General features: G+C 37.7%; 2 protein-coding genes across 2 annotated transcripts; one reads left to right on the top strand and one right to left on the bottom strand.

Annotated features, from left to right (window-relative positions):
- The first annotated feature begins 56,365 nt into the window (after nucleotides 1-56,365).
- Nucleotides 56,366-58,491, top strand: NKX2-4 (NK2 homeobox 4). Its single transcript, XM_027069472.2, has 2 exons — nucleotides 56,366-56,831; nucleotides 57,227-58,491. The coding sequence occupies exons 1-2, from the start codon at nucleotides 56,378-56,380 to the stop codon at nucleotides 57,841-57,843; spliced, it is 1,071 nt and encodes a 356-aa protein (XP_026925273.1). The 5' UTR covers nucleotides 56,366-56,377; the 3' UTR covers nucleotides 57,844-58,491.
- Nucleotides 58,492-64,230: 5,739 nt separating this feature from the next.
- On the bottom strand, nucleotides 64,231-141,556 carry XRN2 (5'-3' exoribonuclease 2). The gene is made up of 30 exons (XM_027069470.2): nucleotides 141,423-141,556; nucleotides 127,537-127,664; nucleotides 127,343-127,454; nucleotides 124,877-124,988; nucleotides 123,280-123,338; nucleotides 123,114-123,203; nucleotides 122,186-122,258; nucleotides 122,007-122,057; nucleotides 121,390-121,547; nucleotides 120,302-120,376; nucleotides 120,082-120,215; nucleotides 119,925-119,982; nucleotides 119,734-119,841; nucleotides 115,351-115,395; nucleotides 113,595-113,726; nucleotides 110,175-110,293; nucleotides 107,955-108,090; nucleotides 106,045-106,152; nucleotides 105,862-105,951; nucleotides 105,012-105,084; nucleotides 95,932-96,015; nucleotides 94,738-94,835; nucleotides 94,051-94,130; nucleotides 92,790-92,846; nucleotides 84,987-85,055; nucleotides 84,758-84,889; nucleotides 83,609-83,736; nucleotides 72,115-72,178; nucleotides 66,960-67,098; nucleotides 64,231-64,750 (listed from the first exon to the last, which is right to left on the bottom strand). The coding sequence occupies exons 1-30, from the start codon at nucleotides 141,495-141,497 to the stop codon at nucleotides 64,685-64,687; spliced, it is 2,853 nt and encodes a 950-aa protein (XP_026925271.1). The 5' UTR covers nucleotides 141,498-141,556; the 3' UTR covers nucleotides 64,231-64,684.
- Between the last annotated feature and the right edge of the window lie 2,623 nt (nucleotides 141,557-144,179).

Genomic DNA, 144,179 nt, shown 5'->3' with positions numbered 1-144,179 from the left:
GAATGATAAAGAAGAGGTGTATACACACAATAGAATATTATCCAGCCATGAGAAAGAAGGAAACCCTGCCATTTGCAAAACATGGATGGAACTCGAAGGCATTATGCTAAGTGAGTTAAGTCAAACAGAGAAAGACAAAAACTGTATGATGTCACTTATATGTGGAATCTAAAAGAGCCAAATTCATAGAAACAGAGAGTAGAATGGTGGTTACTAAGTGGGGGAGGGGGGCAGGAAGAGGCAGGAGATGTGGGTCAAAGGGTACAAATTTCCAATTATAAAGCAAATAGTTCTGGAGATCTGATGCACAGCATTGTGATTACAGTAAAGAATATTGTATTATATTCCTCAAAGTTGCTAAGAAACTAGATCTTAAGTGTTCTTACAAAAAAGAAATAATTACATGATGTAATGGAGGTATTAGCTAATGTCATGGTGGTGATCATGTTGTAATATATAAATGTATCACATTAACATGTTTTACACCTTAAATTTACACAATGTTATGTCAATTCTATCTCAATTTCTAAAAAAAGAAAAAAAGAAAGAAAACTTCCCCAGTGGCTTTTGGTTATTAAGTTCAGTCCATGGAATTCTACTGAAATCTCATTTCCTCCCATCCCCAGTGTAGGTTTCAGCAGGGACCTTGAATACATCGAGTGTGGGGGTACAGGGTACACAGGGTAGGACAAGGATGAAGAGAGAAGAAGAAATATATCTCTTTCTCAGATGGCAGCAGCTGGCATTCTCTCTCCCCTGTGTCATTGCTTTTCTGGTTGGGAGTACTTGTCCTTGAGGGCCTCAATAAGGCAGGCTCCCAGCACTAGTTTTCATGATGCACTTACTCGGGTAGATATGGGAGACATCCAGCAGCAGTGGCTTCTCATAAAGTTCCCTGCTAGGAACTGCTTGTCATTCTCCTTTCTTGCAAGCCCCATCTCTAACCCAGTCCTATGGAAGCCTCACTCCTTACTTGGCCTGGGGACAGGGAGAGTGCTGGACTCCACCATAAGGAGGAAGAAGATGAGCTGATCCTGCTAACACTTCCCTTTTTCAAAGCCCACTCTGGCCTCCCGGAGCACCTCTGAAGCAGAAAAGGAGGAGAGGGCAGGGCTGCTTGTAAGAGATCTTGCTGGGAAGAGTGTAGGGAGACGGGTCCTGTCCTTAGTTGTTAGCTGCTCTCTTGAAAATCAGAACAGTGGTTTCCAACCCTGGTTGCTCATCAGGATCACTTTGGAGAGCTTTTGAAAGCTCCCAATGCCTGGGCTAGCCCACCCCACACCAATGATATTGGAAACCCTAGGCTGGGGCCGACAAGGTTGGGTCATTGTTCAAAGTTAATTTGAGTATGCAGTCGGGTTCTGGAAGGACTACAGTACAAATATTCATAGCAGAGATTCTCGCCCTGGGCTGCACACTACATGAACAAGAGGGCTTTAAAAAATACCGAGCCTGGGTCCCATCTCAGAGATTCTGATATCCTTGGCTGGGCACTGGGGTTCTTTCCTGAAAGTACCTCCCCTGCTTAAGGAGCTCTTTCTGCCTGTGTCTGCATCACAGGATGCCCAGGGGAAGCCTCGGGAGAGGAGGAGGCTTTTTCCGGCCAAGCAGGTGCCCAGGCCAGTGGCCCCTCAGCAACCTTGTCCAACTTTGAGCTGAGTCTTCTCTCCTGGCATAAGCTTCTCCAGTTACTCCCCCTCCACCTCTGCCCCTGCTGACTGCCCATGCAACTGCTTCAGTCATACACTAGCCTGAAGAAGAAATCTTCACATCAAAGTCTATGCTTAGGGTCTTGGCTCATTGTGGTGAGGAAGATTGAAAATACAATCTGCCCTAATGGTACAAATGCCATACTGCCTCTGGGTGTACCTTCTTCCTGCATGGCAGGGAGCCCATCTTACAGCATCATGAGTCTGGTCTGTCCAAGGCTGTGCAGACTCTATCTCACAAATACTCAGTAATGCACTGAACTGCATTTGGGTTTTCCAATAGTACATTCTTTTTCATCTTACTGTAAATTGAACCCATCTGATAGCTCTTCTGGAGGTTTCTGATTAAAAATTATAAAGAAAATCTAACAGGTTCTTGTGTGTAAGTCAAGATCATAGATGCCCTTCTCTTTTACGTAAATTCTGTTCAACCTCCAAAATTCTCCTTCATTTGAGACCACCTCCTCCTTGAGGCCATCCCTAACAATTCCAGCCAAGGCCTATACCCCCTATTCATGAACTCCAATAATTTTTTAGGTTCAGAACCATATGAGTTAATATGCATACTGTGTGTAGGCCCATATTTTTATACAGACATGAAACAGAATGTTGAGCAGGAAATTTTTGTTGCCCCAGAGCTGGTGGCTAGAGAAAACAGGTTCCATATCTGAAGTTGGCCTGCACATCAGAAGCCCCCAGATGTCTCACAAGCCATCAGGTCCTCACAAAGAGGTCATCCAGAGGGCTCAGCAAGACCTCCACTGGAAGATCTGGAGAGGGGAATTCAGACACCAGCAAAGTGACTTTGCATCTGGGTGACTCATCTGGTTTGGGTATAGAGTCAGGTCTTCTCAGATAACATGAAAATGTGGTCTGAGAAAGCAGGTGACCTCAAGGTGAGGAGCCAAGTCCTGGGGGACAGGACAGGGGAAGGTGGAATTCAATAAGTATGGACCCTGGGGGTTAAAAATGCTACCAGAATCCTCCCAGAGAAAAATTTCATGGTAAACTTTGGACCCAGAGGGTCATGAAGTATAGAACACAGTCATTCAGACTGCAAGTGAGTGAGACAAATAAGGGTAACCCAAGTTTCTTGGAAAGGGAAGCACTTATATCCCAAGAAAACAGAATTCTCAACCATAGGATGGAAGCTTAAAGATGCCAAGGGGAATCTTGGCATCCTTGAAGGGAAAGCACCTTCCATGTCATAGGCAAGGGGCTAGGGAGTATCACAAATGGCATCTCTCTTGATCTTCATTTACTTACTTACTTATTTATAGCACATGAGCAGGGGAGGGGCAGAGGGAGAGAGAGAGAGAATCTTAAGAAGGCTCCAGACCCAGTACTAACCAGACATAGGGCTTGATCCCATGACTCTGAGATCATGACCTGAGCTAAAATCAAGAGTTGGACTGACTGAACCATCCAGGCACCCCTCTCTTAATCGTCACATCAGTCCTTTTGCAATAAATATTAGTGTTCCTATTTTTACAGCCAAAGAAATCAAGGCTCAGGAAAGTTAATTTGTTGAGGGCAGAGTTGGAATTTGAACCCAGATCTGGCCCTGTGTTCCTGAAGCACACTTCAACTCCCAGTTTCTTTTTAGGGGCCTCAAATAATTTCTATTTTAAAAAGTTAAAGTTCAAGCTTGCCTGAGTGGCTCAGTCAGTTAAGTAACCCACTTTGGCTCTGGTCATAATCTCATCTTTTGTGAGTCTGAGCCCTTCATAGGGCTCTGTGCTGAAAGCTCAGAGCTTGGAGCCTATTTCAGATTCTGTGTCTCCCTCTCTCTCTGCCCCTCCCCAACTCACATTCTGTGTGTGTGTTTCTCTCTCTAAAATAAACATTAATTTTTTTTTTTAATTTAAAGTTCCAAGTAAGGAATATCCACTGTGGTTCCCATCTTTGTCCAGTTCGCCAGGAGAAACCCTAGGGCTGTGATGCCCTGAATTTCTTAACAGTGCACACTGGTGGTGGGGAGCGTGTCACATTGTCTGCATTTAGGCATGGGAAGGGGACACGGGCCAAGAATAAAGGATACCATGAACAGGAAGATTTGACAGGTCAGCAAATATGGCCAGTTGGGTGAGGCCATTATTTATGTTGCCACAGCAACCGCTGTTACCCGATTTAAAAGCAAAGTTTATTGTGAAAATTTCCAAGCATTCAAAAGAAGAATATTCAATAAGCCCCCATATAGATATGACCTAGTTTTCACAGTTACCTAGATGTTTCCACATTTGCCTCATCTGTACTTTTTTATAACCGCTTTTTTCTTGCTGAAGTGTTTTAAATCCTAAGCATGTCATTTCACCCCTCTATACCATAATACACATCTCTAAAATATATGGACATCTTGTTACATAACCATAATGCCATTATCACGTCTAGAATTATTTTTTTTAATGTTGATTTATTTTTGAGAGAACCAGAACACGAGTGGGGAGGGGCAGAGAGAGAGGGAGACATAGAATCTGAAGCAGGCTCCAGGCTGCGAGCTGTCAGCGCAGAGCCCGTCGCGGGGCTAGAACCCACGGACTTCGAAATCATGACCTGAACCGAAGTTGGACGTTTAACTGACTGAGTTACTGGGGCATCCCCCAAAATTATTATTTTCAAGGCCAAGACTCAGATGAGGCAAGCAAGGCACCAACGGTGTAAAATTTAAGGAAGCATTGCTTTTGGGACCATGCCATCCATGTACAGTCAACACTTGAGAATGGGTACCCTCCTATCAGCTCTGTATTTGATACTCAGTGCAGAATCTCATTTCCCTTATTGTTTCAAACTTTCTTTTTTATAACTGGTTTGTTTATTTGGGATCCAAAAAGAACCAGAACTTCCTTTGAATTGTTACATGTGTACACCTTTTATTTAGGACAGTCCTCACCCTTTTCTGTTTCCTGCTTTTGATTTATCCAAATACTGTGTCACACTCTTCATTTGTCTGCTTATTCCTTGTTGATATCTTTAAACTTGTTTCTCTATTCCCTGCATTTTCTATAAAGACTGAGATTCATGGTGATATAAATGCATTCAACTTTACATCTATTTATAGAAAATATTTATATCATTTATGGTTTTTTATTGATTGTAATGAAATTGCCCATGATATTGTCTTAGAATTCATGTTCTCTGCATCTATAATTTTGCAATAGATCTTCTCTGTGTTTCTTTATTTTTTTTTAAGTAAACTCTACACCCAATGTGGGGCTCAAACTCACAACCCTGAGATCAAGAGTCACATGCTCTACCAACTGAGCCAGCCAGATGCCCCTTGTCTGTGTTTCTTGATCACTATTCTATCTTATTAATATTCCAAAGAACCAGCTTTTAATTGTATTGAACCACTCTCCTGGGTTTTTGTTTTACCTATTTTATATTAAGTTATTTTCATTATTTACTTCTTTCTACTCTGCTGCTATTTTACAAACTTATCTAAATCTCAGGTCTTGCCCAGGACTCAATGCATTCAGTCATGGGTATGTCCATTCTGCAGTAGGCCTCCCCCACCTTGGGATACAATGTCTTCTTTCGGTCACTTCCACTTGCCTTCCATCTTTCAAAGATTCATCATTGTTCCAGTTACTATTGCTGCATAAAAAATCATTTCAAACTTGGTTGTTTAAAACAATAACAATTATTTATTTTTCTCAGGAACCTACCATGTGTATCAAATTGAACAGGGACAGGTCATCTCTGTTCTATGTAGTACCAGCTTGGAAGGTACAACTGGGTGCTAGGGGATCTGCTTTTAGATGGCTCATTCACATGGAGGGCAACTTGGTATTGGTTATCAGAGCTGTGGACCAGGGGCCTTGGTTCCTTTGCACAGAGACTTCTCCACCAGCTTCTTGGGCTTCCTCATAACTTGGTGGCTCTGTCAAGACAGCAAAGCAGAAGTATCTGGCATTTTCATGATTTGGTCTCAGACATCACGTGACATGCCTTACACTGTCACTATTGATTGAGTCACAAAAGCCCATTCAGGTTCATCAGAATGAGACTTACACCTCACCACTGGATAGAAGGAATATAAAGATCACACTGTAACAAGAGCATATGGCAAGGAGGGAAAGAGCGTATTATGGAAAGTATATTATGGAGGGAAAGGAGAGGGAGATCTGGAGTATAGAGATCACTGACACAAACATTGTCTTTCTGCCATAAATGATCAGATGCATGGTTTGAACCTGTGCCATCAAGCAGAGAAGGAACAGTAACTGTGCTTACCTACATGGAAGAGGCAATCTTTGTCCATTTTTGGGCTGGTGATCTTCAGTCTGCCCCACACCCATTTTCCACACTTCTCTTGGCTCTGTGTCCTGGGAGGCTGACCTCTATAAGCTACATTATTTGGGCTCCTGTGCCCTCTGGCTTCCAGTTGGGAGATGAGGGAGCAGAAGGAGAAAGGAGTGGGGTATTTATCCCCCTTTCATGCCTTCTCCCATCTCTGGTTAAAGAGAAAATCCAAAGGAAGGGGAAAATAGGAAATAATACACTATTTAGGAATGGCCACAATGAGATTCTATCTACTCTTTAATATCACTATTTTTTAAAACTTGTGGTGTAATACAGTTGGTACCTAGGTATATCTTTGTCTTTGGTTAGAAGAATTATTTTAGTCTAGATTTAAACATACATTTTACTCTTAACTGATTGAATTGAATTCAAAGAAGAGGGACACATGGAAGCTTACTTTTATTTTTTATTTTTTTAATGATTATTTATTTTAGAGAGAGAGAGAGAGAGAACTGGGGAGAGGCAGAGAAAGAGGGAGACACAGAATCTGAAGCAGGATCCAGGTTCTGAGCTGCGAGCACAGAGCCCAACGTGAAGCTTAACCCCATGAACCATGAGATCATGACCTGAGCCAAAGTGGGATGCTTAACTGACTGAGCCACCCAGGTGCCCTGGAAACTTATTTTTAAATGTTAACTGGCACTATGCAAAAGATTGTAAAGCAGTGTTGATTTAATGAGGTTTTCAGCTTCCTATGCCTGGTAAGTCTTAAGCCAAAAATTGCAATTTCAATTTTTTTTATATTTGCTATTTGATAAAACAGATGATATGTTGTATTTGATAAAACAGATGATATGTTGTATTTCCAATGACATTTGCTGATATGACAATAATAATAATAATAATACTGCTGTGAACAACTCTGTATTTCTGACTGCACTTTGGATCATTTCTTAGTATGCATTCCTAGAAGAGGAATGACTGGGGCAAAGGCTATCACCATTTTTCCTGCTCTTGGGTACAGAGCAGAGCGCTTTTCCGGGCTTGTTATAGTAAGTCATACTTTCACCAGCCATTTCATAGCCCCAGTCTCAACACACCCTCAATAGCATCGCTGATTCTCAATGTTTTGTAATTTCATAAGCAAATTGGTATGCATAGCTGTTTATTTTATTTTTTTAAATTTTATTTTCAACGATTATTTATTTTGGGGACAGAGAGAGACAGAGCATGAACGGGCGAGGGGCAGAGAGAGAGGGAGACAGGCTCCAGGAAACAGGCTCCAGGCTCTGAGCCATCAGCCCAGAGCCCGACGCGGGGCTCGAACTCACGGACCGCAAGATCGTGACCTGGCTGAAGTCGGACGCTTAACCGACTGCTCCACCCAGGCGCCCCTCGCATAGCTGTTTAAATTGGCATTTATTTCATTACAGATGAGTCTGAATCTTTTCACATATTTATTTTTAATTCATATTTATGTTGCAAAGTTATCTTATTCTTGTTCTTCACCTATGTGAATATAAGGCACCTCTTATATTTTTCTCATTGCTGAGATCTCTTGTTAAGATTACAGACTTAGGTGGTGCCTGGATGGCTCATCAGTTGAGTGTCAGACTCTTGATTTCAGCTCAGATCATGATTTCACGGTTCATGAGTCTGAGCCCTGCATAGGGCTTGGGATTCTCTCTCTCCCTCTCTCTCTGCCCCTCCCACACACATGCGCATGTACTCTCTCTCTCTCAAAAATAAATAAATATTTAAAAAAAGATTAGAGATTTAGTTTTAAAATTCAGATTTTATTTTTAAATACACTAATCCTGTTACCTGCAATATTTGCAAATTAGATGTTATATGAACAGTCTTGAAACTTTCAAAGGTGATTTTTTTCCTGGTTGGCATGTGTAGGTGTGTTTTCATATTAATTTCAATAATGCTACTTTTAATTGTCTCTTTTAGTTGTATCTATACAGGCAATATATTATGAAGAAACAAATTCAAGACCAAAGCAAAGTTTATATGGATGTTTCAGATAAAAGGAACAAAAGGAGAGTGCTGCCTGTTTCAACTGGATCATTGGTACAGGTCTTACCTTAACTTTCCATAAGTAGATATACCTTATTAAAATATCCACTACTTAACTTTGTAATGGTTTTCTAGTTTAATATCGATGCATCTGTGTAGAATGCAAGAAGTTAAATGTTCAAAGTGCTAGTTGAACATAACTCTTCTTCTGATGTCTTTGGGTTCCTGGTAATAATTCCTGTAACAAGTAGTTTCAAATGCATTTGGGATTTGCCTTATTTGGACCATCTGAGACAAGTTGGAGTTAATGTGACTCTTTGCTATAAAAGCTGCTGAAGAATACATTTCCTCCATAATGCAGGGGTCCACGTGCAAACAGGACATTGTATGTTTGCTTTAGTATATTGCATTAGAAATTCCAAAAACTGATTTTGTTTCAGGGTGATTCATTGTCCCAAGGATTTGGTCTTCAAACTGGTGTTTCCTTCATTTCATTCTTGGAGAACTGCAGGCACACATATTTGTTAATATTGAATACGTGAGTGCCATCACTGGCTTCCTTATAGGATAGGTACATGAATGGCATCCCAAAATGACACACAAAAAAAGTCTTCTCAAGCATTTTTTTAACTTTAGAATATAATGGTTCTTTATATTAGAAAGCTTTCATTATCGTCACTTAGGAGAAACTAAGTCTTCCAAATGCAGAACATCTTTGCTAAAGATAACGGGAGATCTGTAAAAGAGTTTACAATCAACATGGCACATAGGAGAAGTGTTTTATGGATAACGTTTGTTTTTTACACCAAATATTTATAAATGTATATGACTCAATATATGTAGAGCTTAATTGGCACAGAGACATTCTCCCATGTGACTTTCAATCTGCACTTGAATCTTCTACCTGGAATCTTTCTTCTTCATTAAGTACTTGATTGTGGTCAGTGATTTTTGAAGTTCCTCAGCACTTTGCTTAAGTTCCATTTCAGACACACCTTGATCAACTTCTGTATCAACTCTGCCCACTTCCCTTAAACAAATGCTTTCTGAAGAAGGCCTCAGTCACATCTCTGCTACAGAGATTGCTGAACATCAAGTCACCTGATATTGGCTCAAGGCTGGACACTACTTGATATATTTTTTATCCAGAAGACTAAGCAATTCTTTTAAGAATTTTAAAGAGGCCAGGCCAGACCAGGCTTCTTATGAAAGCCTAATTGACAGGCAGCTCTCTAATCAGAATGAAATTCCAAATCATCTTTCAACATTTGCCATATTGATAAATACCATTTGGAGCATCTGTGGCTATTTTATGAATTTCACCTTGATATTCTGTCCATGAGCAGTTTTTTTTTCCTTTCATTGCACCTTCAACCTACAGCCTACAGCCCCCACCCCTTCTAGTGATCTTTTTCCCCCCCATTAATAGCAGTGTTTTAGTGATTGATGGTTTTTAAAAAGGACACATAATAGATAGAGGGATAGAGTATAGATGTTATTTTAAGGTCAGGAATCATCTATTACCATGGCTTGAAGAATGATGACAGATTTCTGTTTTACCCCTGCATAATTTTTTAGGAGAAACCAGGGATAGTAAATATGTAAAAGACATGAAAATGATAAACTTCCCTGCAATGACCTTATAACTACAAGTCAATCTATAGACAATTCCAGAATTAAAACATCTTTTGAAGATCTCTATTTCACTCACTACCATCATCATCAAAATCATCAAGATTTGCAAACATGTATGGTGTATTTCCTATGTGTCAGGCCCCGTGATTAGTATTTACATGGATTAAACTACATTCGTGTCCTTTCGGGAAGGTGCTATTACTATGTTCATTTACAGGTAAGTAGAAAGTTAGGCTGTTTGGTGCACTTCTCACAGCTAGGAAGTGGGAGCTGAGGTATAAGGTCAGGCAAATGGATACCTGAGCCCTCGAACTTCATCACTTATACATCATCCTGCTTTCTGTCATGCAGGTTCAGCCAGGAGCCAACCTTTCAAGCTCCCGTTCCTCCACTCCTTCTATTCAATTACTCCAGTCCCAGTGATTTGGAGTTGGCTCCTGAGACTGCCCATTCTTGGCTCTCAATTCTTCATTCTCCCCATGGCTGGGCTTGAACCAGCTTTAATTGACTCTCTCCTCCGTGACTGTGGTCTCTCTGCCTCAGTCTCCTCTCTGCCCAATCAATTCTCTGCATTGGCACAAAGCAAGAAACCAGTAAGTTCAGGTTCCACTAAATAAAAGTAGAGACATGACCATGTTACTGCCCACTGATGGTAAAGTTTCAAAACCTGAGAACAGTGTTCAAAGTTCTTGGTGTTCAGGTTCCTAGCTTGGTCTGCCATGCCCTCCTGAGAGCCTATGGTATAGTAACCTGAGATTCAGCCTGAGATTATAAAATTACCCAGACAAGCTGGGACTTCCCTACTATGTGCCTTTGCTCAAATTCTTTCCTCTATTTGGAACATCCTTTCCTTTACCCTACTTCTAATCCTTATTTTCTGCCTATGCTTTCTTCAAGGCCCTGCTCAAGCACCATCTCCTTTGCAAAGGCTTCCTGACACCTTGAGTTAGAATACTCACTTTCATTGGACTGTTCATACAAGTCCACACTCCAAGTTCAGAAACTTAAAATGCTCTGAAGACTAAAATTTATTTCTGTGATTTTGAATCAAACTTTTTTGGTGGCCTAACATAATCCAAACTGACATGAGACTATTTATAGTCAGCGTGAAAATTCACATTTCACTTTAGAAATTTAAAAAATTGAGTATGATTACTGTGTGGCTCCCAAGATCCCAGTGGAGGTGTTATGTAAAATGTGGTATGTGTATTATATTGCCTTAAATTCTGAATTCCATAGTGCCTCTGGTCTCAGAGTTTTGGATAGAGGATTATGGACCTATACCTAGTGCTCACCACAGTATTTGGCGTTAAAGGTACTTGTCATCACCCATCTCACCAGCCACCTAAGGGCAGAGATTATGAATAGGACCAGACACTTATGTGGCTGACATTCACACTCTTCATGTAAGCCATGAGAGACATCAGATATGAGGTCCCTAAACTTTCCAGTATAGTCCCTACATTTCTTCCTTTCTGTTTTTAGGTTGCATAGTTCCCACACCTGTCCAGCACCAGCTCCTTCAATCTGCAGTCTTAATCCCACCCTTTCTTTAGACTTCGTTGCTTTAATTATCCCCTATATTCTCTATATTACCTGTTGGCTCTTTTTATTCAATCTACAAGAAAATTCAAGTCTTCCCACTGTTTAAAAACCTTCAGTATCCACCCTGATTAAATAAACAAATAGAGAGCTCTTTTTTATAGTAATAAACAAACTAATAAAGGCAGAAGGAATAAATTTTTTAGAAAAATATCACATTTTGTAATCATCAGAGTAATAATTGATTCAGGCAAAAATTATCAATGGATACTGAAACTAGGAGGTGATTATTAATGAGCAGGATATTTACATAGTCTCAAAGTAATTTTCCACGAACTACAAATTATAGAAGGGAAATAGTTACTTTACAGTGGAGAAATGTAGCAGACAAGTGATCAAAGTTCATATCCCCAACATGGTGACAAAATGGCATCATATGCCTCCTGATATAATGCTCTATGATATTCCTGCAATAATTAGTAATCTTGATCAAATTTTGAGGAAGCATCATCAAACCCACATTGAGGGACATCCTATAAAATAATCAGTCTGTACTCCTCAAAAAATGTTAATGCCAGGGCGCCTGGGTGGCTCAGTCAGTTGAGCAACCAACTTGATTTCAGCTCAGGTCATGATCCTGGAGTCATGGGATGGTGCCCCAGGTTGGGCTTTTTTCTGAGTGTGGAGTCTGCTTAAGATTCTCAATCTCTCTCTCTTTCTTTCTTACTCTGGACCTCTTCCCCAACCCATGCTCTCTCTCTCTCTTAAAAAAAAAATTAAATGTTAATGCCATGAAAGACAAAGAAAGTCTTGGAAACTGTTCCAGATTTAAGGAGATCAAAGAGACATAACAACAAAATGAAATATACTATCGTGGTTTGGACCCAGAATGGGGAAAGAATAGCTGTAAAGGATATTTTGGGGACAGTTACTGAAATTTGAAAATAGAATGTAGATTAGATAATGATATTATATCCATGTGAAATTTCTTAATCTGATAACTGTACTGTTTGTAATGGAAAATAATGTCCTTGTTTCTAGAAAATACACAGCGAAGAGCGCCTGGATGGCTCAGTTTGTTAAGTATCCAACTTTGGCTCAGGTCATGATTTCACGGTTCATAAGTTTAAGCCCCAAGTCTGGCTCTGTGCTGATAGCTTGGAGCCTGTAGCCTGCTTCAGATTCTGTGTCTCCCTCTCTCTCTGTCCCTCCTCTGCTTGCACTCTGTCTCTCTCAAAAATAAATAAACATTAAAAGAAACATAAAATTCTCTTTAAAAAAAGAAAATACACAGTGGAATATTTAGATGCAAAGGGGGCATGATATCTGCAACTCACATCATTCATAAACAGAAACTAAGTGAGAGGATGATAAAGCAAAGAGGCAAGATGTTCACAGATGGTGAATGGTGAATCTGAGTGTATGGGAGATCTTAGTATTATTTTTGCAATTTTCATGCAAGTTTGAAATTATATCTGAATATAAAGTCACCAAACTTTTCCTAGATTCTATCTTAACCTAAAGCTAACATCTTATTTCTTTCTCCTGTGATCTCAGCCTTCTCATACCGACTCTAAGTTCTCATTTTGTGTTCACTTAAGTTCCAATTCCAATTACAGGAAAACGTTGGTTTGTGAGCATAATTAATTCCAGAAACATGCTTGTAATCCAAAGTACTTTTATATCAAAGCAAGTTTCAAGAACCGTTGGCACAGTTGGGATCATGTGACATTCAGCATTACATACGACTTGTATTGCGAGACATCGCTCATTTATCAAGTTGAAATTTATTAGAAATGTTTGCTCATCTTGTGGAACACTTGCAGAACAAATTACTCACAATCCAAGGTTTTACTGTACTTCTTTTTACTTCTCATCCATCTTTACCTTCATTAAGCTTTTTAAAAAATCCCCCAACTCTTCTGTAAAATTTTAACTTCCTGTGGGTTCCACAATAAAACTCTCTTGTTTTTACTCCACTTTTCTCATCTTTCTGATAATGTTCACTGACTCCTCATCAGGTGGTTTTCCTCCAAAACATCTTCACCTTTTTTTCTTTCCACTCACCATTCTCTAAGCATCTCATCCATTCCCACTGCTGTCTCCCAAGCAGTTAAATCCAGCCCTGGCTCTCTCCCAAATGCTATAACCACAATATCAATAGCTTAAGGAAGAGCTTCTCATGTAGGTTCCCAATTTTGCCAAAATTTATCATCTTTCTTCCCTCAAACCTCTTTGGTTTGTCCACATCTCGATCTCTAAAATCCTTAACCACTCAGTCTAGCTTGGAAATGCAAGATTGCTTTAACTCTTCTTCCCCATCTGTACTCTGCCACTTTATTCTCTCCTCTAGTCTTGGCCTTTAACAAGGGTTGGGTCCAGCTGCCTAGAAACCTGCTAGGGCGGCTGATATTAATGATACCATCCAGCCTCTTACTAGGCTATGGCCCAAATCCCTTAGCATGAGAGTCAAAACCCTTCTCAGTCCAGGGGAACCTACCTCTTGGCTTCATCTCTTACCACTCTATGGTGCTCCTCAGGCCCCAGTTACACTCGGCTTCTAGCTGGACACCAAGCACATTGTATCATCTCATTCCTGTATCCATCTTCACATGCTGTTCCTTCCACCCTTTCCTAATCTTCCACCTGATGATCCCACTCATCTCTCAAGACCCAGTTTAAATATCACTCCCCTTACAAAGACTTTTGTTATCCTTCTTGCCAGATTTAATTGAACCAGATAATTCTCTGGGCTCCCATGGCACTTGATTTATCTTCTGTTTTAGTGCTATCTGCAACTAAAGTATAGCCTAGTTAGAGGTATATATAGTTGTCCCCCCAAATGATTCATTTTTTATTTCTAGTAACTCCTAAGCACACGGTAGGCTTTCAACAAATGTTTTTAATGAACTTTCATTTCTGCATGCTGCAATTATGCTAGTTGCCCTGAGACATGTCTAACAAAGTCTGCCAATCTTACTTTGAAAGGCCTTTGTGGTTGCCCAGTTACAGCTCTTCACTCCTTTCTCTATTGCTTGTTTTTGGCTCCATGCATAAGGCCTTGGCTTCTGCTTTGGTCCTCATTTCTGTGCCTCCCTGCTCTGAGAGCTAGTCAGGCATCCTGCACTATCCTAATGTCCCATCTACCTCTTGCCTGTCCTCTTCTCTGGAACCTGAGCTTCTGGAAGAGATAGAATTACACCTTGACTTAGAAGAATGGGTAAAGGTAACCATTCAATCGTCTCAAAGATTTTCACTCTATTCTTTTGTCCCATTCTCAATTCCCTGTCACATGAGCTGTGCTCTGTATTGGGTGACTGTGGGCCAGAAAGACATTAATGTTAAGCTCCTCGTGAGATCTTACAGAGCATCTAATAGCAACCCTTCAACTTACAGATGAGAAAATTAAGACTCAGAGGTGAACAGACTTGTCTAAAGTCTTCTAGGCAGTAGACAGAAGCCTTCTGAGTTCACTGCTCTTTCCACTCATATTACTTCTGTGAAGAGCAGTTCACATGTCATCACTCATGACTGTGAAACAGTCTCCCTGTAAAAGTCCATTTCATAACCCTAGCTCATCTTATTTAGTACCTGGCAGTCATGTTCCAATTTTTGATTGCTGAATGAATTATATTTCTCTATATTTGCCAAGTAGGTTTTTGTGTATTGTAAATAACGCAGAAGGACAATGTCTCGCATATGGAAATTGACTAAATATTGGCCCTTATTTTGTCAGATAATTGTAAAATAATAAGCACCTGGGAAAAAATCAGATATAGTTTTCTATGCCATATTGTCTTCAACAACATTGGATTTGGTTAACAAGGAGGAAAAAAACAAAGTTGAAATGAGAAAAATAAAGAGGGTTGTTTACATCCTGCTTTGTGTGTATGTCCTCAAAGAAGCTGTAATGCAGCACAATTTCAATGATTGTCACAAAATTGGTAGTTCTTAGCAGCACCTATGATTCTCCATTGATCTGATTGTTCCTGAAATTCATTATAAAAGAAAGATAAGGATAATTTTCCTGGGACTATTGTCAACCATTTGATTGTATAAGCAGCAACCATTTTCAGGTTTTTTCTGAGTATAAAAGGACGACAAAGAGAAAGCAATGATTAAGAAAAAATCCACAGAACATGTTATATTCAAACCTCCCTGTATGTATCTGTATTTGTTCTGTCTTTAGAATTCAAAAATCAAAGAAGGCAAAAAAGTATTTACTTATGATTTCACTTTAATGTAATACTTCTGTAGCTCATGTAAATGTTTTTTCTTCTTCTTATATTTGGCAACAATTAAGTGCTTTTATTTTTTAAAAATCTGAATCTTCTAAACAATACCTGAGCCATTCCCAAAATAAAATGTCTTCCCCAGAATTTAAAAGTATATCCAGTTACAAACAGAAGTTTAATGACACCTAATATGAGTATAATTATATGGCAATTTGTGTGATGATTTGTCTCCCTTTCTCACTCATCAGTAAGTGCCATTAAGCACAGATGTTCTGGTTTGGGGCTCCTCCAGAAATAGGTCCTGAGATGAAGATTTTACTACAAGTGGTTTATTGAAAGGTGAGCCCAGGAAGCACACACTAAGAATGGAGCAGTGAGAGACAAAAGAAGGAAGTCAACAAAGGGTGCACTATTAGGCAGGTAACTTCTGGGTGCTTCAGATTTGTCCCCTCCTTGGAGATTTATATACCAACTAACACCCATCTGGCATAACTTGAGGGCTGCTGGGGTAGGAAGGTATTAACCCTCAGTATTTCTGTCCTGAGGATAAATAAATCTTCAGCACCAGGACACCAACAATTTTGCTGTAATAGTTTATGGCCATTTTTGATTACCACTGCATCACCTAGCAGAGAATGTGCCCTACAGTGGATGCTCAGTGTTGGAAGGAAGGAAGGAAGGAAGGAAGGAAGGAAGGAAGGAAGAAGAGGGAGGGAGGGAGGGAGGGAAAGGAAGCTGGGAGGGAGTGAGGGAGGGATAAATTGTCCTTCTAAATCCATATCCAGTCTAAGCATCACACTGAAAAGAAAGAAAAGAACACAAAAAAAGAAAAGAACACACAAAAGAAAAATTTTGTTCTTCAGATGATAAGAAAAAATGGGCAAGGTTGCCATTGTGACCAGCAGGTCCTCAAAGAAGAATTAAATCAATTCTCAGAACTGATATATCAGTGATGGAAGAAAAGGAGTCATTCTGATGAGAGGGATGATGACCAAGCAAAACCATGAAACCTGAGCTATTAATCTTTGGTGCATCCTTTTCTTCCATTCTACTCCTAATTCCCATACTCTCAAACTGACCAAAGTCCCTGCTTCCACACAGACTCAGCAGCAATCTCTTTCCCACCATGAAAACTACTCCCATGTTCTGGTCATTCCTCATTCCTCCTCCCATCAAAGCATGCCTATTCTTTTTCTTTTTCTTTTTTAACATTTATTTATTTTGAGAAACAGAGAAAGACAGAGCATGAGTGGGGGAGGAGCAGAGAGGGAAACAGAGAATCTGAAGCAGGCCTCAGGCTCTGAGTTCTCAGCACAGAGCCTGACACGGGGCTTGAACCCACAGACCATAAGATCATGGCCTGAGCCAAAGTCGGACGCTCATCCGACTGAGCCACTCAGGCACCCCAAACATGCCTGTTCTATATCCTATAGAATCCAAGCCCCTATCTGAGTTTGGTCATGCCAAATGACACTAATGTGAATGGGTGAGAGAATGTGTATGACCTCTTTCAGAACTACACAGTGCATTGCAACAACCACTTTTGAGAATAAGGCCTTACTCCAAAGTGGTTTCTTTAAATACCACAAACTTATAAAGAAAATTCTTCAAAATAAGACACAAACATTTCATTTGGGAATCATTTTAAACTTATAAAAAGTAACAAAAATAAAAACAGCACAAGGCATCTCTGTACCCAGATTATTAACTACTATTAACATTTTACCTGATTTGCATTATCATTTCTCTTCTCTTTCTCACTTGCTCTCTCCACATACCTTTTGCTGAACCATGAAGGTTAACATACATCATGGCCTTTTATCCCTAAATAATACATGTGTGTTTCCTAAAATTAGGAAATACATGCACACAGGACAGGTGTCAACTTCATGAATTTCATTAGCATAGCACTTTTATCTCATCCGTGTGTAAATTGATTTAATGATTTCTTTCATAGCATTTTTTCCCCTTGTAGTATAGAATCCAGTCTAGGGTTTGGTACTGCATTTAGTTGTCATGTCTCTTTAGCCTCCTTCTATCAGGACATTTCCACACACTTCCTTTGGGCTTTATGACATTGGCATTTTTGAAGAACACAGTGCCCCCTCCAAACTTTAAATAGACCCATGATCCAGCAATCTACCCTAAAGATACAGTGGTTAAAGCATGAAATGATGCATGCTATTCACTGTAGCACCATTTGTAATAACAAAATACTGGAAACAACTTAAATTTCCATCAATAGAGGATCAATTGATACATGTACATCCATACAGTGGGGAATCATGCAGTTGTAAAAAAGAATAGGAAATGTATCTCTATGTCTACAGAGTAACCTCCAGAATATACTGTTAGGTGATAAAAGCAAAGGAATAATAAGTGTGTATTATATACTCCCATTTATATAGAGAGAATATAAAATGACTATCTTTCATATATAAAATATATATATATGTTATGTGTATATATATTATATATATACATATGTCTTCATATATAAACACTGGATCTTTTTAATATTATGGAATTATTGCTTACCTTTATGTCTGATTATAATATTGTGCTTATTTTAAAAAATATACCTTAAAAAGGAAGCATTAAAAGATATACTCCTACTAGTAGACCAAGAAATAGGGGGAAAATCTCAGAGCTCAAAAATAGAGAAATGGAACATAGATGCAAAACTCCATAAAAATGTATGAAATCAACCATGTTATAAAAAGGAAAATATATTATAATTAAGTAAGATTTATCCCAGTAAAGCAAGACTGACTAAATATTTTTTTAAAAATTATCAATGTAACTTACTACATTTATAGAATAAAGGAGAAAAACAAATATCATTCCAGACACGCCTGGGTAGCTCAGTCAGTTAAGTGTCCGATTTGGGCTCAGGTCATGATCTCACAGTTCATAAGTTTGAGCCCCATATAAAGCTATGTACTGACAGCTCAGAGCCTGAAGCCTGATTCGGATTCTGTCTCCCTCTGTCTCTACTCCACCCCTGCTTGTGCTCTGTTTCTCTCTCTCTTTTTCAAAAATGAATAAACATTAAAAAAACAAACATCATTTCAACATATGCAGAAAAACATATGATGAAATTCAACATTGACTTAGGATAAAAATTCTCAGGAACCTAGAAATAGAAGAAAATTTCTTCAAATTGATAAAGGGCATCAGCAAAAATATGTACAACTAATATAATACTTAACAGTGAAAGACTGAGTGCTTTCCCCCTAAGATTGGAAAAAAGGCCAGGATGTCTGCTTTCAGCACTTCTATTCAATATTGGGCTAGAGGTCCTAATCTTTGCTGTAAGGCAAGAAAAAGAAATAAACTCACAAAGATTGAACAGGAAGAAGTAAAACTGTCTGCACTTGCAAATGTGAGCATATATGTAAAAATTTCAAACACATCTACGAAATACTACTAGAACTAGAACTAACTCATGAATTTCACAAAGTCACAGGATACAAGGTTAATATGCAAGTCAACTGTATTTCTATACACTGATGACAATCTAAAAATTAAATGAAAATATATCATTTACAATAGCAAGAAGCTCGTAAAATACTAAGAGATCAATTTAGTTAAGTGTATGTAATACGTATACACTAAAAATCCTCGAAATTAAAGAAGATGTAAAATTCAGTATTGTCGGGATGACAGTTCTCCACAAATAAATATACAGATTCAATACAATTCCAATCAAAATTCCACTTAATTGTTTTGCTGAAATTGAGCATATCTCTTAAATAGCTGCAGTCTCCTTGGAATTTTACACAATCCATCCTGGACTTGTTTCCTCTCATCAGTGATGTGAAATGAAAATTACCACAGTCCAACAAGAATGTGTAATACTTATAATTTGACAATGAAACATCTCAATTCAGATTATTGCTTTATTTTGCATATTTTTAATTTTATAACTTATCCTTTAAGTTTTTGCCCATACAGACCTACTGAACTCATACCTGAATTCATCTTGAATAAGGAAAAGAAAATAAGAAAGAAATGATGGTAAAGATTATAAGAAATGATGGTTTGCACCCCAAAAAGTTGAAATAGAATTCAAAATATTTGGCTATAAAACCAAAGTTAAATGTAAAAAATACTATATCTTGCCACAATAAAAAAAAATAAGATAGAAAAAATTCGACTTGAAATTTCAAAGGCCAAAAAATGAAAATAAAGTTATGCCATCACTAGTCTTCCAAACAAATTATTGTAAAATATAATGTAAAAATGTACCAGTTACTTAGATCTAAAACTTAGTAATATAAGAACATAAAAATGGGGATGAGGAGAAAGGAATAAAATCATACCAAATCTTTTACTTAACAGAACAGAGTAATATATGGTGTTTCCCTCTTATCTCTGAAGATTATAGAAATAAAGTTTAAAAACGGCTTCTGGAAAACTCAAAGGTAATTATTAGCAGAATTTAAAACAGTATATATGCCTTTTTGATCACTGAAGATGAACAGAAAACACATACTGTGCACATCGAGAACCATCTACAAGAGACAAAAAAAAAAGGATAAAAACAAGAAAACACAAGATGACAGAAGCAAGATCAGATATAACAATGATAATTACAGTTAATTATAATAATAGTTATAATACATTAAAAGACAAATTCTCTGATTCAGTAACAACAGTGTGACACCAAAAGTCTAAAAGGTCGGGTCAGCATCTGTCAGACAGATTCAAAAAATAAAAAAGCAAGAGTACAATATTAATATTAAACAGATTAGAATTTAAGGCAAAATATTAAAATGGGCAAAGAGTATTAGAACAGATAAAAGAGCACAACTCAAAGTGAATTTGTTTCATGAACTGGTACTTTCTAAATACAGTTGCAGCCAAACATACAAAAGTTATATATTTGTATCTTGCACTTGCAAGAATAAATTTATCAAATTTACATATGAACACGGGCAGCAAGAAATAGGGTAGGAACAGGGAAGAATCTTTTAGCGAATCTCTTTGTCTTTAGTTGACAAAAGATAATTCTCATAGATCACGTGGTTTGGAAACAGACCCTAAGACAGAGGTTGCATGCAAGAGGTTTACTGGAGTGTCTTCTCAGGAATACCATCTGTAAGGGAATGGTGGAAACCAGATTGGCACAAGGAGAACTTGAACTGTGTTGCAGTCACAACAAAGGCCTCAGCAGATCTTGGGAAAAGCTCTGGAGCTGTCACGGTCCTTCAAAATATTTCCCCATTGAGGCAAGTGGAGCATAACTTTGTACTCCTGTATCTATCAACCAGTCATTGGCTACAGACTGCCCCCAGGGAGGGGACTTAATTTGGGACAACAGAGCTCCCTTCAGCTGAAGACAATTTCCTCAGGTTAGAAATCACCACTCCATCCTAACAAGTTAAAAGCTGCACAGACTGAAAAATCAACTTTTCTTGGATCAATAAGAGAAGGAAGAACACAGGGCAAACTATTGCCCCCAAGGTTGGAAAGACAGGTGAATAGACAAAGTCAAGGCTTCCTGGTGCACACATTCATGAGTGGAAGCCACTGTCAGGGCAAAAACACCAGAACTACAATTGGAGAATTGCTGGAGGCCCAATGCAGACAACTCTAAGAGTTAAAAGCTAGAGGTGGGTCCTGTCATAGAGGCTCACAAAACTGAGATTTGCCACTGGCAAGTCAACCACATTCCTACAGTAAATATCAGAGAAAAATCCCCTCCTTCTTCCAGGAGGAGCAGGGGGAAAAGAACCATTTTGAAATACACTAGACCATTCTGTTCTTAACAAGGCCTGCCCTCGGGGGAAACTAGTTAACCAGAGTGTAACCTGCTGGGGTATTATCAGAAATGAACTGACCCAGGGAAGGGAAATATTGAACTCAACTCTAGCTGGTTCTAGCCATCCTGTCCCAACAAAGTGGGGGGAAAATAAACTCAGAAAACTGAGAAACACCTGTGAAGTTCACAGACAAGAGGCACAGACTCACTAACGGATTGAGACCTAATCATAGGATTATAGAACAATTCTGTACCCCACATCTCACTACCACATCACTAGGGGCCTATTTACCACAGTTTATTTTAACTAGTACATCATGTCAGGCTATTAAGAATAAATGATTATACACACCAAAAGGCAAAAAAGTACAATTTGAAGAGACAAAGCAGAACTTTACATGGCAGATGTTGGAATGATCAGAGTGGGGATTTAAAACAACTATGATTGGGGTGCCAGGGTGGCTTGGTTGCGTAAGTGTCCAACTCTTGATTTTGGCTCAGGTCATGATCTCATGGTTCATAAGATTGAGCCCTGTGTCAGGCTCTGTGCTGACAGCATGGAGCCTGCTTGCGATTCTCTTTCCCTCTCTCTCTGCCCCTCCACTGCTTGTATTCTCTCTCTCAATCTCTCTCTCTCTCTCTGACTCTCAAAATAAATAAATAAATACAAATTAAAACAACTGTGATTAAAATACCAAGGGTTCTAATGGGTACAGCATGCAAGAACAGATGGGCAATGTAAGTAAAGAGATGGAAGGCCTAAAAAAAAAAAGGTGCTGAAGATTAAAAAGGAAAACAGTAACAGAAATGAAGAATGTGTTTGATGGCCACAACTGAGGAAAGAATCTCTGAGCCAGAGAATATATCTGTAGAATCCTCAAAAACAAAAATCAAAGAGAACAAAAACTGAAAAATACAGGACAGAATATGCAAGAACTGTGCGACAACTGCAAAAGGTGCAACATACGCATAATGGGAACACTGGAAGGATAAGAGAGAAAGGAACAGAAGAAATAGTTAAAAGAATAATGACTAAGAATTTCCCCAAATTACTGAAACACTAAAACATAGATCCAGGAAGCTCAGAGAACTGAATAAATGCCAAAAAACAAAAACAAACAAACAAAACAAAACAAACAAAAAACAACCTATAACTTTATCTTTGACTTTCTGCAGTTGATAATCCAGATGAAATGAACCAACTGCTTAAAAGACATAACATGCCAAAACTCACACAGGAAGAAATAGATGATCTGAATGGGCCTATATCTATTAAACAAAATGAATCAATAATTAATAATCTTCTGAAACAGAAAGTACAAGGCCCAAATGAGCTTAGTGATGCAATATACCAAACATTTATGGAAGAAATTATACCAATTCTCTACAATCTCTTTCAGAAGATAGAAACAGATGGAAAACTTCCTAACTCATTGCATAAGACCAGCATTACCCTAACACCAAAAGTAAACAATGCCATTACAAGACAAGAAAAGTACCAGACTAGTATCTCATGGACATGAATGGAAAGATCCTCAACAAAATATTAACAAATTGAATCCTAAAAAGTATTAAAAGAATTAAAAGAATACATCATGACCAAAAGTGGATTTTTCCCCAAGTATGCAAGGCTGGTTTAACATTCAATAATCAATTAATGTTTGATTCCATCACATAGACAGACTAAAGAAAGAAAAAAATCACATGAATGTATCAGTAGACGCAGGAAAACCATTTGACAAAATCCAACATCCATTCATGATAAAAACTCTCAGGAAACTAGAAATACAGGGGAATTTTCTCAACTTGATAAAGACTATCTACAAAAATACTACAGCCAACATTATACTTAATGATGAAAAACTCAAAGATTTCCCACAAAGATCAGGCACAAGGTAAGGATGTCCCCTCACACCAATCCTTTTCAGCACAATACTGGAGTCCTTGCTAGTGCAACAAGGCAAGAAATGGAAATGACAGATATACCTATTGGAAGGAAGACATAAAACTGTCTTTGTCCACAGACAACATGATTGATTGTCTAGGCAGAAAATAAAAAAAAATTATTAAAAAAAAACTGGAACTAATGGGGACGCCTGGGTGGCTCAGTCAGTAAAGTGTCTGACTTTGGCTCAGGTCATGATCTCACGGTTCATGAGTTTGAGCCCCATGTTGGGCTCTCTGCTGACAGCTCAGAACTTGAAGCTTGCTTCAGATTCCATGTCTCCCTCTCTCTGCCCTTCACCTGCTTGCACTCTGTCTCTCTCTCCCTCAAAATAAATAAACATTAGAAAAAAATTTTTAAAGAAAAAAACTGGAACTAATAAGTGATTACAGCAAGGTTACAGAATACAAGGTTAATATACAAAAGTCAATTGCTTTCCTATATACCAACAATGAAAAAGTAGAATTGAAATTAAAAACACAATACCATTTACATTAACACCCCCAAAATTGAAATACTTAGATATAAATCTAACAAAACATGTACAAGAGCTATATGAGGAAAACTACAAAACTGATGAATGAAATCAAAGAAGAACTAAATAAATGGAGAGATAGTCCATGTTCACAGATAGGAAGACTCAATATTATCAAGACATTAGTTCTTCCCAATTTGATCTATAGATTCAATGCAATCACAATAAAAATTCCAGAACACTATTTTACTTATATCAACAAAGTGATTCTAAGGTTCATATGGAGAGGTAAAAGACACAGAGTACACAAAGTTGGAGGACCAATGATATGCAACTTCAAGATTTACTGTAAAGCTAATAATCAAGATAGTGTGGCATTTATGTAATAATGGGAAGTTAATAGATTAATGGATGAAATAGAAAGCCAAGAAATAGGCCACCATAGATATAACCAACTCATCTCTGACAAGGGAGCAAAGGCCATAAAATGGAACAAAAATAGTCTGTTCAACAAATGGTGGCAGAACAGCTGGACATCCGTTTGCAAACAAAACAGAAGAATCTAGACACAGACCCCCCACCTTTCACAACAATGAACTCAAGATGGATCACAGACCTAAGTATAAAACACAAAACTATAAAACTCCTAGAGAATAACAAAGGAAAAAACCCAGATGACCTTGGGTATCGTGATGCCTTTTTAGGTCAAAGATATGACCCATAAAAGAAATATTTTATAATCTGGACATAAATAAAATTGAAAACTTATGCTCCACAAAAGATAATACCAAGACCTCACCAAAGAAGATATGAAAAGATATCATACATCCTATGTCATCAAGGAATGCAAATGAAAACAATAAGAGGAGCACCTGGGTGGCTCAGTTGGTTAAGCATCCAACTCTTGATTTCAGCTCAAGTCATGATCTCACAGATTCAAACTCGATCTCATGAGATCGAACCCTGTGTCAAACTCTGCATTGACAGCATAGAGCCTGCTTGGGAGTCTCTCTCTCCCTCTCTCTCTGCTTCTCTCTCTTCTCTCTTCTCTCTCTTTCTCTCTATCTCAAAACAAAAAATAAAATAAAATAAAATAAAATAAAATAAAATAAAATAAAATAAAGTAAATAAAATAAAATAAAATAAAATAAAATAAAATAAAATAAACAATAGATACACACCTATCAGAATAACTAAAATCCAGAGTACTGAAAACACCAAATACTGGTGAGGATGTGGAGCAATAGGAACTCTCATACATTACTGGTGAGAATGCAAAATGGCACAACCACTTTGGAAAACAGTTTGGCAGTTTCTTACTTTAAGATCCAGCAACTGTGCTCAAAGGAATACTTACCAAAAGGAGTTGAAAATTATGTCCACACAAGAAACTCCACATGGATGTTAATAAAAACTTTATTTATAATTGCTCAAACTTGGAAGCAACCAAGATGTCTCTCAGTAGGTGAAAAGATAATAATCCTTTATTTATCCAGACCATGGAATATTATTCAACACCAAAAAAGAAATGAGCTAACAAGCCACAAAAAGACAGAGAGGAAACTTAAATGCATATTACTAAATGAATGAAGTCAACCTGAAAAACCTACATAATGTATTATTCCAACTATACAGCACTTTGGAAAAGGCAAAACTATGAAGACAACAAAAAGGTCAGTGGTTGCCAGGGATGGGAACAAAGGGAGATGAATAGGTAGTGCATAGAGGATTTTTAGGGAAGTAAAAATATTCTGTTTGAAAACTTGTCATTTTACATTTGTCCAAAACTATAGAATTTACCACTCAAAGAATGAACCCTAAAGTAAACAATGGACTTTGGATGGCTATGATGTATCAAATGTAGGTTCATCCTCAGTTTAAAAAATGTACCTTTCTGGGGGTGCCTGGCTGGCTCAGCTGGTAGAGCATGCAACTCTTGATCTCTGGGTTGTAAGTTACAGCCCCACATTGGGTGTGGAGATTATTTAAAAATAAAATCTTTTTTTAAAAAAGTACCATTCTGGTGAATAATGTTGATGATGGGGAAGGCTATGTATATGTAGGATCAGGGGGTAGGTATATGGTAAATCTCCATACCTTTCTCTTAATTTTGTTGTAAACCTAATAAAACTGCTCCTTAAAAAAAAAAGTCTTAAAAATTTTTTCAAATAACAAAGCTTACCTTCTTATCTAGCATCCAGGAAACATCTACAAAGTTGATTGAATATTAGGTTACGGAAAACACATAAGTACATTAAAAGCATATTCTTTGGTGATGTTACACTACAAGAAATAATCACAAAAGTTATGAAATAAGACAATAGTCAGTAAAAATTTTAAAGTAAAATCCAAAATAATAAAGCTAAAGTCAAATGACAAAAAAGTTACTATTCTAGCAAACAAAAGATACTTATAAATAAAAAATGGAAAAATGTCTTAACAAAAAAGTGAACAAAAGACATGAACAGGTAACTCAGAAAAATAGACTATTTACGACTAATAAACATGTGAAATATGTTTGGTTTCACTTAAAATTTTAAATATGAGGGGCGCCTGGGTGGCTCAGTCAGTTGAGCGTCCGACTTTAGCTCAGGTCACGATCTCATGGTTTGTGAGTTCGAGCCCCGCGTCAGTCTCTGTGCTGACAGCTCAGAGCCTGGAGCCTGCTTCTGATTCTGTGTCTCCCTCTCTCTCTGCCCACCCCTGCTTGTGCTCTGTCTCTCTCTGTCTTCCAAAAATGAATAAACATTAAAACAATTGTTTTAAATAAAATGAAATTTTAAATATGAAATAAAACAATATCAAGATATTTTTATCAGTTTGACAAATATTAAAATAATTTTTAAAAATCCATTGTTGCCCAGGAATAATAAGCAATCCCTGCAAGGATGGGGACAGAGAATCTAAATTGGACCATCTTCCTAGAAGGCAGTTTAGCATTGAATAAAAACTATGGGGGCGCCTGGGTGGCTCAGTCGGTTGAATGTCAGACTTTGGTTCAGGTCATGATCTTGCCCCCATGCGTTCGAGCCCCACGTCAGGATCTGTGCTGACAGCTCAGAGCCTGGAGCCTGCTTTTGATTCTGTGTCTCCCTCTCTCTCTGTACCTCCCCTGCTCTCACTCTTTCTCTCTCAAAATATAAAATAAACCATTAAAAAAATATGCATACCAGATGACACAAATTTTACTTTTATGAATTTGTCCCATTGTAGTTTATTTTTCCCTTAATAAAACTTACTTGTAGTAAAATTCACCCTTTTTCATGTAGAGTTTTGACAAATGTATACAGTAATACAGAATAGGTCCATTACGCCTCACGAAAAAATTCTCTTATTCTATCTCTTTGTAGTCAAACCATTCCCCTAAAATTACTACTGATCTGTTTTCTTTCACTATGGTGTTGCCTTTCCCAGAATGTCATATAATTGAATTATACAGGATATAGCCTTTTGAGGCTGGCTTCTTTCACTTAGTACAGTGCATTTGATATGCATCCATTGTGTTGCATGTGGTATGATTGTACCACAGTTTGTTTATACATTCCCCAGGTGAGAACTGTTTCCAGTTTTTTACAATTTAGTGGGTTTTTTTTTCTTTTATGGATCATGTATATCTAAGAAATCTTTGCCTAACCCAAAGTCACAAAAATCTTCTGTTTTCTTCTTTATACTTTTAGGTATTACATTTATTTACCTTTATTATGTGTTTGATTTTGGTATGAATCAAAGTTCACTTTATTACACATGGTTGTTCACTTATTCCATCACCATTTGTTAAAAAGACTAGCCTTTTTCCATTCCATCACCTTTGTATTTTTTTTGAAAATTAATTGACAGGATATGTGTGGGTTTATGTATGGACTCTATACTGTTCTACTGATCTATGTGTCTGTCTTTTCATGTCGTGATGACTTGTAGCTTTATAGTATGTCTTGAAAACAGGTAATGTTAATTCTTCCAACTTCGGTCTTTTCGCTCTCTTTTTTTTTTTTTTTTTCAAAATCATCTTGGCTATTCTAGGTCTTTTGCCTTTCCTTAAGAAATTTTAGAATCAGCTTCTCAATTTCTATAAAAATTTCTGCTGGTATTTTGATTGAAATTGTGTTGAATCAATTTGGGGAGAAGTAACATCTTACTAGTAACAGTCTTCCAATGAACATGATACATAGCTCTCCACTTATTTAGAAATTTGATTTCTTTCATCAATGTTTTATAGTTTTAAGCACACAGATCCTGAGCATATTTTGTTGGATTTCTATTTAACTATTTCTTTTCTGGTTCTATTATAAATGGTACCTTTTAAAATTTTCAATTTCTGGGGCGCCTGGGTGGCTCAGTCGGTTGAGCGGCCGACTTCAGCTCAGGTCATGATCTCTTGGTCTGTGAGTTCGAGCCCCGCGTCGGGCTCTGTGCTGACAGCTCAGAGCCTGGAGCCTGTTTCGGATTCTGTGTCTCCCTCTCTCTGACCCTCCCCCATTCATGCTCTGTCTCTCTCTATCTGAAAAATAAATAAACGTTAAAAAAATTTAAAAAAATAAATAAATAAAATTTTCAATTTCTAATTGCTCATTACTAATATATAGAAATATAATTAATATTTGAACATTGGTCTTGTATCCTATGATCTTGCTAAACTCAGTAGTTCTAGTAGCTTTTTTAAAAAACTGAGATAAAATTAACATATACAATTGTATTAGTTTTAGGCATACAACATGATGATATGTACAAATTGCAAAGTGGTTATCGTTAAGTTTAGTTACCATCCATCACCACACATAGTTTCCAGGTTTTTTCCTTGTGATAAGAAATTTTAAGATCTACTCTCTTAGCAACTTTCAAATACGCAACATAGTACACATTAACTGTAGTCATTATGCTGTACATTACCTAGCCCGGACTTATTTATCTTATAACTGGAAGTTTGTACTTTTAGGCCACCTTTACTCATTTCACCCACTCCCACACCCCACTTCTGGTAACCGCAAATCTCTTCTCTAAGAGTTTGAGTCTTTTTTTTTTTTGATTCCACACATAAGTGAGATCATATAGTATTTGCCTTTGTCTGACTAATTTCACTTAACACAATGTCCTCAAGATCCATCCATATTGTCATAAATGGCAAGAATTCCTTCTATTCATATAGCTGAATTATATATATATGCAAAAGACATATATATGTGTATATATATGTGTGTGTATATATACATATATATACACATATATATGTGTGTGTATGTATATATATATATATATATACATACACACACATATATATATACATACACATATATATATACAGCTAGTGTAAATAGTGCTGCAGTGAACATAGGGCTCCAGATATTTTTTCAAGATAGTGATTTTGTTTCCTTTGGATAAATACCCAGAAGTAGAATGCTGGATCATATAATAGCTGTATTTTTAATTGTTTGAAGAATATAATGTTTTCCATAGTGATTGTACCAATGTACTTTACCACCAATAGTGTATGAAGGTTCCCTTTTCTCCACATCCTTGTCAACATTTGTTATTTATTGTCTTTTTGGTAATATCCATTCTGACAGGTGTGAGGTGATATCGCATGGTGATTTTTTTAATTTGCATTTCCCTGATGATTAATGATGTTGAGCACCTTTGAATACAACAGTAGGCCATCTATATATTTTCTCTGGAAAAATGTCTACCCAGATCTTCCGCCCATTTTTAAATCATATTGTTTGGGATTTTTTTCTATTGAATTGTATGAGTTCCAGTCCTACTTTTCTGAGAATTTTTATCATGAATGGATATTGAATTTTGTCAAATTCTCTTTCTACATCTATTGAAGAGATCACATGCTTTTTCTTCTTTCATCTGTTGATGCAGTGAATTAATTACACTGACTTATTTTTTAAATTTTGAACTAGGCTGTGTTGTCATGAGGTATTATAAGGATGGAAAAATAAAATTTAAAACTGTCCTTATTCACAGATTGTGTGTGTATAAAGTTAAAAATAGTGTACAAATAAATTAGAACTGGTGTATTTTGAAAATTTGCTGGATTTAAAGTATTTGTATACAACTATATTTCTATATATAAGCAACAGTCAGAAAATGAAAATTTTTGGTATTCCATACATAATAACATTTAAAATCATTTACTAGAAATAAATTTAACAAAATATGTGTAAGATCTTTACGCTGTAAGCTATAAAACATTATTGAGATACCTAAACAAATGGAGAGATATACCATGCCTATGAATTGGAAAACCAACATTATAAATAAGTCTTCTTCCAAATTGATCCATTCCAAATACTGTAAAAACTTTAATAGAAACTGACAAAGTGATTCTAATGTAACCATATATGGTGATGGATGGTAACTAAACTTACTGTGGTAATCATTTCACAATGTATACAAATATCAAATCATTATGTAGTACACCTGAAACTAACATAATGTAATATGTCACTTATAAACTTTAAAAAAGTCCCCAAACTATATCAACACCTTTAAACTGGCTCCCCTCTAAACTCTGCTCAGTCATTTATTTTAATCTAAAGGATATTTTTGAGGATTTTTACCTTTAATTCTGTTTCTTCCTGAATTGTTTCTATGTTTTGGGACCTATCAGGTATTCTGTTCACGCTGAAGTTTAAAGATGGGTTTTGTGTGTGTGCTATGTTTGTGTGGTGATAAACCATACAATTATGGTATTAATTTCCTACCTGAGAAGATAGACTTGACTCCAGTGTAGGCCTTCCCCATGCTTTGCAACAACTTGTTTCACACTGTCTTGATGAGCTACAAAATGAATGTTCCCATTGGGCTAGGACTGAGACACAGATGAAAATACACTCTTTGTGCCCTCTTTCCTTGCCTTTCCATTCCAGCATTTCTTTTTGAAGGTAAAATCAAGGTTTTTTTCCCCCTAGAAGGGGAAAGAAGTCACAGAAGTGTTGTGTCATCTGAAGTTTGTGTGTGGTGAGAAGAGGCAGTTGTATTCTCCTTAGTGGTGGCAGTGGTGGTGGTGTTACAGGGCAAATGGCTCAGGGAGCACCAGTTGATGTGGTATCCTGCTATTTTCATTCCCATCTGTCATTGCATAGTAACCAGTTAGTGGAACAGCATAGGAACCCCTGAAACATGCAGTTTCCAGTGGTCTTTTCTTAGGGTTTTAGTCATTCATTTGTATATGCTATCAACATTTAGTAAGTGATTCTAAAATTTATATGAAATGTATAGGGCCAAGAATAGCCAAGATAATTGAAGAAGAGTGAGATAGGAGGACTTAATCAGATATCAAAATTTATTATAAAGTTACAGTAAATAATACAGGGTGGTTTAGTGCTTGGGAAGACAAATGAACTAATGGCACAGAATAGAATCCAGAAAGAGATCACATAATTTAGGCATAAATTAGAACATTAAACAGTAACGTTAGAGGATCATCATATTGTATTAAAGTTTAACCTTTTCTTGGAAGCTATGTCTGATAACATCATGATTATACCCATGTAGCATTATTTCATCATCATATTAGTAGTATGTTTATTTTTATAGGGGATAATATATAGTCATCTTTCAATAATTAATGTGTCGGTATGTTGAATGCAATTTTAATAGAAGATTGTTATGTTTACCTTGGTCATCTTATAGTGTAAATTATATCAGGATTGTACAGTACTTGCTGAAACTTTTCTGAGTTCAGAGCTTAGTGATTTATTTTTTTAATGTTTATTTATTTTTGAGAGAGAGAGAGAGAGCAAGCACAAGTGGGGAAGGGGCAGACAAAGAGAGGGAGACAAAGAATCTGAAGCAGGCTCCAGGCTCCGAGCTGTCAGCACAGAGCCCGACGCAGGGCTCAAACTCAGGAACTGGGAGATCATGACCTGAGCCAAAGTCAGACACTTAACTGAGTCACCCAAGAGCCCCCAGAGCTTAGTGATTTGATTCCATTGGACTTAAGAAACAAATCTAATCCATGTTAATGCTGATAGCACAATCCCTTTGCATTTTACTAAAGAGTTTCTGATTTCAAGTACAGGGAGCCAACATCACTCTTTTTATTGGAAAATTATTACCGCTATTTTAGGTAAAATTTGTTCAGCATTTTCCAAGAAAGCTGGACCAAAACCTATTACTTTCCTATTTTTAATTTTTGAGAGTTCTATATTAACAGGTTTTATATTTGCCAAATACATCTAGTAAAGAAATCCCTCAACTCCATGAACTTGATCTCAGTGTGAAATTCATGTTGATCTCTCAGAAATCTCTGGTTTGTAATTCCAACAAGTATAATAATGGAATAAAAAGGATTTATGCAGGAGTGGCTCAGTTGGTTATGCATGTGACTCTTGACTTTGGCTCATGTCATGATCTCATGGTTCTTGAATCGAGCCCCATGTCAGGGTCTGTGCTGATAGTGGAGCCTGCTTGGGATTCTCTCTCTCTCCCTCTCTCTCTGCCCCCTCCCCCCGCTCACATGTGTGCACACACTCTCTCTCTCTCTCTCAAAAATAAATATGAATATTTTTTAAAAAAGGATTTATGGCAGTGAAAGGTGTTTGAGTAATACCTTGAAAAAGAAAGAAAATTTTTGTACATACAATAAAAACCTGTGTAGAAAGCATGATCAAAGGATTAAGAAACATAGTATAAAAATAAAATAACAGAATACTAACTCTTTAAAAACAAATAACTACAAGTGGAATTCATGACTCAAGATCTTGGTGTTTGACAAGCTTTTACAGAAGGCAAAAATTAATTACCTGGCATGGCATTAAGTGGTGAAAAAATAAGTAACATTTGATTCTTCAGTTTTCCCAACCAAATATTCAGGCCCTGAAAATTAGTATTGAACATGAAACCACATTTATTTCAGAACTAAATAGATTCACAAAGATATATGTAACTAATCTAAATCAAAGAACCCAATGAAATCAAATAACCACTTACACTCTCAACAAAAGCAGGAATATCTAAGAAGTAAATGCTCCACTATGTCTGTTTGTACTATTGAAAGTGGTTACCAAGAAAGACAGAAAATCTGAAAAGCAAGCAGTCAAGGGCAGTAACTGCTGCCTAAAGAGAGAGAATAAAATTACTGAGAATAATGGAGTGATTTCAGGAGGAAATGAGAAAATCATATATCAATGAATAGAATTTTTACAAAGAAAAATAGCCACAGTTTCTAGATATTCAGCATTCTAGAAATAAATGTATTGCTGACATCTGATTCATAGAACATTAGTAACTAAATCACCAAATAATGGAAAACTCAGGACTGAGGCATTATTAGAGGAGTATAAGATCATGTGTGTCCATGTGGCTGAGGAAATCATTTAAAATCTATCTCAACATAAATGACTGACCTATCAAGAAGCCTAGGTTAGGTGTGGTGAACACAGACATCATGATTATCTGCAGTTCCTGACACAAATATTTTTATTTTTATTTTTATTTATTAAATTTTTAAATGTTTATTTCTGAAAGAGTAAGTGGGGGGTGGGGGGCAGAGAAAGAGGGAGACACAGAATCTGAAGTAGGTTCTAGGCTCTGAGCTATCAGCATAGAGACTGATGCAGAACTCGAATTCATGAACTATGAGATCATGACCTGAGCTGAGATCAAGAGTCAGATGCTTAACTCACTGAGCCATCCAGCAACCCCAAATATTTTAATTTTTTTGAAGGTGTTTGGTTGGTTTTGGCTATTAGCAACTCCATAAATAAATACCTTTGGTATAAACCAGCATTTTGGGGGGAGTGTAAATTCCTTAATATACTGGTGTCCCCACCTTTCAGGATATATAAATGTTACTGTTCAGTGATTGGTGGTTATACTAAGGAGTCTGACTGCTATGGGCCTGTAAGACACATCCCTGCCTTTGCCCCTCTGCTCCACATTTGGGAGAGCTGATAAAAAAAAAAAAAAACCTTTGACTCCAAAAGAAGATTCAAACCAAACAAGCTTCTGGCCCCACACAGAAATCCTCTCCCTAGCCCCAGGCCCAGCCCCAACCACAATAGCATGCCAGTCTCCTTTCCTTACTCTCTCAAGCCACTTTGGATCTTATTGGATGGCTGCACTACTCTCCTCAGAGACCTGTCTTATATTTCGATTAACTTTTCCATACCCTCTTGGTGTGTGTGTGGTGTCATCAGTCTCAACATATGAAACAAATATTGAGAGGGTGTCCATACTGTTTCTCAGAGTGGCTACAACAGTAATTAATAACATATTGCTTACCCAGGTTTCTTTTCCCTTATACAGAAAAATCTAAGCCAATTGGTTAGTGGCCTAAAAATTATAAAGCTGTTATATATTTGGTCAAGACTGGAAACAAAACATTTGTTCAACTTAATAACAAGAAAAACATGGGTTCTACCTTTCATTTACTTACGAAACATTTGGGGCAATTGTATTAAAACTGTGTGGATATATCCAATGTCATCAAAGTAGGCTCTTGGCTGCACTCAACTTCTATGGTGCTTATAAGATTCTATTTCACCAAACCTGTGAAGAAGTGACTTCATAGTACCCTCCCTCTTTCATTCAGCATGGGAAGTCATCCTACAATAATCCTTCCCTTAACAAAACAAATTCTCCATGTTAACATTTTTAAAAATTGTTAGGAGCAATAAATACATTTAAATATGTCTATAATCATTGAGTGGGAAAACTGAAAAACCAGAAGCCACAAAGGAAAACACCAACACATTTGACTGCATAAAAATTTTAAATTTCATTTGGCAAAAGACACTAGAATCAAAATTAAAAGAGAAACAAACTGGAGGGAATATCTGCAATATATACACAAGAACAAAGAGTTAATATTTTTACTATATAAAGAAGTCTTACAAATCAATACAGAAAAGATGAACATTACAGTAGAAAAAAATATGAACAGACAATTCATAGAAAAAAATCCAAATAGTATTCACTACATGAAATGATCCTCAGCTCCACTGATAATCAAAGGGATGCTAATGGAAACAATAACATATTATGTTTCCCCTGGTATAGGTTTGGTGTGAGACAGATAAAAAACAATAATAATAAAGCCCAAAGCTGGTGAGAGTGTAGGGAAATGGTGATCCTTATGCTGCTGGCAACATAAATGGTGTTGCTTTCCTAAAGGCTAATGTGTATCAAAACATAAACTCTATTCAGTTCCACTTCTAATATACATATACATAAGTATACATCCTGAGTAAATCATGTTCAGGTAACAAAGATGTACATACATGGATGTTCATGGGGTTGCTATTTGTAGTAGCTGAAAATTGGAGCAGCATAAGCACCTGTCAATAAAAATCTCGTGAAGTAAACCATGCTATAACAATCCAATAGAATTTCATGCAGTTGAAAACATGGACAATGCCATCAACATAGGAGTAAATAAAGAAGACTACTGTCTGTGTGGTATCACCCCATGTATGTTTTGAAAAATGCATAAAGAAAAGTGAAAAATGACATACCAAATCTTTAAATGGCTGACTCTGGGAGTTATGCCCTGGAAGAGAAGGCAGGGAAGGCATGACAAAAGGCCCTAGGATCATTTGCACAGATGCCTCCCTAGAAGACTGAAATTTGGAAAGCAAAACAGAATAATCAAGCCTTCAGGTAAAGTCACCTTCGCCTCTGGCCCCAGTTGCCTGCTGCTCCAAGTGTTCTGTCATTAAGGGTGCAGGGAGATGTCTTCCAATTACAGCAGTCCCTACAAGTAAGGCACCATGAACACAATTGGTTTCGGTAGCCAAATCAGGGGGCTTAGAATGCTTTTTCATTTAGCATCACTGAGCTAGCTATTCCTGGCTGCAATGCCCTCAAGAAAAGGGAGATGAAAGGGTCTGTTGTAACACTGGAATGGGGTGGGAGTGTGGGAGGGGGGGTGTTACAAATTGCTAAGGAACTCTGGAAACCACCAGGACTGACTTAATGAGCTGTGCCCTGGCCTAGGCAGAGGAGATGGTAAAACAAATCTCTTTATCAGGGAGGGAGGGAAATGGCAATGGCTGGCCTTCTGGGAGCTGTCAGAACATGCTGGGGCAGAGTTCCTTCAGAGGCACACTCTGCAAGTTGTCAATTGAAAGACAGAAAGCCAAGCTTCTGTAAGCAGGAAACACCACAGAATAGTGGAAGCAACCTAATGAGACTCTTAGCAGGTGCAGTGAATATCCCTATCTGTAAACCCATCTGCAACTTTCTGGAATCTTGTGCTCATCATGTGCATGACACAGAGTGGGAGGTAGGTATGGTCTGGGAGTGACCATGCTCATCCAGTGTCATGACAGAGGAACATTTCCAAGGCTATAGAAAGCCAACCCAATGATAGAGAATAAGAGTCACTGGGGCAAAGAATAGACTAGATCAGAGTTCTCTGGGTCAAGGTAAACAACAACAACAATAACAACTCCTCTCATTCCTCTCCCTTCCTCAGTCACGGCTATTCCCAGAATGAGACACTGATTTAGAGCCCCAACCCCTGGAGACATAGGGAAGAGCAGAGATTTTAGTGGTTGATATTCCATCTCTTGCTCTCTGTACTCCCACCACCTCCAACAATAGAGACAAAACCTATCTACTGCTAAATATGGGCTTGAAGAGAGAGTACTTGAAAAACAAAATATCTGGTGGAATACAGCAATACAGCTTTTCTCAAAGGAACCAAAGTAGTCTTGCTTTGGATGTAGGCAAGGGAGAAGTTGGGGTCCCACCAATCTTGATACACTCGTCAACTCGAACCCAGGACAGACAAGAGGAAGTTAGACAAAAACAAACAGACTTTCTGCTAAGAGTTCAAAGAAAGAAATGTCTCTACTTTCTTAGTAATGTTTTACTCTTGAATAATTTTAATATTGAAACAGATTAGACTCTTAAATACTGAGAACAAACTGAGGTTTGATGGGGGGTGGGGAAGAGGGGAAAGTGGGTGATGGGCATTGAGGAGGGCACCTGTTGGGATGAGCACTGGGTGTTGTATGGAAACCAATTTGACAATAAATTATATTTAATATTTAAAAAAAAGAAATAGATTTTCTCAAAATTACAAAGTAATTATGGGACCAGACAACCAGGATGGCTAAAAATGGTTTCACTGTGATATCTGAAATAGTTTCACAAGATAGATTTAAACATGTTAACATTTTCATTTCATTATACTGGCAACATAATTAGTTTCAGAATGTAAGTACCAAAGGTGTTGATTCAAATGTAATCTCAGTATTTTAGCTTGGAAATATAAATGTCAATGAGTTACAGTAAGATATTTTTAAAAGTCAAAATGTATACATATATATACATACAAATCTTTGCTTTATACTTTTTTGGCACATCACAGCTCAAGTAGTGGGATAACAATGGCCGTAAGTGTTAGGTCTTAACCACACTAATGAATTTAAAATTTATAGAATTTTGATCAATGAAATAAAAATGAGAGCTCAGAAATTTTATATATACACATATATGGTGAATTGATTTTCAACAACAACAAAAAAAGGCAATTCAGCAAATGGTCCTCAAAAAATGGCATATCCACTTTTGAAAGGAAAAAAGGGGAAAAGAAAGGAAGGAGAGAGGGATGAAGGGAGAGAAGAAATGATGAAGGAAGGCTGAAAGGAAGAAAAAAAGTAAAATAACTACATCTGTACTTCCTCACATCCTCACAAAAAAGGACTGAAAATGGATCATAGACCTAAAAGTAAAATTTAAAACTTTAAAAGGGCATGATTGAATTTTTTTGGTTAATGGAAATATTCTATATTTTGATTGTGGTGGTGATTACATGACTGTAAGCATTTGTCAAAGCTCAGAGAACTAAACATACAAAAAAGAGTGAAGTTTAATGTTTATAAATGGCAACTTAATTTAATTTTTTTTAATTATGAATGCTAGAAAGGGATCACTTTACATAAAACCTATCAACTCTATTACTAACATCAAATGTGACTTAAGTCAGGATAAAAACCTAAATTTTCTCATCTCTTTAATAAGTATACTGAAGTCAATATAAGTGGTTCCTAGAAAATAAAATGAAAAATAAAATGAGAAAATATATTCATAAATATGCCATGGGTTGATTAGTGGGAAACAACCCCAATGAATTGAATAGAGTTCAGAAACCATGAACTGTATACAATTCGGAAACATTGTTATTTCAAAATCATATTTCTTAGCCCTTGAAAACAACTTTTTAAAGGCCTGATTTGTTTTTTAACCTCTGGAAACATGAATGTTTCTTCAAAATATAACAGGAAGATGTAAAACAACCAACCAAGGTCTTTCCCTCTTTATCATTAACAATAAAGCTTTTAGTGCAAAAGCAATACAAAATAGCCATGCCACAAACAAGCACTATATTTTCAGCAAGCATGCTACATACAGCAGTTTCCCAACAGTGGAGATAAAAATTTTAAGACCTTTTGAGCCCATCTCTTCCCTGAACGTAAGTTCCTGCATAAGGGGAAAGTCACTTCCGGAAACTTGTGCAAAGGCATTTTCTTTCTCCTCTGCTCTACAGGCATACTTGTGAGCAATGTCATGACAGCCCAGCACACATGCAAGTGTGCCCACTGGCATTTCATTTGGAGGCATGGCTGTCAGCAGGGCTGGTAACCCACACACAGCAGCCTGCTACAAGAGGAGTCCAAAGCCTAACCCTTAGATATACACATATTAGATACATGGAATGGGGTTCAGGACACTGTACATCAGCTTCCTCAGAGGCCATGCCATCACCATTACACATGTGTACAAATGGATTTAAACTCTATTTAGACAAAAATTGAAAAATAAGTGGAGGTTTTTCTCCTTTGGGAGGTTAACAGGATACACTGAAAATCAAAGAACCTCCACACTGGAAGCTATATAGTACCACTGCTCATCCAAGATAGTTTTTCCTTTACTGCAAGTACCTGAGGAGTTGTCCCTTAGCTTATGCTTCCATGTACCCACCCATGAGAGCAGGAAAAAGTTACTGGCATTCCCAAAATAATTCACAGTTAGAAGTGGATTTTCAGGGGCGCCTTGGGGGCTCAGTCGGTTAAGTGTCCAACTCTTGATTTCAGCTCAGGTTCAGGAGATAAAGCCCCAAGTTGGGCTCTGCACTGACAGTGTGGAAGCCTTCTTGGGATTCTCTCTCTCTCTATCTCTCTGCCCTTACCCCCTTCAAAATAAATAAACTTAAAAAAATAAAATAAAATAATTTTTCTAGAAGTTCCTTATATTGAATTAAGACTTGACTACATGGAAATTTTAATTTCCACTAATAGACCTTTTGGTGCCATTGAGAACAAATCCAATCTCTCTTTCATATTATAACTCTCTAAATATTTGAAGGTGGCTTTAATTTTCCATTTAAAAACTTTTATGTCAGCTGGCAATTCGCAGAACAAAAAATAAGTTGTTAAAATAAATATACAAAATTCTACAGTCCAATAAAGTTTACTTTGTGGCTACTAAGTGTTTAGCACACTTCACTTCCAACATGTAAAAAGCTTGGACGTCATCACTCTCCTCTTTACAACAAGCAAAAAGCTGAACAAACTGAAAACCAAAGGCTTTTCTTGGACCCATTAGAGAATTGAGGATGCAAGGCTGTCTGCCACCTTGATATCTGGCAAGATAGAAAATCCAGCATGTCACAGCTGAGCTCTGCTTACCTGGAGCAGAAATGCTAGAGCCATAAACTGGTAGGGACCCTTAAATGGTAAATTTGATTAACTTCTAGAGGCTGAGGGTAGACTAGTGTAACAGTGAGAATATCTTGGGGCTCAGCCTTGAGGGCATCTACACTTCTTGAGGGGGGAGGGGAAACCAGCTTCTTATGGTAAAAAAACCAAGAAAGATTCCCTCAAGACTGTGGCAGGGGAAGGGGAAAAGTGACATTGTGAAATACACACAGAGAATTCCCCTACAAATGCCCACTCTCCAGTGGGAAGGACTTTACCAGAGACTTCTCCAACCTGGGGAAAGAACATTTCTCCAACTCTAGCCCTCTCTAGCTTTCCTGCCTCACCAAAGATTGTGGGGAGCTAAGAGACATTTCTGACAGTCACACTCAGGGACCGAGGTCCACTAAAAGGCTGAGATTTAATAAGATTATAGAGAGGCACCTGGGTGGCTCTGTTGGTTAAGCATCTAACTTTGGCTCAGGTCATGATCTCACGGTTCATGAGTTTGAGCCCCACATCAGGATCTCTGCTGTCAGCACAGAGCACTTTTCAGATCCTCTGTCACCCTCTCTCTCTGCCCCACCCCCCTCTCAAAAATAAATAAACATTAAGAAAATTAGATTTTTTTTTTTTACCACCACACCATCAGGGCTCCACTATAAAAGCAGTGGATTATTGGGGTGCCTGGGTGGCTCAGTCGGTTGAGCGCCGACTTCGGCTCAGGTCACGATCTCGCGGTCCGTGAGTTCGAGCCCCGCATCGGGCCCCTGTGCTGACAGCTCAGAGCCCGGAGCCTGTTTCAGATTCTGTGTCTCCCTCTCTCTGACCCTCCCCCGTTCATGGTCTGTCTCTCTCTGTCTCAAAAATAAATAAATGTTAAAAAAAAATTAATAAAAAAAAAAAGCAGTGGATTATAGCCCAAAGAGCTTCAGGACACAGACTCTATTTAAGAGAGTCCTTAGTTAAGCCCTAAAACAACAGGAGAGACAAAAGCAAGGACACTAGAGAAATTTGAAGCCCCCAGCATCTATAGTTACAGAAAATATTAAACACAGCCCAAATCTTAGCCAGATTAACATTAACATCTTACACTAAAAGCTTATTTAACAATTACTATTGCCTAACACATAATGTTTGACTTTCAACAACAAAAAAACTAAAAGCCATGTTAAAAGGCAAGAAGAAGCACAGTCTGAAGAAACAAAATGAGCATCAGAATCAAACTCAGACATGGCACAGATTTTTTATCAGACAGGGACTTTAGAATAACTGTGATAAATATGTTAAGAGATCTAAGGGACAAAAGTGCACAATAAACGAGAATGCAAGGGTAAGAGAAGCATAGAGATGGAAACTCTAAGAATCAAAAGGAAATACTAGAAATCAAAACCACTCAGTGGGCTTGAAGAAGTGTCAATAGAAACTTCCCAAATTGAAATATAAAAAGAAAAAAAAAGAATGAAAAAGACAAAAGTATCTAAGAATTGTTGGACAATTTAAAAATATATAACATACACATAATTGGAATACCAAAGGGAGAAGACATAAGAGAACACAGTAGAAGAAATACTTGAAATAATAATGGCCAAGAATGTTCCAAATTAATGGCAGACACAAACTAAAGATCCAGGAAGCTGAAGGAACACCAAGTAAGATAAATACTGAAAAAATCTACACCTAGGTATATAATATTCAAACTGTAGAAAAACAAAGACAAACAGAAAACTGTAGAAAACCAAAGACAAACAGCCAGAAGGGAATAGGGCTAAGGTTATTATAGAGGAGTAGGGATAAAAAATACAGCACACTACTAATCAGAAACATGTAAGCAAGAAAGAGTGGAGTCAAGTTTATATAATCAGCACTGTGGTAAGTGCTACGAGAAAGAGATGATATTATCTGGAACCAAAGAGTTAACTAATTGGAGAAAGAAGATTAATATATTAAAAACAGGTAATCTTAACAATTACAGCCAAGTTGGGGAGCCTGGGTGGCTCAGTCGGTTAAGCGTCCGACTTCAGCTCAGGTCATGATCTCGCGGTTCATGGATTTAAACTCAGAGTCGGGCTCTGTGCTGACAGCTCAGAGTTTGGAGCCTGTTTAGGTTTCTGTGCCTCCCTCTTTCTCTGCCTGTCCCCTGCTTACGCTCTCTCTCTCTCTCACAAAAATAAATAAACATTAAAAAAAAATTGCAGCCATGTTTAAAAGTGAAAATTCCTTACTCTATTTCTCCTACTTCTGCTCCCTAGGAGTAATTCTGTGTAACTGTTTGGTGTGCCTCCTTCCAAATAATGTTTCAGGCATATAAACCGATTGATGTTTTTTTTTAAATTTTTTTTAACATTTATTTATTTTTGAGACAGAGAGAGACAGAGCATGAACGGGGGAGGGGCAGAGACAGAGGGAGACACAGAATCGGAAGCAGGCTCCAGGCTCTGAGCCATCAGCCCAGAGCCTGACGCGGGGCTCGAACTCACGGACCGCGAGATCGTGACCTGAGCTAAAGTCGGACGCTCAACCGACTGAGCCACCCAGGCGCCCCACAGACTGATGAAGTTTTAAGTGTATATTTAAATACATGATTCTTTTTTTCTTATTTTCTTTCTTTCCCTCTTTTTTTTTTTTTTAACAAAATCGGATTATAGTGTATGGTTTTGCAACTCGCAAAATCACGGATATCTGTTCACGGCTATGAATGCAGCTGAATGCTGCCCTCCCCCACTCTTTTCAGTGACTACCTGGCATTTTCCTGTTGATGGGAATTCATATTATTTATAATACTACAAATTATGCTACCATAAGGACAGAATATGTGTGAGTGTGAGTGTGTGTGTGTGTGTGTGTGTGTGTGTGTGTGTCCTCATCCAACATATTCTCATCAATAATGTGCCTTTGTGGTCCTATTTGGAATTCTCCAAATTCTAGATAGAATGTAAATCTTTCTGGGAGAGAGAAGTGGCTTTTCATGGCCTTTTTAATTTGGAGGTTTCTAAATACTACTAGGGAATGAGCACCTTTTCAGGTGGTTATTAGTCACTTGTGTTATTTATTTTGTAAATTATCCATTCTCTATTGACTTACTTGTTTGAAGGCACTTTTATAGTGCCAATATTAATCCTTTGTGTATAAGTTGCATGAAAAGGTGCTCAACATCATCAGGAGAATGCAAATCAAACCACACTGAGATATCACCTCACACCTGTTAGAATGGCTATTATCAAAAGACAAGAAATAACAAGTGCTGGCAAGGACATGGAGAAAAGGGAAGCCTTGTGCACTGTTGGAGGAAATGCAAAGGTGCAGCCACTATGGAAAATAGTATGAGGTTCTTCAGAAAATTAAAAATATAATTATTATATGATCCAGCAATTCTACTTCTGGGTATTTACCCAAAGGAAATAAAATCACTATCTTGAAAAGATAATTAGTTTTGCATGTTCACTGCCCCATTATTTACAATAGTCAAGACACGGGAACAACCTAAGTGCCCATTAACAGATGAATGGATAAAGGAAATTATATATATATATATATATATATATATATATATATATATATATATATTTCCATATATAAACATGTATATATACAATAGAATTTTATTCAGCCATAACAAATAAGGAAATACCACCATTTGCAACAACATGGATGGATTTTGAGGGCATTATGCTAAGTGAAATACTGCATGATCTCACACATGAAGTCTAAAATAAACAAACAAAACCCAAACTCATAGATACAGAGAACAGATAGGTGGTTGCCAAGGGTGGGGGGCATGGGGGAATATACACAGGTGGTCAAAGGTCCAGTTATAAGATACATAAGTCCTGGGGGTGTAATTTACAGAATAGTGACTATAGTTAACAATACTGTATTATATATTTGAGAGTTGATTAAGATGAGATTAAATGTTCTCATCACAAAAAAAATGTGTAACTATGTGCAGTGGTGTAGGTTAAGTAAACTTATTGTGGTAATCATTTCACAATATATACATATATCAAATCATTATGTTGTATACCCAAAACTAATACAATGTTTTGTGTCAAATATATCTAATTTTTTAAAAAAGAATCCAGCTCTTTCCACATAATATTCTCCAACAATGACAAAATAACAACAAAGACAATAAATGTAATTGATAAATCTAATTGTGCACTAGGAACTGTAAGTTGGAGTAGGGCATCAGTACAGAGATCAAGAGGGCTGGAGTGGCCATAAGGTCTTTATGGAAGAGAGAATTTAAGCTGGGCCATGATGTGTGAATGGTTATGTGGATTGTTAGGAGGCAGGACTGTCCTTGGAATATCCACAGGATAATAAGACTGGCTGACTACATCCCAAGATGTATTCTGGAAGTAGGATGGTTAGGAAATAGTCATCTACAGAGAGATATTGCTAGTGCTATAAGAACAATGGATTTTCTGAATGTAAAGCCGGGGAATCCAGTCCTTCTTTAAAAGACTGGCTTTTTACTTCCCTTTACCCATAAGATGAACAGAGATTTGAGCTGGTGGTAAGATGTCTGGTAAACTGGAAGAGAAGTGCAGAGCTACTGTACTCTTCTTCTCCCTGTTGAATATTCAGAAAAAGTGGTGGCAGCAACCAGCTTGAGAATCCACCCATCAAAGTTTGAGATCTGCTAATCAGAATATCAAGGACTGGGTTTGAACAGTTTTTCAGTTGTGAGGGGTGTGAAGAGGAGATAGAGTCAGTATAGGAATCACAGAATGAGCATGAGGTCAAAGGGGAAGCAGTACCAGAAACTAAGGAAGTTTCTCCCAAAGTGATGATAGTCAGCAGCATCAGCCGTAGCACAGAAGTCGAAAAAAAGGTACAGGATAAAATCTGTTGGATTCGACATAAAGTTTTGGTGGCCAGGTTTTGTTTTGCCTATTATGCCCCTTCCTCCAGTTGGGAGCTGTTCTCTATCCTCCTCTCAAACACACACATATTTTGAACCTGATAGTTCTTGTGGTAGCTGCCTATTAGAATTGGAGCCAAAGTGGACAAGCACTCTAAGCCAACATTAGAATTAAAGTAGAAATGACTCTGAGAAAGGAACCACAGAACAGGAGGCCCAGAACTGTTACTGGCCATTTCTTGCCACATAGAGGAAACTGATCTACAGTAGGAGAAACACCACCAACATGCAGAAAGATATCGGAAAATGAGTGTGCTAGTGACATTTAAGTTTCTGGTTCCATTTCTGACACCCAGCTGCATGCCTATCCTTCTCTGGCCTATGAAACTAACTCCAGTATCATTCAAATAAATCCTCCTCTTCACATAAGCTACTTCAAGGTAGGTTCCTATAATCTGAATCCAAAAATAGTTGTGAATAATACAATATGGGTTTAAATGCAAATTAGTGGAATGAATTTCTGCATGGGGCTATGTATTTTTTTTAAACTAAATTGACAGGTCTACAACTGCTAATGGTGGATAATGGAGATGGCTTCACATGTGGTGACATGGCAGACATTCACTAAATGTTCATTGACTTAAAATGCCTCTTCAAACATGCTCTTCTTCCTGGAATACCATTTCTACCTTCTAACTCACTGATCTATAAAGTTCATCCCATATATCACTTCAGCCAGGTAATCTTCCTTGATTTTCCACAACCCTTTTCCTCTCCTCAGACTGAGTTAGGGGCTCCTCCTTTGTAATTTCATAGCCCCTTATGCATAACTACCAAAGCACTTTAAAATAAAAAATAAATTGTAAATGTTGTTCACTTATCACTCTCTCTCCTTCACCCTTCCCTGCTCCTACCACAGGACTTCATTGCGCACAGAACCTGTCCTGTCTTCTTCTTTGTTATCTATAGCTTAGCATGTGGTGGGCAATTCTCAAATGTTTATTGGATAAGGGACTGAGTGGATAAAGCACATATTCATGTATGTGTGGAAAAGGGCTAAAAGCCATTCTGTCTCCAGACAAAGATTCTGTAGTTGTTAGTTTAGCAGCCAAACAATAATGGAATAAACTTACTTGCAAAATATTGTTCTAGTTAAAGAGGTATCTTTTAGTAGTATACCATTTGTTGTACTGGAGAGTTCCCATCGAGGGTTTTTTAGACATAACCTTCCAGATGTTTCCACCTTGACATAGAACTACCCAAAGGGAAACTATCTGCATAAGAAACTTTTCAGTTTGGTTGATTCCAGGATTATCCAGATAATTTTCTGGAACAGAAAGTTATTTCTTTTGTGCCTGAAGATTCATGTTTTCCCAAAAGAGAAGATAATATTATTTAACACTTTGGCTGTAGGACGTCATGGAAAAGAAGAGATTAATAAGTGAAGGGGAGGTGCTGGAGGATGGTAACACTCAGTCCTCAAAGGAATAAATCTTTCCACACATCAAAATCCATTTCTATACTAATGTTACTTCTCAGTTATCTTCTTTGACATATTGTGGGTTTCTAACTGCTGCAATAAAACATAGTATTTTAGGAAATATGTCCTTTTCTTGTTCTAAGAAAGCAGAGCAAAAGAAAGCAATAAGGTGAATATTTTATGGAACTGAGAGGTGATTCCATCTATTACTTAAACACATTTAAGTTAACCTTCACATTTTTACACATGAGAAAATTGAGTTTGGAATGGTCAAGTAAAGTTTGCAACCAAATTTTACAGTTTGGATTACAGTAGGATTCAACTGAAATCTAATTCTAAAGCATAATCATTTTGTATTATGCCATATACCCCCTCAAAGAAACATAACAAGGAGAAAAATGCAAATATATTAGAGTTGTAAGCTAAAATTTTAAGCTCGAATACTTATTTAAGAGTGGGTATCCCTGGATGTATTTCAGGGGACTTTTCCCTTCACACTTTATATATTTCTTGGCAAATTTTCTTGTTTTTTAAATAAACTATAGTACTTTAGTAAAAATAACAATAAAGAGATACTAAATTATGTATGTAAAACTAGATTGGTAAAAAAAATTAATGATTATCTAGTGCTGGTGAGAGATGCAGGGAGAAAGGAGTAAGTACACCATACACTGCTGATAGGTAAACTGAGATGACTTTTTGGAGGGTAATTTCTTTTCTTTAAAAAAAAAAACTTTTTTAATGTTTACTTTTGAGAGAGAGACAGAGCACTGAGCAGGGGAGGGGCAGAGAGAGACGGAGACACAGAATCCGAATCTGAAGCAGGCTCCAGGCTCTGAGCGGTCAGCACAGAGCCTGATGCGGGGCTCGAACCCATGAACCATGAAATCGCGACCTGAGCCTAAGTTGGACGCTTAACTGACTGAGCCACCCAGGTGGGCAATTACAACACCTGCCAAAATGGTAGGTGTATTATTAGCCTTATCCCCACCTTATAAATGGGCTATATTCTAAAAAGTTCATTAGTAAGTCAATTATATAATAAACTTACCTCTGATCCAATTTCACTTCTAGAAATATAGCCTGCAGAAATATTTGTACCGGTACACAAAGATCTGCATGTGTGTTCACTGCAGCACTGTTTGTAATAGAAAGGGGTGGGGAGAGAAGAGAGGAGGAAGAGAGGGAACAGAGAGAGGAGAGGCGAGAAGAGGCTAAACTCATTAACAGGGGCTGATGAAATGTATAGTAAAACCGTATCACAGAATATGATATGATCATTAGAAGGAATGAACATCTATGTGCAATGCCATAAAAGCATATATTTGTACTGACAAGGAACATATGTATAGGTACTGATGTGGAAAGTGAAATAAAATATAATTGAATGAAGAAAGGAAATGAATATATATGTGATAATAACCATTATATCTTTTTAAAGTATGAACATAAGGTCTAGACACATAAAGAAATATGTATATACGTTCCATAGTGTAAAATTACAAAGATTTAGTGACTAAAAACTCAGTAATTTTTATGTTGGTTATTGAAAGGACATTTGTATATGCTGGGTTAAATAAGATGTACTTTTATTTAACCTCACCTGTTTATTTTTACTTTATTTAATGCAGCTATTAGAAAGTTTAAAATTATATGTGTGGCTCACATTGCATCTCTATTGGACAGAATTGCTCTATATACTTACATATTATTTTCAGTTTGTCTGGCAGCAAGCTTCTATTTGTTCCTTTAATAATTTTAATACTAAGCTGATATCAATAATTAATGCCTGTAATTCGCAAATCAAATATTTACAATTCACTATAATCTGAGAAATTATACTGCTAATTTTTCTAAGGAAATTACTTTATTCTGTAGTAAGTATAGGAAGGAAACACCTTTTATCACTGCTCTATTACAAACCCTACTTATAGTCACTTAAAGCTTCCAAACTTTCTGCTCTCTTTATAGAGAAAATGTATACAAAACAAACATCAAGTTGAATAGTTAAGTTTGTAAACTTCTCTAGATAGCCATCAAAATAGTCTAACAATGTAAGAATAGTCTCATTAACAATAGCTACTCAAATAATGCATAAATTCTGATCCATCAACCTTGTAGAGATGCTGGAAAGCATATAAACAATTTTCTTTGATATCTCTTTCCCCACTCCTTTTCAAAATATTTTTTCATTTGAATTCACTGCCAATGTCAATCACACTTTAAGTTCTCTTCTATTGTAACTGTTACATGAAATAAACACCTAAACGTGCCTAGCACACTGGCAAAAGATTAATAAATGTTAGTGAGTTTTAATATATTAGCCTTATCCCCACCCTACAAATGGGCTATACTCTAAAAAGTTCATTAGTAAGTCAATTGTTTAGAACTTGACATGTATTTTCATACACACAGCCATCCATAAACACACATATATATTCACATGTACATAAACATACACATATGTACATATAACTTAAAATAATAAATACATAATGTACATATAATTTAAAAGTACTGTTTCAAGATCTAGATACATATGCCAAGAATAAGTTTCTGCTCTCTGGTATCAGAGGGACTCTCTTCCCAATTTTCTAAAGCACTCAGGATACTCTTCAACATATAGTAATCACTTGACAAATTATTGGCTAATACAGTTGTGTGTGTCCATTCCAGATATTTTTGTTCTGGGGGTTATTTTTGTATGAAAAGAAGAAAACATAAGATAATATCATAATGATATACCTTCTTATATTTAGAGGGCTTTACAGGAAAAGGCTAGACAGAATTTGGCATGAGAAGACTGAAGTAGGTACAATTTGTATAAATCACAGTAACTTAGCCTCAGTGTAAGAACTTTCTAATACCAAACTGTTGAACACTGTGGTGGCTTTTAGGAGGTCTTCTTTGAAAATATGGAATTCGTTTCTGGAATATCAGAAGGCTGCATATCTGGACCATATTATTTTGCTCCCACCCTTCAGAGTTACCTTAATTAAACTGATTGGTGTTGCAGGCTCAAATTTTTAGGCATAGCCACCATAATGAGCTAACCTTAGGGAATAATAACTCTATCTGTTACGGAACTATTAAGTACTTTATGCTCCCTATGTGAACCCCCCACCCCATGAGGAATTTCTAAGTGAAGTGTTAGAGGAAACAGGGGTTTTTTTCCCTAAAAATAAAAAGAGTGGAAACAGGCTTCTTAAATTGGCTGTTAGGAAGCTTAGAGACAAGTGGGAAATTCAACTGTAGGAACATAGTAGGCTTCATGGCCTATATAGTTGTTTTTTTTTACCTAGATCTTAACTTCCTTCTCTTATAGGATCTTTATTTATGAAGTTCAGAGTCTCACTAAATGTTAAAAGTACATACATCTATTTATTTATAAACTGCCTCATATCCTTTATGAATCAATGTAGAGGAAGAATAAATGTATAATTAAGCTTTTCTCTTTTGCATCATATAATTAATTCCTCCTCAGTCTCTGTGCTAAAATATCTATGTAAGAGCTACCACTTACTCCTTGAACACATAGAAATATGGCAATTTATATGTGGAAGAAAGCTAAGGACTATTCATGATTAGACTTTGACTATGAAAAGTGTTTGATTTTTGTATTTACATATATTCATTAATTGCCAAGAAGCGAAAGGCAACCCCACATGGAATACCGAATATACAGAATATTCTGTTTCCCCCTTTTGAAATTGGTATAGAATAGACACTCCAATTTGTTCATTTAAGATCCATGACCAAATAATCTCTTTTTCCCACATAAATATTATTTTATGTGAAAATGATTTCAGAGGGCATTGGAAACCCCAGGTTTCTTTTCGATCCTCCAGTGTCTTTAGAAAGCAATTCCTAAGCCACCATTTCCATCACCCTTTTAATCTCCGTAAATTGTTCATAAGAGCTGCATCAAGGCAGTCTGCCATCAATTATGTCCACAATGGCAGCTCAATCATATATGCACTACACCGATTATTCTAAAGAAATATTACATTTAAGAGAATTAACTATAGAAAAAATCACTGCACATACCGGACAACTTACAGAAAAATAAAATGTCATATGTGAAAGTTTTATTCAGATCTTTCAGAATATTTTATAACGGCATAAACACAATGTGTTGTGCTATGCACAACATTCAGCCTTAACATACTCTTCACAGTTCAAGATTTATTTATGCCATTAAAAAGTGAACTTTAAACGATTATAAGCTCAATTTTAAACTTCCTTTCTTTATACTGTGTAATTTTTAAAAATCTTTCAGCCATTGAAGTTTGCCATTTATTCTTATGGTTAAGTTAGGGTTTTTTTTAATTATTATTTTTTAACGTTTATTCATTTTTGAGAGAAAGAGAGAGACAGAGCTTGAGCGGGGGAGGGGCAGAGAGGGAGACAGAATGTGAAGCAGGGTCCAGGCTCTGAGCTGTCAGCACAGAGCCTGACACAGGGCTCCAACTCGTGAATTGTGAGATGACCTGAGCAGAAGTTGGACACTCAACCAACTGAGCCACCCAGGTGCCCCAAGTTAGTTTTGTTTTTTAAACTTTTTTTTTTTTGATATATCTGCTTTTTATTTTGGAAGAGATTTTGAGTAACCTATTTCTTCTATTAGATAATTATATATTATACCATATATCAGTAAGTTGCTTTCACTCAAACTGGTACTGATTTTCTCAAGCAATTCTTATTTGGCATTTTTCACCGAATTCCAACAGTTTGTAGCTTGTAGCACTTTTGTAAAACTTCTATTATTTCTAGTTCTGTTTGAAACCAGTCTGAATGACCTTTGCAGTCTTACCTATTGTCATTTCCTGTGTGGTAAATCAAACTACATTTTAAATTTAGTGCTGTACTTCATTTTCCAGAACTTAACAAATACTAGGTTTACTGAAGAGTCAGATTCCATTATTCGTTTACATCACAAACTTTATCACTCAGTTCTCTTTATGGCATTCAATGTTTGGATAAAGTAGATTAATGAAATTATTTATATATATTTTAAAAGCAAATTACTGAACCAATAATTAAGTTGTTTAAAATCTACCCAAATTCATATTGATTTATGAAGCAAACACTAGCCTAGAATGCAGATACATACAACTATCTGTCAAATAGCTCATCATTAGCAGGACACAGGACAAAATTGGGCAGATTATTCTCAAATTATATTACTGTCATAGTTACTTTTTCTAAAATGTATTTTGTAAAACTCTATTAATAAATGCAACAAATAAACTATTTATTAAAATATCAAAAATTGGAATTTCTCCTTCAAGTGATGGCAACAAATAACCTAATTACCTGACTTAAGTGTAAAGACTGATATCTTCCTTTATAATTACAATTCAATTTATAAATGTAAGGTGACATACACCTTTAATGAGATTTGCTGTAAGAGATTTTACATTAAATTCACTGAGTTCCTTAGATATGGAAGAACTGAGAGCATATGAGAGAAAAGTTATAAAAGTGCATATTTTTAAAAAAGATATATATAGTCACTAATGAGGTATGTGTAGAGATAGGGTTAAATCTTTATAATGACTAGCTCCTCCTACAAAATAATAAAAAGAAATGTGGTTTTGCCTAAAATTCAAAGGATTCTTTTTTCCTATAAAAAAAAGCTATTTAATGACATTCCAAAACATGTGAAAATATGTCAAAGGTATTGTTCAATGGAAATGCTATTATATTCCAAAAGGTCTTAAACATTCTATGTAAGCAAGATACATTCTAAGTAAGCTTGTTTTTCAGAAATAAAAAATATATTTCAATATTGCCATTGTTTCCCTGATCTAGTATTTTATTACTTACTCTAAAATATTTTTTTAAACACACAAAAATTCAAATTTCTAGCTCAAGCTCAAAATCCTAGGGTAAGAGAGTTATGACATTCTAGTCAATTTTCATGTGTTTACATCCCTGGGTAGCCTAATGTTATTCTCTGTTACTATAAAACCTTGTTGTACATCTTGACCCTAGGAAGGGAGGCTTCTAGTTTTTGCTTTTTAGGAATCATTTAACCGGACCTCCTTATTATGATTATTTCAACAGCAATATCTTTAACACCTACCGTTCATTCTCACATTGTATTAATAATCATCTTAATTTAAAATATATTCATTGGTCAGAAAACTATCTTCAATCTAAAATATCTGAATCTCTGGGCGCCTGGGTGGCTCAGTCGGTTAAGCTTCCGACTTCAGCTCAGGTCACGATCTTGCCGGTCCGTGAGTTTGAGCCCCGCATCGGGCTCTGGGCTGATGGCTCAGAGCCTGGAGCCTCTTCCGATTCTGTGTCTCCCTCTCTTTCTGCCCCTCCCCCGTTCATGCTCTGTCTCTCTCTGTCTCAAAAATAAATAAATGTTAAAAAAACTTTTCTTTTAAATATCTGAATCTCAAAGAGTAACTCAAGGTATTTTTAATTGCAGAGTTTGCATTTGGTGAAGCAAATATGAAAGGGTAACTGTAGGGATGAGGTGAGGGGTGTCAAGTTCTCTAATTTCTTCCTCTTGTTCTCCCAGAGAGAGGTTACCATTTCTCCTCAGCCCTAGTGTCGAGCTCCCAAGCTGCATTTCTGTGTACTGTGGAGAGATGGGCTGAGGATTCGGAGAGGGAAGCATGGCAGGCAGGCACACAGGTACTGCAAAATCCTACCTCTGTGGTACCCCGTTGGGAAAGGGGGAGAGAAGCAACAAAGTTGCATAAATCCAAGTATAAAGTTATCATAAAAGATTGAAAATAATTGAAATGAACATTTAAAACAAAAGATTTTTATGATTAAAAAGAAATGAGGACCAAATTTCAGAAATTGATGAAATCAGCACTTTTCAAGATTTTATTTTTAAGTAATCTCTACACCCACTGTGGGGCTCTAACTTACAACCCTGAGATCAAGAGTCCTATGCTTCACCGACTAAGCCAGTCAGGTACCTCAGAAAAAAATTTTAAAATAATTTTTAAAAACTTTTATGTTTTATCTGTTTTGTTTCCTCTTTATAACCTCAAATTTTGCTACAAAGTACTATCTTGACGTGTTTCTTTATTCCTTCCCAACTGCAAGGATGGCATTTTAAAGTTACCTCCACAAAACAGGCATTCTATTAACCAAATTATTTCACAATTATTTTAAACTAATCACAAATGCAAGTGTCTCATTTCTAAAAGTCACTTATCTTCTTGAATGTCAAGCAAAAGTTACATTTTCAAACACAGTCTGTCTTTATAAGGAAATTTGGGACACATTAGAAATCTACTTGCTAGACAGAAAAGCAACAACCTAGAAAAAACACATTTCCCTTTAAGTACTGGCTGGATATATCAGACGGTTTCTCAACATCTCGCAGGCCCCTTTCTCTGAGCTTCTGACAAGACCAAATCCCAAATTTGGAAAAGGCTTCTACTTGATATTTTTTTTTCCCAAATATCTTTGGCCCTAAGGGTAATGGACACATCAGAGATTTTCAACAAATGCCACATTTTTGTCAAGAAGCCAAGAGATCTTAAACTTTTTGTCCAGAAAATTTTCTATCTCTGCCACAAGCCATTTATCAAGTTGCCAGTGTTAAATGGGATTTGTAAAATTACAAAAACCTAAACTATGAAAAAGACAAGGTACCAAACCATACAGAACATGCTACCTCTAGTGTGTAAAATGGTCGTATGCTTCAAATTGTACAGACTACCCCAGGAGAAACAGGTAACAATGCATCTGAAAAAAGAAAGTGAGAGGCTAGAGCAGAGGAATGGGAGGGCCCTCTCTTTTCACTGTATTCCCTTTGGTGGTATTTGCTTCCCACCCCCCACCCCCTGCCGCTGCCCTGTGTGCCAGCATTGTTTTTAAGGAAAGAAAAATCCCCCCCCCAAAAAAAAATTCCTTAAAAATACATTTCCTGTGAAATCCAATTTAGTCAATAGTATTTAAGAATCTACCGAGTATAAATTTCCATACATAACTTAGGCAGACAATAATCGGATGAAGTGAATTTGATGAAACGCTTTAATGGAGTATCAGTTGGACTGTTTTAATCTGTGTCTGTATATGAATGTACATATACATCCTCCAGACTACATCTACTTTCAGAATCATCTGCATATATCCAAATAGTGTTCTAGCATAAAAGTACATAATTTCTAAAATGAGACACAAATAATTGAGAAAGAGAAATGTTAAAGATTATGGATTTTTTTTTACCCCACAACTACTGACTTCTAGTGAAGGAGTAATATTCAGGGCATCAAGTTCCCCAGCAGCCAGAAAGTAACTCTCAGCAGAGAGCCTCCAGACAGGATAAAGTGCTTTTTTTGTTTGTTTGTTTGTTTAAAAATAGGAGCCTTCCATATGTAAATGAACCCGTAGTAGGAACAAATACAGTTGAAAAACAAAATAAGCAACAACTAGATGTGAACTGCTATCCTGTGGTTCTATAACAAACTACACAAGGTGAAGTATACAGCGTGAACAAAGAGTAAATAATAATTATCTGGAAAAAAATCTTAAACACTTTTTCAAGTAGGTAACTAATCAACATGAACATTATGACACTAGGTTTCATTTCTGAGACATGTTTGAACTTGAAAAATAAAATATAATGGTTCACAACAGACTTTTTAAATCCATAGATGCCCTAACACAAATATTTTTACTTACCTCGTTGTCGCTGAGAAAAGTTTGAAATGAAAGACTTTCTATTTTTTATTTAAGCGAATACAAGTAAACAATACTATTTGAATTAAACCAGAATTTAAAAGCCAAACTGCAGTTTTCAGGATTCCAGCAATCACAAGTACATATGTAAATGCTTCTTTGTGTGTCACTAATTTAAAAAAATGAATAGGCAATTCCAGTGCAGGTGAGGATGAAGACCTAGCCCAAGTGTTTCATGTTCAGGAAAGACCTGTAAAAGTCTGTGAAAGTAACATACGTTAAATTGTAGCAATACTGATCTTGCCAAGTCAATTAACTGACAACTGCAAACAATTCATGTAACTTCACCTTTCCTTCTTTTAGTATTTTAAAATACTACTCTACACACTTGCCTGGTTGACACTTTGTCCTCACAGATGACCATACTGATCCCTCCCCATACCCCTTAGCCCCACAGAGGGCAGATTCTTTGCAAAACTCACTGAAATGAACAAAACAAAGATTAAAACAATAAGAGCAAAGCTATGGAAGACATTCCAACCAAAGGGCTGAAGCCAAACAGGAAAAGGAATAGGTAGCACTGTTCTTGCCTTCAAGACATGTACCCTTAGGTTAAACTGGAATCATTTTCACACATCTTTTTCTTCTTCTTAAACAATAAAATCTGGCTTAAGAAAGCATTCTCCTTGTTTTCCTTTCTCTTGCCCCACCAGTATCCAGGAAAACTTAAAAACTGTATCTTCATCTCCCCATTTTCATTTTTTTTAACTGCAAGGTTGTTTTCAAAATTTAGACAATATGCTTTACACACTTCTTTTGTCTTATTCTTTGCCATGTTCAGCATTTGGTGGAGAGAACTTAGACTAAGTTCTTTGCTCTGCAGGTAAATTTGCAAATTAAAGACTGACAAAGTTATTTTTTTTCTTAAATCAGTTTATCTATGGTTTCATATTTTTCAAAAGAAACTATCATTTTTACCTGGTTTCTGTATCCACTTCATATTCCTTGAAGAGGTTATGTATTTTCTGACAACAACAAAAATACCCCTTTCAAACAACTAGAAATATTTAGGTTTTCAAGGTTTTTTTTTTTTCCTTTGATCATGGTAGTGATAGGAGAATAACCCCTAAGTTGGATATTTACTTGACAGCCAGAGAAGGAAGGCGGGAGGGAGAGAAGGAAGAAAGCAGCAGCAACAGCAAAGGGAAAGAAAACTGTGATGAACTTTACATGTGCAAATTGAAGACGAAACACCCCAAAAAATAAAAATGTACTCTTCCTCTTATCCAACCTCCATCCCCACAGATAAAAACAGAATACTTACAAGTTAGCATCTGTGTATTTGTGGGTGTCTCTGTGTGCATGTTTTCTCTCTTCTTTGGATTTGGCTACTTGGAGCTAATTTAGAAGTGCCTGTTTGGTTACCCGCAAAATGACGCTTAAGGGTCTAAAGATGCATAAATTAGAAGCCTTACAAAGGCAGAGGGTGGTCATTGTACCTCATCTCTTTATGCGCTCTTATGGTGGGACCCAAGAGCCTTTTTTTTTTTTTTTTTTTAACACTTTAGATGATGGCGCGAATGAGAGGCTGGTCACCGGGGAGGACCAAGAGAGCCCTGCACACCCCCCTCCAACTCAGCACCACATCGCTGCTGTCCAAATATACCGGACTTTGCTACAAAGTCCCTTTTGGAAAACTGCGGTCTGGATGGAAAGAAGCGCCGAGTCCTCGACGTCAAGCCTGGACGCCGACCTCAGAGTTTTCTATTTCTGGTGCTCGAGGGCTGGGGTAACTGCCGGGGATCCAGGCGGGAAGGATGGAGAAAGCAAAGGGGGGTGATGTTCTCAAGAAACACCCAACTGCCCCCTTTACCTTTTTTGCCTCCATTACAGGGGGTGGAGGGTAGAGAAAAAGATGTCAATGACCATTGTTTGCTCGTTTGGGATGTTGCTCCGCCCCCCGAGTCTGTCGTAAACCTGGCGGCGGACTAAAATAAACCCCAGATCCCGCGGCTCGGGGGTTCGCCGCGCCGCCGACTCCTCGTCACAGGCGCTACCGCCGCAGCCGGGGTGGCGGCGACGAGCGGCCGCCGCGTCCCGCCCGCGCCCGCCCCGGGCACCCCTACCTGGCCGTCCGCCGAGCCATGTCGTTGAGCCCCAAGCACACGACGCCCTTCTCCGTGTCCGACATCCTCAGCCCCATCGAGGAGACCTACAAGAAGTTCGGCGGCGCCATGGACGGCGCGCCGCCCGGCCTGGGGGCGCCCCTGGGGGCCGCGGCCGCCGCCGCCTACCGCGCGCCGCCGCTCGGCCCCTCCTCGCAGGCGGCGGCGGTGGCGGGCATGCAGCCGCCGCACGCCATGGCGGGCCACAACGCGGCGGCGGCGGCGGCGGCGGCGGCCGCGGCCGCGGCGGCCGCCACCTACCACATGCCGCCGGGCGTCTCGCAGTTCCCGCACGGCGCCATGGGCGGCTACTGCAACGGCGGCCTGGGCAACGTGGGCGAGCTGCCCGCCTACACCGACGGCATGCGGGGCGGCGCGGCCGCCGCGGCCACCGGCTGGTACGGCGCCAACCCGGACCCGCGCTACTCGTCAAGTGAGCGGGGCGGGCAGCGCGGGGACTGAGGGCAGGCGGACGGCGCGGGCTTTGCCTGTCACCGCCCAGGTCGCGCGCGCGTGGCTGGGGGTGCTGGGCTCCCGGCCGGGGGCGCGCGGGGCGGGGGGTCCGGGGACCCGGCGCGGGGCCCTGGGCCGCCGGGCGCGCGGAGGGTGCTGGGACCCAGCCGGGGGCGCGGGGGCGGGGTGTGTGTGTCGTGGGACCCGGCGGGGGGCGGGGGGCACTGGGCCCCTGGGCGCGCGGAGGGTGCCGGGACCCACCCGGGGTCTCGCGGGCGTCGCGGCCGGCGCGGTGTGAAGAGCGCGGGGCGGCGGCGGGAGCGGGCTCCCCCCGGGCCTGGCGCTCACAGGGCTTCCCCTCGGGCCCCTCCCCAGTCTCCAGGTTCATGGGGCCATCCGCGGGCGTGAACGTGGCCGGCATGGGGTCGCTGACGGGCATCGCGGACGCAGCCAAGACCTTGGCGCCGTTGCACGCGGCGGCGGCAGCGCCGCGAAGGAAGCGCCGCGTGCTCTTCTCGCAAGCGCAGGTCTACGAGCTGGAGCGGCGCTTCAAGCAGCAGAAGTACCTGTCGGCGCCCGAGCGCGAGCACCTGGCCAGCATGATCCACCTGACGCCCACGCAGGTCAAGATCTGGTTCCAGAACCACCGCTACAAGATGAAGCGGCAGGCCAAGGACAAGGCGGCGCAGCAGCTGCAGCAGGAGGGCGGCCTGGGGCCGCCACCGCCGCCGCCACCGTCCCCGCGCCGCGTGGCGGTGCCCGTGCTGGTCAAGGACGGCAAGCCGTGCCAGAACGGTGCCGGCACTCCGACACCCGGCCAGGCCGGACCGCAGCCGCCGGCCCCGACGCCGGCGCCCGAGCTCGAAGAGCTGTCGCCCAGCCCGCCAGCGCTGCACGGCCCGGGAGGCGGCCTGGCGGCCCTGGACGCGGCGGCAGGGGACTACGGCGGCGGCGTGCTCGGCGCCAACCTGCTCTATGGCAGGACGTGGTGACCGCGCGGGCGCCCCGGGTTGGGGTCCTGCCTGCGGCGCGGAGGTTGTGCAAGGAACTTCGAGAACGGATGGGGAAAACACACCGAAGCGGACCCTTGTGTACGCGACTATCAAAAACTAACGAATAGGTCATGGAGAGGGGCACGCTCTGGACCTCTCCGCTGGGGGTTGGGGGACCGCGACGGCCCTGGAATTGAATAATACCACGCCAAGAGACTGAAGTGGTGATTTCTTCTTTCCAGAAGTTCCTAAATTATTCGAAAGCTGGCTGTGTCTACATCCACCACGTTCCTAACCAAAGCTCTCAGAGTTTTAAAAGTAGGAAACGTTGTTGGTGTTTGTAGCTCTAAAAACCAACCCAGCTTTAACAATGAATGCTTTTTTGGAGTGGAACTTGAGAGATTAATTTTCAAAGGCCTCCCCCTTAAGTGCAATTTCATTAATGTTTGATTGAAAGTAAATTGTAGCTCAAGGTGGATCATGCACATAGCAACATTATTGCAGGGGAATCATTGCCATTTAGGTAATAGAGAAATGAAATAAAAATCAAAGCATTGCTTATATGCATTGATAACAGCTTTTTAAATTTAATGCTGATTTTAGAATGTTTTAATCGTTATTTGGCGAATTAGTGTTTCTATATTACCCTGAAAGAGGATATTTCCTTCCGTAAGATTGCAGCTCATATTAAGAAAGAAGGGTTGCAAACTACTTTTTATGTGAAATCTGGTCTCACAGATCAACTGATAAAATAAATGCACGCTATCCTTTCATAGACAAATTATTTTCTTTAAATTATTTGCTTGTCTGAATTTGAATACCTTACCAGAATACTAGAACAAGCAAGCAAATTTGCTAAAATTGACATCAGTTAATCTATATTTCAAAGCATGTCAAGGAGAATAAAGTGACTTATTGAATTGTAATCAGAATGTAAAGAATAAGAAATATTTACAATCTTCCCACATCTCGAACTTAATAGGGGTTGCACACCGATCTTGTTGGTGTTTTATTGTACAAATAATGTATTTACTCTTTAATATGCCAATTTATATTTCCTATGTTTCAAATGGATATTTAAATATAACTTAAAAGAATCCGAAGTATTTTTTTTGTAAAAGTCAAGTGGTCATTTCTTTTTCACTAAGTTGTACAGGTTTTATTTTGGTTTGGCTTTTTTTTTTTTTTTTTTTTTTGCACTTTTTGGCATCACATGACAGTGCAGCTCAGTTTACTCACAATTTAAATAACTGGTATTGGAGTAAAAACACCAAAAGCAAGCTGAAGGACTTTAGTTTATATAAAATGAATGAAAATTATAACATGGATAAAGCATGATTTATAAATGATAAACAAATGGTTGCCAAAGACCCTAAAACTCCTATACATTTGAAGTTTTAGAATTAGTTTGAGGCTGAAACATTTCATTTCACTTCATTGTTCAGGTGTTTTTTCTGAATGTGCAAAGTGAATCCTATGGAAGGTGTTTTAGAAATTAAACATGCACTTTCTTTAAACTGTATTTTACATAATAAGTAATAGTAATCATAAAACTCCAGTCCCTTTGACAGAGGGGAAAAAGCAACCACTGAAGAAACAAGGGGATCAGCCTTTATCAAAAGTCTGTGAATGCATTTTTGGAAAAGAACTAATTTTTTGAAAACATTTTACATAAAAAATAATTTGAGCAGAAAATAATACTATGAAAATGGTGCAGTCACACCTACAGAAAATTCTCCCAATTTGGGCTTTTGCATATTAATTGAATTAACTTTTAAAGTGTTTGCCAAGCTAACATAACTATTTTTGATGTGCCAAGTTTCGAAATGTTTGTTTATATTGATTTGGTTTCCTCACAGTAGTACCAGAATTTTGAAATTTTACTTCCAGAAAACATGTTCCAAAAGTCCACAAGATTTGCAATATGTATATATATTTTACAGGCCAATACTTAATAATAGCTTATGGACTAAAGGCTCCAAGTAACAAAGAAAGTAAGTCTTCATGGACAGTTTTTTCCCTTGATATAATTTATTTCTAGAGCAAACAGTCTCTTAGACTAAGTGAACTCTGAATCGAAAACAAAAAACAGCCTTCTTTATACAGTATTTTCTGAAAGTGTATTTGCTGTAGGCGTATCTTTTTCCTTTCAGCATTGCTCTCAATAGTAAGGGAACCACTGCCAGAACTAACTGCTGCAGATGGCTTGACGTTCTACACCCAGAAATGCACTGAGTTTATGTGTGCACATCCTGAAATTAGGGTTTGGTTCTTGAAACATTAAAATGTTTTTGAAACATGTTTTTGAAATGTTTCATGTTCTTGAAATATGAAAATGTTTTTGCTAAAGAATTCCACATTCTGATTAACGCAAAGCAAGAGCTTTTTTTCCTTCTTTTGCAATTAGTGCTTTGCAGATCTTTTATAACAACACAAATGGCCAGACTAGGTGAAACTCATTAACTGAAGAGGAGGATAAGTGTCTTCACAACCAAAAGGGAGGGCCCGCGCAGGGTCTGAGTGGAACAAAGCCCCCTTCAAGTTTAGCAGAGGCCACAGCAAAATTTGGTTCCAGAAACACTAACTGCAGATGTGGTATTTTTAAAAAATGTTTTGGGGTTGTACAACAAATTTATCTTTTCCAGTTGACACACGGAAACAAAAACCCAGAATCAAAGTTTCAGAAAGGAACAGCAGGGATTGCAGGTACTTTTTTTGTAATCTGTGTCGGGATGCAAATTGAACCACTGGGTGTGTGACAGTGCAGTGTTAAAGGACACAGGAAGGGTGTTTTGTATATGGAACTCGTGGAGGGTGTAACCCAGTTGTCTCCTATTTAAGGCTTTGCTCAGAATTAAAACCTAATGGTCAGAACAAGTAGTCAATCAGACTTTTATCAACACAGATGTTGTGTTCAAACTCCATCCTGCTATCAGTTGTTTACTTTCAATTTAAAGCAAATCAGAGAATCCTGTTCACTAAGTGCAAGCACCTTCCAAAGAGTTGCTTTGTTAGCTGCATTGAATACTGATTTAGAAAGACTTTTGGAATAAATTTGTGAACCACAATCACATAAAGACCCACGGACTGCATTGTTAGATATCAGTTTGTGCATAAAATAATGCATTATGTAGTGGCAATACAAATTTCATTTGTTCAAAGCATAAATGATGTTGCCCAACTGTTTAATGTAACACTAACGTGTGAGGACAAACCCCTGTATGTTAACTATTTCAGTCCAGTTTTCTTAAAATGCTGCTACTTCCCATGTCCAAACCCAATGAGACAGAGAGTTAGGAAACATTTTATTAAAAAAAATTTTTTTTGGAATAGCCTTTTACTGCTAGTGAAACTGGTGAACATCTGGAGAAGATTCAGAGAAAATGGCAGATGGGAATTGCATTCACATCCCTTCAGGAATTCCCTCTCCCTCGTAAGTATTGAGATAATTTTGTAATTTCAAGATTACTTTTATTATTTTAAAGTTGGGACGTAGTGGAAGCTTCTGGGAGTTTTTTTGGTTTCACTGTTTTTGCTTTATATATTTATCTGTAATTGGATAAAATGTGTACCCAAAACTGAATGAAAGACTATTTTTTAAAATCCCTTGTAACCTCTATTTCAGTCATTGTTTAAGTGACTTCTAATAAAGGTTTAACCACTAATACTGCCTAACTCTAAGTTGTGCAAACTTAGAGTTATTTTGCAGTAGTGAATAGCTCTATTCCCATTTCAAATACAAAAATCATACCATGTTCTCTTTTGGCCCTCATTCCATAAATACGAAATTTGAAACAACACAAGCAGTTAACGTTACGCTGCGTGGAGGAAAAATCCATCGAGAACGGGCGGTTGTCATTTTATTGTTGGTTGACTTTTTTCCTGGTCAGTAATAGGACAGTCGATCGCCAGGAACAGTGTGGCGGAATCTCAGCTCCATGATCCTCTGGGGCGGTCGGGAAGAGGTACCGGACTAGCCAGACGGAACCAGCCAGCTTTCTGCCGTCCGGAATGGGGAGTGTTGACTCATCAGACAACGCCTAAATTTTAGATTTCTAAGTTTAGCTCACTTCGGTTATGTTCAGACTTAGAACTTAAAACTGCAGCCTTGGAAGAAGATTTCCATCATCTCTTCACGGGTCCGGTATTTGCATTCGTGCACTGAGCTGAGACGGCGAAACGAGCTGGTTGGGGAAGCTTCGGCGCCGCCTCCAGGAACCGAGGGCGGCTGCTGCTGCTGCAATGATCCGCTTTGGGCCAGGCGGGGGCCGCGACACACAGGCCACCCTGCGGGTCGGGGGTCTGAACTTTCCCGTGCCCGCCCTGCTTGAAACGGCGGCTTGCGGGGGAGGGGAGGCGGGCCGGAGAGTGGCGGGACGGGGGACTCCGGCGGGCGGGGCCGCGAGGGCCGAGGGGAGCGGGTGGGCGCCAGGCTCGACCCCCACGTGCGCCGAGGGCCGAGCGTCCCCCCGCCCGCCAGTGCCCCGTGGGTCTGGGGGACCTTGTCTCGGAGAAGCGGCGCGTCTGTTCCCGCCAAGGTCCGCGGCTCCCGGGCGTCGCCTCTATCCCCGTCTGGCTGCGACGTCGCCGCGCCCCGGGGCCCTCGACGCTGTCGGAGGTGCGCCCGACCTCCAACGCGCCTGGGGGAACACCGGAGCTTGGAACCATCAGCCGCACCCCCGCCGGTCCAGACGCCCCGCGCCCTGGCAAGAACATTAACCTCTCGCTCATTACACCCAATTTGCCTTTGTAACGCCAAATGGCTAATAGTTTGTAGACGGCTTTGTATTTTAACGTGCATCACCTCATTTGATCTTTAAAGGTTAGACAACTGCGCATTAAGAGCCCTTAGCGCCACAATAAAGTCACTCTGTTTTCATGTTCCAAGATTTTAAGCATCTTTAATATTAGACCCTGAATTACTGTGTCTTAAAGATAATATAATTAATTATTGAAATCTGGCCCATTAACTATTTTTACACCTGAATGCGGAGGGAATGTTTATAGCTTTAAATATTCTATTTGAAATTCTAAAAAGCGTTTACACTTGTTGAATAGAATGCATTTTTTTCTGGCAGATTCAGACGTGGGAAGGAGAGGAAGAGTAAGGGAGAAGAGGTAGCAAGGGTGAAGGAACGGAGAAGGCCCGTTAAGTGAGGGTTCAGCTGGCTGGCAGGTGTGCTGCGGGGCACCAAACCTCTAAGAGGGAATCTAGGAGGCAGGCACAGCTTTTCCATTAGGCTTTTTTGCTTAAATGTCTCCAAAATACTCTAAACGTTCGTTTTCAAACTTAACAGTTACACGTAATTGAAAGGCCAAGCAAAAACAATTACTTTATAGACAAGCTCATGATAGCTTAAAATTAAAACCTAAAAGATCTGAGAAAATATAGGTTCTGTCAAAGTGTGCGTTTGGGGTGTCTATAAAGCTACAGACAGGAAGACATTTATATGGGCTCCTTTGGAATATGCAATACTTGATTTAGATGGCTATTCATTTGTAGTATTTGGAAGATAGAGACATTGAACAGAAGGTGTTATCACTTTAATGTATTGTGAAGGTTAATATACAATAGTTGTGTTGTTAATGCCCAGCAGAGAGATGCTTTGTCTCAACAATAAAGGACCCTACTCTATTCACCCATCACCAGCAAAGAACTCAATAGCTTCAAAATAACTTCCTATTCAAGGTTAAGGTGGCCTTTTTTCCACATAGGCTGAGTAACAAGTGTGCCTTAGCTGAAATATTAAAGCAAAAATGTCCTAAGTCAGAAGGTCAAAGAGAAGCCTTTTTCTACAATCTTAGGCTAGAACAGGCAAATGGAAACAAAGCAGCAAGCGGGCACGCGCGCATGTGTGTGTGTGTGTGTGTGTGTGTGTGTGTGTGTGTGTGTGTGTAAATTTGTCCTGGCAAACAAGTGAAAACGCATGTGCAAGTGCCATGTGTGAAATGCAAGCATAAATATAAGGAGTAATAACAGTGTGCTAAGTAGCAAGAAAAAAAATGAGTGAAAACAAATCTATTATAACGTAAAAAACATGCTAAGGAGTACAGACTAATTAGCTATGAATTAAACTTTTCACCTTAAAGATTTAAAACAAGTCCTTAAAACTGGAGCACAAGTCTACATGAAGTTTATAAAATGTACGTTAACTTATTCTCACAGAGAAGGTATAGTCAAATCAATAGCTGACATACTTATTAATATAGGAGACGGCTGGGTTTTCTTGCTACATTGGTTTTCTTTTGACATCTAATTATAGAAATAGTTTTCTGAAAAAAATGACTTAAAAAAAAAACACATTTGGCCAAGATTTTCAATGTTTAAAAACTATAAAAGAATAAGTACACAGGAGACCAGAGGTTTTTTTTTTTTTTTTTTACTAAAGTTCAGAAATTTTCATAAGACAAGTACATTAATGAAATGTTTCCAAAGAAATACTGAACAATATATACTCTAGTTGGGTGAGGGTTCCAACTCAAGAGTTCATACCTAATTCTTGTGCATTAAAAATCAGCATGGATCTCAGATGATCTAGAATACACTGTGTTTTAAAATCCACAGCTGGTTTGATTTTTAACCATAATGAAAAACCAGTATTCCTATTCCATCAAATGTGTTTTACAAGCAATAATAAATTCAGATCCACTGTATTATGCAACACACATCTTTGGAAAGCAACATAAACAGTGAGATCAGATCAGTAGAAATATACACAGTTAAAAGAAATACACAAAGTACTGTAGTTTTATTAAAAACTACTACTTGAGAAAGAAATCTTTCCACAAATAGCATAAAATTGTAGAACGATGAAAGGATTTGGGAAAGCTTTACAAAAGCCTAATTCCAACTGTATCTTCCTGAGGGTGGTGGCAAAGGGTATTTCCTTCCTTCTCTGGGATATCCCTGAAAATAAGCAAAAGCAAGAGTTTATTTTCTGGATTAACACCTCTGCAAAGAAATTAATTTTACATTGCTCTGGAAAAACACACCATAAAGAAGCTGAATAGGTCTTAAAAGTATATCATATGGAAGGTGTCTCATAAATAGGTGCTTTGGGCCCCCAGTTTTATGCAAAGCTCGTTGCAAGGCTGGACTCCAGCACAAATGCTACTGCTGAAAACTACCCAAATGAGCCATAACAGGCACTGAAGAAATTCCCTACAATGTACACAAATGAACTATAGTTAAGTGTTCTGTGGTTCTCAATCTTCCCTGCCATCCCTGGCATTAATTCAAGCCACACTGTAGTAAGATGCCTACATCATCTTTAGACATATTACACTAGAAAAGTCATTTTTGCGTAACCAAGGCAAGAGCTTGCTAAGTGAGTTGAGGCCTAATGAACTACTTATTTTAGGGATTTTTTTTTTTTTTTTTAGCTATAAATTGTAGAGTATTAAGTAACACATTAGATTGTTACATGAACAATTACCGGTGACATTCATAACATATCCTAGTAGACTTGCAAATAACATTTCTGCACAACATAAGATTCCATCAAAATTCCTTTCTAGGCTTCCAGGATTCTGAAACAGACTGTCCTGCCCGCATGTTGTCACGGAGTAGTTTAAATTATGAGTCATATAAACCTCACTAAAATACAGTGGGGATCATAATTAACATTGTTTTTAACAATGAACTTCTGCAATTAATAGTGTTTCAAAACCTGTGATTTAATAAAAAGTATCTCCATGAAAAGAGAGATTGAGAAAAAGAAATGTATTTCTAAAAGGTCCTAAAAGAATTACAAACTTACCAACTAGTTTATATCTTCTAAGTGAATAATTATTTTACCTGCTATAACAGCAGAGAGTCCCTTACAAGGAGGCCTCTGAAGGAGATGGGAAACATGATGAACCATGATCAGAAGGACAGGGCAGCCAGGCCCCAACTCTGTTGCCCAAGTGCAGGCACCACGTGGTTTCAGTTTCCGAATTGGAAGATGAGGTGGTTGGACTGAAGATTCTCCAGGGTTTTTTCTAGTTTATAAGTATGTCCCCATTTCAATAATACTCATTATTTAGACTGCCTAGTATCATCCCATCAACTCTCTAACATAAATAGTCTCAAACCATTGATGGGATTTTTAGACATCTTGGGCTGACAGTGTTCAAAGTAAAGTCTATGAACAGACTTTAATGGATTGTAACAAAATTCTCTCAAAAGATAATTAAAATGATTATTTTCTTGTGAAGTGAACACTTATAAGAACACACACAAAAAAGTATAGTTTTTTTCTTCTTAGCTGTCAAAAGAGCAGTCTTACATAAAGGGATGCATGGCAAGAACCTGCATATGAAAATTAATATTCAAAGCACTGCAAAAGACCTGCTGGCAATACCAGGTAAGCAATTTTAAAACCACTTCACATCACCGCAGGTGCCAAACTCCATGAACACCACACACACTAAAACACTAAATTGCAGCATTCTGACCCTGTTCTCTGGCTAGGATTTGATTGCAGAGCATGTAAATACTGACCAGGGTGTCAAATGGCTGGGGGACAAATAGACTGAGACAAACAGACCTCTGGCTTAAATATGCTAAAACCGGATGCTTTACAGAGAAGAAAGTGAAGCTTACACATACCAAATAAATTTGTCTAGGAATTATTATAGTGAATCAAGTATGGCTATTTAAATTTGGTAAAAAAAAACAACAAAAAACGTATGATGAAGGAGAGATTTCTTTCCATGAAAAAGGGTATTTGATGAATCAAGATAGGAGACTTCTAAGATGAATAAGGTTAAAAGGTTAAAAGGATAGATTCTTACTTTCAGTTTCTAGAACATTAATATCTATCATGAGATCTAGTTTCTACTTAAAGAACAACATCCTTAAATGATAAAAAAAAAATAGATTTTGGCAACTGGCCCTATTTGTGCTAAATACCACTGACTGCTATGATTGAAAGAGCCTTGGGGATGAAAATTCTTCATGGTGTAACAGATTTTAGTAAGGCAGATTATCACCCTATATACATTTTACAATGAGGGAGCCAAGTTCAGCTGAGCTACTCTATCAGTGACCTTTTCCAGAAATGTTTTTAAGAAAATATGCGAAGTATAAAGTGAGCAGCAGGCTTTTTGTCCCATGGCCCACGCCGTATCACCTGTCTCCCTCCACGATCATCACGTCTGGGTGGATACCCGCCGGGTCCAGCTAGCATCTGGTACTGGTTTGGCTGGAAGGCTGCATTTTGGGTTTGGAGCATCCGGTTCCATGGCAGCAGAGGTTCAGCCCCAACGCCTCTGTGGAGAAGAATCATGTTGGCATTAGGAGTCATATCTGTTATACAGCCCATTGTCTCAAACTATCCAGCATCATCTCCAAATCTTAGGACGATCTAATTTGCCATTTGTCAAATGGGACATACAGTATTAGAGTGACATTTATGTCCCTCATATTCAACGTAGTCTAACATGTTTCATAAAGTATCACCATCTTTTAAAAAGGTACTTAAACTCCATTGAATCAGAAAGGTAGGACTTAAAATATTTTGCTCATTTTCAACTGTGAAATTTCTGTTTGGTTACCCAAAGATTTGGACTCAAGATCACCGAGGTGGCTACATTTAAGATGCTATCCGAAGTGTAAACATGTACAAGACAGGAAAATGGGCTTGATTTTTAAAAATGTCTAGACTCGTTCTTGGAGTCCATTCTTTCTAGTTAATTGCAGGTTGTAAATGAATTCTTACTGCTCAGTATTTTGAATCTAGGGTAGGGGACTTGGCTGTTTTTTCCCATCCATTATTCTGCTCAATATGTCAAAAGGTCTGATCAGGAGGAAATCTTTTCAAGTTCTATTGATGCAGCTTACAATTGACCATGGTGACCTAGCAACATGAGCACTAATTGGCATGGGCCGACTGGCATTTGGTGTACAGTTTACATGGGAACACAGATTCAACAGCTATTATAACCCAGTTTGCCGGCCCAGATTACTAGTCAAAAGAAATGTTTTAATTGTCTTCAAGTGCCTATTTTAACTTTGCAGATACAAAGCTACAGGTATGCTGTATTAAATCATAATTTAAAACCGTCACATAAACAAGGTAGCAAAGATACACCTTCTAAGAAAGGCAATCACCATTTAAGACACAACTTTCTCCTTGAGACATTTTCCTCAACTTCCATTTTATAGAACAGTCACTAAAAAGAATAAACAGAAGCAAAATTCTCCAATATATTTCAACACCACATGCTTTGGGGCCATTACAGATGTTAAGAAAAATTATAGTCAAACTTTAAAATTGCTAAAGCACTGACTCGTATTAATGATAACCATACCAGCACAAGAATTTCACCTCCCAGGTCTTCGAGGATGGGAGCTCAGAGCTGGGCTTACTGGGTAGTCCAATTTTCTCACAGCTATTCAAGCCTCAGTCCATCTTCTCCACCCTCCTACTGTCCTTGCCTTCACTTGGAACTTGCTTTTTTTTTTTTTTTAAACACCAAAGATAATTCTTTTTGTGTGATGGCTCAAAGAACGACTCTGAAGAACTCCAGAGAAGCCAGCCAATACTGTTTTCTAGTTAGTGGTGAAACCAGAGCTCTAATAAATATAAAATTTGCTGTAAGTGAATCAAAATTAAATAAAAAAAAAATCTGTATCTCAGAAAGAATATCCATATATTCAGGCTTTTAATTATTTTTCAGGTTTGTTATTAATACAAATATATTTTAGCAAGAACAGCTCTACAGAGATAGGAATGGTTTCTTCTGGTCTCTGCATGAGGGAGGGGTTAATGTTTTGTACTATAACCAAGGAGGCTCATCAAAACTGGGCCATTCACACAAAACCCACATACCAAAAATGCAACTCACACATTGTGTTAACTGTAATCAATTTTTTTTTTCAGTTCTGCAATGATCAAACTCACTCAATTGAGCTTCTGGAAAATCTGCTCGCATGGATGGAATATATTATAAATGCATTTTTACATTATTTTATGTTCTAAAAATAGGTTAGAAACAAAGCCAAAATTTAAAAACACAAAGTCCTCTCTTTGTTCATAATAATTACTTAAAACATTTTTCAGTAATTTTTTAATAAAAATAATTTAGTTGAAATTAAACAGAAAAAACAGTAAGAGGGACAGGAATTACCCTCTTTTCCTTTTTACTGGCAGAGAATCCCTTACTTTCCACAAGTTTACCGTATTTCTATATTAATTATATTAATTTGCAAATAGTTACAAGTATAATTTGCCTTCTATTTAAATCTGGGACATAAGCATTGAGGTTGACAGATTTCAACTATTTTAAATTAGTAGCTATTTATTGAGGCAACCTATCTGAGGCATCTGGCATCATGGATGGCAACACTTTTTTTTTTTTTAACATTACTGTCAACGTTCTATTTTTTTAAATATTTATTTAAAAATATTTTAATTCCAGTATAGTTAATATACAGTGTTATATTAGTTTCAGGTATACAATATAGTGATTCAACACTTCCATACATTACCCTGTGCTCATCAGGACAAGCGCACTCCTTAATCCCCATCACCTATTTTCCCCCTTACCTCGTACCCTCTGGTAACCACCAGATTGTTCTCTATAGTTAGAAGTCTCTTTCTTAGTTTTTTGTCTATGGCAACAATATTCTTAAGTTTCCAAATTTCTGTTTTGGAAAGTAGCTGGCAATGCAAAGTAACTACTACCAATTTGGATATTTTTAATTTATATATATGGCGAAATTTTTAAAGATTTTCAAAGACTAACTAAACTTAATGGCCATATGTTAAAAATTAAATGGCCACCTTGATTATGGCCAGAAAAGAGAAGGCTTCCACTAGCAAGAATTACAGACAATAGGGCAGAACTCGAATGCTCTGTTTACCATTAACTCAAAGTTAGCACTGGCTTGTCTGTGTGTGCCTGTGTGTGTGTGGGGGTGGGGGGGTGGGGGGGGGGTAAGCAGTGTTCCCATTGCATTTTTAAATGAACATATGGATTACAGATACTATCTCAAAGTAAGAAAAAATTCAATAAACCATGTATTTCATAAAAAAAGGTACACTCAACATTTTCTTTTCTAGTAGGGCTCTCAACCAAACACTCAAAATCATGTGGCAGGCAACTACTGAACTAATAAGGATCAGTAAAACTGGTTCCAGTAAGAATTCTATTACTTACTAGTTGTGACATCTCAGCAAAGTCAAAGTGATTGCCAGTGTGTATCTTCTCCTCTACATCTTGTGAAGTCAGAATGGTTAGACTGGCAAGTGCTCCAGAAGTGAGCAATGTACTCACTGCATTTGCTAACAGGCTAACGCACAAGTTTAGGAATGCCAAATTCAAACTCTGTTTTCTTTAGGAATAAATGGTATGTTTCTTAAAAGACCACAGTCTAAGACATAAGACAGACTTCTATTAAGCTCACATTCAACATTTGGCTTAAGGTATGATTTCCAGTTTCAGGCTAAAACTAAACCAAAAATGAATGCCCCACAAAACTTGCTCCTAATCTGCAGGGTTCACAAAGGCAGTCAGGATAATACCAGTACTTGGCTAGAGCAGAAGAACAAAAACCCGATGGATATCAGGACAATGGTGATGATCTTAGAGAATCTTTTAGTGTACACAGGGAAGGAGAGCTGCTGGGAATGAAAAATGAGCACCTCCTCAGAAGTGGAAGGAGACCCTTTACTTCCTCTAAGTCCCGGCGGCTTTACTATAACATTATGCTCAAGTCAGTGTTCTGAAGAACTCTGCTCATTCAAGTGAAAGTTTCTTAGTACAGAAGAGAAACCTTAGGTAAGCTGTCAGATTTGTGGGCCTAGGTTTCCTCATCTGTAAAAACAAGCAAGATCTACTTCAAAGGGTTGCTAGGAGGAATAAATGAAGTCATGTTTCTAAAGGTATATTTACACAGTGCAGACACATGATAGGCAGACAATAAATGTCAGTGATTATTAACAATATGGGAAAGAAGTAGAGAAACTGCCTGAAAATCAAACTCAACAAACTTAATGCAGAAGGATGGTTATTTAAAATGAGATCAGTTCTAATGTGGTCATTTGTAATTTAGGAAAGATTTACCCCTTACTCATTTAATTTGTTTGAAAATGGTCCTATCCTGAGGATGCTGAAGTAGTGCATATGGTGTTCTCTGAGCACTTACACTGAACAAAACATAAATACAGGCATTGTATCAGTCATCTGAAAATGAAAAAGCAACTTGCACTAAGTAGTTGATACTATTAAAGCAACCGAGTAACATGATTTCTTTTATCTTCTTGAAAAAAATAATGAAATGTCTGAGAGTGTCTAAAGAAAGGTTTCTTAAAAGGGGAGCATCATTTATAACCCTGTTCCTAACACATTTTATTCATTTCAGATATGAACACATCAGAATGCTAAAACGGCAAAGGCGAGAAAAACAAAACAGATTAGAACTGGGAAGGCAAAGAGGGAAGCCTTAGTATGGGCTTCATTGGGTTTCTGCATTTACTGATGCTGGCAAAACCAGCATAAAATGATAGATCTTAAAAATGCCCTCTAAAAAATTATCCTACAGATGTTACTATAATTATTCATAACATGCCTAGCGGTCTTGTTGTGCAGAGACCACCTGACTTAGGAGCACACAACTTATCAATGAAAGAACACAAGTCAAACATCCCTCGTTATTAAACCATGTCACACTCTTCCTAGTCCACGGTACTTATTAGACTGCAGATCCCATAATCCTCTTCTGAGTCCCTTCTGCGTTTAATTCAGTTCAGTCTTAAGTAGTTAAAGAAACTGTTTTCAGTGGCAACTAATAACTACTGACCTACAGTGACACTGCCCTACAATAGGCTTGTCAGCCCTGAAAAAGTTGTACCAAAGAAGCTGATTAGGACTTCAAGAGGTTTGTAGCAAGAATCAATGGTCGGTCTGTACTAATGCTGTGTTGCCTGCACAGAAATGATAAAAGTGGAACACCATTAGTTATGCCTCATTAAGCTGCGCAACCCTTCTAAAAAGAAATTTGTTTAGCCTGACCAAAATCTAATACAATTTTAAGCTCTCTGTGTTGCATTTTTCAGGGCACCTTAAAACATTCAATAAAATAAAAGACCAAGGACCAAGAAAAGTAGGAAAGTATATAAACAGGAGTCTTTTACTTCAACGTGTTAGCCATCTGTGTCTAAAGAACAGACACAACAGAAACTGTTTGGAGGGAACAAAGTACATTTCAAACCATGGAGAAAGCCCAAACCTCAAATGTTGATGTGGAAAAATACTTAAAAGTCATGTCTGCTTTAGTATTACCTGTCAAATCTTTGCTGCTGGAAAAGGGGAGGAGGACCCCGCCAGGAATCCTGGGGCCTCATATCTGGAAAATAAACAGGGACGGGTTAACAGAAAATTTTAAGATGTAATCAAAACCATAAAAACCCTAGAAGAGAACACAGGCAGTAATTCCTCTGACAAAGGACACAGGACCTTTTTCTAGATATGACTCCTGAGGCAAGGGAAACAAAAACAAAAACAAAAACTATTGGGACTACATCAAAATAAAAAGCTTCTGCATAGCAAAGGAAACAATCAACAAAACAAAAAAGACAACCTAGTGCTATTCGCAAATCATATATCCAATAAGGGGTTAAAATATATAAAGAACTTCTACAACTCAACACCAAAAAAAGAAAACAAAACAACAAAAACAACAAACACAATCCAATTAAGAAGTAATCATGATTCAGCTACCTATATATTTTTGTGATTAAAAATTCTTGAAAAAAATCTAAGATTGAATATAAGCCAAATAAACTAGCATAATTATACACAATGCAAATGTACAAAGATATAAAATCAACTGGGTCAGTAAATGTTTTGCTTTATTATTTTTCCTTTGATAATGAAACATAGTTTTAGGAACCCTGGTCATTATACTCTCATTTCTCTCTCACTGCCTATGTATGTGTGCATGTGTATGTTAAGGTATATATTTTTCACATTTTTTATTTTAAATACTGTGCAAAAGAAAGGTAAAGATTTAGGTTCTTTTCCATAAATACAAACTGAAAGAATAGTAACTTCAATAGAAATCCTGAAATTTTCCCCCTAAGCACGGCAACTGGAAGGAACCCTGCCCTCACCTAGCTATTATAAAGTGTAGCCCACACATCTCTCCCAACACAGGCCAGAGAGATGCTAATAAAGGGACCGCCCACTTTCCTATTGTTTTCTGAGTCAAACCGCTTCCCCTAACACAAAGCTGAATTGGCAATATCTAACTCCAAGAAACAATTACATGGCTCCTGGTTCTGCATGTAAAGGAGCTGAAAGGAGCAGCCCCAAACGCTGGTCAGGAAGGCACTCAGTGGCTCAGAAGGTCAGTGTTAACCAACTGCCACTCCATTCCCGTCTCCAGTCTCACAGTCACTTTGGCCACCCTTCTTTAGTGGGGTCCGTGTGTGACCTAATTAAAACAGCTGGTTCCAGGAGTTGTCTAATGAGTTCACTGTGTGAGGACAGTAACCTCCTCCAGACTCCCAAGACCCAAGGACAACAAGGCTTACCATAATGTATTCAGGCTCACATTTTAATGGAAACACAAACTAGAAACATGCTTTTCAAAATTACTTTCTTAAAGGAAAGAAGAAATGAAAGCTCATCTCTGGTTAGGAACCAAAAAAACACAGTCTAGGTTTACTTTAAAAAAAAAAACAAAAAACGGAGAAAAAGAAAAGTAAAATTGTGCTTAAAAGCCCCACAAAGGAGAATATGGAACAAGTACAAGTAGAGGACCTGGCTGTTCACATGATTCCAGTGTGAACAACCCACTACTACTGCCTTGGACTCCCCTGGCCTCGACAAGGTTGACTATGCCACCTGAAGGAAGTTTCCTACGTAGAGAGGCGACCCTTGGCCAGGGCAGGGGTGCAACCATAGCCTACTGCTCCTCGGCCAGCCTGAGTGTCCAGCAGCCAAACCCAGAAGAGATGCTTCTCTTACAAAGGAGCAGGAAACTTTCACCACCATTACTTTCATGCAGAAACCCATTTTGAATGAAAATGTGGTATCTCTAGTCAATTTCAATTAAGTCTCTTTTCTTCTCTTAAAACCAGACTAGTAATGGTCAAATTGAGGAACACTGCTGAGGAGTTTTCACAGTGGTCATTAGAAATTCCAAACCTGAATGGGAACTCATGAGGCTTACCACACAACCCACAGAAAACAGGGCAAAAAGGATCTCTACAGGCCCAGAATAACTTCTGAATCACTACTACAGACCAAACACAATCAGAAAAAAATCATAATCCTAAGAGGTAAAACCAGAAAATTTTACAAAAACAGCAATCATCATTTGTATGGTTTATTCCTATGGAAAAACATAAGACACACTTACCTCAAAACATACATGACTTTCAACACATTACCATTTATGAGGAAGTGATCTACTGAAAGTAAAATCAACTTTTGCGCCACTTTCTCTGATCATTACCTTGTTAAACTTGAAGTGCATTGGTCTATTCATATATTGCACACAAATTAGTTTAGTGAGAATTAGTTTAAATGTTTCCAGAAGTATTTTAAGTGTCTCACATATAGAAAATTAGCTTAACAAAAGTCAAAGGAAATACAGTGAATTTCATTTGATCCCTGTATAGCTCTGTACTTCATATGTCCATGTCCCAGGATCACAGTGGTAATTAACCCTGGAAACATGCCCTTTTTTTTACCATGAAGACTGAATTCTGTGATTCTGGTTCCACAGAATACAAACTCTGCATGGTACTTAACAGAAGCTTCCAAACGGGATCCCTAATAAATTTAAAATCAAGTGAAGGTAACAGAAAGATACATCTACATTAACAAAAACCTTCAGAAATGCTTATCCTAATGTTTCATGACCAATAAAGACAGAAAAAAAGCTTGTATATCTTCTCCTAGAAACAGTACCAATGGAGGGAAAGTCACCATGATCAAGAACACATGTTGATTAGGTTCAAATACGCTACTGGTTAGATTAAGCACAACAAGATCTGTAAGTAGAACTGGAATATAAAGTTCATTAGCTATGAATACTTTCTTTGGGAAGAAGGAACCCTCTCAATAGTCTACTCATATAACTCTAAGTGCCTAGACAAATGGCCAAAGTCCCTATTCCATCACTTTTAGTATTACAGGTACTTCCCACTCTACTTTGCTTTTACTATTTCTCACTTCCAGAACAAGTGTTTTTACATAAGCAAACTCAGCACATGCAAAAACTATAGTTTTTTGTTAAAATCTAAGCAAATTTCCTATGACGTAAAAATTCTAACACAATTATTAAAACATCTCTTGCTTTCAACCCATAAAAGAAAAATAAAAAGGATCAAAGAAAACCTTTAAGGCTACTTTTAAACAGATCTCTTCGTGTGGCTCTGAGAAATATATATAGCCCTTAAGTATTCATAAAGCAGAAATATTTCCTGGCTGATAAGTAATGAAGTAGAAGGTAAAACAAACTTATTATCATTCATTTGTATGGCTCTAACAGAAGATCCATTTGAGAGGGAGAAAAAAAAATTCTGAAGCAGTGAATTGCACTTCAGAAAGGCACAGGCGAGAGAGGAAAAATGACAGTTAATTTTTTCCTTTGGTCTTTAAAAACTTATCTCTTTTCTAAAGCTCTAAGGCCATATAAACCAAGGCTTCACCAATAGCTCCTCAAGTGACAATTTACCTAATCAGCATGGCAATCACAGGAAAGATTCCATGTTTACTGATTGCACTAATCAAAAATCACTTTTCAAATGCGGCTAATTGACAAGTTTACCAACTGAAATGAAGTGAAGTGACATACTGGGTTCTCTGGGTTGCAGAAATGAAATGCTTCATTCACATGGAATGCTCAAGACTGCACTTGACTCCAACAAGTTTTCAGCACCCGGGCCAATTACTCATCAGCCAAAAACTGACACATCAAAGACAAATCACAAACCAACAGTAAGAAACACCTACAGCAGATAGAGTTTGACCAAATGGTCTGTCTTGTTATTTTGCACCACATGAAGAAAACAGCTATGACAGTACGAACATTAAAAAAAATTAAATGGCTTATTAGATCTCCATTTTACTAAAACTATTTCTGATCAAATTTTACAGCTCAAGATTCTATAAAAAAGAAGGCTGATCTATCATTTATTATTTTTAAATATTCCTTCCTTCCTTCCTTCCTTCCTTCCTTCCTTCCTTCCTTCCTTCCTTCCTTGTGTGAGAGAGAGAGTGAGCACACCATGTGTGAGCTGGGGAGGGGCAGAGAGAGGGATAGGGAGAATGTCAAGCAGGTTCTGTGCTAACCACGACATGGGGCTCAATCCCACAAATCATGAGACCATGACCTGAGCCAAAATCAAGAGTCAGTCACTTAACCGACTGAGACACTCGAGGGCCCCGGGATTTCCTTTCTTGATAGTGGGCACCATTTCTCTGGGCTCATCATATGATCTGTGACCAATTTAATATCTTGCAGTGACCATTCTAGATTAGGACAATTATTATCAGGGAATAACTTGTGAAATGACATGGCTGCCTTCAAGGAAGTCTACTCTCAGAACCCCAAGCTTTTCTAGGTTCTCTTATAACCAAGGGCAATTAAAATTCATTTACTTATCCAAATCCTTCTAAAGCTTTTACAGTTCTGGCTTGATTCCCAATTTTCTCTCTCCAAACCCTCTCCTTTCTGCTGAGCAAGAATCAGACCATATTACTAACTACCAGCAGATGACTTCAATGTCTTCAGGTACTTCAACGTGCACAAAAATCAGACTCAGCATATTCTTCCGTATTCCTTCACCCTCCTGGATTTCCAAATTCTCATTAGTCACCCAGGTGTCCACAGTGCAAAAGTGAGCCTCATCTTCTCTCCCTTGTGTAACATATTCAATTATCCAGCCCTTCAGTTGTTCCTCTCCTATCTTCTCCACTTTGAATCCACTTTGCCACAGATCAGTTCAGATCTTCATCATCCTTCCCCTAACTAAAACAACCACCAAGTCTTTTCCATAACCAACAGAGCTGTGGTTTTAGAAAGGAGATGTAACTGTGCACTCTTCTACTTTAAATTTTTTTTTTTCAACGTTTATTTATTTTTGGGACAGAGAGAGACAGAGCATGAACGGGGGAGGGGCAGAGAGAGAGGGAGACACAGAATCGGAAACAGGCTCCAGGCTCCGAGCCATCAGCCCAGAGCCCGACGCGGGGCTCGAACTCACGGACCGCGAGATCGTGACCTGGCTGAAGTCGGACGCTTAACCGACTGCGCCACCCAGGCGCCCCATACTTTAAAAAGAGCTTTAAGAAGCTCTTATACATGAATAGGAAATTTATTAAGGAAAAACTGGTTAGTAAAAATTAGGATCAAAGTACCAATTTTAAAAATTATCCCTTAAAACAAAGATATATTATTCCTTGCTTATCAAATTAGCAAGGACTTTTAAAAAATGATAATACCTGGTATTGGTATATCATTACCAATGGTTAATGCCAAGTTGCTTTAACCATATAACAGAAGGAAAGACAAACAACATCATTACCATCTCAACATGGAGGAAAAGCATTTGATAAAATTCAATACCCACTAGAAACAAGAAACAGAAAAAAAACTTGTTCAATATTTCTTATCTAAAAGAAAAAAAACTACAGTAAACGTATTTGCTTATTTTTTTAAAATTTATTTATTTTGAGAGAGAGAGAGAGAGAGAACAAGCAGGGTAGGGGGAGGGAGAGAGGGAGAGAGAGAGAGAGAGAGAGAGAGAGAGAGAGAGAGAGAGAGGGAGAGACAGAGACCGTCCAAGCAGGCTCCACACTGTAGTACAGAGCCCAATGAGGGGCTCAATCCCCCAAACTGTGAGATAATGACCTAAGACAAAATCAAGAGTCAGACACAGCTGACTGATCCACCCAGGCACCCCAGCAAACATCACTATTTAATGGTGAAATATTACAAGTTTTCCCTTTAAGGCTAGGAATGAAACAAGGATGTCTACCATTACCCAATTATACCAGAGGTCCTAGACAGTGCAATAAAGCAAAAAAGACCAAAAGGCATGAAGATTAGAAAGTCAATAAACAAAACTGTCACCACTTACAGATCACATGATTATGTAGGCATAAAGTCCAGAATATACAAACTTTCAGAATAAATGATTTTAGTAAGGTTGTTGGATACAAAGTCAAATTCAAAAATCAACTACGTTTTGGGGTGCCTACATGGCTCAACTGGTTAAGCGTCTGACTTCAGCTCAGGTTATGATCTCATGGCTTGTGGGTTTGAGCCCCATGCCTGCTTCGGATTCTGTGTCTCCCTCTCCTCTGCCCTTCCCCTCCTCTCTCTCTCAAAAACAAATATACATTTAAAAATTTAAAAAAATTAAAAAACCAACTACATTTCTACATACAAGCAACTGGAAAATGACATTTAAAATATTACTTCTAAAAACACCAACACACATCAAACATCTATGAATATTTTTGTCCTCAATTTTTATTGTGATTTCAACACTTACAGAAAAGCTACAAGAATACAAAGAATTCCCACTGCTCTTCACCCAGAGTTCCCAAATGTTGGCATAAACCTATTCCTCACCTGATGCTAGTTAAAGTGAGAAGGAAAACTAACAGTGATAGTGGAAAACGGTATTCCCAATATAAAAATAATCTCATAACCAGAATATAAAAGAACTCCTAATAAAGCAAAAGGAACAGATTACCCAGTAGAAAAATGGACAAAAGGCTCAAACAGGCATATTACACACACACACACACACACACACACACACACACAAATGTTCAAGGGTCAATAAATATGAAAAAAGCTCAACTATAGTAAGCATCAAGAAGATGCTAATTCAAATCTGAGTGGGAGACCACTACCCATCCAGTAGAATGGCTAAAAGTGAAAAGCCTAATTATACTTAGGGTTGATTAGAATGTGGAGTAACTGGATCTTCCCTGCACTGATAAAGGAATGCAAACTGGTATAAACTGAATGTAATTTGGGAAACTTATTCACTACAGGTGAATGTGTGCAGAACCCTGACCTTGCAATTCTACTACTAGTCCATACTAATCAGAGATGTTTATATTATGTGTACTGAGAAACGTAAGAATTTCACAGCAGTGCTACTCCAGCAGCCCCAAACTGACCGACCCAAACACAACCCCAACTGGAGAGGGAAATGGTGATGTAGTCACTGATGGAACAGTGTAAGCGATGAAATTTGCAGCAACAATATGGATAAATCTCAGAACAAAATGTCAAACAGAAGAGGGCAAATTTTTTAAAAGGTTAATGGAGTAAGAGTCCCATTATATAAAGTTAAAACAAACAAACAGATGAAACAAATCTATGACACCTATGTCAGGATAGTAATTACCTTTGATGGGCTAGAGTGGCACCTGGGAAAGCACATGATGGGGGGGGGGGAAGGGTGGGCTTCTGGAGACTGGTCCCTGTCTACATTTTGTTTTGTTTTGTTGAGAGAGAGAGAGAGAGAGAGAGAGAGAGAGAGCGCGCGCGCGTGCACATGTAGGGGAGGAGCAGAGGGTGGGAGGGAGAGAATCTCAAGTAGGATCCATATGCAGCACAGACCCCACACAGGGCTGGATCTCACAACTGTGAGATCAGGAGCTGAGCTGAAATCAAGAGTCAGGCACTCAATTAACCGAACCACCCAGGCACCCCTCTACTTCTTGACCAGGGTAGTGATTACATGAGTGTGTTCATTTCATAAAAATTAATCAAACTGTACACTTGTGACTCAGAACTTTATATGTTACATTTTAATAAAAAAAATATGTGAAAATACATGTATGATTATCCAATTTTCAAAAATTACACATAAGAATATAATGAAAAAAAATCACTGCTTTAAAATTGCAGGATCATGGGATTATGGGAGTCTGTTTTATTATCTGCCACATTTTAATTAACAAGAACTACAGTTAAAATTCATTTAAAATGCCACTACAAATATGGAGGAAAAAACCAGCCTCTCCACCCTTGTAATCTGTCCCCATTATGCTCCTGGAATTTTGTACCAGTTATTCTAAGCTTAATACCACCTGACTTTTTGCTGTGTATTTCTAAGCCCAAATTCCCCACTGTAGGCTCAATTTAAATAGCGTATTCTTCCTGATTTTTTTCCCATAAACGTTTTCATTCCTACCATTCCTATCCCCTTTGAAAAGATGTTAAGTATAGAGTTCCAGCACTAATCCTCAGGTAGCTCAATGTTACAGGTCACCACACAGAGAGGGCCACTTGTGTCTTGCTCTAAGTCAATCCCTACTTTATAAAACTTATTTCCCATTTTTAATGATGTAATTAAAATAGAGACTAACCGGAATAGATTCTAATTAAAGTCTCTAAGTATAAACAAATTAGATCTCATAAGAACTGTAACAATGGCAAATGAGTAGTTACTCAAAGTAGTAAAAAGGGAGAGGTGACCCCACTATTTGAAGTAAAATGCACAGATGCTGGTAAGAGGTAACTGTTCCTAAAGAAGGCAAACTAAGAACTATAAACTTGCAGGCCCCAAAAGACATGAAATTCTCTGCCTTTGGTGTGACCCTGATAAATAAAAGAACTTTCTGACTTCCTTCTTTCTCTTACTGTTGGAGAAGAATTCTGCAGACTGATAGGGGACCTGAGAATGAAGCACTCAGATTTATACAAACTGCACACTGAGTGAGTGATTTTCTGTGAAGGGAATCCATGTTTTGTTTACAGATTCTCATGTGGGCCTAGGATTCCCTAAAAGATCTAGGCAACATTTCCCAAAGTGTATACCATGAGTGATACACACAATCAATTTCTGGGGGTCTGTGAACAAGCTTTTTGTCTTTACAGTTATGTATTTATTTTGACATATATTTGAAAAAAATACAACTAGCACATCAAACTCATGTCACACAGTATTGATATACAGTAAAACCTTGGATTGCGAGTAACTTGTTCTGCAACTGTTCTGCAAGACAAGCAAACATTTCCAATAAATTTTAACTTGATAAAATGAGTAGTTGATACGAGTAGTATGTGATGCTGAATGTCACATGATCACAACTGAGCCAATGGTTCTCGAAATTCACTTTGATATACAAAGTGCTTTGGATTACAAGCATGTTACCGGAATGAATTATACTTGCAAACTAAGGTTTTACTGTAATTTATGTATTCAAAATAAATCAAATTAAAAAAAAAAAAAAGACTTTAAAAGGTGTTACGTAAGTAGCTGGGTGATTATGGTGGCAGCAAGCCCAGTGACTGGGCCTTAGGAAACATGAAATGGAAGGAAGCTGCATAATGGAGAACACATGCTTTTACCTTTGCTACTCAAACCTCTTTCCAAATCTCTCAAAGTTTACTAGACGCAACAACCTCAGGAATGCCACATAACCATCATCTTGAGAAATAACCTACGGAGATTATACTTGGCTCTAGCATTCTGTGTCTCAATTTTTTTCCCCACCTGGAAGCTGTGATACCATTATGGATAGAAGTACATGGTGAAGAGCCATTAGATAAAAGGAACTGGCAAGGAATGTGTCAATAAACAGTTGGCTTTAACTGCGGAGGGGTGCCTAGGTGGCTGAGTCAGTTAAGCATCCGACTTATGCTCAGGTCATGATCTCAAGGTATGTGAGTTCAGTCCCCATCAAGCCCTGCATTGGGCTTAGTACTGACAACTTGGAGCCTGCTTTGGACTCTCTGTTTCCCTCTCTCTGCCCCTCTCCTGCTCCCAAATGAGCATGCACATGCACTCTCTCTCTCTCAAAAATAAACATTAAAAAAAAACCAATAAGCTGGATGTGCTTTCAGCATTTACTAGTAAAATTTCAGGGCATAGATAGCTCTTTCAAAGGGACGAGACTCTTGTTGTATGTGGCATGGCTTGATAATATATATATGGAAATATACAGAAATGTTATTTGCTGAATCTTGGGGGGAAAGGAATTAAGTAAATTACTGCACCAAGCAGATCCCCACAAGACCCATTAAAAATATTCTGTACCCCTTCTGTGTTCATTAAATAGAATAAAACCGCTGAACTCCATGGTTTTCATGGAGTCTAATAATGCTCCATTCAGTGTCAAGCCACACAGCATACAGAGAAAGAGAGACAGAGAGAATACACTGAACACAGAGGGCTCTGAGAGAGACACCTTTAGAACCCATTTCTTCCTGGATACTAGATTAGGAAAATCTGGGTGGGCTTTAGGTTAAAATATGGGTTTATAATTAGCATGCAAACAGTGGTAGGCACATATCATAAATACTTCGCAACAATCTTCACATTAATCTGGTATTTCTTTGACAACTCCAAGATTGATTTTTTTTTTTTACTTAAAAAAAATTTTTTTAATGTTTATTTTTGAAGGAGAGAGAGACCCCGAGTGTGAGCGGGGGAGGAGCAGAGAGAGAGCAAGACACAGAATCCAAGGCAACTTTAGGCTCTGAGCTGTCAGCACAGAGCCCAACGCAGGGTTTTATCTCATGAACCGTGAGATCATAACCTGAGCAGAAGTTGGACGCTTAACCACCTGAGCCACCCAGGTGCGCCCCCCCACTTTTTTTTAAACATTTTTTAAAATGTTTATTTATTTTTGAGAGAGAGAGAGAGAGAGAGAGACAGAGAGAGACAGAGAGAGAGCACGCACATGGGACACTGGCAGAGAAAGAGGGAGACAGAGAATCCCAAGGAGGCTCCATCCGTGCTGTCAGCGCAGACCCTGATCTGGGCTTGAACTCCTGAACCCATGAGATCATGACCTGAGCCGAAACCAAGAGTCGGGTGCTCAACCACTTAACCAACTGAACCACCCAGGCACCCCTACAACTTCGGTTGAAAAAGATTTCTTACAGCAGCTCCCTCTATTTTTGTTAATTAATTTTCATGAAATATTTCAAGCATTCAGAAAGAAACTTAAATGAATGACACTTAGATTTAACAAATGTTAGCATCTTGCTACAGTCAAATCCCCCTGCTGCCATGCTGCCATTGTTTGGTTGGGTAGCAACCAGACAACTAGGAATTACCTTACAAAGAAAATGGTTTTGAGAACCTGGTACATGACTTCTACTTTCTTGGTAAACGAACACAACCATGGAACTCAAAAATAACAATATGGGGATACAGTTTAAAATTAATACAGAATCTATGAAAAGTCTAACCTTTAACTCTTTCTTCCCTCTGTCCACTGCAATTCAAATGCGATGTAACTATTTTCAATGGGTAACATTTCCGGACCACTTCTGTGCACCAAAACTGGTTACCAGGGGTTAGGGAAAGGCCAAGATTTTCACAGAACCAGAGTTAAAGGAGTATTACTACCTAAAGCAATGCCTGGCTTTATCCTAAGGAATCCTGAGATACAATATGCATCGTGAGAAAGGGATACTGTCATCTTTCAATCGATTAAGAGGTTGCAATTCCATATCTAGCATCCGATTTAACTGCCCCAATACTTGTATTAATGAAGTAAGTAGCCAATCTCTCCACATATTTCTTTCTGCATACGTTCACTCTAGTAGAGTTACAGATGAAAATAAGAAATCCAGTTCATATTATTCAATTAGCTATACACAGCCAAGATAAAAGTATCTTCAAAATTTACATGAAGCATTCTCTTACAGTTCTCCTAAATTATGTTTTTTAAGTCCACTATCTCTGCCCTGACAAATCTTTTTAGCAATGAGATTAGGTTGGTTTACCTTTGTTGTAATATTTAACTTAGCATGTAAAATAATCAACTAATAAAAACTTACTTGACATGAGTTTTGGAATCTGGGCTTGTCCTCTCAACAGTGGCCTGTATAAGTTTCCCTGATAGGTCGCAGGTGGTGGTGCAGCATTGCCGTAAATGCCAGCCCCTGAGCCCCTTGGCATAACATGGCTGTAAAAGGACCCCACCAACCAGAAAACAAATTATAGATCTAGCCACCACATCATAGCTGACACAAATTAAATAAATGCTAGTAGTGGTCTCTTTACTACTAGATGTGATTAAGAGAACACAACCTTAAAAGATTTATAATTAACAAAGTTCAAAACAGTACCACGGATAGTAATGGTGACAGAATATGTTCATTTGCCACACCAAGATTAATTGGTAATTATTTAGGTATTTATTAATTAATTACTAATTACTAAATTAATTAATATATTAATTACTTCATGCAAAAAGTTAGTCTACTTTTCTTTTTTGTATCATATTTCAGTTTTGTCCTTAAGGACCCATGTTGTTGCTATCACTGTATACATTGCTGCTCTGTATCTTGCTATTTTCGATTATATCAAACATTACCCTATAGTTGTCATAGTCTGCAAAATTATAATATGTACACCTACAGAATACCATGGTGACATCTTCTAGTTTACCAAACCATTCCTCTCATTGAGTATTACTATTATTGATAACAATTCATTAGAGATTTGGGCATATAACTTTATACTTCTCTAAAATTATTTTCTCAGGACAAATTCCAAGGAGTAGGAATTTGGATCAAAGTTAAGAGTTATTGTATTGATCATGTATCATACTACGTACTTGTTACGTATTACGCATTACATACATGGTAATATATTGAGTAACACTTTAAACAGATTCTGCCGCATATTAATTCAGCTAAAACTTTCTTGAGGGTAAAGAAAATGTTTTATTCCTTTGAAATAACTGTCAGAAAGACAGCAAAACCTCTTAAGGGAAAATAACAGAATTCTCAAGCAATACATAAAGCATAATACTATACCAAAGAAACGGAAGTGAATTTTAAAAAATGAAGAGCATAAAAGCATCAAAGTCATTAAAATATTTGCCGACTAGGCTTAAGTACTTATGACATAAACATTGACCTAATGCCTGTGAATGATTCCAAAAAAGCAAAATATACAAAGGATAGCAACCTACCACTCACCCCAAAGTCCTGAATGCAGCCTGATCTAGATGGACAGGCCGCCGGTCCCGACTGAAGCCAAGCTGGGGCTTCCACTGCCGTCCATTGCTGGACTTTTCCCAGTCACTTGGTTTCAGTACTGGTGCTGGTTTTCTGACCATTTGAAAATACAATATTCAGTACTGGGATAAACATTGTTCATACAAAATAAAACTAGATAGTTTATATTTAATGGCCACATCGCTGTTACCTTGCTCCTGGCAGCATTACAGCTTTAAAAATGTAGTCTTCAGCAAACTGTGGGTCTTTAAAATTAATACTAGAAGAGAGCAAAACACAATTTAGTGATTTTAATATTACCTTGGCTTAACTATTTTAAACTGAGGTACTTTTCATGTTTAAAAAAAGAGTAATTAAAATTCCAAAGTCTTCTCCAAAAATTCTTTTAACTGATAGTTTCATCAAATGGCTGAATATCTCCTTCCCCAAACTAATCGCTAGTACACAGCCTTCATGTAATTTTCTGTGTGGGAAGAGCCATACTCTCACTAACTGTGGGTGACCACAGACAAAGGACAGACCCTGCCTCAACTCTCGAGAAATACCAACAGGATACTGGAGATAGATGGAAGAGGTTTGCAACAACAAAAAATTTCAAAAAATGCCTTTCATTCTGTTTAGTGTAGGATGAAGACTTTCCCTGTAGCATCTTAGGGAAGATTAGCTCTTGTCACAAAAATAAGATGCAAATGCCACCAGAAACACTTGCAAACTCAGAAAGTGAACACAAATAATCTACGGAGAAAAAAACATTAAATTTCCCAGTTGAAACCCTGTATCATGCTCTATTAGGATGTTTCTCTTCCTTCAGGAATGGTCACACTTTGAAAACTACAGAGTGACTTATTTTATAAGTCTGTACTCTTGGACTGTGAATATAAGCTTAATCAAGCTTCCTTTCTGGTGGGGTGAGTGTGTCCCAAAGCCTGGTAAGTACACAAGTTTTCCTTTTGACACAGCAGTTAAGACTCTGGACACATACAAGGTTTATACCTAAGGATATTCACAACATTAGTATTCATGTTGAAAAACTACAACTGAAATGTATGAGTAATAGCGGAGTGGTTAAAGAAACTAAGGTTCTCCCTAAAAACGGAATCCTCAATTGACATTACAAAAAATTTAGTAAGAGAACACCCACTGACATGGGGAAAATACATATACAACAGACTAGACATATATTCACCAAAAGGTTATCAGTGATGTTCACTGTATTATCATCGCCTTTCCTTCTCTGTGTTTTTTTAGTATTTCCAAAATTCCTCCATGACGGCAATCAGTTGAAAAAGGTTTTATTCAAAAAGGTTTTATTGAACTGGTTGACATTTGAGACAGCTAACTTTTTTTTTCTTCAAATACTGCCACTTTATATTATTAGGGTCTATTTTCGTTGCACTGGGATTTAACTGTATATTTTAAGTACAGAAAAATAACTTCATTTATAATAAAAATGCGGAGTTCAAGAGCAGCTGAACAATACTTCATTTACTCAATCCATTCCTCTTACAACTCACTCTTCACTGGCAACCACCTTTATCTCAAATGTTCTCTACTGGGCAAGGTGGCTTAGGGCAGTGTTACAGGTTTAAGAGGGTGGCAGAGAAAATGGTAGTTAAGTACAGGAGTTCATTAGGGCCTTCTAGGTACAAAGTAAAGACAGAAAATCGGTAATAAAGCAACACTTGCAACTAAAGTGTCTCAAAGCAGGTATCTTTGTGTCAGCAGGGCTTTTCGGCAGTTTACCAAATAAGCTTTAAGAGTTCCCACAGCACACGTGGTCTCAGAGTAGTGTGGGGGCACAAATGGCCGCCAGGGAGCAACCCTGCTTCCCCTTCTGTTAAAGGAAATAAGAAATGTTTAGTAATATTTTCATAAGGAATAAAAGTGGAAAAGGCAACAACAGGTGCAGAAAAGATGCTGAGTCAAAGTATCTGTATGCACATGCCTTCCATACATGTCTTTGTGTGGGATCAAAGCATGTGTGTATGGAGAAGAGGGAAGAGCATTCTTTCACAGGGGACCAAGGAAAACATCATCCAAGAGGCCTTGGTATAAGGTGGGACAGGACTGGTTACCAAATGAGAGAGGAAATAAATGTAACCAAGATGTGGAAAGGGGTCCCAGGACCAAGGAATAGCTCAGTTGAATTGGAACAGCAGCTGTATGAAAGTGACCTGAGTGATTACATCCTCAATTCTCCCAAGAAAGATTCATAACTAGTTCCATTCTAAAGGAGCAGGACGACACAAACCAACTTGTTACACGCAATGAATGCTTTAAGCTCTCAAGCCTTAACTCCCAGGTGGAATCTCAGTTGGAAAGAGCTAGACTGGAGCAAAAAAGTTTGTGAACAGAAGTGGGCAGGAAGACAGGCTGCCTGAACTGGGTTAATGTCCTCAGGAGGCTGTCCTGAACACAACATGAAGCTGCTTCAGGCAGTGAGGGAGTAAATATAATCAAGGAGGCAATTCAAACAGAACCTCCTGGCAACAGTGTGTCAGAGAGCAGAGGGAGAGAACCAAAAGGTCTTCAACATAGTCTAGGCAAGGGCCTTCAATGTGTGCTTGAGATGAGAATGCTGGGCAGACAAAAGAAATGGCAAGTGGAAACACATTGAGGAGAGGGCTTGAGATGAAGATCTGCAAGTCATGTGCAGAAAGACTGGAAGCTAAGTGAAGGAAACAGCAAAGGTAAGGAGATAACCCCAGGGTCACAGGGATAATCTCTCCTGAAGGACAATGGTTACAATCAGAGATTTAGTAAGACAGCTGAAATCAGTGTTTGAGAAAACAAATCCATTTATTTATGAAAGATGCAGTTTACTGTATGTCAACTGTTCCTCAATAAAACTGCTTTAAAAATCCCATCCTTGGGGTACCTGGGTGACTCAGTCAGTTAAGCACCTGACTCTTGATTTCAGCTCAGGTCATGATCTCGAGGTTCATGAGTTTGAGCCTGTCACTGGGCTCTGTGCTGACAGTGCAGAGCTTGCTTGTGATTCTCTCTCTCCCTCTGTGTCTGCCCCTTCCTTGCTTGCACCCTCTCTCAAAATAAATAAATCAACATTAAAAAAAAATTCCATCCTTCATGCTCATGCTCTAAAAGGGAAAACATTTCCAAGGTAATAGGAAAAAAATCTCCAACATCTCCCCTACTTCCTCTCAGAGCCAAACTCCACAAAGTGATCTATATACTTAATAGGGAGGGAACAAACCATTAGGAGACAGAAAGGGCGCATCTAAAAATAAGTTTGGAGGTCCCTATTGAAGGGACATGGGATACTATTTTTGACCTCAAAGATTAAAGCATTCTTTTCCCTTGGACCTTTGAGTACAATTTGAAGACTTACTCTCTCCTAAATGAATTAAGCTTTCACTGGTTGAGATTTTTTTTAGTAATTTGTTCCCAAAAATATATACTAAGAACTATTACATTTTTAGAAATTAAAGAACAAAAGAAGCTAAAGCACAACTCAACTGTATTTTTCCAATGTGATAACATCAGCCGCAACTTAAACAAACATCTCCAAAAAGAGAAACACGTAAAGAGGCAGGAACTCATTAGGCAAAGTCCCAAAGGGGAACTGTACTGAGATCCAAGCTTTTAAAGTTCCTTCATTTTTTTCAGGTTTATTTATGTAAGTAATTAAAATTCTTATAGACAGAGAAACTAAAATAATAGAAATTATTTTATTATAATAAAATATATAAGAAAAATAATAGAAATAATAAGAAAAAATGCAGATTACTCTGACAAATTTCTACCACCAGAAACAAAAGAGCTTAACTGTAGAGAGCACCAGGGGAAGGAAAGCAGTATCAGGGAGGTAAGACAGAAGCAGCTTCAGGGAGGAAATGAGTTAACAGAACAGCTTATACATTCAACAGACTGCCCAGCTAAGGTAAGATAACTGTGTTTAGACGTACACGGCTTCATCCAGCTTCATCTAATTCCGTAAACAGGACTATTTTTCACCACTTCTAGGTGGCACCGTGCTGACTCATCTAGCACAAACTTCTACCCACTGAGAAGCCCTGCCTCAGGAGAAGTATGATGGACCCTTCCCTTGGTAGGGAACTTCCCTATTATTTCACATAATCACCTAACTGTTACCAGAAACACACTAAGGACAAAAATACAAAAATGGTAAACTTAAGCATGGTTGAAAATAACAAAACTGAGCAGTGCTTTCATCTGTATCACAAGTAGCACTTTAGACACTATTAGAAGAAAATACTACAGCAAAGTCTCAACAGGAAAGGAAACGAATGTACAACACCCCTTTCCAACTCAATTCACTTTAAGAATTACCCTTAGAAATGCTATTTTAAGTACTATTACTGTTTGAGAGTGCTAGTACACTTCACAAAGATAGCAGAAAACTCTAAATATCAAGTTACTGCCTGCACTCCCCATTTTTACCCCACCTTTCCCTGATACCTTCTGTAATTAATGCTAAATCAGCATATCAATGCAAACTGTTCTTGTAGGGAAAACTTCATGATTCATATACTTGACATTTTAAAGCACTTAAAGAGTTTATAGGACTTAAGATGTCTTTTCTGACATTCTGTCAGAAGTAGCTAACCAGGTAGTGGAAGATAAACCCTTCCAAGAGTTTTCACCATCAAGTCTGTGACTAACTGTATATACTCCTCTTCCTCTAGGCTTCTGATTTCAAATCACCTGCTTGCCAGCCATAAGCATTATAGACACTGCAGTAACAGTTACATTAAAAAACTCACATTTTTAAAAAAACCTCCTTGAAGAGATAAAACACTCTATCCCTTGCCTGATTCATCCAAAGGTGACTACAGAAAGTTTGAGAAACACTTCTCTGAAGAAATAAGGGCTCCTGGAAGGCTCTGTAAAACACTGGGCTTTGACACTATGAACACTATGAACAACTGGGCTTTTACACAGGTTCAGAACTATGCTAGGTGCTATGAGAAAAAAAGAAAACTAAATGCTGCTGATGAAAATAACACACAAGAAGATTATATAAACTACAGATCACCTTGTAGAACAGAAGAAAAGCTATGAAGGATAGGCTATAAAGGAACGGGCATTCCAAACAATGAGAGGAAGATACAGAGGTTAGTGTGATAGTGATGGGAAGAGCATGGTTACAAGGAGGAGGGAAGTGTCTGTGAGCAACTACGTGGATTTAAGCACAGAGCGATGGCTCTGCCAAACTGTGACAGACCTCGACAAAGCAAAGTTTAATTCCACTGGCACTCTAGAGCAAAGATTTCTGAGGACGGGTAGTGCTTTTAAGAGAGAGAAGACTTATAGCATATGCCAACAGAGTCAGTGGGGAAGGCGGAATCAAATAAATCAGCTGGGAAGTCACTATAGTAATTCAGGAGAAGAAACTATAAAATAAAGGAAAAAAAAACCCTACAAAATAGGCCCACTGGGAAGAGCCAGGGATAAAAAATAACAGGGGAAAAAAATTCCAGAACAGTGGTATAGATACAGGGCTTATTGTAGAATGAGAGGCTAAGCACATGGAATGTAATATAGAACTAGAGGCTCCTGAGTCTGGGCAACTGCTCAGAGACAGAAAAGAGAGATCAGCCAGGGACAGGCACTGGACAAAGAAGTATGGAACACTGAATGTGAGGTAAAACAAAGGGGTGTGTGTGTGTGTGTGTGTGTGTGTGTGTGTGTGTGTCTACTCCAGAAGAACAGAAAATTGTGCCGCTGCAGTGGAAGAGAACTTCCCTTTAATTTTAAAATCATATGAGGTTGTATATACTTACGAGGTTTTATATATTTAAAGTTAACAAACAATATTCTAAAGATATTACAGCTAAGCAAATTACAATGGTGAAATGCAGGATGAGGAAAATTAAAGGGGATAGCTCAGTTCTATTCAAAGTTAAGCTACTAATATACTGATTTATGGGATCAGAATTAGAAAAGAATAAAAGATTTCCTAGGTCACAGCCGCCTCTATTTTCGAAGGGTCCTTCTAGGAACTTAAACACTTCAACAACCTCTCTCATACACTTTCCTACTACACTTTCCTACTCATACACTTTCCTACTACAAGTAAGACCAATGCGATGGGAAGAACCCACCTACACTCAATGGTTTCTCTGATGTGGAATGGAATACCAGATGCACCCAAACAGAGAAGGGAAAAGATGCCAGGAGTCAAAACAGAGAGAAATAACTGCAATTGGCACCGGAGGCTGCATTCATAGATTTTCCCTTATAGAGCAAACACAACACTGGGATGAACAACAAGCCCCCAAACAAACACACACACAAAAATATGCAGTAAACTGGATCAACCTCATTACCCCTCAGGGGAAACAATGAAAATTACCTCATAAGGTAAAAATTAATGTGGTCTTTCACAAATCTCTAGGAAATTAACTCAAATCAATTTTATTATGAAGCTTTTTTCAACATGTACCTGAATACACATGTAGGGATTTATCTTATACATCAGATAATCTTGTGAACATCATGGATACCAAATAATACCAAAGGCCCCTCAGGCTCATAACCAACCAACACTAACAACACCATACAAACAGAAGCTAAAGGATTTGTCAATTTTGTAATTCTTCCCTTGGACAAGTTTCTCTATCCTAATTAGAAAGGTAAGTAAAGTTAACTACTTCTAGAGGGCTGGGCAGAAAGGCTCTTGAAAACATGCAGAAAAACGGAGGAGCACAAGCAAACATGTGACAATCTGAAGACGGATCCAGTGGGATTAAATGACCTGAAGCACCACTGCAAGGCAGAGACCCCAAGGGTGAACACAGAGCATCCTCAATGGATCTGCCCAAACCAGACTATTCGTGTGAAGGGCTCAAGAGCTTGGCTCACAATTCTAACTCTACCCATAACAGAAGAGCTCAAAGACAAAGAGCTAGAACAAATTATGTGTAAACAAAACATGTGCGTAAAGATAAATAAAAGCAACTAATCTAGAAAGATTTTCCAAATTCATGACAGTTTTTTTTTTAAATAAAACTCCTTCTCACTTGTTGGGATGAGCACTGGGCGTTGTATGGAAATCGATTTGATAACAAATTATATTATAAAAAAGAAAAAAGAAAAAGAAAACATCACATTCAGTCTATCACCACAATAAATACATACATACATACCTCCTAAAATTGCAGGTGCTACCTAAATCCATTAAGGATAGGAAAATGAACATGCTTTCACTTTATAATGATAAATCTAAAATGTTTCCCAAGAATCAGAGAAATAGTATGAGTGGGAAATATTCTTCCTACACAGCCTTTCACAAAATCCTCGCTAAGATGTGTTTGCCTTAGTCTTGCCTGAAGACTGCAGAAAATGATAGTAACAAAAACCCTGTTGTCAAGATTAGTAATTACATACACTAATTAAGCAAATAGTAATTTGTTGGTTTTTAATTCTAAACAATCATATTATATTTTACACACAGAAAATGCTGTCATCATGCAAGAAATGAAATATAAGTAAGTTTTCCAGGTAGCAGAAATTAGCCCTTTAAGTTTGTATATTAATTGTTGGTAAAAATTTCCATAAAATCATTCTATCTCAACCAAAGTAAAGGATGTAATAGTTTTGTTTTTAAACTCTGCAGAGCCACAACTGTAAATATAATTAAAATAATCTGTTGTAACACAGTGAAGCTGTGTGGGCCTCTGGGGTGTAGAGGTCTGTTTGCTCCTACATACAACTACTCCTAGAAACTCCTACTTTCTACCTCCCACTTACTAATCCGGGAAGAATTAGAGGTTGTCAAGGGAAACCAGAAAGCCGAGAAGCAAGCTTGTTCAATCAGTAACTTTAACAATATACATAATTTAAAGTCAAGAGGCTCTGTTCCAAGGTTTGCAACACAGGGACTCTCGAATCTCAAAGCATTGGTAGATTAATAGCTGCCATTTCCTTGTGATTCAGAGGTCTTTTTAGACTTATTTGCAAGTTACAGAGCTGTGTTTTGGTCAAATGACGTGAATTTTGGAAGACTTACCTGATTGCAGTGTTCTGTGCCAGATCTCGTAACATGGGGACAGGAGAACATACTATTCTAAAGACAAGGAAGACAGTTAAGTTGTAGCCTTCTGGATACGTGGAAGTAAGATATTACTTTAGGAAAGAGAACTCATTAAAATGTACCAACAAAAACAACATAACCAATTATAGCTTTCAAAAGGACCCTGTCTTCCTTGTTTGTAATCTCCTTAACAGAGAACTATTTTCTGCAAAAGGCTCCTATCAGAATTTGTAAAGGATACAAACAAATCAAAAAAGGGGCGTCAGGGGAACAAATAACCAAACAGAAGAATAGAACAGGCACTTTTTAAATGAGGAAAACCAACTGGTTAATAAATATACCATATGGCATTTGATTTCATTAGTAATCAGAGAAAGGCAACTGTAAGCCAACAGGCATCCACTAAATTGACAAAAATTAAGGTGATGACAATTCCAAAGGTTTGCAGGAATGCAGAGCAACACCTCTCACAAACTGCCACTGAGATTATAAAATAGTGTAATCACTTTGGAAAACCATCCAATATTATGTAGAAAAGAAGATACACATACTCTGTGACCAAGAATTCCCAAACTCTGATCTCAGAACCCCTTTAAAACATTCCTAAAAATCAAGGACCTCAAAAAGCTTTTGCTTACATTGGTTATGTCTATCAATATATACCTTTTAAAAATTAAAATTACAAAATTTCTAAAATACTAATTTAAAGATAACAATAAACCTATAACATAAATAACATTTTTAATAAAAAACTATATTTTACAAAATGAAAAAAAAATAATGAGAAGTCTCATTGTCTTACATTTCTGAAAATTTCTTTAATATCTGGTTTAATATCTATCTTAATAGCTGGATTCTCTTATCTGCTTCTGATTTAATCTCCTAAGATATCTATCACACTACATTCAGTTTCTGGAAAACTCCATTGTACACTCAAGAGAGAAAGAGAGTGAGAAAAGCAAATATATCACAGCATCTTAGTATTATCATGAAAATAATTTTGACCTCATGGATCTCCTGAAAGGGCTTTAGGAACCCCCAGGGCTCCCTATACACAGTGACACAGCCACTGGGTTGAAGAGCTGGGCTCTCACCCCAAGTCTTTTTCATAGTGCAGCAGGTTTTCTGTTGTTTTGTTTTCTCACTATTACTAGAAAATAAAACATGTAGGCAACAAAGACAAAATGCTAACTAAACTTCTTCCCAGTTGTACCAATTTACACAAATGAATGCTTACTGATCTGGAAGAACAGCTTCTTCATCCAAAGAAAATTTTCCTTGCATTCCATGACATAGTTCAGGAGGTACATCCACTGGCTGTGGAAAAATGCATTCTTGATCATATATCCAGAAGAATGGAAAGCAGGGACTCACACGTCTACTTGTACACCAATGCCCATAGAAGCACTATTCTTAAAAGCCAGGAGGAGGAAACAACCCAAGTTCCCATCAACAGATGAATGGATAAACAAAATGTGGTATATACACACAATGGCCATTAAAGGAATGAAATTCTGACACCTGCTACAATATGGATGAACCCTGAAAACATTAAGCTAAGTAAAGTAAGTCAGACACAATGAGGACAAATACTGCATGATTCCATTTATGTGAGTTACCAAGAACAGGTGAATTCTTAGACAGAAAGTAGAATAGAAGTTACCAAAAGTAAGAGGAGAGGAGAATGGAGATGTATCATTTAATATTGTTTAATGGATACCCAGTTCTGGAACTGGACAGTGGTGATGGCTGCACAACACTGTACACAGACTTAATGCCAAAAAATCACACACTTTTTAAGGGTTTTTAAAAAGTTAAAATGGTACACTTGTTTCTGTTTTATCAAAATTTAAAAAATGCATTTCTGATTAATCAAATAATTACACTGTCTAAAAACACCTCATGATGGAAAAAGAGACCATACCTCTGTGGAACCTGTCTGATAGAGCTCCAAAATGAAGTCGTGAAGTGGGTGATGTTTCCCCACAAATAAGACATCGCCTCCAAGACTGTTTCTTTTAGCTGGGAGGAAAGTAAGGAAAGAATAAAGATCAAACAATTACATCTGCAAGCACAACTTTTATGAGAAAATGAAACATCTAAATTTTATTTTATTTTTTAAAGTTTATTTATTTTGAGACAGAATCCCAAGCAGGCTGCTGTCAGTGCAAAGGCTGACACAGAGCTCGATCTCACAAACCGTGGGATCAAGACCTGAGCTGAGATCAAGAGTCAGATGCTTAACCGACTGGGCCTTTCAGGTACCCCAAGAAATCACCTAAATTTTTAAAACTTAAGTATAAAGTTTACAAAAAATAATGTAAAAGTTATAGGCCAAAATGTGTGAAGCCTCTATAAAAGAAAAATAATTTTTGACAATAAGGTTTCAAAGATCAATGACTATCAGAAAAAATTATCACTAAAAGATATCTGAATATAGTATTGTAAGATAAGGGACAAAGTTATCTGTACAGAACTCATTTGCTTTCTTTAAGAAATATAAAACCATTTCATGAGGAAACCCAAACAAATTATACCATCTGATAACAAAGACTATTCTAAGGATGGCTGACAGAGAAATTATTTCTATAGGTTTATCATACTGGTGTTAAATAAATTTCCCAATAGAATCTAGCTTCCCAATTTCCCAATACTTTTAACTACCAGTATTAATGACAAAATGCCACTGTTTGTAATAAAATAACATTTTAGGTTAGCAATCTGAGAGAAAATGCCTGTGTTTGAATCTAACTTTTCAAGCAAACTGTTACTGAGGGGAGATGAAGGGAAGGAGGATGGAGGAAACTAATACAACCCAGTATGGAAAAATACTTTTGTGTGTACGTATCATACAAGAACCAAAAAGTCAAAGGATATTCTTGAAGTGCTGCTTTTTAATAAATCTAACAAACACTTGTGAGTTAAAAAAATTATAATTACTATTCAATTTATGGATAATAAATTCTAAGAAGCTGACTTTTCTTATAAAGAAAACATCAAAGGTTTAGGCCTTTATGTGAAATTTGACAAGTGGAAGCAGAGTCTAATTTCATAGGGAAATGTAAAGTCTGTATGATATAGACTCAATGTTGAGATCAAGTGAAAGTACAATTCTTACTCTCTTCTGGAGTGAGGTCTGGGTACACCTCTTCTAGAGCAGCTCGCAGCCTTCGCTCATCCACAAAAGGCAACAGAGCAACACCTGGGGGAAAAAATGCACACCAACCACCCAACTATTAGGATCATCCAAATTCCATTTATCATTGGTCCAAATAAACATTTCTAGTAGAATATCCTTGCTGATGTAAAAACACTTCGAAACTGAACTCTATTTGGTCAAATCTCAGATGCAAATACTTCCCATGTGGTGAGAGAAGACAAAAGTTCTATATATTTTCCATCCTTAAAATGGCTCGTAAGAGCCATGTTTGCAGAATCTTAAGTCTATGATGATAAAATTTTTAAATTAATTGAACAAGTAGCCACCTGGACACGAGTCTTTGTTCTCGCCTTACTTACGAGGATGCCCTTGGGCAAGCCAGTTAATCTGCCAAGGGCTTGAGTTTGTCCTTTCATCTTTCTGACTTGGTTTTCAACTAAAATACTCAACTAGAATAAATACATGGAATGTCTTCCAGCTCTAAAACTTCACAGTATTTTGTTTACATTTTAAAACCTAATAACTAATTTATATGCAAGAAGTTTTTAGAGACTTGCTTAAATAACTGTGGGGAGTATTCAGGCTGAAAACTGTTCTCTGGAATGTGCCAGAATTAAGGTAATTGTTTTATTTCAATCTAAATTTATAATTTTCAAAGAAGCACACCAGTAGTACAATGTCTATTACTAGAAAAATATATGAAGTTATTCAACCAAATGTGTATGTTGTACTGTATACAATATAAATAGTCTTTTGGCTAAAAAATTTAAAACAAATGGCAAAGAGTAATGCTATTAAATAGAGCTAAATAATTTTGAAACTACTGACAGTCAAAACTGCTCTACTTGTGATTGTTCCCTTTAGAATGAGAAATGAAAGGCTCCCCAAGTTGTCATTAATTACTTAGCTACCATATTTTCAAAGTTTAGAAACAAGTTCAATTTCATTACCTAGTAGGGAAACATGTATTTTTTTAAAGTTAAAAAGAAACTAACTTCTAGTGTGAAAAGTGATTTCAATATTAACATCTATCATCTGAGTTAGGCTATTTCATTTACTGGTAAACATCTACACAGAAAAAAAATGTAGGGAGCTTTTCAAGTTTTGTTTAGTCATACACTTAAAACCCAAATTATCAAGCAGACATTCCATCAACTCCAAAAGCCAACTCCAACTGGTCAGCAGCTAATGACAACAATAAGGTTATTAAGCAAAAAATCAGCCCTAATGGCCAGGGTGGGAAGAAATGCATTATACCCAGATGTGATAAAGTTAGTGCCTGAGTGAGCTGATAGTAAAAATGACATTACAACCTAAAATTTTCCAGAGTGCTTATTTACAGGTAACCTAAGTAGCAGTAAAACTTAGGTAAACATAGTGCTCATACTCTCTGTGTTCAGATCTTAGTTCTATTGCTCTGTGACTTTGATCAAAATACTTAAATTCTCTGTTCATATATAAAATACACAACATTCGAAATGACTATGCTATATTTCTCTTATATAAATTAACTAAATATAAAAACACAACATTGAAAGTACACATGTTCAACAAATGTGTTTTTTTTTTTTTTTAAAGCATGTGTATTTATTTTGAGAGAGAGCTCAGCAGGGAAGGGGCAGAGACAGAATCACAAGCAGGCTCCGCACTGTCAGTACGGAGCCTGAAGCAGGGCTTGATTTCAAGAACCATGAGATCATGACCTGAGCCAAAATCAAGAGTCAGATACTTAACTGACTGAGCCACACAGGTGCTGGAATATTACATGAATACTATAAAAGAACAACAATGCACATTCAATAAATGTTGAAAATGTACCCAGATATATTTTATCTTCTATCATTTTAAGATGCACTCAAGTTAGGCAAGGACTTAAATGTTACCATTACTTTCGATAAATTTTAAAGACATATGAGAAAAACTGTAATAGTACTAAATTTTACCTTAAAAAATTTTTTTTTATGTTTATTCATTTTTGAAAGACAGAGAGAGATACAGCACAAGCAGGGGTGGGGTGGAGACAGAAGAGGGGAACACAGAATCCGAAGCAGACTCCAGGCTCTGAGCTGTCAGCATAGAGCCCGATGTGGGGCTCAAACTCGTGAACGGTGAGATCATGACCTGAGCCAAAGCAGGACGCTCAACCGACTGAGCCACCCAGGCACCCCTACTAAATTTTACCTTAAAATATGTTGTGTTCTTGCTACAGTCTAATAAATGAAAATACTTACACAAAATATAAAAATATTAAAGGCCTGAATTTCAACCCACCCTAAAATTCATTTAGAATCTCAAGGGACCCCAAATACCCAAAACAACCTTGAAACAAATAAATAAAGTTGAACAACTCCCACCACTTGATTCCAAAACTTTCTAAAGCTACAGGAATTAAAACAGTTTGGTACTGGCATAAGATTAGGAATAACAACAGGCAGCGAAACAGAGAGCCTATCAACAGGCACTCGGATACATGGTCAAATGATCATCAATAAGGGTGCCAGGACCATTTGATGGGAAAAGAGCAGTCTTTTCAATAAATGGTGCTGGGAAATGGATATCTACAGCAGAAGAATGAAATTGGACCCTAACTTTACACCGTATACAAAAATTGCCTCAAAATGGATCAAACCTAAATGTTAAGACCTAACACTATAAAACTCTCAAAAGAAAACAAGGAGGAAGCTTCATGATACTGGATACAGCAATGATTTCTTGGATATGACAACAAAAGCACAGGCAATGACAAAACAGTCCAACAAAAATTGGACTTCATCAAAATTTAAAGCTTTTGTGCATCAAAGGACACTATCAAACAAAGTAAAAAGACAGTCACAAAATGGAAGAAAATAAATGCAAAATCTTATATGAGACTAGTGTCCAAAATATAAAGGTACTCCTACAATACAACAAAAGCACAATTCAAACATGAGCAAAAAACTTCAATAGACATTTCTCCAAAGATGTAGCTAAGCACAAGAAAAGATGCTCAATATGACTAATCATTAGGGAAATGCAAATAAAAAATATAGTAAGATCCCACTTCATAACCATTAGGATGGCTATTACCAAAAAAACAGAAATAGACACAAATAAATGGAAAAGATAATCCATGCTTATGGACTGGAAGAATACTGTTAAAATGCCCATACTATCCTAACCAATCTACAGATTTAATGCAATCCCTTATCAAAATATCACTGGCATTTTTCACAAACTAGTTAACAAGGAATCCTACAATTTGCATGGAACCACAAAAAACCCAAATAGCCAAAGCAATCCTGAGAAAGAACAAAGCCAGTGGTATCACACGCCCTGATTTCAAACTATACTACAAAGCTACCGTAATCAAAACAGTATGGTACTGACATGAAAACAGACATATAGACCAACAGAATAAAACAAAGAGCCCAGAAAACCCCCACACGTATACGGTCAATTAATTTATGACACAGGAGGCAAGAATATACAATGGAAAAGAAGAGTCTCTTCAACAGATGGTGTGGGGAAAACTGTAAAGCTACATGCAAAAGAGTGACCATTTTCTTGCACCATACACACAAATAAACTCAAATGAATTGCAGACTTGAAGGTAAGACCTTAAAGCATAACACTCCTAAAAGACGGTTCTAAAACCAGACAAATACCCCATAAAAAGGAGAACTACAGAGCAATTTCCCTAACGAACATGGATGCAAAAATTCTCAACAAGATACTAGCCAACTGGATCCAACAATACATTAAAAGAATTATCCTTCACAACCAAGTGGGATTTATACCTGGGATATAGGGCTGACTCAATCAATGTGATACATCATACATCAATAAAAGAAAGAACAAGAACCACGTGATCTTCTCAATAGATGCCAAGAAAGCATCTGACAAAATACAGCATCCTTTCTTGATAAAAACCCTCAAGAAAGTAGGCATAGAAGGATCATACCTCATAATCATAAAAGCCATATACAAAAGACCCACTGTTATTATCATCCTTAATGAAGAAAAACTGAGAGCTTTCACCCTAAGTTCAGGAACATGACAGGGATGTCCACTCTCACCACTGTTATTCAACATAGTATTGGAAGTCTTAGCCTCAGCAATCAGACAACACAAAGAAATAAAAGGCATCCAAATCGGCAAGGAGGGAGTCAAAAGTTCACTCTTCACAGACGACATGATACTCTATGTGGAAGATCCAAAAGATTCCACCAAAAAACTGCTAGAACTGATTTATGAATTCACCAATACTGTAAGATATAAAATCAATGCAGAGAAATCAGTTGCATTTCTATACACCAATAATTAAGCAGCAGAAAGAGAAACCAAGGAATCAATCCCATTTACAATTGCACCAAAAACCATAAAAATAAACCTAACCAAAGAGGTGAAAAATCTATACACTGAAAACTATAGAAAGCTTATGAAAGAAATTGAAGAAGACACACAATAAAGGAAAAATATTCCATGCTCATCAATTGGAGGTACAAATATTGTTAAAATGTCGATACTACCCAAAGCAATCTACATGTTCAATGCAATCCCTATCAAAGTAACACCAGCATTCTTCACAGAGCTAGAAGAAATAATCCTAAAATTTGTATGGAACCAGAAAAGACCCCAAATAGCCAAAGAAATACTGAAAAACAAAGTCCATCATAATTCTGCACTTCAAGCTGTATTACAAAGCTGTAATCATGATAGTATGGTATTGGCACAAAAACAGACACAAGATCAATGAAACACAATAGGGAACCCTGAAATGGACCCACAAACATACAGCCAACTAATCTTTGACAAAGCAGGAAAGACTATCCAATGGAATAAAGATAGTCTCTTCAGCAGATGGTGTTGGGAAAACTGGACAGTGACATATAGAAGGATGAACCTGGACCACTTTCTTATACCATACACAAAAGTACACTCAAAATGGATGAAAGACCTAAATGTCAAGACAGGAAGCCATCAAAATCCTAGTGGAGAAAGCAGGCAAAAAAACTCTTTGACCTCAGCTGCAGCAACTTCTTACTCAGCATGTCTTCAGAGGGAAGGGAAACAAAAGCAAAAATGAACTACTGGGACCTCATCAAAATAAAAAGCTTCTGCACAGTGAAGGAAACAATCAGTAAAACTAAAACACAACCGACGCAATGGGAGAAGATATTTGCAAACGACATATCAGATAAAGGGTTAGTATCAAAATCTATAAAGAACTTATCAAACTCAACACCCAAAAAACAAATAATCCAGTGAAGAAATGGGCAAAAGACATGAACAGACGCTTCTCCAAAGAAGACATCAGATGAAAAAATGCCAACCGACACATGAAAAAATGTTCAACATCACTCATCATCAGGGAAACAAACTAAAACCACAAGGAGGTACCACCTTACACCTGTCAGAATGGCTAACATTAACAACTCAGGCAACAACAGATGTTGACAAGGATGCAGAGAAAGAGGATCTCTTTTGCACTGCTGGTGGGAATGCAAGCTGGTGCAGCCACTCTGGAAAACAGTGTGGAGGTTCCTCAAAAAATTAAAAATAGAACTACCCTACGACCCAGCAATTGCACTAGTAGGTACTTACCCAAGGGATACAGGTATGCTGTTTTGAAGGGTCACATGCACCCCAATGTTTACAGCAGCACTATCAACAACAGCCAAAGGATGGAAAGAGCCCAAATATCCATCGATAGATGAATGGATAAAGAAGACGTGATATATATATACAACGGAGTATCACTCGGCAATCAAAAAGAATTAAATCTTGCCATTTTCAACTACGTGGATGGAACTAGAGGGTATTATGCTAAGCAAAATTAGAGAAAGACAAATATCATATGACTTCACTCATATGAGGACTTTAAGATACAACACAGATGAACATAAGGGAAGGGAAGCAAAAATAATATACAAACAGGGAGGGAGACAAAACATAAGAGACTCTTAAACACAGAGAACAAACTGAGGGTTGCTGGAAGGGTTGTGGGAGGGGGGATGGGCTAAATGGGCAAGGGGCCTTAAGGAGAATGCTTGTTGGAATAAACAATGGATGCTATATGTAGGGGATGAATCACTGGATTCTACTCCTGAGATCATTATTGTACTATATGCTAACTAACTTGGATGTAAGTTAAAATTAAAAAAAAAAAAAAAAAATCCTAGAAGAAACCGTAAGCTCCTTGACTTCAGTCTTAGTAATAATTTTTTTTTTTTTCGGCGAGTGCCCTCAGGCAAGGGCAACAAAAGCCAAACTAAACAAAGGGGACCACATCAAACTAAAAAGCTTGTGTTTCAGCGAAGGATACCACCTACAAAATGAAAAGGCAACCTACTGAATGGGAGAAGGTATTTGCAAATCATACATCCAGTAAGGGGTTGATATCTAAAATATATAAAGAACTTGTACAACTTAATACCAAAAAACCAACTCAATTAAAAAATGAGCAGATGTGAACCGATATTTTTCCAAAGACATGCAGATGGCGAACAGACACATAAAAAGGTGTTCAGTATCACTAATCATCAGGGAAATTCAAGTCAAAACCACAATGAGATATCACTTCACATCTTTAAGAATGGCTATTATCAAAAAGACAAGAAAATAACACGTGTTTGTGAGAATGTGGAGAAAAGGGAACCCTCATACACTGTCGGTGGAAATGGACACTGGTGCAGCCACTATGGGAAACAGTATGAAGGTTTCTCAAAAATTAAAAATAGAATGAATGTATGGTCCAGCAATTCCCACTTCTGGCTATTGATCCAAAGAAAACAAAAACACCAATCTGAAGAGATATATGCACCCCTTTGTTTACTGCAGCATTATTTACAACAGCCAAGATACGGAAGCAACCCAAGTGTCCTTAGACGAATGGGTAAAGAAGATGTATACAATGAAATATTAGTCACAAAAACGAATGAAAGCTTACCATTTCCAAAAACATCAATGTACCTACAAGGTATAATGCTAAAGGAAACAAGTCCCAACAGAGAAAGACAAATACTGTATGATTTCACTTATATGTGTAATCTAAAAAAAAAAAAAAACCCCAAACAAATGAGCAAACAAAACAAAACAGCAACAGACTCATAGATATAGGAAACAAACTGTTGGTAACCAGAGGGGAAAGCAGGTGAGGGGGCAGGCAAACTAGATGAAGTGGATTGAGAGGTATACGCTTCTAGTTATAAGTCAGTCATGGGTATGTTATACTGCATAGGAATACACTCAATAGTACTGTAATAAGTTTGTATGGTGACAGACGGTAATGAGACTTAATCATGGGAATTATTTCATAATGTATAAAAATAGCAAATCACCATGATGTACACCTGAAAGAGGGTATTATATGTCAATTATACTTCAATAAAAAATACCTAAATACGTAAAAGCCATTTACCGAATAAAGAAAAGAAAATAACAAATGTTAGCAGGGATGTGAAGAAATTGTAGCCATTGTGCATTGCCTCACTTTTCCTCCGGATGATTTATACTACAATGGTATATACAGAAAGCAAGACATCTGCACACTTATATACTTACTTACTTGACATTTACATAAGTATACTTATATACTTATATTTTTACTTCACTCCGTTTTATTCTCCTATGCCTCCACTCCCTGTAATCAAAGCATTCTCCACAAAGCACCTTCAAAAACAATCTAAGACTCCAATCTATTTACATATAACAAAATATGACCACAGAGCATACTTGCTAACCTCAATCAATGGGTTACATTTCCCATTATCATTCCATTAAAGAAATAATGAAATGTCTTTCACTACATAAACCAAAAGTCAACCCTAAAAATCTCATAAAATGATTTTCTAATGAATACCCCTTTGTCTCACAATTCTGAGTCATGTTATTGGTCATCTGCACCAGAGGAAATAACCAAGGAAAAAGTAAACACATAACTTTACCAAATTGATTATCTTAGAAAAATATATGGGGGAAGACAAGATTAAAATGATTGCTGAAAAGGGCTTTGGCATGAAATAATAGTTGACTTACTGTGTGACAGAATTCTTTATTGTGTTTTACATTCAGTCACCATCACACATTTGCTGAGTGGTAAACAGCACCTTAAATTTAGTAGTACTAATTTAAAATTGACATTCTTATAAAAACTGTAAACAGAAGGAATGAGAAAATAACAGCTAACTAAACAAACAGGAAATGATTACTGTCAAGTATTTAAAACTAAATTTCTTATACATTTTTCATCTTCAAATTTCCATGGGGTATAAGTGAATCTCCACATGGACACAACCATGTTTTTTTATTTGTCAGCAATCTTACAAGGTGCCAATGAGCTACAGACTAGGAGCAAGTCCCATTAATCAATCACAAAAGAGACAAAAGACAGAATGATTAATCTCTTTCAGTCTAATTTACTGTTTATCAGAATGTTACTAATTACTACTAATCACTGATAATCCCAGGTCGGATGGAAAAAAATGAAATTTTCACATGTAATTCTTAAAATATTTACTTTTTAAAATTATTTTTTATTATGTTTCTTTGTTTTTGAGAGGCAGAGAGAGACAGAGCATGAGCATGGAATGGGTAGAGAGAGACAGAGACACAGAACCCGAAGCAGGCTCCAGACTCTGAGCTGTCAGCACAGAGGCTGACACGGGGCTTGAACTCATGAACCGTGAGATCGTGACCTGAACTGAAGTCGGACACTCAACCAACTGAGCCACCCAGGCGCCCTAAAATATTTATCTTTTTAAAAAAACTTTATTATTTTGAGAGACAGAGAAAGCGTGAATAGGGGAAGGGCAGAGAGGAAGACAGAGAGAATCCCAAGCAGGCTTCAAACTGTCAGTGCAGAGCCTGATACGGGACTCGAACCCATGAGTGACTTCATGACCTGAGCCAAAGTTGGATGCTTAACTGACTAAGCCACCCAGGTGTCCCAAAATATTTCTCTTTCACAGAAATTCTTTCATCCCTTAAATCATGTTTTCTTACAGTTTACCAAAAAGAGAAAATTATTTTAACAAAAAGGAATAACGTCTAAATTTTACCTTGCCATGCATATTTCTTCCCATTCAAATCAATAGCAAAATCTTCAGGGTAGAAGTCAATTATACTAGAATCCTGTATCAGGGAGAAAAATAAAGATTCAAAACAAAAGTCACACATGCATGAGTTATAAAGAATTTGACATTTCTTTCATTCATGTTATCAGGCCCGATGAGAAAATGAGGTTTTATTCCTTCAAAAACTCGTTATTAAGATATCAAGTCATTAACCCCAGTAGTAAAACAAAATTAACAATTTTATTTAAAAAATGGGGGGCGGGAAGGCATTATTATAGAAAAATTTTAGAACTGACAACTGTGAACCCAAGACAGTCAACGAAGAGTTTACAGACTCCAATAATTCCTACTTCATGCCAGGGTCTCCCCTGCTTTCTATCTGGCACATAAAACAAGCGCAGAGATGATCTGAGGTAGCCCAGTCTGAACTCTGGAAGCCACTACACATGGTGGAAATAAATAAAAATAATAACTTACAGGTAGGCTGAGAACAAAGTAACTGTTACAAGAATTTCTCCCAGGGGCCTCTGGGTGGCTCAGTCATTTAAGTGTCCGACTGCAGCTCAGGTCATGATCTCGCAGTTTGTGAGTTCGAGCCCCACATTGGGCTCTCTGCAGTCAGCATGGAACCCGCTTCAGATCCTTTGTTCCCCTCTCTCTCTGTCCCTCCCCCACTCACGTGTGCTTGCTCTCAAAAATAAAAATACACATTAAAAAAAAATAATTTCTCCCCAACACAAATTAATTTTATTTTCTGGGTAAGGGTTCTGATGACCAAGGAAAGTAGAAAATAAAAAGGTGAAAAGTATAGAGAACTCAGTACGAAGACACTTACGGGATCACTCATGAGCTTCCGCCATGATGGAGGTAGAAAGTTACCACTTGCAGCTGGAAAAACTCCCATAAGTTGTTCCAGTGGTTTAAACTGCAAGAAAGAAAAAAAGTTTAAGATAAAATACACAATTTTTATCTAAGCCAAAATTCTATGAATTTTATGACTCTAAATAACTAGGCTTACCGGTTTAGTGCCCTTCTCAAAATCAGATGGCATGTCTGCAATTCCTTCAAAGTCTGAAGCAAATGGTGCATAATGGAATGGATAATACCATTTCCAGGAAGCACAGCCCTAGAATCATCACCAAAAAACAAAACAAAAACAAAAAAACAAAAAACAAAAAAAAAACCCAAACCCAAAAACCTATGTTCAGTATGGACACAGTAAAGCAAACAAAACTTAGAGTATTATTAACCTATAATATTCTATTTGTAAAACACGACTTCCAGTGCACATTCCATATATTAATTTTTTCCTATAAGTCCTAAAAGTTGTTTTGATTAACTGAACTTTTACTTTATATCAATGGCTCCTTGATTTAGAAACTACTGCATGGGGTGCGTGGGTGGTTCAGTTGGTTGAGCATCTGACACTTGATTCTGACTCAGGTGATGATCCCAGGGTCCTGGGATTGAGCTCCACATGGGGCTCCAAGCTGAGTGTGGAGCCTACTTAAGATCTAACCCCCCCCACACACTCTTTCTTTCCCCTCCTCCCTCCCTCTGGCCCCTTCCCCCCTTGTGCTTTCTCTAAAAATAAAAATCTTTTTTTCTTGAGAGAGAGCACGTGTGCATGCACACGAGCTGGGGAGGGGCAGGGAGAGAAGAGAGAATCCCAAGCAAGCTCCGCACTATCAGCACAGAGCCTGATGAGGGACTCAATCTCACGAACCATGAGATCATGACCTGAGCCAAGATCAAGAGTCAGACACTTAACTGACTGAGGCACCCAGGCACCCCCCGCCAGAAAAAAAAAAAAAACAAAAAAACAAAAAAAAAAACCCACACACTACTGCAAAGCATTTTTAATAATTAGTAGTTAACACCAAACTTTATATTTACAAACAAATTTGGTGAAGATTTTTATCCTTAAAATGTGCTTGGAGGTATTTCTTTCCAATTCTACAGCTGCCATCACCAAACAGAATGAAGAGTGGTGGTAGCTGGCACTTACCTATAGCATATAGATGGTAAGGCACATCACTGAAACAGTGACTGAGTAAAACTGCCAACAATAAGTTTCATTTTACAATTCCCTATTACATTTTCATTGTGACAACTTTCTCTTTACTATAAAAATATTTAAGTAAACCTATCAAAAAGAAAACAGTAAGTTTTACTGATAGAAAAGTCCTCCTAATATGTTTTGATTCTATGCCTAGGGAATTAAAATCTTGAGGATGAAAGTAAAACATGAATTTGCAGTATTTTACAACCTAACTTAATGCATCCAAATTACACTTTCCACTTAATGACAAACTCCATCTTTTCTCAGATCACACCAAACCTAACTTGTTTTGCTCTCCAAGAACGAAACCAGGTATTAACTACTAGTGTTACAATCCCCTCTATGTCTACCTAATCTCTCACACTCTGACATCTCAATTATCAAAAGCTTAAAGTCAGATACAGATTACTCCAATTATCATGCATTTCATGTAACATCACTACATTACACGGAGGAAATGGTATCATTCAAATGTCTTTCGAATTCTTACTAGTATTTTCTAGGCTTTGTCCTTTGTTCAGTCATTTAGTGACTGTCTATTAATTACTTAGTTATTTTTAATTTCCAATTAAAAAACCATTATACTTTAATCACGTTAAAGACAAAGTACACTCAACCATACTACTTGACGCCGAAATCTTTAATAAGCAAAACAAAAATTATCTTTGTTTATATATTAACACTTGAGAAGCTTCAAAGGGTTTACAAACAAATATTATTTAAGGTAATGAATTTCTGAACAAGAAGCTTTTAAAAAAATGAGTCTGGATTTAATTTCATAACACAGCTCAATAATACACATTATTATAGAAATTACTATCTTCCTTAAATGATTAGGTAGATTTAGAGGAAAATATTCTCTGTACCTGGTAATAATATCGAAGAACCCAGCAGAGCCCCTCAACGTAAGACTGTACAACTTTCCGACGGAATTTCTCATCAGCTGCATCAACATCAAATTTGTTCTTGTAGTACCGCTGTTTCCAACCAGCTTCCCATAGCCTAAAATCCAGGCAAAGCCGGTTCATGTCGAATGAATACTTTCAGTAATTGTTCACTGATTTATCACCCAAACCATTTTATATTTAATATCCAGGTGAAATGTTAATGAGTTAAGCAGTAATGCTAACACAGCTTCATTTAATTATTTAATCACTTCTAAAAGCCCACTTACACAGGACTTACTATCAACTTAAGAGATAAACATCAAAAACCCAAATGATGATTCTAGTAAGACCATTAGAAAGCAACATTTTGGAAAAAGAATAACTATTTATTAAAGTAGATACTGAGTATTTGTTTGCTCAAATGTTAATACTGTTTTACATGTTTTTTGATTGTGGACCAATTCTAAAACTACATTTTAAGATTCAAATACTGAAGATATTTCAAGGTCCTCCGTTTGTAAAATACATTTAAACTAAATAAAGGAAGCCAATCAAATTACTTAAAAAAAAAAAAAAGAGTTACATGTGTAATTTTTTAAAAGGTAAAAATGGTTTATAAGATAATCTAGGAACCAGGCAGAAAATTATGTTTATATCTACTTTCCCCATCTGTGGGCCTTATTCTTCTTTCAGCTAAGAGCTGTTGGCTTAAGGGAAGGACACATAAACACATATATGCATGTTCTGGTAAAACTTAGAAGTAGGTTCACTTCTAATTCACTAAATTCTCATTTGTCACTGACAATACACGTGAACTATACGTTTTTCACTCAAAAGTATATATATATTTTTAAATACTCATTTTTCATTCTCTGAAAGATTTAAACATTTTATCGAAGAACACAAAGAAGCCAAAGAACACTAAAAAAACAAAACAAGACAGATCAAGAACATCAAGATGATTCTCATTTAAGGGCTATTTTCTACCATGTGCCACATCTTACAAATTGCAGTCATGTTCCAGAATATACCACATCAATTTTAATTTCCTCCCACCTGCCCCAAGGATTCACAGGACATCACTTAGGAGAAATATCCTCTATGATGCAGACTGTAATTGTTTTACAGAAAATATTAATGAAATACATGTTAAGGGTCCCAAGCATTTCTTAATAGAAGCATTTCTACCTTGACTATTCTCAGCACCGGATTACACAATAAAGTACTAATAAATCAAGTTAACTATTAAGCTGGTATCGATCAAGATGGCTACACAATAAAACAGAAAACATACTCTAAGAGGAAAATCCAGAGTTGCAGAAACAGAGGATCAGGTAAATGTTCAATCACAAGTCACCAAAGATCTCAGAATCTGACATCAAAGGACGTTAGGAAAATACAGAACCATATATGACACTTGAGAAGTTTCTCATCATAAATGCAAACATACCATCCACGTCCTATAAAAGAAGCATGAGTTGTGGACCACTATTGTTTAACTTTGAAATATATCATTTTGCTAAATTCTTAATTAGTTATAATTATTCAGACTGTTGGCCTTTTGCACTTGGAACACAGGGTTCAAATACGGATTTAATTACATGAGAGGCTGTTAATCTTACATAATGATCTCAAATCTCTGGATAAAGAATCAAAATTTCTCATTACAAATTTCAAGTATACAGCTAAAGGGAAACTTCCCTGTCATGAAATATAATTGTACAGATCCAAGTCTGTGGTTTTAAAAAATATACATGTTTATCTCTTTTGCATATTTCATTTGAGGAAGAACCTTTTCCAACTGAGATTAAAGCAAACTATATTAAGTATCCAAATGTAACTGAACTTTCTGTGTTAAGCAGCCTGAAGATTTAATCTCAAAACAGTAACATTCAGATCACATAGTCAGAGCTAAACACCTCATGTCTAGCCTATCTAGTGCCTGGTCTCAGAGGGAAAAGTGGCTTGGAGGACAAAAACCTGCACGCATACTAATCTAGATACTTAGGTTTAACAGCTATAGCTTACACATCTCACTGGAATTTACTGACTATTCTAACCCTCCACATTAATTACTGGTGGATAAAAAGATCACAGGCAAGCATCTGAAGGCAATGCTGCTCTAAGCTAAATAGCATTAATTAGACAGCATCTATTTCAGCAATTTGATAACAAAGTGTTACCAAAAAATGGTTTCACCTGACATTATCCTCTGGCTCAGGTTCACTGTCACTGTCTTCTGCTTTTCGCTTAATTCCTCCTATCGGAGATGGGGAGCCATCAGAAGTGAAACTTGTATTAGGAGACACTGAAGGACTCTGCAAACAATTATAACATTACACAGAAAGGATTTAATTATTCATTTCACACAAGAAGTTACATCCAACTGTTGTTACAATCATGCTTCATGATAATACATTTTTTAAAGCTATTAAATAGATATGGTAAACATATTTAGAAAATACAAAGACTGATCTTGGCCTACGCCACTTCTTCAAAAAAGAATAATATAGTTTCAAGCTTCCTATGCTTAAACTCAAAAGAATCTGAACATTATCAGAATAAAAATTATTTCAGAAGAAAAAAGAATTTAATCTTATAAATTTTTAAAAATTATAGGGCTTGATTATTTTTTCTTTGGTGGTTCCTCACATTATGAATTCACAACCACTTTATACCAAACAAATAGCAAAGTTGGGAGGGGGAAAATATAAATACATAAATTAATAATATACAATATAATCAATGCTGGAGACAACAAAGTTAAATGGTAAGTGCTCAACCTCACGCAACCATCAGGAAATCAACAGTTTAAAGACACTCTGCCAGGTAAGTGATAAAATTATTGATAATGTTTTAAAATTCAATGTACAAGTAAAAATCTATCAGTAACTTAGAAAAATGCAGATTTAGTATTTCAAAGACTTAGATACCACTTTAAATTCAGTATTATCTTCCCTTTGTAACTAACTCAGGAAACACAGTGAACACTCTAAAGTATTTCAGTATTTCATTAAAAAATTAAAATTTCCTGCAACTTCAGTTTTTCATGTTATGACCAAAAACACAAGTGGCAGAAAAGGTTTTAATGATAAGGTTTTTCTTCTGTTATACAGAGTATATTAAATGTTGTGAGTAAACTGAATTATTTTTAAACTACTTTATGAATGTAGTTTACACCATAGGTCAAAAAAAGTTACAACAAAGCAGAGCTTATAATTTTCTTTTAAAAATGTATAATTTCCATTTTTTTCATGATACTATATGGCCAATACGTTAAAAAAAACACACAAAACTATAAAAATAAATTCAGGAAGGTGCGGTTGTACTTGAAACTGAGATGGGTATTTTCAGTCAGACAGATCTGAGTTTGAAATACCAAGTCCAACCTTTATAGGTTATACAGCCTTAGACAATTTACCTCTGTTAGCCTCAACCTGAAATGGGATAATGTTCTCTTTGGAGGTTATTGCGAGGATTAAAGGAAAATGATATGAACGATACGTATGAAAGATCAACAACACAGGCTGCCTACATGGCGTAAGGTGGGTCACCTTTCAAGAAGTCATCACTTTTATTTTTCAAACCCAACACTAAATCCATTTGGATTAAATTATGAGATGATATTCATAGCTATCATCTAAGTACAAAGAAGTTGGATAAAAAGCAAACTTTCCCAAACTGACAAACAAGATAAAAAAAAAAAAAACCAAACAGAAAACTATCTTTAGATAACAAATACAACTCCAACAGAAAACAAAAAGTAGCTTGTTCTTTAATACCAAATCTCTACTGCTCTTTTTTTGTTCTCTCTCTACCAACAAAAATAGTCTTTCCTGAACATACCAGATTTATACCAATTTATTCAAATTCCTTTTTAAAAAACTCTTTTTTGCAATCAAATTTTATCAAATGGCTGCAGATATAGTCAAACCATACTTTTCAGAACGCAAAACTTAAAAACACAGATTTATGAGGAAACAGAAGCCAGCTAGTAAAACATTAACAACGTTGACCATCAAGTAGACACTACTCAATACTGGACATGTCCAACAGCTTAAAAAAAAAAAAAAAAAAAAGCACAAACTCTGTAACTCAAAAGGCAACCTTTAAATGAACTGGTAATTCAGCCTTGTGATTTCCTTAAATTTATAACATTCTAGATGAAAAACCTTCTACGCCAAGACTCCAACAGAAATAACTGTGTCAAGGGGAATTAAGATAGGATCAAATAAGCAACCTAATCACCAATCTCCCTATTCCTACTCCCATGGCAGACATTATTAATCAACGGTGGGTCTAGTCCTGTGGAGCTTTAGTATGATACTGGAATCTCTCTCAAAGCAATCACAGCTGGCCAAGTTTAACTTTGCCATACTCCCTGGGATTAAGAAAAAAAGCATTGTATCATCAACATGGTGTCTGACAATACAAGTCACTTAGTTCCACTCTGTGGAGAAGGCAGTCACTATTAAATGATGGACATCAGCCTTTTCTGTTCTATTCAAGTGCCTCATCGCAATCCTTCACTGACCCTCCATATCCCACTGTTAATGGTGAAAGGAATAAGACAAGAACACAAAAATCAAACAGAACAAAAAACAGAACAGAAACCCAGGCTGCTTCTCTTAGGAGATGCAAAATCTCAGTTCCCAAATTCCAAATCTAAGGCTCTAAAACTTCAAAATGGAAACTGGCGAGAATATAAATCAGTCTCCTAGTATGGCAAAGATTCCACAAATAGGACTGCCCTGTAATAAAGGATTTGAGCATAAATAGGATAACAGAATAATGAAACTTAAATATCTAAACTTATACAATTTCCATGAATATATAACAAAAATTTACACTAGATCTCAAGCCTTACAAAACATATTTCCTCTCTCTATAGTACACATTTTCTCTCTTATGCCTACCAACCTGAAATAAGCAATCGTTTTATTTGCTGTCCTTCAATTCGTGGTCTATTCCCTCACCCCTGCTGCTGCCCTGTCATGTGCTCTGTGCTCAGTGTTGCCACTGAACAACAGGAAGCTACTGGACAGAGTACAGCCTTGCTGGCTGAGATGATCTGCTTCTTCAGTTTGGATCACCAAGTTTAAACAAGGAAGGACTGCAGGTGGCAAATCCATTCAGTTCCTGAGTTTCTAAGTACAGAGCAACGAGAATTTGGATAGCGAGAGCTACCTTAAAATATATATTCAAATCTATTCCATTCCTGAGTTGGAGGGTAAGGGTTTGGGCAGTGAGAAGTGCTTATTTTTGACAGACTGGGATTAGTCTGTAAAATGTCCGTAACCGATCCCTGGAAAGAAAGGGGAAAACCATTTTTCTCTCTTGTCCCCTTCAAGCTTCTAGCACCCAGTACCTTTGGTTGCATTACAGAAACCCTACAGCCTCTTAGCTATCTATATTTGCATGCATTTTCTTTTCTTTCATGTTATTTAGATATTTACATATTGATAATCATGGATTCAGCAAAGTTAAAAATATCTCAAGGCAAAAGAAATTGAGAAAACTACAAAACAACTCCAGGCTGAGTAACAAAATTCACACACAACTGCAAGAGACCTCTGATGGTCACCACTTTTCAATGCCACATGAAAGTAAGTCACTTACAGAGTTATTCTGCATCCTCATTTCATAGGCTGCTTGTCTTGGATTACTGGCTACTTGAGAACCTGGTGAATTTCTTGAACCCAAGGCATGTGGGGTTAATATTCCACCAGGAGAGAAAGCTGGTTGATCTCTCTAACATAAGTGGAAACAAATGTAGAAATTAAAATTACATCACAACACAGATGACAGGAAGAAAAGAAGGCAATGGAACAGGATTCTCACTGTAAGCACTTAAAGGAGGAACTGGATTTCTGTTAGCATTTACAAACTGTTAGCACAATTTGATCTGATGGTAACTCACCCTGTAAACATTATCCTGTAACATTTAATAACTGTTTTAAAAGTACATAATACATTGTTCTGATACACAGAATCTACTCATGTCTCATTAAGCTATTCTATGATTCCTGACAATTTCAAAACACATTCAAGAAACAATTTCAGGCACATGAAAATAATAGAACTATTAAGGTTAAAAAAACTAATCAAGAGTTTAATCTATACTTAGGAAAAACCATTTTTATTTACCCTTCACCTAGCTAGAATTTAACTCTTCACTTCCAATTAGAGCTGTAATTAGTGACAGTTGTGGCTGACTGATACAACACACTTGTTACACAGGTACTGACCGAAAGAAAATAGCAATACATAAGGTAGAAATCAAATATGCCCCTCTGAATCTAGTGGTTTTGAACATACCTGTAACAATAAGGAACTCTACTTTTCTCCCTTCCAGAGTCCCCAACTTGCTTACTTCTAATAAAATATAAAAATAAATGGGGTGCCTGGGTGGCTCGGTCGGTTAAGCATCTGATTCTTGATCTCAGCTCAGGTTATGATCTCACAGTTCGTGGGTTCAAGCCCCGCATCAGGCTCTATGCTGTCAGCACAGATTGTGGGATTGTGTCCTTCTCTCTCTGCTTCTCCCCGACTTGCTCTCTATCTCTCTCTCAAAATAAATAAAAATAAACTTAAAAAATATAATAATAATAGTAATAATAATAAAAGGCAGTCCTTAAACTCCATGAGTTTAAAATCTAGTAAAGAAGCAAGAAAAATAAGAACTAAAGAAGTAACTACAGAGCATTATGCAAGAAGTAAGAAAACAAATATCACAAGCAAAAGCAGCAGAGTTCAGAGAAAGGACTGCTAATCCTGGATGAGGGTGGAGGCCTTAAGAGAGGCCCTGGTGGAAAAGCTAAGATGTGAGGGAGTCGTGAAGTCAGAAATCCACTCGGAGCTAGCAAGTGCAGGCAATGCTCTGAGTCAGGAGGGACGTGATACATTCAGAAGACAGGAGGGAAAAGCCGGGCGGCTACAATCAGACTGGATCAGAGTACATTCTGCATGCCAGACTGAGACAGAAGTGGGTTCTGAGGGAACTACAAAAATCACGGGTCATTTCCAAGCAGAGAAACAACAGTTTCAGGAAGATTAACCTGACAGATGTAGACAGAATGCAGTAACTTTTAAGAGGATATAAAGGGTTGACTGCTTTTATTACAGAAACAATACCTGATAATGACAAAAAAATTCAAATAGCTAAGTGCCCCATGCCCATCAAGTGCATCCTTTCAGACTCCAGAGCTTAGAAAAAACACCAGCATTCTTTCTCTAGGCAAGACAGCAGCTGGGTAGACATTATGTCCCTAACCAACTCCTATCAGAGAAGAAATAAAGCAACTGCAATGAACATCTTTCTCCCAAACTGTAAACTTAGGCTATTGCCCATCTTACGAAATTAATTAAAACTCACCTTCATTCTCTTTCTTTTTTCTTTCTGTCGTCTTCTAAAACTGTCCTAAAAGTATAAAATCCACATATTCTGTCAAATAATTACACAAAAATGTCAGAGTTAAACATTACCAGGAATGATTTGGGAAACAATTTAAGTCTTAAAGGAAGACCCCAGAAACCTAGACATATATAATTAAACTAGGCAATGGACCATATGTTCAAAGTGCTGTTTATCAGAACCTTTGACGGACACAGATCATTCTAAATGGAGTTTAGATATAATTTGTTCCTCTTAATTTTTTTCACTTAAGCTTTTGACATCATTTCAGGAAAGAATACAAGTCATGACAAAGACTCTTGGTTTCACCCTGGAGCAAATAGGCTGTCAATATGGAGAAGATGCAAGTAAGTAAGAAAACAAATAATTCTAAGTTTTAGCTGTATACAGTTAATAACCAAGATGTCCATTTAAAAACAAACTGACAATTTAATAATGAGCTTGTGTTACCTAAAAAGGGCTCGACAGTTCCTAATTCTGTAGCATGCATGGCACAGAGTGGGTAAAGAGAGAAGTGGGGCTCTATACAAACATCACCCCCCTGCCCCACACACCAGGTTCTAAGAAGTCAATCTAATGAAAGAAAGGAAGGAAATTCAGATGTCTGCCCTGCTCATTCTGAGCCAATTTAATCCACAAGAAAGGGTCCACTCTGCATGGATTCTTCCCCTCCGCTCATTTTCAAAATGTAGTCACGGTTTCAATTAAACAGGATTTGGGGTTGATCTTGTTTCCCACTAACTGTTTGGCCATTCAAAGGCCTCCCTGGCCCCAGCATTCCTCCCATGCCCAAGATTCTGTGAGAATCAAGGCACTGGAATGTCAACTGAGGTCCTATGACAGCCCAAAACAGGGGCTAGAATTACTGTACTGACTGCCACCTTACTAGCTGCACTTCTCTGCTCTTCCAGATCAGTAATGCCAACTGTAAAATAACATCCTTAAATAAGATCTTTAATTTGTACTTTGTCAAAAGAGAAGCTGAATGTTGGATATATGGTGAATGACTACCTTAAAACCTCCGAAGATATGAAATGCACCAACTTCTTTAAACAAGATTTCCTCTCCATCTTTAATGAAATGTCTCTTATCTAGGGCACCAATGAGCTACAGACTGTAAAATTCACTAGTCAGTTTTCAGTCTACATCTGACCATGACTCTCCATCTTGAATCATGCTCTTCACTTGGGTTCCCAGCCACTACACTCACCTGGTTCTCCTCTTTCACTCTTGCTGCATGCCTTTGCTCCTTGACTCCCCAACCTCTAATGTTAGTGTTCCTCTGTGCCTAATACTTGGACTTTTCTACTCTCATGAGAATAGTCATCTGGTCTCATGGCTTTAAACACCATGTAAATGGTGATGAGTCTCCAACCAGGACCTCTCCACCACCTCCTAGTCTTCTTTATCAGTTACTCAGACAATTTTTCAACTGCTCACACAAAAATGCCTTGGAGTCATTCTTTATAACTTTGCTTCTCTCAGCCTAACATCAGCCAATCCAGTGGCTCTACCATCAAAACATATTCAAATTTCAACTACCTCTTATCATCTCCACTGCCACCATGCTGGCTCCCTTGGATTGCTGCAAAAGAGCCTCCTACCTAGGCTCACTACTTCCATATAGTCTCAATACAGCAGCTAGAGTGATCAATCCTTTCACATGTGCCAGATCTTGTTACTTCTATACTCAAAGCCCTCCACTGATGTAGAATGAAAGCTAAGTCCTCATAATGACCTACAGGATCTTCCCAGAATGGGCCCTGAATCACTGTTCTGATCTCTTCTCCTGTCACTTCCCTCTTGTTTCCTCTGCTCTTGACATACTGGGTCCTTACTGTTCTGTCAACATCCTAGGTACACTCCCTACAGCCTCTGCACAGCCTATTCCCCCTGGCTTGAAATGCTCTTCTTACAAACACCTGTACAGTTTACTTCTTCACATTCTTAAGGTCTTTATTCAAAGTCATCTGTCAGTGAGGCCTTCTCTAATCACCTTTTCTAGAACTGCAATGACCTCATATCCACCTTCCCAGATATTTTCTCACCTGCTTTAATTTTCTTCATGGCACTCATCACTAACATATTACATACTTTACTTAGTGTTTGTGCTTATTGTCCACTTCTGGAAGAATGTAAGCTCCATAAGATCAGGAATTTTTGTCAGCTTTTTTGTATTTTTTTTGTTATATCAATGACACTCAGAATACTATCTGGCACATGATAAATACTTAATAAATATTTGCTGAATAAATGAGCATTTGTGAGATAAGACAAACATAAAAGCTTATAAAATAAAAAGCACCTTCAACTGCTCAATTTTAGTAACAAATATTGATGCATCACTTTTCTACCATCTATTTTGTGCTATGAACTCCTCTGGAAATCAGTCAAAAGCCACAGACACACTTTCCAGGAAAAAACATATACCTGGATACTTTTACATTGAATTTCTGAGGGTTCATAAATTTCCCCCAAAGACCAACCTTGCTGATGAACACTGTATGATGTCAAGGAACACCAAAAAAGATCCAAAGCTGTAAAATACCCTCTCTGCTAGTCCAGTTGGAAACCATATTAAGTATTTTGGTATCTATCAAATCCCATAATCCTGTTCTAATGCCAAATATCACCAATATTTTAGTACAAAGTCTGCTAAAGCCATGTAAGAGCGCTGTTCTAATAAAAGTTTTTATATCAAGTAGTACACAGTACATACGTTTTTTTCTTAAGCGTAAATGGAAGTGGGTCAAGTGGAGCCACTGTAATTGTTGATGATTTAATTAAAAATGGCTATTCTGGTAGACATTTGATATCCCAAAGTTAGTTCTGTTATTTGAACCTTACATGTGAAAATTTCTTGCCACCACAGTGGATTACCAAGTACCAAAGGCTTCGGAAGGAATGCTTACAGTCCACTCACTTTGCTACATAAAATGGTACCCAAAGTTCTAAGAAAGAGATCACCAGCTACAGTAAAGAAAGTTGAATAAAATATTGTCAGATATAATGACATGCTTGAATCTGACAGGAGGTCACAAAGCAACGTAGCAGTATTACTATATTGCTATTTGCTCAAAATAGGCCTATGAATTCGCTTAAGATCTGAAAGGACTTCCTTCATTCTCTAAGAAGCTATTATCTGCTCATTTTACCCACTGTTTGCCTTGCCCCCCTTAACCCTCCCCCACAACCATCCTCCAAGCCCCTCTGCCTTCAGGCTGCTGCCCTTCCTCCTCACTGACTCCGAGGGCCTCCAAACCCCTGGCCACAGACTAGGGGCCTGTCCATCTTTTTTTTTTTTTTTTTTAATTAACTTGTTTTATTTTCAACTTTTTTAAATTTACATCCAAATTAGTTAGCATATAGTGCAACAATGATTTCAGGAGTAGATTCCTTAGTGAGGGGCCTGTCCATCTTGCTTGGACACCTCAGACAACACAAATGGCTTCTCTTCTCTTTAGGGATTTCCTCCCCTCTCTCTAGAACTGGTCCCTCCCCCTCCTTAAATGTCCATGTTTCTCAAGGTTTCTGTTGGAGGCACTTTCACTCCACACAGGCTCCCAGGGACTTCAAGTTCACACCCATAGCTTGAAGTACCCCCCACCTGCTAATAGTTCTCCAATCTCCTTTCAGAAGACTTCTGCCCTGAGCTTTACACAAATCCATCTAATTGCTTCATGGACTTTTTCCTCTCCAGTATCCTATGGCCTCTCAAACTTAGTATCTCCAAAATCAATTCAATTTCCATCTTGTCCCCACCCTAACCTGCTCTACCGCAAGTGCTTGCTATTCTCAGTGAATGGCACCAGGAATCTCCCAACTGCCTGAGCCAGAAACCCAGACTCTCACCTAAGCATTTACCCTATCACATGTAATCAATTTCCAAGTGCTTCCAAGTGCTTCTGCCTTGGCTGATGCAGTCCAACCCTGATTCCCTACACTCTATTACCAGAGTACAAAGTTCCTTGGTCTTAACCTGTCTTCCAGGGCATAAATATTTCCTGTAAAACATGGCAGCCACAAGTTCAATCCCAGCATTCTTCTAGTGTTGGCATCCTCATTTCATGGCCTACTGATCAGACAGGTGTTTAGATTTATATCTTAAGATCATGAAGAGAGAAAAAATTACAATGCAACTCACACAGCGTACAATACATAGTTCCACACAGCAAGCATCACAACCTTTATAAAATAAAGCACTGACCACTCATGATTATGTTGGTGTTTGATACACTATAATAATATAAGAACGCACTCAAAGAGGTTAAAAGTACAATCACAGGATCATCATAGCCTATTAGAGACAGGAGCAATTTAGCTACTGCAATAGAAACACTTTACCTCATCATCTTTTCTCTTTTTAAAAATGCTATCCTCAACTTCACCAACTGCTAACATGATCATCTGTACTCTTTGCAGATTGACATAACCACTTTCTGTAAGGTAACCCTGTAAGTGATAAAATACATGTAAAATGATCTTCTTATAAAAGCAAATACTTCTGTTTTGAAATTATTCAAGAGTGAACTTACCCCAGTTTTGTGTACCACATTTTTGTATATGTTAACCAAACGGTCAATTGCACCTTCCCTGCCACCAGGAAACAAACATTACGCATTAGGACCAGTATGCACTGTAAAGGCAAGACGGCTAAAACACTAGTGTGAAAACTTACACAAACACACATACCTAATTTCTAATGATGGCAGGTGAGGAAGGAAGTCATTTCCCACAAAGAAGCACATGAAGACCCAGTCATCAATGCTCCTCTCGACATCAAATGTGAATGGTAGGCTGGCCATGGTGAGCTCTCTTTCCAAATACTACAACGAGAAAGAAATGCTGCCATTAAAGCTATCAAAAGCCACCCTGCTTCAGAGCACCGATCCCAGTGTTTACTGCTACATACCTCACGAAGAACATTAAGACGAAGGAAGATAAATTCTCCTTCTGCACAAGGAAGACTATCTGCAAGTTCATCATGCTGCAGGAAAGTGAATCAAGATTAAACAAGTATACTCTAAACCTTCTCATTTTTCCCAACTCAATAAATATTGTGACTTTCTCTAAAGAGAAATTTTACAAGTATTAAAAAAAATGGAACTCACTGAACCATCTTAAAAAATTATCCATAATCCCAATCACACCTAGACCAGGGATCAGCAAACGCTTTTGCAAAAGACCAGATAGTAAACATTTTAGCCTACAGGACACACATATGGTCTCTGTTGCATATTCTTTCATGTTTTTCTTTTTACAACTCTTTAAAAATGTAAATACCATTCTTAGATCATTTGTCAAATCTGGAGGGCTGTAGCTTATCAACCCCGACCTAGAGCCAGCCAATATTAACATTTCAAGGTATATGCCTCTAGACCCTCCTCTGTGAATATATGGTACATTTTTTACCTCCTTTTTTCACTCAGCATGTCTTTTAAAGAGGCACCATATTCTTAAATCAGATAAAAATCCATTCAAAGGGGACTGAGTATAATCAAGTGAACCCAAAATATGTAGGAACTAGGGGTAACTTAAAAGTATCAAGATTAATATATTTGATTTATACTTCTTTTTAAGAAAAATAACCATCTGAAACAAATACTTCTACAAACAAATCATGTACAAGAAGCGTTATTAACTAGGAGACCTAAGACTCGTGTAGATATAATAAGCTATGTTAGAAAAAACGGAGAGAGTAGAAAGAATGAATGCATGCATGCTTTTCAAACCACGTTTCCTTTAATGAGTTCCGAAAGACACATTTCTGTGAGGGGTAACAGAGCAAGTAGGTAAAAACTGAATCAACTAGTCGGTGCTCTTTAAAGTCTTTTTTTTTATCCATTTTAAAAATGAAGCAACCTGAATATACTTAATGCCATTGAACTGTAAACTTAAAAATGGTTAAAATAGTATATTTTATGATACATAGACTTTATTACAACAAAAAATAAAACAGAAAAATTTTAAATGACAGAACTACCATCTCAAAGTTCTTACCTTTCCCTTCTTTTCTCTTGGCAAACCTTCACAGTCCTTGACCTCATGTCCAAACTGATTACAAAGACCACATGGTTTGGGTTTGTTTGGTTTGAATTCTTCTCTAATGATGGTAAAGTTGGGTTCGTGTGTAGCAAGGCCGAGCATAATGAGATCAGCTATCAATCAACAATGACAAAACACTGAACAGTAAGCACTTCGAGAAGACCCTACCACAAACAACGATAGAGGACACCACCATGACAGAAGACACCAACACAAAGAAAAGCCCAAACACATAAATAGAAGTGGCAAAGCCAAAAAGCCAAAACTTCTTAGTAGTTCTCAGCTAACAAGTTGTCCTCCAGACACATGGGCACAGAATGTGGACTACCATTCAAGAGTCAACACTTGGGGACACCTTCCATTTGAATAGCATGTGCAGCAGTATCAAAAGATTGAAAAATATATAAATAAACATTAATCACAGATTAAACAATACCAGTTCCTTCTCAAACATAAAATAAGCAAGGCATTTTAGAATTTCCAGGCAATCATGAATAATCCATTACTACACACAAACCCATCAGCTTGTTTTGCTTTAATCGAAGAGAATCAAACCCAAAGAATAAACTTACCATCTGCTCCACATAAGCAATGATGAGTGTTTGGGTCATGGTTAGGCTGGGCTAAAGAGGGGAGAGAAAGATGTATTATATTTTTATAAATATATTTTATACCACAGGAATATATTTTCTATACAGTGGCTTATCTTTTTAATAGAACATATAACAAAATATTTATAAGGAAGTTTTACCTCTTTGTCGTCTAATATAATCCATGATTTTGTGTTCTCCTTCACCAGGAGCACTAGCATCAGATAAAATAACCTATAAGAAACAGTTTTTAACACTTTCAGTTCATCCCCAATTTTCTAGCACAAAAAAATCAAAATTGAATACCTTAAAATAAATTGGGATAATTCTACTAAGATAGTGTCATTAACTGGGAAATTTTCATAATGTGTGTGTGTGTGTTAAACACCAAAACTGTTTCATTGGTAAACTTATTACATGGACTAGAAAAATAAAATGTTTTGGTCAAATTTAGCTAAGGAAGAATTGATCAGCTTACAAGTTTCTAGTATTCTCACTGCTACCCAAGGATACAGCCACAAAGTATATAAGCCCTAGGAGTAATCAATAAAAGATACCCATTAAATATAATTTACTATGTCTAGTTTATAGTGAAACCATCTTTGTACTTAAAATTACATAAAAGTTCTTCATTTAAATTTTACTTAAACACTTAGGAGAACACAGCTCTTCTTTAAAGGCAGTCCCATAACTTTAATCTTGCTGCATTTCAATTTATAACAACAGAAATTTTAACTTAAAAATTGCTTTCCTGTATATATATATACACACACACACATCTATCTGTCTGTCTGTCTGTCTATCTATCTATCTATCTATCTACCTATCTATCTACCTATCACAGGTTCCATTTTAAAGCTTCACAGTGATGGTAAGAGGACAAAATTGGCATTGAGAGAAAATTCAGCAGTCTAAAACTGGACCATGCAGGGCACCCCATCTCTAATAACCCTGGAAGCTTCTCTTTCCTCCGACAGTCAACAGCATTTTACGGGGGGGGGGGGGGGGGAGAGACAGTATCAGTCAAATCAAAGTACAGCCTAAAATGATCACTCTTATCTTTCTCAAGTACCAAAATGTGAAACTTACTGTCAAGTTTTTCCACCCAGGGTCATTATTTAAACGATCAGCTATGTAATAGCGAAGGCATTTAGCAAGATTGTCCATGAACTCAGTTCCCTAAAATGATAGAAGGAAATAAATTAACCTACCATTTAAGAGTTAGCAATAGCTGGCAAAGTATGAGACTACTTACTGGTGTAATACAGTTGCTGTCAAATCTTTCTTTTATTTCTTCTGGAGGAAGAAAGCCACCTAGAGAAAAAAGAGGCAATGTTTTGTTCTCCCCATAAAAAGTGAGGTAAATTACCCAGTATTAAACCAGAACAAGAAAAACAACCAGTTCAAATACAAAAGAAAGGGAAGTGTTGTCACCTGAGGAATAAATGTTCCCCATTTTGGGAAGAAAGTAAGATTCATCCCTACAAATTTAATACAACATTTAACATGACCATCAAACAATATACGGTATACAAAAAGATACTATAATATAGAAATATGAAAATTATGGTATTCTTCATGATGCCCTCAACAGCAGAACACACACACACACACACACACACACACACACACACACACACCACAAACACACACAGGTTAGGAGTTCTCATTTTGACGATAATTCCTGAGATAAAGGCACCTTAGAAAAACAAAATTAAAGTGCTGAGTTTATTACAGCTTTTTATGATAAGACATAAAATTATCACTTGGGATATAAAAGTCCTATTTGTCGTATTACTTTTTTCAAGACAAATATATTCAAAACATCTTCAAGAAAGAAGACATCTTTAAAATCAAAGACTATCTTTCATAAATACAAACACGTTTTAGCATAGTAATCACAAGCTGCAGCTATAGTTACTATGCAGCTGCACACGTCTAGCAAATTCAAACAGAAAATGTATCATAATTGCAGGCCTGAGCTGACCATACTAGCGTATCCTTTTTCACTGGCAAAGTACACTATCCTCACCCAATGAATCATAGCTTTCTTGGTCTATCAGATTGCCTTACCTAACAAAACACCAAACAAATCATCCTGCTAAAGCCACACCCAACTCACAGGTAAGTGTCTCAGTAGAGAACCAGTCCCACTAAGTATCAGGACTCCCTGACCTTCCTCCCCTCCAAGACTGTGGCAACTTCTACCCATTAGTACCCACTTCTCTCCCTTATGTACCCACTAGGAATTCCAAGGCTCTAGAGGAACTACAAAAATCACCCCCCAAACCTCCCCCAAATCAAGGGAACCCTGGGTACTTCACTGCCTCAATGCCTGTTGCATCCACCTATACTGAAGTGTGAAAGCCTGTAAATATGGATCACATCATCCTGGGCCTCCTCTCACAGACCTCTGAGTTCCAAAAAGAAGCAATAAGCAAGCTACCAAGACTGATTTGAGGAAAATGTATACAAAACTGTAGCTTTCTACCAGCCCGCATAGAAAAAACAAATAAGAAGCACTCTTAATGTATCTCTCCTCTACAGATACATAAAAGTTAGCTGAAGAGCTGTGCTCACCTTGAAAGGGATTGACCATCTCCTTTCCCTACCAGAATTCCTTCCTTTTTATTCCCAAGTTTCCCTTTTACTACAGAGTTTGGAAAAGAAAAGTTTGTTAGTGGGAGTGACGGAGTCCATTAACTATTTTTGACAGTGAACATAAATCTTCCGTGGATATTCTGGATCCTAATTAAATTAAAATCATTCCTGTTCCGAGGGAAAGTTCACACACCCTCCCCATTCTATATATATTTCATAAGAAATCCAACTTCGAGATGCATATTCTTTACCTTTTGACAGTATTTCTTCCCTGACTCGCTGCTTCTCCACTGCTGCTTCCATTCCTTCTTTTGATGCTCTGAACCTCCTGGAACGCTGCTGGTTCATTTTAGCACGTGGTGCCTGAAAACATTATTTCATAGTCACTTGATGCTATTTGAAATATGTCCAACTAAATCTGTACATTATTTTCAATCAGTTGTCCTTATAAAAATAGTATACTAAAATGGAAAAGTAATATACATTATCCTTTCATGACAGATAACTCCTAAGAACTTAAATTTTGGACCAAGATCCTAAAAGCTGACCTCAGTCAGGTGAGTGACATGTCAAACAGACAAACATCCTAAGAAGCCACTTAATACTGCAGAGCCCACAACCCAATGCCACTTCCACTGGGTTATAGTCCTTCAAGGCACCCAAGAACAGCAGCTCACTTTATTCAAAGACCCAGCCAGCATGTGATGAGTAGTTACTAGTACATACAGGACTGGGAAGACCTTACATCCATGCCTGCCTAAAAGGAAAGATGGTCTCCACATGGGATTCACCATGCCCCATGAAAGCAACAGAAAACTACTTCTTAATCTGTAGGACCTCAAGGCACTTCTATTTTTTTTTAATTTTTTTTTTTAACATTTATTTATTTTTGAGACAGAGAGACACAGCACGAACAGGGGAGGGTCAGAGAGAGAGGGAGACACAGAATCTGAAACAGGCTCCAGGCTCTGAGCTGTCAGCACAGAGCCCGACGCGGGGTTCGAACTCACGGACCGCGAGATCATGACCTGAGCTGAAGTCGGACATGTAACCGACTGAGCCACCCAGGCGCCCCAAGGCACTTCTATTTTGTATTTCCCACAATAAGGTAGGAATGATTACCACTCCGTCTCTACAAAGCAGGTAGAGAGGGAACAAGGTTTTAACAGGAAATACTTTTAAATCACTCTTACCAAATGTAATTTAAAATCACTGTGTAAGTTTGAATGAAGTGAACTGGACTCTAAAGTTTTTAAATTCCTGAACTTCATTTTGGGGTTGGAAGGAACTCTTGAGTATCCTGTCTACATAAAATAAATTATTTTAAATTCTCTTTAAATAGTTCCCTTTCCTACAAAATAGTTCTATTTTGTATTAAAACTATTAAATTCTCTTTAAATAGTTCCCTTTCCTACACCTAATCTAAGTAAGTACCAAGTTCTTTGATCTACATTTATATTTAAACAAACCCATGTTATAGACACGAGTGAACAAACAGGCAGAGAGACATACAGACACTCATACAGATATGCACATAGTTTATACTTGACCTAGCAGTTAAGGATACACTGGATGTAAACTGACAGATTTTCTTCAAGAAATTTCACCAATGTGAGCCAGAATATGCTCCAAATAAGATATTCTTATCTCTTCTATTCTTTATTGCACTTTAACAGAAACTTAATAAGTTATCAAGTAGCTAAGATTTTTCATTGAATAAAAAGAACCTTACAGAAAAAGTTCATCTTCTTGTACCCCAAGTTTTCTAGATTTTCAAAATCATTCTATTATCTACTAGGATTACTAAATCTAAAAGAAAGAAACTCTATTTGTATAAAGCTAAATAAATTTTAGGGTTATAATTTACTTTAATTTTCCTTGAACTCTGATATATAGTGTGCTGGTCATTTAGAAGCTAAGCTAGCTGGTTTATCATCCTAGGTCAGTAAGTAAGTTACTGCCCTCTTAAAGCATTCTGATGACTGCTCCCTGCCTATAAGATAAAACCCAAATTCCTGAAGTAAGGCCTTCTCAAGCCATTGCTCTATTTCCCTTTCTGATCTAAAACACCTATGATTTCCCAAATTTGTCAGTGTGATTAAAGGCATGGCTTTGAGAAATCTGGAAGGCCTTCTTTCTTCCCATCTATTCCAGCAATTCCACTCCCCTCCCCACCTGTTATTCTTTATGCTTCAAGAAATGGGACAAAAGTGGAGCACCTGGTGGCTCAGTCGGTTAAGCATCAGACTCTTGATTTCAGCTCAGGTCATGATCTCATGGCTGTGAGATTTGGGTTCTGCACCAAGTGTGGAACCTGCTTAGGATTCTCTCTTTCTCTCCCTCTCCCTCTCCCTCAAAATAAATTTGAAAAGGAAAAGGAAAAGGAAGGGGAGGAGACAAAAATTACTCCTCTTTCCTAATTCCCTTAGTAGCACTGATTTCCTCTTCCCTCAGCACCCTGCAGGTGTTATCTAGTACCTAAAGCCCACAAGTAAGTAACCTTGCTCATTTATCTCTGTCCTGTTAGTGGTAAGTCCTTCAAAAGCAAGGGCAGTCACCACTAATCCCCAGCATCTCACAATCTGGCACAAAACATTGACAGAACGATCAGGCTGTCTCAAATTCTCCACAGTCAACCTTTACTGTTATTTAGCTGACTTTCCTTCTACACACTCAAAACCCAGCGAAAACAAAAACAGGATTCTAGGTGAACTTACCACTCCATCTATTGCCATATAAAGAAGTCGTCTTGGTCTCACAATATTGAAAAGCCTGTCAATGTACTCAAAAATCGCAACCATCATTTCATCCTCATTTTTCGGGGCTGGCCTAGAAGGACAAGCAGACGGTGTCATTTAATACAGTACTTCTCTGTAACTTTTAGTACCAGTGACAAAAATGGGTTACGTACTTGTCTTCAGGATGAGTACAGGGATGGATGATTCCATTCATGTCCAAATAGAGATTATCAAACTCCACATCATTTGGATTTGGTTTACTGGCATCAACAGGAATCTTGACACCATTGCATTCTTTTGGCTATGAGGAAGTGATAACAGTAGTTTGATTGTTCAAGTGTAAAATTAACACATCCTAGGCTCAGTATGAACCCATGTTTCACCTCTGAATTGGAAACAAAACACTTTAAGTCATCTTTACATTGTAAGATGTTATTTTACTCCTTAAAGCAAATTGAAGCGGATATTTTGTCTGTGGAAAATGGACAGCTATCAAACTCTCAAATCATTCAAGTGTCCACGTGAGAAACCCTGGGAGTCATCTTAGAATTCTCTTCCCTTCCCACCCATTATCAGAAAGTCCTGTCAATTTAACCCAAAAGATGCCTCTCCACTTCATTTCCTCTCAGCCCCACTGCCATGGCTGTCACTGCATCACTCACCTCAAAGATCTGAATGGCCTTCATATGGACTGCTTCACCCTTAGACTCGCCTATCTCCAAGCAACCCCACAAGCAGTCAGAGTTTACATTCTAAAGTACGAATGTGGCTGCATCTTCATCTTGCCTGAGGTTTTCAATGATTCCCAAGTACAGACCAATGAGCCTGGACTCTTATTAGCTTTCTGTCCTACCAAAGTACCATTCAGACCAACCCTACCTCTAAGTTCCTGGAAAACCCTCATGCATCCCTTAGTGCCTCTGCACACTGCTTCTCCTTCTGCCTCCATACCAACACCCACTTCCTGAAACCTTATTAATTTTCCACGGTCTAGACTGCGATCGAATGTCACTTACTTTATAACTCTTTGGACAGATCTCTCAGAAAACTGCTCCTCCTTCTGTATTTCCTCAGAATTTTCCTTATTCACTTGTAGCACTTCCATGGTTTTACAATTAGGCATTCTAACTCAACTACACTGTGAGTTCTTAAAAAGATAAACACTACATCTTACTCACTCCTGGAGGCACTCAATTGTATCTTTGTAATAATACTACCTTTGTTTTTTTTCGAACAGTTTCAGCAAATGATAAAAATGAGATCATAGGAAATCACTGTTAATAAAATCATTTTTTAAAAAGTTCTGTAACACACATAAAACATCATTTGTAATAGCAAAAAACCGTGAACTTAAAAGCCCATCATGTACATGCTACATCATGGATGAACCTCAAAAACATTCTGCTAAGTGGAAGTCAGTCAGTCACAAAAGACCACAGAAGATTCCATTTATATGAAAAATCCAGAATAGATAAATCTATAGAGACAGAAATACAGGAGTTTCAATCTGAGGGTGGGGCAAGGTTGAGGGAGATAGGAAATGAATGCAAATGGGGACAGCATTTCTTTGGAGAGTGATACAAATGTTCTAAAATAGATAATGTTGACTGTTACACAATTCTGTATATAAACCAAACCACTGGACTGTACACTTTAAATACGTAATCTTTATGGTATATAAATTACATCTCAAAACTATTAAAAAAAAAGAAATAAAAATGAAAGGTCAACTTAACTAGGGGGAAAAAAGAGCCCACAGAATGGATTATGTAGATGTCCATATACTAAATGCCAGACACAAGTGAGATTCAAAAAATAGGGCAGGATGGTCACAAGTATATTGCTGGGCCAAAAACAGACAAAAAACAAAACCAAAAACACCAAGCTTCAGAAGAATATATATATAGTACCATTTATAGAAAGGTATAAAACAGACTAATTATTAGTATTGTTCAGGGTGGACAGCCTGAAAAATGCAGGGAGGAGCTCTTGCCAAGAAGTGGGAGAACACAAGGGGCTCCAAGCCCAGAGAGGAGCTCAAGGGATAGCCTCTAGATGATCCATCAGCACCAGCAGCAGTAACAGCCAGGAGGCTCACTCAGACCCTTCACTACCCCCTCGCTTACACTCAGGCTCCACAAGGACCAGGCAAGATGGGTGCTTGAGAGGAAGGGCAGTGAAGTACCCCGGCTGATCAGTGGGTCCCTGGAGGAACAAGGGGCACACCCACCCAGAGGGCTGGCAGTCTAGGCAGTTGTGCCTAGCAGGATGCCCACTCCTCCTCCACTTCATGGAGAAAGGGGTATATACATTCTAAACAGGAAGTTGATAAATTATCCTATATTTGATAAAAATGTCAAGGAATCAAGATAAAGATACTTTAAAAAGTAAAAATGATACAAATACACAAATAGTGAGTCTGTATAAAAATACATTCCATAAGCTTTCACGTAAACCCGTCAAAAAAATTTTTATACCAACCTTACAAGGCTTTCTGGCTCCTCAAATGTGAGGCAGAAACCACTACTGTTAGTCATCGTTAAGTAGATGTATTTTTGTTTAAGCCTGCATAGCATTTAACAGCAACATCAGAAAAATCGTGAATTATGCCTTAGATTCCCCTGTATTGAAAGTTCCCACTGTTGAAGTCAAATACCAAACTACAGAACTGAGTTTTAGACTCCACTAGTTAGATTTCCCAAACCAGCTAGTTTGCAGGAGAGAACCAGGGAATAAGATGGCTGAGACAAATACCCAATTTAATCTCAAAAACTAATCCCTGGAAGGATCCAGTGTGACTGCATTAGTTTGTAGAGAAATTTATGACCCAGGGCACTGCTGAAACTGACAGAGTAATGGGCCATAATTAGTAAAGTTTAACTGTTGGGTGTGATCAGATAGATGGGAGAGAGCCCTACCTGTACCACGGTCAGCTCAGGGTGGTTATGGGCATGCCCCAAACTGCACCTCCCCAAAGAGCAATATTAGATGCATAATGCCGTGAGAAAGAAACATAGCTCACTACAATAAGCTAGCTAGTAAATAAACAAGGAACACACAACAAGCCCTGGCATGGGGAAGGGAGGAGGCACCAGTACCTAGAAAGTGCTATATTATCTAAAATGTCCTCTTTGCAGCAAAAAATTACTAGGCATGTAGAAAAATAGACCAAGTATAAGCCATACACCAGCAAAAAGGCAGGCAGCAAAAACTGCCTGTGAAAGTGTCCACATGTCATATTTAACAGAAAAGATTTTAAAATAGCTATCATAAATATGTTTGTAGAACTTGAGAGGAGTATGCCAATAATGTTAAAATGTCCATACCATCCAAAGCAATCTACAGATTTAATGCAATCCCTGTCAAAATGCCAACATTTTTTACAGAGCTAGATAGGAATCACAGAAGATCCCAAATAGCCAAAGCAATTTTGAGATAGACTAAGAAAGCTTCAGGTATCACAATCCCAGATTTCAAGATATACTTACAAAGTGATAGTAATCAAAACAATATGGTACTGTCACAAAAAGACATATAAATCAGTGGAACAGAAGAGAGTCCAGAAATAAACGTATGCATATACAGTCAATTAATATATGACAAAGAAGGCAAGAATATACAATTGATAAAAGTCTCTTCAACAAATGGTGTTAGGAAAACTGGCAGCTACATGCAAAAAATGAAATTGGACCACTTTCTTACACCTCACACTAAAATAAACTCAAAATGGATTAAGGACCTTAATGTGAGATCTGAAACCATACACTGGCAGTAATTCTTTGACATTGGTTGCAAAAACAGTTTTTTAGATATGTCTCCTCAGGCAAAGGGCAACAAAAGCAAAATTAAACTACTGGGCGGGGGTTGGGGGTAGCTGGGCATTGCCTGGATGGCTCAGATGGTTAAGCATCTGACTCTTGGTTTCAGGTCAGTTCATGATCTCAGTTTGTGAAAAAGTGAAAGTCAATGGATGGGGAAAGATACCATGCAACAGCAACCACAAGAAAACTAGAATGGTTGTTATACTAGTTATCAGACAAAATAAACTTTAAAACAAAAGAAGTTACCAGAAATAGTGCTATTTTATGGTGATAAGATGGTCAATCCATCAAGAAAATGTAATAATTAAAAACATACACGCATAGGGGTGCCTGAGTGGGTCAGTGGGTTAAGTGCCCAACTCTAGATTTTGGCTCAGATCATGATCTCCTGGTTTGTGAGATCAAGTCCCTCGTGGGGCACTGACAGCATGGACCTGCTTGGGATTCTCTCTCTTCTTCTCTCTCTGCCTCTCCCCCACTTGCACACACTCTGCACATGCTCTCTTTCAAACTAATAAAAATTAAAAAAAAAAGTGTGCAACTAATAACAGAGCATCAAAATACATGAAGCTTTCCAAACCCAATGCAAGAAAGGAATAAAGATTACAGCTGGAATAAGTGAAATAAAAACTAAAAAATCAACAGAACAGACCAATGAATGAATCCCTCTCCTCTGCACCTCCCCTGCTCACTATCTCTTTCTCAAAATAAATAAATAATAAACATTTAAAAACAAAAAACTACTGGGACTATACCGAAGTGCCTGCACAGTGAAGCAAACCATCAACAAAACAAAAAGGCAACCTACTTTATAGAAGACATTTACAAGTGATACATCCTATAAGGGATTAATATCCAAAATATATGAAGAACTTATGCAACTCAGCACCAAAAAACCCAAATAGTCCAATTTAAAAATAGGCAGAGGACCTGAATAGACATTTTCCAAAGAAAGAATACAAACGGCCAACAAACACGTGAAAAGATGCTCGACACCACTAATTATCAGAGAAATGCAAATCAAAATCACAATGAGATATCATTTCATACCAGTCAGAATGACTAAAACCAACAACACAAGAGATAAACAAGTGCTGGTGAGGATGTGGAGAAAAAGGAACCTTGTGTACTGTTAGTGAGAATGCAAATTGGTATAGCCACTGTGGAAAACAGTATGGAGGTGCCTCAAAAAATTAAAAAAACAGAATTACCATATGATCCAATTAATCCCACTAGTGGGTATTTACCAAAGAAAACAGAAACACTAATTCAAAAAGATATATGTACCCCTACATTTACTGCAGCATTATTTACAATAGCCAAAGTATGGAAGTGAACTGACTGTCCATCCATAGATGAACGGATAAAGAAGTTGTGGTATACATACACAATGAGATATTACCCGGCCATTAAAAAAAACGAGATCTTGTCATTTGTAACAACATGATGGACCTAGAGGGTAAAATGCCAAGTGAAATGAGTCAGACAGCACAAGACAAATACCACGGGATTTCACTCATTTGTGGAATTTAAGAAACAAATGAACAAAGACAAAAAGACAAAAAAAACCCACTCAAATACAGGAACAAACTGGTGGTTGCCAGAGAGAGGTGGATGAGGGGATGAGTAAAACATATAAAAGGGGTTAAGAATGCTCTTATCCTAATGAGCACTGAGTAATGTATACAATTGTTGAATCACACTGTACACGTGAAACTAATACAACACTGTATGTTACCTATACTTCCATTAAAAAATAAGAGGGGCACCTGGATGGCTCAGTCAGTTAAGCATTTGACTACTGATCTCAAGTCAGGCCCTGATATCAGGATCCTGAGTTCAAGCCCCACATTGGGTTCCACATTAAGCGTAAAGCCTACTTAAAAAATAAATAAATAGAATAGAATAAAATAAAACAAAATAAAAAGCTATTGTAAAAAATACTTTTTAAATACATGAAGCTTTTTAAAAAAATTTTGAGAGACAATTCAAAATATGTTCTCCAACCACAATGAAATGAAAATAACAGAGGGAAACTTGGCAAATTCATAAACATGTGGAAATTACACAACACACTCGTGAACAACCAATGGGTTGAAGAAATTAAAAGAGAAATCAGAAGATAATTTGAGATGAATGCAAATGAAGATACAACATACCAAAACTTATGCTATAGAGCCAAAGCAATGTTCAGAGGAAAATTTATAGCCGTAAATGTCTATATTAAGACAGACCTCAAATCCATAACCTAAACTTCCACTGTAAGGCACTAGAAAAACAATTGCAAATTAAACCCAAAGCCAGCCAGAAAAAATTACATTATAGCAGACATTAATAAAACAGAAAATAAAGAGGAAAAAAAAACTATGAGACCAAAGTTGGTTTTTTCAAAAGATCAACAAAATTGACAAATGTTTAACCAGTTTGACCTAGAAAAAGAGATTCAAATTACTAGAATCAGAAACAAAAGAGGACATTACTGACAACTTTACAGAAACAAAAACTATCATAAATGGCACACCAACAAATTAAATAACTTAGATGAAATGCACAAGTTAACAGAAAAACTACAAAAATGACACAAGAAATAATCTCAATAAACCTACAATATGAGATAAAACCAGTAATTAAAATATACCCACAAAGAAAAGTCCAAGTCTGGATGGTTTCTTCACCGAATCCTACCAAACATTCAAAGAATTAACCTCAATTCTTCACGAATTCTTCCAAAAAACAAAAAAGGAAGAATCACTTTCCAACACATTTTATGAGGCCAATATTATCCTGATACCAAAACTAGACAAAGACACCACAAGAAAACAAAACTACTAGTTTTTATAAGAGACTAGTATCTCTTACGATGTAAAAGTCAACAAAATATCAGCAAACTGAATCTAGCAATACATAAAAATAAGTACACACCATTACCAAATGGGATTTATCCTAGCAATGCAAAGTTGGTTTAACAACAAAAAATCAATTAGAGCAATACGTCACAAGAGTGGAATGAAAGACAAAAATAACATGACCATCTCATTACATACAGAAAAAGCATTTGAGAAAATCCCATACCCTTTCATGATAAAAACAAAAACCAAATGACCACTCAACAAACTAGAAAGTAATAGAAAGTAAGTTCCTTCTATAAAGGGCATCTATAAAAAAGCTGTTAACACATTAAATGGTGATGAAGTAGTTGGTTTCCCTTTAAGGTCAAGAACAAGGCAAGGATGTCCTTTGTCATTTGTATTCTAAATTGTCATGGAGGTTTCACTCAGGGCAACTAAGCAAGAAAAATAAAAAGAGCATCTATATTGGAAAGGAGGAAATAAAACTATCTGTTTGCATGATGTGACCTTGTATATAGGAAATCCTGAGGACTTTGCTAAAAAACTATTAGAATATATGAGTTCAGCAAGGTTACAGGATATGATATTTAAAAAAATATTTTCTGCACACTTGTAATGAACTCAGAAACAAGAACACAATTCTATTCATAACAGTATCCAAAAGCTAGAACTAAAATTAACCAAAGAAATATAAAGTCTATAAAGAATCTACTCTGATGTGGATTCTAAAATTCATATGGAATTACGAGGAAGCCAGAATATACAAAATAATCCTCAAAAAGAATAAATTGGAGGACTTATACTTCCTGATTTTAAAATTTACTACAAAACAACGGTAACAAAGACAGCATGGTACTGGTACAAGGATAAACATAGAGATCAACAGAATAGAAATGAAAGACCAGAAATAAACCCATACACTTATGGTCAACTGATTTTTAAAAAGGATGTCAAGACCATTCAATTAGGAAAGAATAGTTCTCAACAAATGGTGCTGTAACTATTGGATAGTTTATTCATGCCAAAGAATGAAGTTAGACCCATGCAAAAGTTTACTCAAAATGGATACACCTAAATTTAAGAGCTAAAACTTAAAAATATAAAACTCTCAGGAGAAAACACAGACATAAATCTTCATGACCTTGGATTTTGCAATGGATTCTTTGATATGACACCAAAAGTGCAAGCAACTAGACTTCATCAAAATTAACAACTTCATGCTTCAAAGGGCACTGTCAAGAGAGTGGAAAGACAATCCAAAATGGGGAAAAAGATTTGCAAGTCATATATCTATTAAGGGGCTTGTGTTCAGAACATGTATTCTAAAAACTCTTATAATTCAGTCAAAAGACAACCCAATTTAAAAACAGGCAAAGAACAGGAATAGACTTTTCTCCAAAGAAGATATACAAATGGCCAATATGCACATGAAAAGATGCTCAGTATCATTCAGTCCTAATGGAAACACAAATCAAAACTACAGTGAGATACCACTTCATACCCACTAGAATGGCCAAAATAAAAAAGCCAGATAAGAAATGTTAGCCACAATGTGGAGAAACTAGAACCCTGAAACACTGCTGGTGGTAATTAAAATGTTGCAGCCACTTTGGAAAATAGTCTGGCAGTTCCTCAAATAACCAAACACAGAGTTACCACGTAGCCCAGGAATTCTACTTCTAAGTATATACCTGCGAAAACATGTCCACACAGAAACCTGTATACAAACGTAGCACATTAGTCACAAAAGTCAAAAGGTGGAAACAAACCAAATGTCCATCAACACACAAATGGATAAATAAAATGTGGTATATGTATATATCCACACAATGAAGCATTATTTACTCATAAAAAAGAATGTAGTACTGATACATGATACAACATGGATGTGCCTTGAAAACATAGTAAATGAAAGAAGTCAGCCAGAAAAAACACATACTGTATGATTCCATCCACATGAAAGGCACAGTAGAGAAATCTAGAGACAGAAAATAGCTTAGTGGTTGCTTAGGGATAGGAGTAGTAGGGGCAGGGAATAGTGGGTTGGTAGCTATAGGGTACAGGTTTCTTTCTGAAGTGATGAAAAAGTTCTAACACTGTGGCGACGGTTGCCCACATCCGTGAATATATACAAAAAACCCACCGAATTCTAAATTTTAAATGGGTGAATTGTAGGATATGTGAATCATATCTAAATAAAGCTGCCTAAAAACGTAGTCATCTCCCCCCAAAATATTACACTGACGAAAAGTGAATGCAGAGTCAGGAACCAATAGCCTCCTTAATTATTGTCCTTCCTGCCCTCAGAGTAGTGCCTGTCATAAAAAAAGTATTCACTCAATCATACAGAAGAGAAAAAAGGCAGGGTAGGAAACCTGGATTTCACTACGTGAAAACAGAGCACAATTTTACACTACACAAGAGTTAGACACAAAAATATCCCCACTTTTACCTGGGCATACAAACTCCTGAAACTTAATTTAGCAATAAAATTTTGAAATATCAAGTGTTTCTGTACAAAGCAATGTTTGAAGCACTTAACTTATATTAAAGTGATTTAATTCACACAACCACCCTGTGTGATATACATACCACTGATCTTCATTATTCATGAATTCCATATTTGCAAATTCATCTCCTTACTAAACATTTTTTGGTAACCCCCAAATCAGTATTTGCAGCACTCCCACATTCATTCACAAACATTAGCAGAGCGGTAAAAAATCTGAGTCCACCAACATGCACATTCCCAACTGAGGTCAAACAAGGCAACACTCTGCCTGGTTTCAGCTCTCACACAGAAATGACCAGACTGTAGGGAGCAGTGCAGTGGAATGCAAGAAGCACTAATTCTTTAGACTTTAGGAGAGTTTAAGGCACTTTCTCAAGATGAGAAATCTAATCAACAGAGGACTGTATAAGCCAAGGATGCAAAGTGAAGAAACTGACGGCCGAATGAATAAAGAGTAGTTAAAAAGTCAAAAGAAGAGAAAAAATGAAATCATAAAAGATACTCAATCCAAAAGAAGCAGAGGAATTGGAAGATGGAAACAAGGACCAGATGAGTCAGAAAACATGACAAATTTAAATCTAACCATACACGTAAATATCCTAAATGCCTCGCTTACAAGGTAGAGACTAGAAAAAGCAGTTCCTCAAAAAGGTAAAAGGAATTACCAAAAGATCCAGCAATTCCACTCATAAGTATACACCCCAAAGAACTGACAGTAGGGACCACTTACGGACATCTACCCTAAGCCTGATATGTATACAGATCACTGTACACCAATGTTCACAGCAGCATTATTCACAGTAGTTAAAAGGTAAAAATAACCCAAGCGTCCAAACAAAATGTGATATATACATACAATGGGTATTAGCCTGAAAAAGAAACGAAATTCTGATACATGCAAACATGTATAAATCTTGAAAACACTATGCTAAGTGATAACCAGACACAAAATGAAAAGTGTATGACTCCACTTACATTAGGTACGTAAAGTAGGCAAATTCTTAAGACAGGAAGTAGGGGAGGAGGAAGTACAGAGAATTATTGCTTAATGGGTACAGAGTTTCTGTTTGGGATGATGCAAAAGTTCTAGAAATTAATAATGGCAATACTTTCATAATATTGTGAATATACTTAATGCCACTGAATTCTACACTTAAAAATGGTTAAAATGGCAAGTTTTATGTTATGTGTATTTTGCCACAATAAAAAAGGGGCAGATATCATCAAATAGCATTAAAAAACACAACCCAACTGTATGTTGCCTATAAACACAAACACTTTAAATATAAAGACACAAAGAGACTAAAAAAGAGTGGAAATAGACCATGCTACCCTAGTCTGAAGATCTGGCTATCTTAATATTGAACAAAGATTTCAGAGCAAAGAATATTACCAGGGATGAAAAAGATAATTTTATGATGATAAAGGAGCATATTCATTGAATACATAACAATGTTAAGCATTTATGCACCTTATAAAAAAGCTACAAAATGCAAGGAGCAAAAACCAACAGAACTGAAACAAGAACAGACAAATCCAAATAATTATATATACCAGGAGATTTCCATGCTCCTATCAAGTAATTGAAAGGACAAAATCAGTAAATGTTATTCAAGTCTTCCATGTCCCATCAACCAGCATGATAACATTTATAGAACACTCCATTCAACAATAGCAGAACCTGTATCTCTTTTAAGGCAAAATGACATTTGCCAAGACCATACTCGGGGCCATAAAACAAAGCAAATAAACTTTAAAAGGACTAAAATTATGCAAAGTATGTTCTCTGACAGTGAACTAAATTAGAAATCAAAAACAGAAAAAAATGTCTGGAAATCCCCAATATTTGAAAACTAAGTAACACTGTTATAAATAACCAATGGGCCAAAGAAGCCGAAGAGTCTATTAGAATGTTACTGAATGAAAATGAAAAACACAATATCTCAATATTTGTGGTATGTAAGGTAGCAGGCACTCCATACCTGCATGAGAAGAAACAATGTATCAATGCAATGATATACAATTGCAGAAAAGGAAAACTTAGAGACACCAGGGTTGATTAAAGATTCACAAGGCAGGGGCGCCTGGGTGGCTCAGGCTGTTAAGCATCTTACTTTAGCTCAGGTCATGATCTCCAGGTCCGTGAGTTTGAGCCCTGTGTCGGGCTCTGTGCTGACAGTTCAGAGCCTGGAGCCTGCTTCAGATTCTGTGCCTCCCTCTCTCTTGGCCTCTTCCCCACTCGTGCTGTCTCTCTCACTCTCAAAAATGAATAAATGTTTTAAACAGGGAGGGGTTTTAAGGAGAAAAAACAAAGGGGCAGATGGAATGTCTTAAAGTTATGTTTACTTGTGGTGATGGTTTCATAGACGTACACATTTGTCAATCTATTAAACTGTATACCTTAAATATGCACAGTTTGCAGTAGGTCAATTACACCTCAATAAAGCTGCAAAAGGGAGAGGAGAAGTGGAGAACAGAGAGAAAAGAAAAATCAATCGGAGGACCAGTATCCAGAATTCAGAGGGCTGAGGAAAAGGCCAAGAAAAAAAAAATCAAAGAGCATTCTCTAGAACTGAAGAACACAAGTGTCCAGACTCAAAGTCAACCAAGTACTGCTCAAAATGAATTTAACTTTTAAAAAAAACCTGTACATAATCATGGAAGCTTACACTACCAAAGATAAAGATTTTTTAAAAATCCAGAAAGAAAAATAGATCAACTACAAAAGAATAAAAGCAGAACAGAGATAAAGAACGTGGTCTTTCCCAGTTGACACTGGCTTTAAACACCCATTAGCCAAGTGACCTTGAGTGCTCTGTGCTTCAGTTTTCTCACCGGTAGTAATAATAATAAGCAGTAGCAGTCATATGGTTATTATGAAGATTTAATAAACTTCTCTGTAGAGTGCCTTGAACAGCACTTAGAACATGTAAAACACTATATAAGTATTGGTTAAATAAATAAATCACATTAACATTGAATTTCTTATCAACAATGAATGACAGAAGTCAAAAGAACAATGCTTTCAAAGTTTTGAGGGAAACAAATTTTCAAACTCAAACTATGCTTAGCTAATGATGTGTACAAGGATAGAATGGACTCAGAAAACTCACATCTCACATAACATTTCTTAAGAATTCAACTAAAAATAAAAACCAAGGAAGGATTTAAGCCAACAAAAATGATGATCAGAAAACTACCTCCAACAGAAGAAAGGAATTTGTAAAAACCTCAAGAAGCAGTTTTCCAGCAAGCCTAAATAAATAACCAGGTGTGACAGCACAGAAATAAAAGACCTCAAAAAGCAGTCTCCGAGAAGAAAGAGGACTTGATAGAATACCTGAGACAACCGGCAGTTTGGATGAGGAACCATATAAACAGGAAAAGAGAAAAGCAACACTAAGACAAAAGTAGCCCATAACCTAAATCAGCATCGTGACAATAATCGACAATACTTTTTGATTTTTTCAGCTTTTAAAACAAACCAGTATAAGCCAATGCCCTGACGATTTAATTTTGGATGCCAATAAGGGAAAAAAATGTAACTGACAGGCTTGGGGTAAAGAATAAGGGCAGCAGGGGTAGAAAAGCTAATACTTAAGCTTAGATGATGAAAACTCAAGGTATACTTTATATAGGAGAGCCAATAAAAAAAAAAGGCATATTAAAGTTATCAAGTTTACCCACAGAAGAAACATGGTGACGTACTAATATTAGAAGGGGGGGCAGGGGGGGTGCTGCATGAGCGCCTAAATCCTCATCTATCACAGCTGGAATTCCACAGCTAGATCCAAAACAAATAAATCAGGTATAAACATGATACTTAGAACGAAAACAGTTAAAAGTGGTTATCACTGCAGAATAGAAACGAAGATCCAAGTTAGTAAAGCTTGATGAAAGTTTTAAAAACAAAGGAAATGAGCATTCAGTTTAACAGTTTCTCTGACAAAACCACAAGGAATATCATCAAAACAAAGCTTTCGATTCCTCCTTGGATAGAAAATCAGCAAAAATCAAGACCTCAACAGCTTTAGCAAAAGAAATGTTTTCAGTGACGGATGCGTACTTCCTTCAAAAACGAAGGGGTGAGAGGCATGATGATGTGTCCCTGAATCTTCCCAATCCAGAAATTCTAATTCAGAGTACAAAACCAAACTTGGACTGGAAACACGGAAACAGTAAACACAAAACTAAACAATGAGCACAAGTCTACATGTATATTAACAAAGTAACAACAAAAAGTGTATTGTTCGAGTGCATTCAAGAATTCCGAAAATTTTTACAAGCATACTGCCTAGAGAAGGGGGCACTTATCAGACTTCTATCTTGTCCTAGACGTTTCTAAGGTACTGCTTTCGACGTAGGGTTGAACAGCAACAAATAGCCTCTCACACTAGGAGAAAACCTTTCTGTCAAGAACAGTCAACAACAAAAGTCCGCCGCCGGGGATTACTTTACAAGGCTGTTAAAGGTCGGGATCAGCATCCGTGCAACCCTAACCAGCTAACTCAACGGACCCGCCAGAAGTGGCCTAAAAGACTTTGAGTCTCTCCAGAAACGACAACGCGCGGTGCCTGAGGAAACAAAGCCATGGGCGGGGCCTTCCGGTCCGGGGGGAGAAAGCGGGCGAGGGAGTAACAGCCCTCCGGCGAGTTCGTATCCCTCTCGGCCCTCGCCCCGCCCCTCCCGCTGGCCCGGGTCCAGACTCTGGGTGCCGGCGCCCAACCGCGTGTCGGGCCACCGCAGTCCGCAGGGCTGAAAGAGCCGCGCGGGACCAAGCACCGTGCCCCAGGGGCAGGCGGCGGGCGCCAAGGGCCGCGGCCTAGACGTGCCGGAGCGCCAGGCTTTAGCGGGGTGGCCATCAGGAGCCTCCTCACCTTTTCTTCCACGCAGTTGACAATGATGGACGGGTACTTGCGGCTGAGCCAGCGAAAGAAAGCCGGGACTCCCATAGCAGCTGCCCAGCTCGGAGGCGGCCGCCCGACCCGCGGACGAACGTAACCAGAGACACAAGCAGCAGCGGCAACCGCGGGCACTACCACTTCCTCCCACGTGCGCGCCGGCGACAGGAAGTGACGTCACGACTGCGCCGTTTGGTGCGTAAACTGGCCTGTTGTTGGGGGTGGGGCCGGAAGGTGAAGGGGGTGGCCCTGCCGGGTTCCGAGCCCTTGCGGTCGGTGGGGCCAGGCCCAGAGCTGTGACGCGTCTGAGTCGTGGGAGGGGCCCCGGCGGTGACTTCGCCGCGGCTCCCGCTGAGCTATCCCCGGCTAACCCTAACCCTAACCCTAACCCTAACCCTAACCCCGGCTCCCGGGATAGTTGAGTCCTGGCGCTCCGCAGATCCCAGGGGAGCTCTTTGCGGGTTTGATCACCTCTTTCAAACCTATCTCAAGTCACAGTAGAACTACAGCATGTAAACCCACTCGTTATTTCTGCTTCCTGGTTTTTCTCGGTTTTGTGATGCTGTACATACCTGGACTATTAAAAGGAGTACTTTTAAATATTTTGCCGTCATGATGGCTGGTTTGCATAAGTTCACTCTAAATACTTAAAAAATGGAATCTAACCGGAGTTCAGCATTTAATTCAACTTTCCAGGTACATTTATGAGTGCAATTGCTGATATCTAGTGGGGTTTGTTTTTGTTTTTGTTTTTTTTGAGCGTTTACGTTGTGTTAAAGCATTGGCTAAGGGATTATCCCATCTAATCGTAACTCGAGCCTTAAGGTACTATTATCATCTTTATGTAACATGAGAAAGTCAATTTGTAGGGGGATTTAGTCACCTGTTTATTCACACAGTTTTTGTTTCAGTCCAACTAAAGATCATGTAATCCTCTATCCTTGCTCTAATAGGATACTTTTATCCTTTGTTTTGTGGTGGCTTCAAATACATTTTTCCAGCATATAAAAAGAGAGGTCTGGAAGAGGAGGTATTTATGTCCATTTGCTCAAGCTTGGAAGTCTCTCTCCCTGGAATCCCCTCTTGGCTCCACAAATCACACTCAATCCTAAAGGCTCACCTCAAGAGGCCACTGAAAGTATTTCTCCTTGCTACCTGGCATGCAATATTCATTGCCCCCTCCTCCTCTGTGATCTGATGCCACTTTGTTTAAACCGTTGGTGTGGAAATTAGAGAAATTGTTATCCCATGTTTTACTTAAGAACAGCTGAAACTATTCCAGAGTATTAATGTCTATGGTGAAATCTCTTATGTCTCCTGGAAATAGCTCCTCCTCCTCAAGTATTTGGTTTCCTAGGGAGGTGCTATGTTCTTAGAACTCACACATCATATGGGGGTATGGACAGCTAGGCAAGTTGGGCCATTGGGAGTCATTGCTGAGCATTTTTGTACTTCGAATCATAAGGAAGGTAAGGCACCCCTCCCATATGGTTGAAAGCTGAAAGATAAGAATGGGATTTATTGCCAGTCTGCAACCAAAGAAGCAGATTTAAGTCCCTGTTTCCGGTGGCTTTTGAATACAGCTAAATCCGTCTTCCTGCAGTTCGGTTGCTAAACCTCTCCTTTAATTCCATGAACCAATAAATTCTTTTGCCCTAAGCTGGTTTGGGCTAAGTTCCTATCCCTTGCCAAGGAAATAGTACAAAGAACCCAGTAACAACATTTGAGGAGTACACAACTAATTCACTGGGTGCTAAAATTGCTTTGCGTAAATTAGGTACAAAAATTGAAATTTTGGGCAGAAAAGGGGAGAGTGAAAGGTAGAGAAGAGAGGGAACCTGAAAGTGGCAGGAAGATATAGGCTGTGTTGTAAGATACCTTTCTCAGCCTAGTGTTTCCAGTAAAATCTACTAAACTCAGGATGGATGCCAGTTTTGTTTTGTTTTGTTTTGAAATCAAAAAAGAGGATGAGTCTCATGTTGGGGTCACTCACTGTTGTCTAAACCCACAGAGCTACGCAACATAGCAGATTTCGAGAAGCAGAAGAGGTGAGGAGAATTTATAAGTATTGGAAATTAGAAGGAATATTTAACCAGGTTGTAAACTTCTAAAGGCTGGGAACTATTAGGTTTTGAAACATTAGATTTTTTGCCTAAGCCTGAAGGGGGCAGAGAAAGGCCCCCAGCTGACATCTGGATTACATTAATATGAAGATAATATGAAATATATAGAAACCAGTATTTTTGAACATTCATAAATTTATTTTAAAGCCCTATTAACATTGTAATTATAGAAAAGAGTCTTTGTGGGGCGCCTGGGTGGGTCAGGTAGTTAAGTGTCTGACTTCAGGTCATGATCTTGTGGTTCACGGTTGCAAGCCCCACGTCAGGCTCTGTGCTGATGGTTCAGAGCCTGGATCCTGCTTCAGATTCTGTGTCTCCCTCTTTCTCTGCACCTCCCCCACTTGAACTCTGTCTCTCTCTCTCTCCCTCTCTAAAAAATAAATAAACATTAAAAAAATTAAAAAAAAAAGAATCTTTGAGAAACTGTTGCCTGTGATTGCTCTCTGGATTACCAAGTGCTTCCTTTCCCTCATTGTCTTTATAAAATTCATTTTGAATAATGTGATATGTTTGAAATAATAGTTGTGATGGTTAATTTTATGTGTCAGTTTGACTGGGCCAAGAATGCCCAGATACTTGGTCAAATTTTATTCTAGGCTTTTTTTTTTTT

This window comes from Acinonyx jubatus, chromosome A3 (assembly GCF_027475565.1).
Source record: "Acinonyx jubatus isolate Ajub_Pintada_27869175 chromosome A3, VMU_Ajub_asm_v1.0, whole genome shotgun sequence".
Classification (NCBI taxonomy): Eukaryota; Metazoa; Chordata; class Mammalia; order Carnivora; family Felidae; genus Acinonyx; species Acinonyx jubatus.
The sequence above is the reverse complement of the archived record's forward strand: the minus strand, read 5'-3'. Positions and strand labels throughout refer to the sequence as shown.

Coding starts and splice junctions, on each gene's coding strand:
- XRN2 (XM_027069470.2), bottom strand. CDS start 141,497: ATGGGAGTCCCGGCTTTCTTTCGCTGGCTCAGCCGCAAGTACCCGTCC. Junction 123,339..124,876: donor GGAAGAAATACTGTCAAAAG/GTAAAGAATATG, acceptor TTTTTTCTCTAG/GTGGCTTTCTTCCTCCAGAA. Junction 119,983..120,081: donor CTGCCATCATTAGAAATTAG/GTATGTGTGTTT, acceptor TCCTGGTGGCAG/GGAAGGTGCAATTGACCGTT.
- NKX2-4 (XM_027069472.2), top strand. CDS start 56,378: ATGTCGTTGAGCCCCAAGCACACGACGCCCTTCTCCGTGTCCGACATC. Junction 56,832..57,226: donor GGACCCGCGCTACTCGTCAA/GTGAGCGGGGCG, acceptor GCCCCTCCCCAG/TCTCCAGGTTCATGGGGCCA.